The 142,560-nt window shown below is 52.7% G+C and overlaps 1 protein-coding gene across 1 annotated transcript; it reads left to right on the forward strand.

The window, feature by feature from the left end:
• Positions 1-31,790: 31,790 nt before the first annotated feature.
• On the forward strand, positions 31,791-118,837 carry TCERG1L (transcription elongation regulator 1 like). Its single transcript, XM_087824210.1, has 12 exons — positions 31,791-32,093; positions 34,157-34,303; positions 35,012-35,192; positions 50,579-50,761; positions 87,515-87,606; positions 89,984-90,072; positions 93,911-94,065; positions 101,529-101,598; positions 107,366-107,501; positions 116,257-116,346; positions 117,556-117,674; positions 118,675-118,837. The coding sequence occupies exons 1-12, from the start codon at positions 31,791-31,793 to the stop codon at positions 118,829-118,831; spliced, it is 1,722 nt and encodes a 573-aa protein (XP_087680336.1). The 3' UTR covers positions 118,832-118,837.
• Positions 118,838-142,560: the final 23,723 nt, after the last annotated feature.

Here is a 142,560-nt window from a genome sequence, read left to right on the forward strand (position 1 = left end):
TGTACCCGTAAAAGAGAGGGGCCGAGGCCGTGTGCGCCCACGCTGCCCTGCGCTGGGAGGTGCCTCCCGGAGACCTCCCGCCGCTCTGAACGGCTGGCGAGCAGGCCTGCGGGATGACTTTTTATCACCGGGATATTACATTTTCCTGGAAAGGTGACCAAAGGAAATGGCTTTCAAATTGAAGGAAGATAGTTATGCTATAGAACCTATTAGAAGGGGGGACACATGCGCATTAAAAGGGCTCTGGCCCACCTTTGCAGTCACATGTCTCTGGCGCGCTCCAGGGCTCTCTGGGGCCCTCCGGGGCTCTGCAGGCCCCTCTGGCCTCTGTGATGAGGCCCTGCCGGGCGTCAAGTCTTCTCGATAGTCTGATTTAAGGACTTCTTAAAATTGAACTTTGGTGGAAAAGACCCACATTATTCAAAGTGGCAAGTGGGCCGTGGCTACAGTGTCCTAGTTACTGCACTGTCCCTGCATTCTGCACTCCCTTTAGGCAACTAGCAGACCCTTCTATTTAGCTGGATGGAAGTCTCCCTGCCTGGCAGCAGAGACCAGGAGCTGTCCTCTCCTCTAGGCCCACAGATCCTCAGTCCCCTCTTGTGGTGAAAGGCTGGGCTGAGAGTGCGCTGTTTGGAGGGCTCTCCACGCTCCTGCTCTCACCCAGACACAAGGCCAGCCTGGCATCTCCCACGGGAAAGTGGGAGGCTGATGGGCTCTCCAAGCCCCTGTTGAACATGCTCGAGTATTCCTGGCCTCTCTGGGTTTTAGCACCTGTGCCTCAGGTGAGCTCCTCTGAGACACAGGTGTGTACGGTGACATAGCCCTGCCCCCACCCGGAGAGAACATTGCCTGGAACATGCCTGGAAGGGGACCCTCTGGTAACCTGTCTCCTCCATCCACACAAGTGAGCCGTCTGTCTCTTCCTATGTGTCTTTGGGGACCCACTGGGATGACTTCACTGTGCAACAGCTCAACAGCAGCAACCTGCTGAAGACTGACTAATGTAACTGCAAATGACTTTCATTTCATCGTAATTAACAGTGAGTGGTTTCTCCTGTCCATCAATGACGTGTTTACTAAGACTGTGCTGCTACAACGTGTCACTTTCACCTCCATCCCGGGGCCAGTGCTGCTGTTTGTGACACTAGGATACCCAGCGGCTCTTGTCTCGTCCGGACAGTGTTAATTAGATCAAGACGACACTTGGTTCAGAGTTGGGCGTGACTGTAATTTTGCAAACCTGCCCATTTCCAGCAAGAAGCCTTTGCTATGGATTTAGGGAATTAGTAACCAGCTGGGATCAATATTAAGAGGGACTCAGATACAGGGATCGTCTGTGGGCTGATGTCCCTGGACTTGTAAGAGATCAGCAAGCGGCACACAGGGTCCTGGGGGCGTTTACACAGGGCGACAGGAGAGCGGTAAAGAAATCAATCAGGAGATGGCGTCCGAGGCTGCGCTAATGTTCGGAGAAGACAGACGAATGAGTATGTGACAGGTCTGATAAGACATGACACTAACCGGCTATGAGTCAGGGCGGACGGATACCAATGGTAGACATGTAAGGGGGCACGAGGGCCTTCTGAGGAGTAAATCCTGCTGGGTCTAAAGCCATAAGGTCCCCGGCTGGCTCTGCAGAAGCATGACCCCCACTGTGCCCCACAGTCGCAGTCCTGGCCAGCGCCTCCATCCCACATGGGCCTCAAGCCCCCTTGGTGCCTTCCCTGCCCGTCTGGTTCCCATACTTGTCTACATCTGGGTAGATGTGACGAGCTTTGCCTTGAGAAGACAGCATCTTTGGTTTTTAAAGTTCTCTTTTCAGGAAAAATCAAACGTTTAGGATTGGTTCCTGACTTACACAATGTAGAGCAGTGACGTCAGTCCTCCCTGGAGCAAGACGGGCGTGCCGTGGGTGCGGACTGAATGGGAGTGCCCACTGAGGGGGTCGCTCAGCATGCTCGCCAGGGCTCCCCAGGGAAACAACACGGGATGTAACACAGAGATGTAGTACAAGGAACTGGCTCACTTTGGCCTCAGAAACCAGAGAACCGGATGAGAAATACCCGAGGGACCTGCAGGACGTGCAGAAGTGCCTGGATTAGGGCCTCCACCTCCTCGCTCTGATAGCACAGGGAAGGCAGCCAAGAGGACAGAGTGACAACCTAACACACTGCCAGGTCTTTATTTTGTGGTTCACATGCTGAAATCAGTGTCCACACTCAATGTTCAGTCATTGGCTTTCAATGTCAGAGCAGCGAAAGGTGGCTGGGAAAATGCCCACCAGCCCAGGAAGGACCCTCTCCTGTCCATCTCTCTCTCTCTCAGGCCTGTGCTACACTCACTTCTCGGCCCCGTGGCCCCCTGTCTTCAGAAGCTGCAGCTTAGAAAGGGGGTCTGGCTCACTATGCTGGGAGATAGCAAGCTGGGGCCTCAACCCATCCAAGAGGTGGGTTCTGACTCCCCCGAGACAATGAATCCTGTTGGTGAGGACGCATGATGCTCACAGTCGGGGCACCTTGAACATCGGATGGGACCACAGGGATGCTCCCTGCAGCTGCCGCTCTTGAGATAAGAGCTGCTTAGAGTGGGTTTGTTACAAAGACAGGTGGATTCTGGGGGCCTGGAGACCCTTGGGGAGTGATGCCTGGGCTTTGATGCCACCATGACAGCCCCAGACTCAGCCCTTGGTTCTATGTGTCCCCAAATGAAATAGGCCAAAAAGCAGAGTTCAACGACTCTTAGGCAGATGGCAGGGAGGAGAGATTGAGGGCATGCGCATGCGCACACGCACACGGAGGAGGCTCACGGGCCCCCACGGCACCCACTTTGCAACGTCACAATGGAGAAGGCCACGTGACAAAGTCAAATCCATGCTTTGTGCAATGAGTTCACACCTCATGGCAGCATTTGAAAGCGATTAGAGAGGAATCCAGAGAGACATCCAGTGGCTGGCCAGGTTTGGCTGGCAGAGCTGATCTCTCAGGGGCATCATCTGGCCCAGGACACCAACGTGGGTCTCCAGCACCATGGCTGCCAGAGGGCTGCTCTCAGCAAGCAGTCCGAATGGCTGAGCTGGCATTAACAGCAGCCACTGCTGCACGCCTGTTTTCATCACTCAGTGGACCTATAAATAAGACTGATTCATCCGGACTCATTGTCTCTAATTTGCTGGCGTGTTGAGGGGAGAAATTCCACCTGGGCTGGGATCTTGTCCTAAACATAACCTCAGGAACAGCAGGCCATTTGCAGTGAGAGCTTTTATTGGTGAGATCGAAACACTCATTTCTTAGCAACTATCCTGAGATTTAGAGATTCTTACGTATCTGCAGATTATCTTAAAGGGCATGATGCCTGTAAACGCCATCGTCTGAGACCTTTGCTCAGCAATATTTGTGTTTCTGCTCCTTGTGGCAAATGACCTGTGAGATCTGAGCCCTGGTTATCCTTGTAGGGGTGTCAGTGGCCTGGTTCCACCTCATGAGAGAAGCTCAGTGAAATAGACATGTTACAGGCATGGGGGGTGGGGAGAGGAGCGTAGAATTGGTGATTGTCTGATGTTTCACAAATCGATGGATCCTGTCACTTGGTTCCTGTGATTTATTAGGATGCAAGAAGACCAACAAGACTGGTAATGATTATTTATGAAGGTCTTTGTCACATACAGCTGAGTCAGCAAACACGATCGTGGTGCTGGTAGCCCTTGAGCCCCGAGTGCACAGCTAAACATCCTGTTTGAAAGAACAAACCCCAAATAATACTGCATCGCATCGACACAGCTCTGAGCACGGCATTGCCCTACCCGGGAAGCTGTCCCTAATGTCAAGAATTTAGAAATACAGGTTGGAAGGTGGTCTCCAAGTTCCTCTAATTTGGATGCTTAGCCAATGTTGGCTGATAGCTGTTTCTGTACCTCTAAGAAGCATTGAAATCCAGGCTGTGCGGTGAATGGTCCAATGCAAGTGACTGTATTTGGGACCACTCCAAGGCCACTGTCAGAACAAATGTCCTACTTTGCAGAGCTTTCCAAGTACGGGCCAGAAATTAATCACGTGGGAAGTAGCAGCATCCAGTCAGCAACTGGCCCCAAGGCAGCCCATAGAGGCGTTGGAAACAACAGCGTGCTTGGAGCTCCGAATAAGCTTCAGCTGGAAGAAGACGCGTGTTGCCCTGTAAATACCTAAACCTCAGATCCACGGGTGAAAAGGGAAAGATGCTCCCAGCTGCTGTGGGCAATGCGGTCAGGCCTCCTGAGCCACAGGTAATTCCCTCATTGGTCACTGAGGGCTGCCAGCGCCAGCAGCCACTGTCCCTCAGAAGGGTGACTGAGTGTCCAAGTATGCAGGCCACGCGGCTGTTTGCGAGCGTGAGGTGAGTGGTCCACGGTCGGTCGGCCTTGGCAAGAGACGTGAGAGCCAGGTGCCTTTTGTTGGGGATTCTTGCGAAAGTCCTGGGTGTATGATGCAATTTCAGTATAATTAAAACCTGAGTTGCTCACATTATATAATTGATCACGTTCAGCTTCAATCACAATTTCTAATTGATCCCAGGCTGCCGGCTCTGCACCTGGAGGTCTTGTTGACGCCAGGAGCGGAGAGCAGGTGGCCAGGCCCTGCTGGTGGAGGGAGAGGAACGAGGGGTGAGCTGGTGGAGGGGCCGCGGGAAGCCCCAGAAACAGGCTCTCGCAGTGCTGACACTGGCACTTTTTACCAAGAAGGCCGTGACAGCAAAGTGGAAGACAGCCCAGGGCTGAGCTGGCTGCCACCGAGGACGGGCCATCTCACACCCTCATATTTCTAGGGACATGTGTCAGAGACTCAGAAATGGGGAGGCAGGTGGCGGGGTCACAAGGAAGCCAAGAGAAGTGAGGTGAGCGGCCCCGGGAAGGTGCCCAGAGATCCGAGGGTGGGTGCAAGGGCGCGGGGCCCACCTGGCCTGCCTGCAGCGGCCCCTCTGCAGCGCTCCGGCCAGTGCTCAGCTGCTTTCAAAGCGGATTTTGACAACTTTTTCCGGGTCACAGTTCTGTCTGCTCCATGGATGTGCAGAGCAGAAAGAAAGTGATAATAAAACCAGTGAAAACTCTAATAAAGCCAGGCACGTGGCAGGTTCGAAGGACACGCTCTCCGCTGCCTTCACCCAGTAAGTAAGCCGTGTCCTGCCAGGAGGAACACACAGCTGCTGATCTTTAAATCTCCTCAGATCCCTCGGCAAGCAATCCTTTAAGGTTTCCGTGAGTCTAGAAAGATTTGATCTCTTTTAAAAAATTGTTTAATATACTCATAGCAAAGAGAGTCAGACGCTTGTTATCATTTGAATGAAAAATATAAGAATAAGATAAGAATTTGTTTTTATTTATTTGAAACGGCGTCATCTGTTTTGCTGAGACTTAAGTCCTTGAGAACACGCCGTGTGTGCATGTTTGTGCACATGGGTGTCTGTGTGTCTACGTTGCCACCGTTTTAATCGTCAGCAGGCCCAGCCGGCCATGGCTCAGCGGTTGAGCGTCGACCTAGGATCCAGGCGATCAGGGTTCGATTCCCGGCCAGGGCATATGCCCGGGTTGCGGGCTCGATCAATGATTCTCTCATCATTGATGCTTCTATCTCTCTCTCTCCCTCTCCTTTCTCTGAAATCAATAAAGACATATTAAAAAAAAAAAAAAAAAAAGTAAAAAGTTAATCGTCAGCAGGATGAAAGCAGGGTACCCCGAGCGGCTCCGTGGGGGCTGCAGCCTGAGCCGTCTGCCTGCTCCGGGGACACCTGGCCCTCGGGGAGGCCACCCCACAGAGCAGCGGGCTCAGAAATGAGTGGCTAGAGCACCGTCGTTAGGCAGAGTCTTTCAATGAAAAATATTTTGCATTCATGGCCCCCAGCAGGAATTCCAGCTTTGTGCTGATCGCCGGGCAATCGGGGCGCACCACGGCCTCGGAGAGGCTCCCCGCTGAAGGCGCATCGGTGAGGCAGCCCTGCTGCTTGTTCCGCGTGGTCCCTGAGGTAGGACCCACGTCCCCTGCTGCCCGCGTTTGCTCACAGCTGAGCGGAACAGAAAGCTCTGCGGCTGGGCGGAGGCCGAGAGCGTTTGCTCCTGAATAACGTCAGCCGGCAGTGCCAGCTGAGGAGCGCGACCCCTCCCCTGGACTCCGAGCATGTTAAAGAGATGAAATGAATTTTTCAGGACCTTCCAACCGTTATACATTATTCGAAGCTTTCAATGTATGGGCCTGTCTTCTCCCTTTGTGCCTATTATATCTGACGACTTCCCCTCAAATCCAGAACACCTTTACGCAAATTGCCTATTTTTCAGCAGGGTGCTGCCCAAGCCTTCGACGTGCAGTGCCTGTGGCCGAGGCCTTGACATTCTAGGGAGACCCGGGTGAAGTGCACCGGTGGCTCGGCTGTGGGTCTGCAGACTCCGGTTCCAGGGCCTAAGGGGGGAGCGATGGGCTAAGTCGGTGTCAGCCGTGGAGGGGAGGCAAACACCAGCTGCCAGGGTTGGGTTGGACAAGCCAAAGGCCTGGACATGGAGAACCATTTCTGGGTTGGCTCCGTTGGTGCTCTGTCCCCGGGGTCAGGAAGTTCCTGGCATGTGAGGGACTGCTTTTAGATTTCTTCTGATATTGGCCAACACCCCTGGCCACCCAGAAGCCCGTGAGTTCAACATCAGTGGTGTCGAAGTGGCCCGCTTGCCCAAACACGGTGTCTCTGATTCAGCCTCTGGATCAGGGGACATAAGGACCTTTAGGTCCCATCATGCGCGGTCACTATGGAAAGGATGGTCAGTGCTATGGAAGAGAGCCCGACAGAGGACATCATGAAAGTCTGCAAGGATCACACCACTGAAGATGCATTGTTGTTGCAGAAACAGTGTGGAAGCCGTCAGGCCTGGAACAATGAATTCCTGCTGGAGAAACTCCGTCCAGATGTTGCACATGACCTCATGGGACCAGCGACAGAGCCGATCGAGGAAATCACGACAGAGACTGTGGATGTGGCAAAAGAGGTGGGGATGGAGGGTTTCGAGCTGTGGACACTGGAGAAAGTGGAGAGCTATCAGACACCACTCCAGAAATAACAGAAGATGGCTGGGTGGAGGTGAGGGCCAGACGGTGGGGAAGAAGACACGGAGGCAGCGGAGCCAGACCGCAGAGTGACACTGGACAACCTGGCAGAGGGTTCTGATCGCTCGGGGCTGCCCTGACTTATCTTACGACAGGGACCCTTCTGCGACTCGAGCACCCACCGAGACTAGAGCAAACATGGAGGAAGGACTGCTGTTGTATGGAAACGTCTTTAGAGAAGTGAAAAAGCAGAAAGTCACACCGATATTACTACGTATTTCTATAAAATCACAGCGAGGGTGCCTGCCTCCCCTTTCACACCCCTCCCCTCTGCCCCTGAGGTGGTGGGACCAGCTCCCCCCTCCCCTCCCCCCCTCCCCTGCCCTCCCCTCCCCTCCCTTTTCATCTTCCTCCCCCTCAGACACGGAGCGGAGCGGGAAGGGACCGCAGCAGCCGGGCGGCGGCCCGCAAGCCCTTAGGTAAGACCGTCGTAAAGGCACAGAGACTCTTTCCAATGGCTGGAAGGAGAAGTCCTGCCACCAGAGAGAAACGTTTGAAATGAAAACATCACATAACTGTTCTCAGAGCCCGAAGAAACGAGGAAATGCTACGTGGGCGACCGCAGCGGCGGCAATAAACATTACAGCTCAGCTTTCCGAGGTCCAGAGGTGGCGTCGGCGGAAATGTCACCATTCCAGGCACCGTTTCATGGAACTAAGCTCGCGCTCAGCCCTTCTGAGTGCGGCGGGGCTGCTCCTGCGATCCTGGCAGAACCCGGGCACCAGACCCTCCAAAGGTGCAGCCTCCAGCCTGGCACCGCATGGACCACCGGGCACTCAGTGGGGCACAGTGTGGGGATAGGCCCTCAGGGAAGAGGCACAGCCTGGCCCCAGGGTTAGAGCCCAGTGGGGGAGGCAGACACAGTCGCAATTGTCGCACACGTGACTATGAGGTTTCAGTGCCACAAGTGCCAAGGAGGGGAGGCTGGGACAGGAGAGGCTGGTGGTGGGGCTGGGGCCAGGAAGTCTTCTCCGTGGGAGTGGTACCCGGGATGAGGTCTTTATCGTGGGCTGGGGGAAAGGACGGTTTGTTGGTGAAGCAGCAATGCAGACAGAAGAGTGTGTGCAAAGGGCCTGTGGCGAGCAGAGGGTCTGTGGGAGGCCAGTGCCTTGGAGCCTAGAGACTAAGCTGCAGCTGGTGTGAGATGACACTGGGCGGGGTCTGCCCAGACAATTATACTGGTGGTAATATCTCCCTATCAAAGTTTTAAATGAATAAGTTGCATTTAAAGTCAGGTCGTCGATGACAATTTCGAAGTCAACACAGTTTTGAAAGTAGTTTCATTTTCCCATTCATACCTGGAGATCTTGGCTGAGGGTTTAATCAGAAGGTAGAGGAATTCAATTATTTAAAAAACCCCTGCATTTTGGGCTGCTCAAGGGGACAGAAAAACTCATTTAAAATATCCCACTTTAATAACATAAAATAAGACTATCCAGTAATTGTAAAATTATATTTAGCAACTGGTTTAGTATATTTTTAAAATTTTATTGTGATGAAACATTTTCTCCATTTATTATGCTTTGGGAACACGCCTGTTGGAGACGGTGAGAAAGATATTTCTCTTTACCTCAAGCTTCTACAGGCAGCCCTGGTTTTACACCCTGGCTCACTAGAAGAAAGCAGCCTGAGTTAGAAGGTCACCTCTCCAGAGACGGGGGGCTGCTTGCGACCCGAGTCCTGGGACAGGCTTCTCGAGCGAGACACGGCCACGAGCCAAGTTGGCCCCGCAGAACGTTCCACACAAAGAAAACCCCCTGGAATCTGACCATTGGCTTTTTTTTTTTTTTATAGAACAATCTACCACGTTTGTGTGTGCTCTTGTTTATGCAGAAGTGTTTCATGACTGCCTCTAAAAACTTTTATTGTGACTCCTCCTGGTGAGCGTGGCTGCTATGTGGGGAGGCCTTTCATTAGAATATTATTTACCAGCCCTTTATTCGTTTACAATAAACTAAAAAGTCCAGCACAGGGAAGGGACCCACGTGCTCATCCCAAATCAGTGGCTCTCCGTGATGTCAACGGGGAAGGTGATGGGAAGACGGAGCCTGCGGGCAGTGGGGCTGAATCTCAACCCACGGAGGCCTTGCGGGCGGCGAGCAGGCGGCTCGTGGAAGGAGCTCACGGGGAGGAGGCACCTGCCCTGCGCCCCCGAGGCCTGCGCCTGCTGCTTCGTCAGCTCGGGGCTCCGCGTCTCACGTTGTCCTGTGCTGTAGGAAGTCACCATGTACTTGTCAGAAAAGCTTCTCAGAAGCAGGCAGCTCAGGAAGGAGGTGGCTGCTCGGGCCCCGCTGCCCGGGGGGCACACCCCGGAATCCACGTCGGCCACCCGCGCTGTTTCAAGAAAGAATGACACGAACCTCGCGGTGCAAGACAGTGGACAGCGTGGGGCTCGGTGAGGGGTTTTTAAGACTTTGGTCTTTATTTTTTCAAATGTCACAGTTATCCGGCAAAACAGCACGCCTGTCATTGGAGATTCTTTTTTGCTTTTATCATGGTTGCTAAGGGCTCGATGGTGGCTCTAGGACATTTCACCGCAGATGGGAGTGAGGGGTGTTCTCACGCTCAGCATATTCACACGCACGTGCACACACGTGCACACACATGCTCTGTGCACAGTAACGACATGCCCCGCCCTGGATGCGAGCTGCTTTAAGGTATCTGCCCAGCTAACGGCGAAGGGGGAGGGGATGCTGTTGGGTAAATGAGGCAGTTTACTTTGGAAAAATTATCGTTTCAATAACCAGGGAGCACACAGTCCAAGACCTCAAACCTGGGCAGAACTAACTCTCGGGCAGCACCCGCCTCAGGAGCCACAAGGAGGAAACGAGCTGGGGCAGAAGGGACATTTACGTAAGGGTCAGGAAAGTAGCCAAGGAGACAGAACAGCTTGAGAATGTGCTGCTGCCAACTAGCTCAACTCAGAAACTCATTTCAACTTTGTGAAGAAAACATTTACCCTCCTGCTTCTGCAGAACTTGGAGGAGAAGTCCAGGGACACCGTGGGCCGGGGACACATGGGGACTGTCACATGAGCACCTGATCTCACCTTGGAAGATGCAGGGTGTGGTGGCCCGGAGTGTGCTCTGGATGCCATGGGCTTCGCAGACCCTTCCATTCCCCGTGCATGCTGGACACCACCGGGCACCAGAACAGGTCCCTCAAAGACCCATGTTCTGCCCCAATCACATCCCAGTTTAGTGAGGGCAGGTGGCCATAGGGAAAGATGAAACATGGTGTGAGGGGGGCTTTCCTGATATCTTGAGACGCACCACAGACGGCTGGCCACCCCCCCCTTTTTAAAAAAATATGTTTTTATTGATTTTATTATTTTTTAATATACCTTTATTGATTTCAGAGAGAGGAAAGGAGAGGGAGAGAGAGAGATAGAAACATCGATGAGAGAGTCACTGTCCGCCACCTCCTGCATGCCCCCGACTGGGGATCGAGCCCGCAACCCGGGCATGTGCCCTTGACCGGGAATCGAACCCTGATCGCCTGGATCCTAGGTCGATGCTCAACCGCTGAGCCACGCCCGGCCGCGCAGGCCACCCCTTCTTGAGGTCTCCAGAAAGGAGCAAATGACCTAGATCTTGAAGAAGGACCCAAACTGGTGGATTATGGAGGAAGGTCTGGAGCTCGCCCAAGAGAGACGCTCATGGCTCCTGGGGCAGAGCGCGGCGGAGGACCCAGCTCGCAGGGGGCCCTTGGTCGCGCTCTGTTACAACCGCCTGTTTGCGTGTCTGCCTCTCGATCTTGGGCACCGGCTCCTAAGGACAGGGCTCGTGAGGGTCTTATTTATCGTTATAGCCCCAGTGCGTGTGCAGGGATGTTTGTTGAACAAATGAAGGAAGGAAAGCTTTGCAGAGGGAAGAGAAACCACATCATGCAAATAACTACTTGCTAATTTATTGTTTATGTGCATTAGGGATAGTTTATGTTGGGTTGCTTTTAAATGGGACACACATATTATACTGCTGCCAGAATTATTTTTAATTAAGCAGACACTTGTGCTGAAGTTGTTTTTGGCTTAATCTTTTAATGTTGTGCATTGTTCATGAACAGTTCTGCTTGTGACTTTCTCCCCAGCCACGGGGGGACTCGAAGCAGCCTGACTCTCATCTCTATTTGCCTCCAAATGGAGTCAGCTCAGGCCTGAGCAGAAGCCTGTGTCAGGGGAGGTTCTCATCACGCGTGTCAGGCAGGCTGGGAGGGCTGGCTGGGGGCATGCAGGTGGGACAGGTGCCTCTCACCTGACGAGTTGCATGTGACAGGCTGTGCAGCGTCTTGCTCTAGTTTTAGCTCTTCTCTTACCCATGGATTCACTCGCCAATTCACTTGTCAACTCACTCTGGGCCAGCATTCGAGATCCAAGATGAACAAGGCACAGCCCTTGTCACCACAGAGCTGAGAGTTTCCTTCTATGGTCCCCAATATGCTTAGCCCATCTACCAATAACTCTACCCCGCAGAACACACAGCCACATACATGTGCACATGCACACACACAGACCCACATGAGCACACACAGCTATACATACGTGCACATGAGTACATACACAACCCCCGCAGCCACACACGTTCACATATGCACACACAAACCCACATGAGCACACACAACTATACACACATGTACACATATAAATGCACACGTGTGTACTCACACACACATGTGTGTACACACACAGAGGCTCATGAATACACACACACACAGCTCACTCAGAGCTCGGTGGGTGGGCTGCCACGTCGGGGTGCCCGCAGCTGTGGGGGTTCCAGAAAGGCTCAGTGCCGCTCGGCCTGAAATCCTTCCCACGATAACCTCCCTGGGAGCCACGAGCAACCAGGACTATTTTTTTTTTTTAAAATATATCTTTATTGATTTTAGAGACAGGAAAGGAGAGGGAGAGAGATAGAAACATCAATGATGAGAGAGTCATTGATCGAGCCCAAACCCGGGCGTGTGCCCTGACAGGGAATCCAGCCGCGATCGCCTGGATCCCAGGTCAATGCTCAACCGCTGAGCCACGCCCGGCTGGCCAACCAGGACTATTTTTAAGGGGCTGCAGGAGCTCCCCGTGACTGTGATGTGCTGACAAGTTTCCTGAGCACCGACACTGCATCATCACTTAACAGAAGGACATTATCTGCTTTGGGGAATTTTGCCAAATGCTTTTCCTTCTCGGCTTCAAAAGGAAACGCAGTCAGCCTGCGGCGCGTGAACAGTTAATCCACTGTCATGGACAGTGAAGTGGGGGGGGAGGGTTGGGCTCCCTCCGGAGCAGGCTCCCGCTGTCCCCCGCTCTCACCAGTGTATTTGATCACGAGACAGTTAAAAACCAGATGATCAGGCGGCCTTCCTTTGGCAGTTAAGGGAGGGTGCCTTCCGTTTCATTTGTTTAACAACTTTCCACGGGAACCGGCTCAACCGGCTCTATCACGAGACATTAACTCCCAATTTCCAGAGCAGGGGCGACAGGAAACTGAAGATTCGCCTCAAGTTTGGGGCACAGGCCACACCGGCTCCGGGCGCTCGCTCTGTTCTACAGGGTGACCCTGTTCTTCTGCCAAAGCCACGAAGAATTGGCGGGGAGGGTGGGGAGGGCCTCACGAGGGGCGGGGAGCTGAGCACGGTGTCCCCCCTGCTTGCTTTGTGCTGTGCCCCCAGCGCCCTTGGCACTTGGGAGGAAGCGATGGGCTGGGGGAGGCCGGGAGTGAAACCCTGAGCTCCGCACGCGGTGGGCGGGGAGCCCTCGTCTTCTCCCTTTGGGGCAACAGGGTCCCCGGAGCGGGGCGTGTGAGCCGCGAGCCGCAGAGCTGGGCGCGGGCGTTTCCCGTGAGCCTGGAGGGCGGAAACCGTGTGCTGAGTAGGCACCTTCCCCCCCGCAGATCCGCAGTAATTGATTTTTAAAGCTCCCAGAGAAAATGCGATCTTCCCTGTTTGTGTCTCTGCCATTAAAATGCAGTTTCGCGGGAGCACGTTTCTGATCCCGTCCGCTTGGATTTCTGTGCAATATCTGATAATTTGTTCAGACTCTTTGCGAGAGGCTGGCCTCCCAGGGCAGAGCTGCGGGGAAGTCAGAGAGCATCTTTGCAAAACGACTGATTTTCAAAACCCTGACGGATAACGAACGGAGAGCTGGCTCCCTTTACCTAGCGTCTCTTTACAAAATAGCGCGAACGCATCTCCTGAACCTTTAGTAGCCGTTTGGGAACTTGGATCTGGAACAAGCCGGTGGGTCTCAAGAGGGTTAGGATTCCATGTTAAACCCTGTGATGGTAACGAGCTGCCCTGGGGACTTGGGGTGATCCTAGGGTGTCCCCTTACTGAGATATGGGCAGTGTGAGAGCACTGTCATCTTTGATAATTGTCATCTGTGTGGGGGTGGCATCCGGCTGATGTCAAGCCCTGCCTGGATCCCTGAGGCCCACATGGCACTTAGCAGGGGCCTGCACCCCTCTCATGGAGCCCCATGTTGGGTGAGGGTCAGTAACAGATCAGGTGCAAATAACCAATTTTATGAACACGGGAACAAAGCCCAAAGAGCAGCACTTTCCAGTGGGAGAACTTAGCCTCCCATTTTCATTGAACTTGCTTGTTTTTAGGAAGCACCCCCATCAGAGGAACATGAACCCCTGTGTGGCCTTAACCTATCTCGGTCTAAAGTGTTAGCGGTGCCCAGTAATTTCAACGCCAGTAGGACTTGTGGGGCTGGTTTTCAGTGTTTGGGATCCTGTTATCAGTCTTCCTGGGACCCTGTCTCCTCTCTCTTGAGCTTCATCAAATCCCCTCTCATCCAAACCTGTGTTCTGGGTAAAGGCACGCACATCCTGGGACTTCAGGCACATTACACTTTCTGTTTTGAGTAGATCATTTTGGGGTGAGCACGATACACCTAGAGTGAAGGTCTGACTGGCCCAGGTCCCAGAGCAGATGTGACGGGGTCCAGGGGCAATGGGGAACCAGTTTCTGGTGATGCATGTCGTGTGGACACTTGAGTTCCAGGTGTAGGCAAAGGTCGTGAGTTGCAGGCATCCCTGGTGTGTGGCCTTGCCCTTCATTCCCGCAGAGAGGCCTGTGACAGGGGGACAGGCATATCAGGCCACCGGCTGCTGCCTGTTTGGGACTATTTTCCCCGCTGGCTGTCATTCTCAATTCTATGCTGAGCCGCTTTCAAGGGCCCGGCTGCTATTTCTGACACCGAGCTGAAAGTCGCTGTGGACTGAGATAAACCAATTTGGAAGGGGGACTACGGTCCACCACATGGCAGAGGGGAGAAGAGGGGCTGCTGGCTCACGCTGGGGAAAAGCTGCAGCAAATGGGACGCTCGCTGCACCTGGTGTGGCTGCACAGCTCTGTCAGCGTCGACTTTAATAAGGTGACATTGAAAACAACTCCCAATTTCCTTTTAAAACTCAGAAAAATCGCTTAGATATTCCCTGACATCAAAATAGATCCAAGAGTTAGGCGGAGAGTTCTGAATGATAAACACACGCTCCCCGGGTTGCCCTGCGGCGTGAAGCCCCGCACTGGTGCAATGAAGGCGAGAGGTCTCTGCCCAGCGCGGGGGAGGCGGGCAGAGAAGCGGGTCTCAGTGCCAACGATCCCTTTGAGCTCTGCGGCATTAACTGGTGAGGCGGCAGAAGGGCGCCCTGGCCCAGGCTTCAGGGATGCCACCAGATTGTGTCGCAGTGAGAAAAGCTCATGGTGCAGTTCCCATCCCAGCCGGGGTCCTTCATCAAGAAGGGGTCATCAGGCACCCTCTCAGTGCTTGGCGCTGTCCCAGCTGCCGCAGATACAACAGGGCAGGGAAGACAGTAAAAACCTTTGCCTTCCAAGAGGGGCATGAATGAGTCCAGCCGAGATCAGTCGGGACCGGCCCAGGTCACAGAGCCGTATGCTAACCTGTGACTCATGGGGGATGATAAATGCGTAATGTTTGAAGACAGGGAACGCACCACCACCACCAAAGTCCCTGTCTTCCTAGGACTGGCATTAGACAACAGTAGGCAGGAAATAGTGGGAAGCCGCGATCCATTAGATGGTAAATGCTGTGGGGAACGCTAAGCAGATGTGAAGGGGGTGAGCCCTGGGTGCACCTGTGCACAGGAAGGGCTCAGCCCCAGGTGAGGGATGGCACGGAGGCCGTGTGGAGCTGGACTGGTGGAAGGGGGTGTGATGGAGGGAGGGCAGGTGGGGGGACAAGGGCCAGTTGAGCAGGGCTGGCTGGCCAACATAAAGACCTTGGGTTCACTCTGAGCAAGACAGGCACCATTGGTTGGTCTATGAGCCCCCCGGACCCCCTGAGAGCTGGTGGACATGCTCCCCCCGGCTCTTCTGATGCAGGGGACCTCGGGAGAAAGGCCGCCCTCCCACACTGCGCGGTCCCAGCTCGCTGTCCCGCTTCTGGGAACAGGCGCTGCCTGCAGAGACACCGAGATGCCGTCAGGAGATGCTTCCCTTCCAGCAAGGACAACCTCAGCCGGGCTCATCAAGAGTTATGGTCAATGAAGTCTCACGCACATGAAGAGACACGCACAGCAGCCACAGGGCGCGCCCCGCAGCGGGCTGCAGGCGGGAGGAACGCCTCGGAGGCCGCGCTGTGGTCCCTCTGCCTCTTCGCCTCTGGGTGCGCAGCTGCGTCCACGGTGGGAATGAAAAGGCATCGTAATTCAGCGGCTGCACTGGCCCGAGGACAATGGAGGGCTCTGGAGGGAAACGGGCTTGACACACAATAGCCCAGCCCCGGGGATAAATAGCACCTCTGGAGCGCAATCGATCCCTGTTATAAAGACTGAGCGCGAGGCTTCCTGGAAGGCGACCCGCATCACTTACCCCGAAACGAGGCTGCGGGGCGGGGCTGCCCCCGAGCTGTCCGCCTTGAGGGAGGCGCTCCGTCAGGTCCCCAGGTCGCCGGTCGGCAGGTGTGGCACCTGCGCCTCGGGTGCCTGCAAGTTACCGGCCCACCCGCGCCTCTGGGTTTGCAAACAAAGCAGTTTACGTTTTAGAGACTCGGTGTTCTAACCAGCAGCAACCAGAAATGTTTCTATCACGAGACTTCAGGCTGTGAAGTGTTTCGTAAATTGTAAATCATCATCACAGAAAGAGAGAAGAGGGGTTTTTCCAGTTGTATCAATAGTTGCCGACTGGGTTTGTCTTCACATCCCTGGGACTCTGGAGCTGGGCTGGAGCCTGGGAAAATGTTGTCAGAGGAAGGGGGAGGGGAGGGAGGCAGTTAATGGCTGTCACACCCACTCTCTTCGAGCTCCTCCAAGCCGCCTGTGGATCTCAGGGCTCTGAGATTCCAGCCCACACTGCGATGGGTGGTCCAGCTGGCGCTCAATGAGCAGCTGTTGTTGAATGAACAAGTTTGGATTGCTCAGCAAATATTTATTAATTGACATTTCTCTGCTTAACTCAGCACCCGCTGGTGGCCTGTGATGTTGGACAGAGCCCACACTGACGCGGCCACATGTTGATAGGCCTGGTGTCCCCCAGGCACCCAGGTTCCCTGTAATATGAGGAGACCCCGACTTTGCCAGTAGGCTTCTGTCTTCCCATCCGGATGCCTGGTGGGGCCCCGGCTCAGCTCCTTTCAGGAGTTCCTGACATGGGCAGGCCCAGTATGGGAGGATTGGCCACAACGAGGCTGTTCTCAGGACACCGTGCTCGTCCTGAACAGGCGGATCTCCTTGGACCCTCTCAGGACCCACGTTATTAAACAACGACAGCAAAGTTGAAGCACAGAGACCACCCCAGGTCTGGGACACACGTCCTTCCCAGGTGTCTTGAGGACGCGGTGGCGTTGGAATATGCCATCAATATTTTGTATGCTACATTTGGAATATACATGTGCATCTCCACATACCCAGAAACACACATTACATGTAAGATCTCCACTTCTCACAGTGATCCTGAAGAGCAGGACCCACATCTGCCATGTGGAGACGGGTAAAGGCCGCAGATCACATAACTGGAATAGAAAAGAGCAGTTGTTGAATCCAAGGGGAACTTCTCCCTGTGAAGACAAAGGACATGTCCCCTGGGAACAAGCTGGAGAACAGACATGAAATCCCTTCTTTCAGAGCCCAGCCGTGGGGATCGGCCTTTTCCAGGCTTCATGAGGTTGCCATCCCAGCGGGACAGCAGGGTGGGGGGCCAAGGAGAGGGTCCCTCCTGAGGCTCCTGTCTCACTGCAGAGGCTCAGTCTCAGGACTCACCACCAGGCACCTAAGGCTTGGCTTCCCACCCAGACCCCTTCCTCAGTGTGGGACGCCCATCCCATCCCATATTTCTATCTTCTTACCCTCATCCCTGCTGCCCCTAAGGCTCCCCTACTCCCACAGCCCCTCTTGTTGAAAATTGAGGTGTAGTGGCCATGTGCCAAGGCTGGGCCTTCTGGTCCATGCAATGGGCCCACAGAGGGTAAGGGGCACTGCCCCGCATCCCAGGAACCCTTTAGTGCCTCTGAGACTCTGTCACAGAGGCAGGCTTTCTCTCCCATGCCCACCCTGCGGGAGGGAATGGGCTTCGTCAGGATGGAGTCCACAGTGTCACCAGGAGAGAATGCTGCTGAGAGGTTTCCAACACTGCCTGGGTTCATCAGCAGCGCCCCCCTACCCCCCGCAGTTTCCTCCCACACTGACTCCAGACCAGCTGGGACATGCTCTCTAACAGGCAAACTGGATGCAAGCAGAGGCCTGGCGAGGTCTTACTGGGCTGGGCGTCTCAGTCTGTCCTTGGCCTTGGCTGTAGCAGCGCATCCCCACTACCTGCCGGAGGACAGGACGTATGGAAGAAAACCATCATAGCTGCCCAACCTCCGGACAAGTGAGTGAGTCCATACAAGACCAAAAGGAGCAGCTGGTCCACCCATGGATTCATGAGATTAATATTTATGATTTCAAGCCATTGAGTGTGGGGGTCGCTTGTTAGTCAGTGGATACTATGGCGGAAAGTAACTGAGACACCAGCACCACCTGAATGGGCAGACACAGGCCCAAGGGGCCTCTCCCACTGGGGCAGGAGAGCTGGGAGGAGAGAGACCTGCCTGGGGGGCACCTGATCTTCTACCCCTGCCCAGGACAAAGCTCGGAGGACACTGCTTGTTGTAGAGTGGGACAGGAAGCACCTGCCAGCTCTTTTGGTTATAGACTCACCCAGGGTGCTTAGAGAACCTCTCTTCTGTTTTGTTGTTTGAATGATCGCACCTAGTGCTCTATGGGGAAAGACTAGCCCAGCAGTGAATGTGCTTCCTTCCAAGACTCTTCCTGGGGAAGCTTGAATCATCTCCACGAACCAAGGACGGGGAGGGCCCGAGCCCCCTTCCTGGGTCGGAGCATCTAATCTCGCCGCCCCAGCCAGGCAGGGTCTGACGGCCTTCCCGGCGCGGCGATGCAGTCATCAGTACTAAAGAGATAAAATGATGCATGTGGACGGTGATGAACCCACGAACCACAGGATTGGTGGAATTAAATTAAACAAAAACCCGAAACAGAAACAGGCTCTGCCTTCCCATTATCTGAGCCAGAGAAAAATTTGTTTCTGTAAACATTTTTTAAGAAGATTTCATCCAGTTATTGCCGGATCTCGATTACTCTTGAAAATGAGACAAGCTGGCAATTTAAAACAGCTTTCTTCTAACTATTCAGTGCCAAAGGAAAACATAAAAATGACTCTTACCGAGCAAACTTTCCATATACTATTGACCTTGCAGGGGACCTGGCGTTGTATGAAACACTGCTCGCGGTGTCATCTGCCGGGCTGTCTCCCTTTTCTATGGGTGACAGTTAAAAGTACTTCTTAGAATTGAGAAAAATATCCCATTATTCTTGCTTTTTCATAATCTAGAGAAAGAGAAAGTGTCCATTTCTCACTGTCAGAGGGGCCCCAAACCACCCCCCTTGCCATTGGCCCCGCCTGTGTGGTCCCATGAAGGGGAGGCAAACCACTGAGACGAGATGGAGCCTTGGTGGCCAACTCCTCCCGCAGGACCCAGGACACGTACCCACTTCCTTTCAAGCAGGAGCTCGCCCAGCAACGAGGCTCGTGACCCTGGGTGGCCCCAGCCTGTGGCACAGACACGGCGTCTGCAGGGCCGGGAAGGCCAGCGGGTGTGCGGCTCAGGCCGCCTGTGCTTCCTGCCCGCTGTCGTCTGTCTCACCCGCTTGGGCCCTGCTGGGGACCCGAGACCGAGTCCTGCCCACAGGCGGCCCATCGGCTCGGCCTGCCCAGCAGCCGGGGCCGACGCCCAGCTGCTCCCTGCTTGGGGCATTTCGGGGCCCTAGTTCTGCCTCCGCCCATGAGCAGGGCCAGTCTCCTCACTTGGCCTCAGATTTGCCAAGAATGGTGGCTGGTTTCCCCGGCTCCTCTGTGGATAAAGAACCAAGTATCCTGGGCTTGTCCCCGCCGCGGCCTGTGAGCACTGAGGCAGACCCAGGTGGCGTTAATGGTGAATTCTATCAAAAGTTTAGAAAGATGTAATAGCACCATTACATAAGCTCCCCCAGAAAACAGAGGAGCAGGGAACACTTCCCAACTTGATGATGAAAAAAAATCTCAAGAAAAGAAAGCTAAGGACCAATGTTCCTCATGCATATAGATGTAAAAATGTAGCTAAATATTAGCAATTCAAATCAAGCGATATATAAGAATAACATTATCGAGTGGTGATCATTCTCAGAATGCAAGAGTGATTTTACATTAAAAATCAATTTAATTTACCATATCAAAATACATTTTTTTAAAAAGTGACCTCAATATATGTGGGAGATGCATCTGACAGAAGGTCACACCCACCCTGTGGAACGATGTCAACATCCATGACAGTTTTTAGCAGAGCCCCCAACCCTGACCCCCATAAATCTAAACACTGCATTTCCCAGAACCCCTTGCAGATAGTTTGGCCATGTGACTAAACAGCGCCGGGCACCCTCTGTGGGTGTGGCAGGCTGGATGCGCCGTCTGGGACCCCCCACGACACACCGGGGGGCACACTCCCAACTTCGGCTGGGAGCTGGGCCCAGCCCTGGGGGGCACATTTGTGTGTGGGAGGGGAAGCCCTAGCTCTTAGGCTTCAACAAATACACAAAATAGATTTTATTTTTGCTACTTGTTAGCTGAACCTAATTTCAATCGTTGGTAGAAAAATACATTCAATATTATTTCTTAGGATTATTTTAGCTATGAAATACTTATACCTTGTGCACTTATCAAGAAAATCATCTATCCTGTGGATGGAGGGGCGCAGAGAAGAGAAGGAAGGGAGCCCCAGGCCTCACTACAGAATGTGAGATCGGGGGGAGGGCGTGCTCTGCCTACTCAGTGCTTACGGACGTGTACCCTGTCCAGGGGGCCTCGGGACTGCAAAGACCCGGCTCACGTGCCCTGAAAGCGGGGTGTAAACAACGTTCCCCAGAGGGAATGTTCCCTATGTCATTACAGCGTTGCAAGGTGACTGTAAAAATGGCGTGGAAAATCGGTACACGGACTATTCTTCAGCGCCTTTGCATCCCACCACCCGCCCCCATAAATATTCTAAATAACTTCCAGCCATCCGCATACCAACTGTCCCCTAATGCTAAGGCTTTGCACAGTAACCCCTTCTTGGCAATTTGTGAGAAATGATGAAACAGTGTGTGGGTGGATGGTAATTAATGCCTCTGGAAAAGTCTGTCCTTGGCATGAAACACGATTCCCTCCCCAGCAGCGCAGGGAGTGTGGGTGCTGCGGCACCGGCCGTGGGGCTGGGCGGGTGGGCCTCAGCCGAGCCTTGGAACCCTCCCACCAGATGCCCCAGCAGCTGGGGGACACTTTTTTGGTTTTGAAATTGCCTATCTGGATACTCTCTGTAATTATTGCAACAGAGCTGACTCCAGATTGCTAGGAAGGAATTGGTGTGTAGACCGACAGGTTAAAAGAGGAAAGTGCCCTTCACACACTTTGTTGAAGGTGTTTACCTCTTTTAAAAGATATTTTGCATCTTGTTGTTTGTTTATAGGGATAATAATACCTGGGAAGGGCAATGGTGTGCATTAAGAAGCTGGCCATATATTACAGGAGTTACATGGACAGAATAAAATTGTTTCATTCATTCATTCATTCATTCTTTATTCATTCATTCATTCTTCATTCATTCATTCGTTCATTCATTCATTCTCTTGCCGCCCATTAATCTATTGCACATTGATGGAATGTCTGCTATCGCCCAGCACTGCCCCGGGTTGTGGGGAAATCGCAGGTCATCCTCTCTGGGGAAGAAAGACCAACATGACGACACTCCACTGTGCCAGTGGTCTGTGAACAAGCAAGAGACGGTGACCAGCCCTGCCTGGAAGTGCCAGGCCCACACAAAAGTGACTCTGAGGCAGACATCGGAGAGACAGGGAGGGTTTACACGGGTGAAATAGCATTCCAGGAAAGGACAGCACAGCCCAGAATGGAACCGAGGGCTACGGGACAAAGGAACGTCCGCGAGGGTGCCCCTGTGACTGCCCAGGCTCCACCCCGTTTCTCCTGCCACGGGCAACGCCGACATCTCGCCCGTGAGGCTGCACCACTCTCCTGTAAAGAGCCTCCGCTTGCCTTTTGTGCAGGCCCTGTCTTCACTCACGTACCTCTTGGGGAGAAAGTCTGTCCCATGGAGGAAGCATCCAGAAGAGGAGCAGAGGAGGACACCACAGCGCTGGTTCAACCCATGTCTTCCCCGAGACTGCCACGGTGGGTTTCCACGCTTATGGGACCACACGACACACCGCTCCACGGAGCCCCCTGAGAACTTCTCACTCAGGAGTTGTGTCCAGCTGCTCCCCAAGAGGTGCAGGCTGTCCCCCGAACAACCTGGCCCGACTCCATAGGGATCAGGGTGACTTGGTCCAGGAGCAGCCTTCCTTCGGCGGGGGGGCTGCCTGGTGGGCTTCAGGGCAGCGGGCGCAGCTCTGGGGTTGTCCTCGTGCGTGGCCGCGTGGGTCCAGGGGTTGGGAAGGTGCTCAGGCTACCTGTTCGAGGCTCCACCCCCTTCCCCTCCTGTTGCAGCCAAGCCCAGGGAAGACAGGCGCTTGGCATCTTTTATTCATAGTCTCTTTGTGAAGCAGGCTCCCAGGGGACAGCCACAGCAGCATGAGTGATGGTATTTAAAAGCGTCGTGCCACTTGATGGCAGAAGTGGAATTATTCTTGTAGAACAACTCATCAATCTGTAAATATGGCTTTTTAATGCGTTTTCCTGCGGAAGGTCAAGTTTGAATGAAACAGCAGGAGTGGCATCCTTGGGGGCTCGTTTCAGGTTTACTGATTGTGCTTCCTTAAGGACTCCAAACGGGACTTCTTGTTGGATGTCATCCAGGAGAGGGTCCTTCTGCTGTGACAGGCTGCTGCCCGAGGCTCCCTGAGTGGAGGAGTCATTCTGCAGAAGCCACAAAAGTGGGAGGACAAAAGGACCGAGCTGGGCCCTCCGTCAGAGCAGGGCGCAGTCGCCAGTGGAGAAAGGGTCCTCGCCAAGGCAGACAGGAGCCCCAAGCCCAGCCGCCCCAGAGAAAATGAAGTACAGAAGGTGGACCTGGACCTAACTCTCAGGCACTATTCAAACGAAGTCAAGATGAATCACGGACTTGATGTAAAATATAAAACATAACATTTTAGGGGGGAAAAAAGCATAAGAGTAAGTATTTGGTATCTAGGGCTTGACAGAGAGTCCCTAGACTTGACATCAAAAAGCACGACCCGCAAAAGGAAAAGTTATAAAATGGACTCATCAAGATTAAAGTATTTTGCTCTGTGAAAAACCTGTTAGAAGGGTGAGAAAACAGGATAACCACCGAGAGGAAATGTTCTCAAACCACCTGTTCAACAAAGAATTTTGTCTAAAATATATAAACAATGCTCGAAACTCAACATTAGAAACGCAAACAATCCCATTAGAAAGTGGGCAAAGATTTGAAGAGACATATAACTGAAGAGGTTATGTTATTAGGCACATATACGTTCAGAACTATTATATCTTCTTGTTACATTGTTACACGCTGCCCCTCTTTGATCTCTAACAATGTTCCTTGTCCTGAAGTATACTTTGCTGTCAGTGTACCTAAACCAGCGTTGTTTGGCGGGTGTTTGTACCCAGGGCTGCCCTAGTGTTTGCCCTGAGGAAATATTTCAAGTGAGGCCCTGTCTATAGAAAGAATTAGATTTAACAATGCATTAGAAAATCCATGGGTCCACTTGAGATGTCTCCATTTGTCCAGGAACATTTAGAACAATGGGCAGAGAAGAGGGACGTGTGTTTCCGTTGATTCTCCAGTCACATGGAGACTCCTGGTAGCTTTGAGATCCGATCTCTTCCTGTCCAGGCCCAGGAATCTTCGTGTTATTTATTGCCAAATGCGCCATTCCTGGTCAACTTCATGCCTCTCGGCCTGGGAGACGGCCGAGCTACGGTGACTCACAGCGTGCGGCCCTTTGGAGTCGGTGTGCCTGGGACAGTGTCTCCTCACTTCTGGCTTAATACCGAGTGTGTAATGCTCTTCCTACGTCATCGCTCCAGAGGTGCGTCATCGGTCCCGCGAACACTGGCTTCCAGGGAGCCCCTGAGAGGGCGGCCGTGGGCTTCCTTGATGATGGCCCCTCGTGCAAGTCTCCTTCAGAGCACACAGGCCTGTCACACTTCTGGAAACTGGGGACTCGCCATTTCCATAAATTTTGGAAGGTGTTTGGCTGTTATCACCCCGAATATCGCCTCTCTCTGCCGTCGTTTCCTCCATCACTGTCTGGAGCTCTTACTAGACTCACATTAGCCCCTTTCACTTAATCGCCATGTTTCTCACCCTCACCTCACGGCAGCCAGCGCTTCGCTCTGGGTGGTGTTTCCCGGGTGATTCCTTCACCTCTCTCCTTGTCCGTGAATTAGCTCTTCAGGGGGTCGAATCTGCTTTTCAGTGCACACGTTGTGTTTTAAATCTCAAACACTGTCTTTCATATCTAAAAGGTTTATTAAATCAATTAAAAAAATCCACCTGTTGTTTTTTATAATCTCCCATTCTTCAGCTGCAACTTCAGCGAATTATTTTAAAATACTTTGCAGAGTGCACTAAAATACTTAAATTTTATTTGAATGTACCAAGCACGCATATTTCTATTCCGGGCTCTGTAGCTCTAACACTTTCCACTTTATGCGGTTTGATTCCTCTGTTATCATTTTTTCCTACAGACCTCAGTCAGGATGGCTTCTCCCCTCCCAGGCTTTCGGGTGTCCCTTTGGTTCTCTTCTGTGGTGCTTGTCTGGGGACTGGATTGACAGTGATCTCCTTCAGAGGGTTTCTATTCTTACTGCCAGGTGCCTGGGGCCACCTCCCTTCAGGGACAGCTTCAAGCATTTTTTATGTCACACAGGTGATGTGAATTCTGATTCCTAAACCCCATGAGGACAGCCTGTGGTTGTGAGTGTTCAGGGGAGGCCTTTTCCTCTCGCCCCCTGGGGTGGGGTGGCCAAGGCCACAGCGGGGACTTGGTAAGGGGGTGTGTCCTTGGGCTCCCACACCCCACCATCTTCGGGTGGATTTGGGAGCCTCATGGGTGGTGTCTCCTCTCCCACAAAGTCAAGGCCAAAGCATCATCCAGAGGGCCCTAGGTCCCAGCCTGGCCTTGGTTCTGGGAGGCACGAATCTTATCTGGGTGTGTGGAAGAAACTCCCTCTTGACAAAGAGCTGTGGGAGCTGAGATGCTTTACTCTCTTCCATCTCTCAGGGTTATATTAATTATATTATATTACATTACATTATATTAATTATATTATATTATATTTATATTATATAATTATTTTATTTTATTTTATTTTATTTTATTTTATTTTATTTTATTTTATTTGTCCTTTTCTCTGAATGTGCCCATGAATGTGTCCCTTCTGAGGCAGCTGAGGCCCCAGAGGGGTGTCTGACCTGGCTGCCGGTACCAGGCCATGGGCCCCAGGCAGCGGACAGGGCTTCCAGATGCAGTGCTGGGGTGGGTGAGGCTCTGAGCAGGTGTCCCTGGTTGGTGCTCTGCAATCACACCTCACGGTAGGAGGGCCCCTCTGACAACCCCAGCTCCTCGGGCTCCCTGCACCTTTGGAGCTATTTGGGAATGGCACTCAGAGGGTCTTGCATACCCACACCATTCTGATCTGCATGTCTGTGTTTCTCCCTGCAAATCCGTGTGTTGAACCCCAGCCCTCAGTGTGATGGTGTTTGGCGCTGAGGTCTTTGGGAGGTCATTAGGGTTAGATGCGGTCTTGAGGGTGGAGCCCCACGTCTGGATTCCTGTCCTTCTAAGAGTCCCGGGGAGCTTGCTTTCTCTCTGCTCTGTGCCATGTGAGGACACAGCGAGCAGCCGCCGACTACGAACCAGAGAGCAGGTCCTCGCCAGGCTCTGCCTCTGCCTGCGCCGTGATCTTGGACTTGGCAGCCCGCAGACTGTGGGAAGTAAAGGTTTGCTGTCTGCCCCGTCTGCGGTGTCCTGCTGTAGCAGCTGGAGTGGACTAGGACCCGTGATACTCTTATGCTGAGCTACTGTGTCCCAGGTGCTGCTCTAGATGGTGGGGACACAGCTGTGACAAAGGAGCTGAGGGGCCGAGTTCAGCTGCTGAACAGAGAAAGAGGTGAACATGGGACATGGGTACTTCACCAACTTCAAGGGCATCCTACCCCTGTGCACAGCACAGTCCCTGTGTGTCCCTCACTGCACTTCCCCAGGAGCCTGCGGAGTTAATGGGACTCACTTCCAGCTTCCTTTTGGGGAAACTGGGCCTGTGGAGGTGGCAGGACTTCTCTGGGTCACGTGACCAAGCAGGACAGAGCAGGGCCCAGACTGAGTTGGGGGGATGCTGCACCCCTTGTGACAACCATTGGTTTGAGCAGATCTCTCTCACCTATGGGCACCCGAGGTCCAGTGATGTCAGGGACTTGGCCAGAAGGACGCCTGGATGGACAGAGTCCTTATGAGCCCCTGGTAGGGTTGGAGGTTGGGCGATGGGGCGCCTGAGCCCGCCCACCTGTGGACCCCATGCAATGACTTGCATGGAGGGAGCCTGCTGTTTTGCTGAGTCACGTCCACCTGTCTGGTCCTGGCGCAGGCTCAGACCCCACAGGGCAGGCTTTTCAGCGGTGGGACGGCCAGGCGGTCGCTCCACTAGTGTCCCCATGAACAACCTCACTACTGGGGCCCCCAGGTTCATGTATGCTCCTCTATTTTACCACTCAGCTCCTTAGGCAATCTAAACTTTTGCCCTGTCTAATTCTGAACATGGGAAAAGGGCAGAAGTCGGGTGCCCCAGAGATTGGTCCCAGAGCCAGTATATTTCAATATGTTTATTAATGAGTTGGAGAGTCAGGGGGCAGGTTAAGTGGCAGAATCGCTGAGCGCACAGAATTATTCAAGTTAACTGTTCAGGGAAGAAAACACAGATTGTCTTCTAACAAATTCCATTTTTTTCTTACCCTGAGAATATTTTATCAAGGTGGAAAATATTAAGGCAATCAAAGTGTACAGTTAGTCATTGCCTTATTTATTTATTTTTTGCTGTCATAAAATAATTTATAATCACGAGTAGAGAATTTGGATGAAAAGGATCATGATTGCCGAATTCAGAGTTGTCACCTCTCAGGAGTTTGACCTGGTGGGTAAAGTCAGAATCGTGGCCCAGACTCTCCAAAGAGGAGGAAAGAGTGGGATCCTGCTTGGAGGCCAAGGCTGGTTGCACCCACCTGGCCTGAGCACCCCCGGCAGCTGGGTCTGTAAAGGGACCCACTTCGGCCCTGTCCTTGGTGCTCTGAGCTCCATGTGCTCTCACACTCGGGTGGGACCCAGACGTTGGTCTCCTTGCCCAGCAAGCTGCATGGGGACATCCATCGGGCAGCTCAGATGCTCTACCTGGGGAGGCCATTGGTGACCTTTCAGTTGTGGTCAGCTCCGCACGTGCAGGCAGATGCAAACCGCCAGGACCCCTGCAGCCTGCCGGCCTCTCCCCCAGATCTGCTCTTCCGGTGCCACTCAACAAAGGCGCCCGGGGCGACATCCTGAGATCAGGCCTTGCCCGTTGCAGTTGGTGCTAATGTGAACCTGGTTGGGATCTGAGGTGTGGCCGGTGCACAGAGGAGGCTGATAAGCTGCTGAGAGAAGCGGGCCCTTCGGTGCTAATTGCCAGGGTCTCAGCTGCTCTGCGGCCCTCTCCGCGGGGCTTCCCCTTGATCTCCTGCCACCTTATCACGGCGAGATGGCCTTAAAACCACAGCCGTCATCTACACTCTTCCCCAGAGCAGGCCAAGCTGCCGCTCCTAAATTATTTCCAATTAGCAGATTTGCTGTAACACATGTCCAGCACGGCCTCTCTTACATGTCAGTATGTGGCACGGCCACGTGTAATCAGGCTGAGTGACAGCCAAACATGCCTCCCCACAGGGACAGGAACGATGGCAACCCACCAGCGGGCCTCTGCCTCGTCCTTACCGGGAGCCCAGCCACTGCCTGTGGCGTCTGATTTGCCAGCCACCTTTCTCTGCTCCACACAGCCTCTCCGCACTCCAGTGCAGGACACTTGTATATGTCTTAGAGAAATAGAAAGCTAGGCAGATGGTAGAGAGATACTACAAAACGTGTGACAGGCTGTTGAGTGGGATGTCCCCGTGGTCTGTCCTACGACTGGCTACTGAATTTGCAGTCGGGGCACATTTGCCTCTACTTCTGAACGTCCTCAGTGAGGTATTATTCAGCTATTGACCAGGGGGATCCTCTAAGAATCTTTAATAATGTGGAGAAACACTCGTGTTATGATATTGAGGGAAAAGTAAGATTTAAAGTTACGTATAGTACAAGCTGAATTAAAACTATTTATTGTAAAATGCAATATTGTGAGATAACTATATATAATCTATGCAATATATTATCATATTACATGTAGAGAGAGATGAATGGAAAAAAGTACTGTGGCGGGGTGGCCGCCGACGGTTCACACTCGTTCCCCTGGGTGGGCCATTCATTATGCCTCTCAGTGTTTTCCGGACGTGCTGCAGTAACACGCAGAGAAAAACGGCAATAGTGCCCTTTACCCAAAGAGCGCACTCTTGTCCATCCATAGTGGTTTCATGGCCACCGTGGGCCTCAGTTTACCTTTCTGTGTTCCCATCTCCTGACCCCATGAATGGCCTCTCCTCTCCCAGTCTGTGCTAGCCAGGTGATCCCCATCCAGTGACTAGGGACAGCTGTCACTCTCAGTTCCTGTGCTAATTCCAGTTCTGTATCTCCATCCGAGGCTGTGCCCTGAGCCCCAGACTGAAGCTTCCACTGGGACTCAGGCAGATCGTCCCAGGTGTCCCGGGGCCTTCAGAGTCAGCACAACCAGAGCCTTCCTCTCTCCTCTGCTCTCCCCGACGGCTCCTCATGTGGGGAAGGGGCGCTCGGCCGCACACACTCCCCAGCTGAACAGGACCGTGGGATTCAATCCTACCGTCTCCTCCCTCCGCCGAGTCAGGTACCAAACTGCCAGCTCTCCCCCTGCTCGCCGTCTCCCGCCGGGTGGTTGCTGGCTTGGCTTTCATCCAGGGCCCCTCGTCCCACAGTTGGCGAGTTTTCAGGAGGGAAGAACCCGCTCGGATCAGCATTTGTTTGGAAAGTTGTTCTGGTGGTGTGGGTGGGGTGGGGCGCTGCTGAGGTGACATCTCAGTCCCCCACCGCCCTTCCTCACATTGCCCTGGATTTATTTTAACTCTGCAGGCCTGGAAAGAAAGCATCCCTCCCCGCCAGGTTCTTATATTTTACTTAAAACAACAGAGTAAAATAACTTGGAAAAAAACCTTTATAAGCTGCAAAATCTTATTTCGTTGATCTCACCCTACCACCCGACATTATTTTTCCCCGAAGATAAAATACTTAGCATGTGTAGATATTTGTGTGTTTCTCGTGGATCTACTCTTGCTTAGGTGCTCTTCTCTCGCCTTGGTTGGGAATTTCTGCTAGTTTAGCCTGAATAATACAGACAGACTTTAGGTTGTTTTTATTGGTTTGGAGAACTTGAGACTAGATTGTGTATAAAGCCTTTTATAAAGAAAATTTCCCGTTTTTTACAGGTGGATAAAGGGCCTGAGTTTATAGGGCCCCGGCCTGTGCCCTGCCCAGGTCTGACCTGGGGGGCGCTGACGCGTCAGTGGACCTGAGGGCCGCCAGCACAGGCCCACCTGGCAGGGAGCCCGCTCACAGATGGGCCGTGCCCTGACTTCTGGTCCTCTGAGAGACAGCTCCTCCTGGCCCGGGTCCTGGGTGCCCCACCGTCTCAGTTCATTCATCAGTGGAAATCGCCCTGCACCTGTGTGGCCCTGGCTGTGTCCCTAGACTGTAGCATGCAGCAGGGTGTGGCAAGAGGGGTCAAGGCACTATGTTGAATGAATACAGTTAAGCCCCGTAGGAAACGGCAGAGGAGCCTGCCTGCCTTGAGCTTCTTGAGTGAAAAGTCTCCTGTGATTTCCAGCCCCAGTTCAGAGTCAGGCGGCTGCCCAAGGTGTCTCATGCTCAGGGCACAGGGAAGCCAGGGAGGGAACAAGTATCACCAGTCGGCAAACACTGACTCCAAGGACAGTGCTGTGTGGGCATGGGCTGAGATACCCCTGGGCCCGAGGAAGCACCCACAGATGGTGGCTGAAGCCTGCCTTCCCGGGAGCTCGGGGTCAGTGCCTGCAGCACTGTGTGGAGACCAGCACGCAGGCCGGGCCCTGCCGTGACTGGTCCCCAGGCCCAGCATCCAAATGATGGGAGAAGAGGTAGCTCTTACTCAGACAGGACCCTTCAAGGGGTTCACGTCACCCGCCTGACGATGCCTCCCCCATACCTTAGTCTGGCTGGGACCATCAAGGTGAAGACACATCACAGTTGTAGGCACTTACAAATAATATGCAAATGGATGAAAAGCTTAAGCAGAAGAGTAACAGGCTTCAAATCTGCTGAGCTTTCTGATTTTAGGTGAGAAAAAACAAAATCTTGCCAGTACTTTTGCATCAAAGAGAGGGATAAATTTGCTAATTGAAAAATGGTTTGCATGGAGAAAAATATGGAGATGCCAGTTATGCAAATTAACATATGCCCAGACCTAGAAGAAATCATGCCAGAGCAGGAGGAAGTTAAGCAATTAAGATTATGAGGCAACGACCCTAGAAGCAAGCTTAAAGGACTCAGGGGCCTTAGTTAACTCAGGAGGGTGGTGTGGACCAGCTCAGAGGTGATAAGAGCCCATGTTTGGAGAGTCCCCGGGATGTCTGTAGGTGCAGGTGGGTGGGGGCATGTTGTCCCGCCCAGCTCAGGGTGAGTTTTTCCTACAAGCTCTTGAATGCAAGCCTCATAATACTCCTGCTTGAAGCAGCAGGAAGCCCCTTCACCAAAGGCTCCTACGAAGCACTGGGCTGCGCTGCAGGTAACTGGATGGGCTTCTCCACTTAGCGACCCGAGGACTTGATTAGCCCTGGGAAGTCTCCATCCCGCCCCCAGCACCAATTGCCCGTGGCTTGGCTGGGTCCCAGGGCTGCTGTTGCAGGCAGGGGATCACAAGGAGGAGACTGGGCTTCCTGGGGACCTGGGTCTGTGGCAGGAGGGAGGTGGCGCGAGCGGCTGGGACGCACGCCGCCTGGCGGTGGCTCCTCTGAGCAGCCTTGAGCCAGGCTCTGGGCCGAGCCAGGGTCCTCAAGGGTTCGTCCTTGGACCCAGGCAGCTCGTGGTGCAAACTGCAGAGGCCACGCGCGGTGGGTAAAGGAGGAGCGCAATTCTGTGCCTTTGGGAACCCAGGCCCAGTTTACAGCCGGCTTCCTCGTGAGACCCGGACGTCCTGTGCAAAGGCCCGGAGGCGACCTGCCTGGTGCGTTGCACAGGAGCTAATGGGGCGCGGGGTAGGGGCCACGGGGAAGGAGGACTCGCTGGGGGCTTAGGAAAGGGTCTGGCAGATTTTCCTGAGGGAAATCTACCCATCCCCAGCGCCAGTCAGTGCCGCCTAGCGTCGGGGTTGCAATCAGCACCCCCGCGGGGCCCTGCGCCCTTGACCCAAGTAGAGCCGGGCAGAGAGCGGACCTTGCCGGTCCGGGTTGGCGCCCCCAGCCCCGCCCGGCGGCGGGACGTGCCCGGCTCGTGCGCGGCCACCTGGGCCTCCGCTCGCCCCCGCGCGCGGGTTTTGGCTCGCGGACCGGCGGCGTGTGCCTCCAGCGCCTTGCGCACCGCCCGCGAGGGGCCGGCGGCTTCCAGCGGCCTCCGGGGAGCCCAGGGGCGCGATCCGCGGGATCCCGGCCGGGCGCGCCCTCAGCTCCCGCGCCCCCGCGCGCCCCGCCTGCCCCGTGGTCCAGAGGCGCGGGCGAGCAGAGCCCGGGAGGGGTGCGCGCGGGCAGGGGGGCCGGGCGTCTGGGGGCGCGGGCGGGCGGGGCCTGGGCTGAGGTCCGGGGTGCGGGCGGACCGGGGCCGAGCCGGCGGGGGTGGGGGGCGGTGGCTGCGCGGCCGCCGCGCGGAGGGGAGGGCGGCGGCGGGCGGGCGGGCGGGAGGAGGGGCTCCCGGCGCGGGGCAGGGGCGGAGCGAGCGGCGGCGCCGCGGAACCAAGTGAGTTCGCTCCGGAGCCCGCGCCGCCGCCGGCCCGCTGCTCCGGCGCCCGCCGCCCCCGCCGCCCCCGCCGCCGCCCGCGCGGGGATGTAGGATGCTGGCGGGCGCCAGGCTCCAGCGGCGGCGGCGGCAGCCTCCGCTCTGGCCGATGAACGCAGACCCGCCGCCGCCACCCTGGGTTTGGATGGTGCCCGGCTCGGCCGGGCTGCTCCGGCTGGGCGCCGGGGTCGCGCCCCCGCCCGTGCTGCTGGCCGCGGCCCAGCCCCCCGCCGCTCCGCTGCTCCCGGGGCTGCCCGGCTGGCAGGTCCCCGGCGAGCCCCTGCTGCCGCTGGTGCCGCTGCCCTCCGCGCCAGACCCCGCCGCCGCCGCGCACCGGCACCCCCTGCTCCACGGGCAGGTAACGTGTCCCCGCCCCCGTCCTGGGCCCCGGGTCTCCGCGCGCCCTCCCGCCCGTGGGCGCGGCCCTGGCCGCTCCCGGAGGCCCCGGGGCTCGAGCTCTCCAGCACCCCCGTGGCCCTGGCTCCCCAAAGCGCCAGGGCGCAGCCTGGCAGCCATGCATCGGCAACAAAGTTCACGCTCTGACGTCCCGTTCTGCCTCCAGGCATTTTTTCCCCCCCAGTATTTTCCGTGGTCTCGCAGCCAAGCGTTTCAGAGACCCGCACCCCACGGCCGGAGTCGGGGGGCGCGGTGACGGCAACTTTCGCCCGGGCCGGGGTCGCTGTCCAGAGCGCGGTGCTGAAATCGCCGCCGCGGGAGCCGGGCGCGCGGCCTCGCCGCGTGGCCGACTTATTGCAGAGAAGTTAATACTTTTACAGTCTCCGCCAGACTTGAAAAGCAAGCTGGGAATCAATAGCTATTTCTGATTCTGATCTGGTTGGGTTTTTTTTTTTTTTTTTTTTCCTTGTGAAAATAGACTCAGGACAATGCTTGAGAGAATTCAAACCAATGGAAGCCGGCAGGGAAACCCTGCCTCTAATCCTGAGAAATGCTCCCGGCCATCACCTCCCGCGCCCACCCCGGCCTAGGTCCGCCGAGCCCCCTCGTTAGCCAGCTAATGCCACGCTGCACTTGAGAATCCTTCGGCATTTAAAACCTGTAATTAAGAAGAAAAAGTGACTGTACCTTTGATGAATGGTGCAGCCGGGAAAGGCAGGCATGTTTTGGCAAGATCCATTGTTTGCTATCTAACCGTGCAGATGCATTTACATCAGGGAAGGACGCCTTTTATTCCAAGGATAGTCTTCATTAGCATATTCAAATGGGTGGTATATTAGAATACACCCTTTAATTAATTTTATTCCGATATCACTTTGTGAGCTTTCCTAAAAGGCGTTGTTAAACTCCTCCTGCACCGGTCTCTAGACCTAACGATACATCACAGGGCAGCCCTGGGTATCTGTTTTGATGTGCGATGCGGCTCACAGGGGGTTTTATTGAATGAACGTTGGTAGCTTTTCCCCTATTTTCCAGGGGTTGCAATGTCAGAGTGCTGCCGCTAGAGGTATAGACTGCCCAGGAACCACATTTTTCCCCCTCTATAGAACACTGCATTTTTGGGGGGTGTAAATTTTAAAAATATTTAAAAAAACATTACTCCTTAAAATATTTTTGTGTTATGTGTTTTCTGTTAAACGGCAATATTTAGAGCCAGAAGGAGACATTTTCACACAACAGAAAAGTAAGAAATGCTCTTGTGATTTTAAAAGAACTGGATGTTGAAGCCTTCCCTAGCACCGAGCAGGGAGTGGGCTAGCCCCCCCCGGGAAGAGTCAATGATTTTTAAGCAGGGAGACCGGCTCCCCGGCAGCCCGCCCCGCCGGCACCGGCGCCTCCTCCCGGTGCTTTGGGATCGGCAGTTATTGATGAGCTCCCCGGACGTCTTCTTTGCCCTGGAATCTGTTTGCATTTGTGAGCCTCGGGCAACTTTCAGTCTTAACCCCTTCACGAGTTGTATTTTGAAAATATTATTCGTGTTTGTCTTTAAAAAGATGAGTTTAATTCATATAAAATGTTACACTGAAAGGACTGTTACAACACATAGCTCTCTGCTCGCTTATGGAAAGAATTTGAGAATTATCAAGGGGATGCCAGCATCTCACCTTTCCACTGGGGTTCCTCAAGGTCTCAGGGCGGAGACCCACTTCTTACCATGCTCTCATGGTCTCGTGCTTAGAAGTTCTTTCTCAATATTGAGGAGTGTGATGCGGGTAATGCTTTGTGATGATTCTGACATGAAAACTTATAAAATTTAAAATTCGTGAAAATTTGTGTGTGTGTGTGTTTTGTTTGTTTTTTGACTGGAGAAAGAGGGACTTTTTCTCATAATTAGATACATATATTTTTAAGTTACTTCTTTATTTATATTTTTTAGAAAAGGCAGCCATCCCAGTGTTGTTGGTACAAAATAGTGTTGATTGATATGGGTTAACAGGTATTCCCTTCTCTCTTCTTGGGTTTCAGTGGCTGTTGGGTGGCCCGTCTCCTTCAGTTGCTCTGTCCCCCTATCCCACTGTGGAGCTGGTGCCCATCTTTCCACACGTCTGCCCATCTGCTCTCCCTCCTCCTGCTGGGAAAAGCTGGATGGACAAACGGATACCTAACTGTAAGGTAAAAATGCGAGTAGTTTCATCGGGTAAGCGGGCTCCGTGATTAAGCCGCCGGGCATGTCCGCAGCAACAGGAAAGAGCGTGCTTTCTGCTTGCTCACTGCCGAGAGTGAGCATCTAGGTCTAAAGAGGAATCTTTTCAGATAAGGTCAGTCTGTTAGTAACACCAGCAGATGGGGGGGGGGGTATTTTGTTTTAGCTTCAAACATTTAGATTCCATAGAACAATATGTAACAATGGCTCCACAGATAGCCTTAAGCATTATATAATTCGGGTATAAATTTTTAAAGTGAGCTTTTATGGAGATTATTGCTTCAAGTGTTCACCTTTCTGGCATTTATTTTGACTTTTGAATTCAAATGTCCCGACTACACATTGTTTAATTGAAAACTAAAATAAAAATGGAACGTGATGACTTGTCTACACCACACGACTGGCCTCACTGTAGCGATTCTTTGGTCTGTAAACGGGTCGCTGTGCTGAATTAATCAGGTCAATAGTCGAGGACCAGCGCAGACAGCTGTAACTAGGCGATGATTGCTGTTGGAGCCCGTGGACCTTTAGGTTAGACAGGGATCCTTTTATAGAGCCCCCACTTATGGGCTTTCCGATATTTGATCAACGTAAGACAAGATAAATATTTTACAGTAGCCTTTGGTCTTTATCACGTGCGTGGTCTGAAATGTTATACTTGCTTTCTTTTTGGACAGATCTTTTTAAATAATTCCTTTGCTCTGGACTCAATGTGGATACACCCCGAGGAATCAAGACTGTTCCACGGATATGAAAAGCCTCATTTATTGGCAAATCAAGTAGCGGTGTCTCTGTCCACGCCAGCCCCTGCCTCCAGGCCTCTTCCCGCAGTGGTGTTAGCGCCTCAGCCTGTACCAGGTTGGTGCCCAAATAGCCATGCCGGTGTGCTTTCCTCCCCCCTTTTTGTTTTAGCCACAATTTAGTTAGGTTTAGGCATGAAAACGATACCTGTCATTTTAATGAAACAATTCTTCTAAATTCTTGCAGTGAAATATAATTTCTTTTCATGAGCATGATTCCTTTTGATAAAGAAATTGAGTTTTGGGTTACTTCCCTGTGTTTGGGGGTGTGGGATTTGTTTCACGATGAAGAGATGGCTGAAGGGATTTGCCCAGGACTGTCTTTTTGGTGCTTTATTTTTAGAATTGGACCAAATCTTCTGCTGGGAGCTCTTAACAGGGGCACTAACTGATCAGGAAACTGGCTAGAAGACGTTTCTGTGTGGGGTGAGGGTGCTGCGTCAGAGCTCCCCGGTCTGCAGGACGCGTGAGGTTTCTGTGACTTGTGCCCTCACTTTGGGGGCGATGTTGGGCATGGTCTATACAAATACACTTTTTGGGAGATGGGTTTGGTTGTGCCTTTGGAGTCTGGTGACCTAAAAGAACATTTGTCCTGGAATAAACTCCCACGAAATAATCCCCGGATGAAAGATTGTGTAATAAACCCTTATAGAAACAGGAGAGTAAAATCACCTCATGAATTTTTAAATTGATTTTTAAAATCACCTTAACATACGATCGTACTATAAAAGCAAATGTTGCCCGTGCCAAAATTATCTCGCAACACCTTCCGTTATGGAATATTTTATGACTTCAGAATCGCATTAGCCTCCTGTAATTTCCTGCCTCCCAAGCTCGTCTCGAGAGCCTGGTAATGAGGCCAGGCCCGTGGGGAAGGTGGCGGCCGGGGCTCTGCTTCTCGCCTGGCACTAAGTCAGGAAGGACAGACAGCTCCGTTGTCTGTGTTTCTCGCGGGCCTCAATGGTTCTTGACCGAAGCGTGCCTTCTGTCCTTGCCATTAGTGCGGCCGAGTTATTAGAATCTGCGTGAGCGCCGCCCCACGTGCACTTTGTGAGCATGTTTCACGGGGTGATTGTGTTTCCCGAGGAGAGAAAGGTGATTAGACTGTGTGTGTGACACAAGGATTCCGCGGCCGCAGGCGGCTCTTTCGGTAGATGTAAGAATAATATTTTAGTCTCCTAATGCACCGGCGATAACTGCCACCTGAATAATTAGAAATTAAGTTTAATAGCTAAATTAGTTAAACTGTTTAGATAAAATCTTCGCGTGAACTTGCCACCTCTCAGCTCACCCTGGAGTTTCATATGAACACTTTGCCGTGTACCTTAATCCTCTCAGAAACGCATGCGCCGAGCATGCGAAATAGCCGTTTAGTTGGAGACGCTGTCGACGTATGAGATGTCCAAACCTGTAGAGAATTTTTAATAAGAGTTTATTTGAAGCAAACTGATGACAGTTGCCGGGATGCAAGGTCTCAGATGCTCCTGAGATAACAGCTTCGCGGTTTCTTTTATGCCTTTGAAATTGAGGAGGGAACCCAAAGAAGATTACAGAAAGCAAGGCGGGGATCGGATTACGGAACAGTTAATAAGATTATGTACTCTTCTGAGGGTGGTGATTACTTTTGTTATTTCAAAGGTGTGAACGTAGATGCGCCACGGACAGGCCTGGCCCGAAACCTTCCACGGACGCGGAGGGCAAAGGGGGGCTGAGTGGCGGCGGGAGGAGGATTGCCTGCGGGTGGTGAGCGCACAGCGCGGTGCGCAGATGGTGTTACTGCCTCGTACGCGTGAGACCTGCAGGGTTTTATTAACCAGCGTTACCCCCATACATTTAATAAAAAGGGGAAAAAGAAGCTAGGAGCCTGGGGCGTGACCACCACGACCTGCCCAGTTAGGAGTTTATGATCAGGTCACTGTGCGAGGTTACTTTCTGTAGAACCCCTTTTCCGGTCACAGTTCCCCCCTTCGATGATCGATCAGCCTGAAGGATGCATTGACGACCACCTTTCTGTTGGATGATGTGGTCTCACAGGGCGAGGAAGGCTCATTTCTAGGGTGTCTCTGTATCGGCGGCGTCTTGCTGAAATGGTGGAGCGCTGGGGTAGGGCAATACTGTGGCCATGAGACGTGAGGCTGAACCTTTCCCAGAAAGGGAAGGGCAGGTCAACGGGAGGCCGTCGGGTCCTACGGCCTTCCTTGTGCAAAACACTCTGGATCATTTCTATCCTGCGAACTGTCAAGACCCGACTTTTGCCTTCTGTCTCATTTTTTCTGTATTTGGCATCTAGTATGACATTTATGTAAGTCATGAAAGCGAGTATTAAGTTATTTTATACTTGTTCAGTCATCCGGAACAGTTGGACTATATAGGAAAACCCAAAGAACAAGTATAACTATTGTTAGGACTAATGTCACTATCAGACAGGTAAAGACGGCCGTTTTCTGTGTTAAACATCAATCCGTAGGAATACGGGCCTCGTCGATGTCTGGGGACAGCTGTCTGGCTCTGCTACTGGCAGCTTCTTGTCCTCGGGAGCCTTGGATGCCCGTTGTAGGCGGGGGTGCGTGCCGGAGACAAGGGTAGGTGCCCATTCGCGGGTAGGCGCCTGATAAGTTCCCTTCCAATGAAGTTGGAGAGTGTCTTTTATTTGATGTCCTTTCCAATAAACAAAATCTCCAGGTAGCAGTCAGTAAATTCTAAGGCTGTGTCTCCCGGGAGCTCACTGTGGAAAGAAGTGGCTCCATTTGGCATTTTCTTGAAGTAAGTTTATCAAACCTTGACAATAGGTAAGATGGCTCCTTTCGATCATGTCAGCTCATCAGCTGCTTCAACCAGCTCCACCTCCTAAACGCTGTAGGAACTAATCATCACATTCAGCAAACTTGCAGGATACAAAACCAGCATTCATAAATCAGTTGACTTTCTATACAGTAACAATGAAATACCTGAAAAAAAAAGAAAAGAAAACAGCCCCATTCACAATAGCACCAAAAACAATAAAATACTCAGGAATCCATTTAACCAACGAAGGAAAGATCCAAACAACAAAAACTGCAAGACTTTGGCAAAAGAAATTGAAGACACGAACATGAAAAGATATCCTATGGGTCAGAAAATTAATATTAAAATATTCATACTATGCAAAGCCATCTATAGATTCAAAGAGGCATCACCCTTACTTATTCAAACTATAACACAAAGCTATAGCCATCAAACCAGTGAGGTACTGGCATAAAAATAGACACATAGATCAATGGAACAGAGTAGAGGGCCCAGAAATAAACTCCTGCATAAACAGTCAGTTAATATTTGACAAGGGAGCCAAGAGCACTTCCTGAGGAAGGGATAGTTTCTTTAATAAATGGTGTTGGGAGAACTGGATGACCACATGCAGAAAAATGAAATTAGACCCCTGTCTTACACCACTTACAAAAATTAACTCGAAATGGATGAAAGACTTAAGCATAAGATCTGAAGCGATCTGACTGCTAGAGAAAATGTAAAGAAAGTCTCCTTGACACTGGCCTTGGCTAACACAGGCAGCAACAGCAAAAATCAACACGTGGGACTACGTCAAGTTAAAAAGTTTCTGCACAGCAAAGGAGACAATCAAGAAAACGAAAGGCAACTGAGGAAATGGGAGAAAATAATTGCAAATTATGTATTTGATAAAGGGTTATTATTCAAAACCAGAAAGCACTCATATAAGTCGATAACAAACCCCCCCAAGACGAGCAAAACAGACCATCTGACTAGAAAATGGGCCGATAAACTAAACAGCCATTTCTCCAAAGATGACATACAGATGGCCAGCAGGTACATGGAACGATTCTCAGTGTCACTAATCATGGAGGAAATGCAAACCAGAACCACGAGATAGCGCCTCACGCCCGCTCCGACGACCATCACCGAAAGGACGCGCGCTGACCGGCGGCCGCCGAGGACTTGGCGAAGGGGAGCCCCTGTGCGCCGTTGCTGGGGATGTAAATGGGCTCGATCGTTGCGGGAAACAGCACAGGGGTTCCTCGAGACATTCAAAATAGAACCACCATGTGATTCACTGATACCGCTTCTGGGCATCTATAGAAAGGAAACAACAGGATATCGAGAAGGCACCCGCTTTGCCATGTTCACTGCAGCAGGACTCGCAGTGGCCGAGGTGTGGAGACCACCCGAGTGTCCCTCTGTCAGTGGGTGGACGAAGGAGATACAGAACACGGGACTCAACTGAGCACCGTTCATCCGCGAGGTGGAGAGAAATCCGACCGTTTGTGACAACGTGGATGGACCTCGAGGGCATGACACTAAATGAGGTGAGCCAGGCACGGAGAGACAAGTACCGCTCCACCTCCCTTCCATGTGGAATCTGGAAAAGCCAAATCCGCAGCAGCAGCGAGGAGACTGCTGGTCGCCAGGGGCTGGGACAGGGGTGGGTGGGTGTTGGGCAGAGGTGCAAACCTGCTGCTGGGAGGTGAACACGTGCTGGGCGCTAATGCACAGCACACGATGATAGTCAGCAATGCGGAATTTTCTATCTGCAGCAAAGCTGCCCGGAGACTAGATCTCCGATTTCTCACCAAAAAAAGAAACAGAAACCAAGAGAGTTCTCGAATCAACGATCTAAGCTTCCGCCTTAAGAAGCTGAAAGAGGGAGAGCGAACCTGTAAGAAGCCGAAGGGAGGGATTCAAAGAACCTAAAACTAGAGAAATATACAGAAAATCAATGAAACTTTTTTTTAAAAGAATGACCAATACAGTTGAAAGCCCCCTGGCTACGGAGCATGGGGACCACACGGATTCCTGGTCACAAATGACAACAGGGAACGATCTGAAGGAATGGGTGAGAGGCACACAGGCTGGGAAGGAAGAAATAAAACTGCCTCTGTGTGCAGACAAATGACCACGCGGACCATCCCTGAGCGCCCGCGAGAGCTGCTAGCACCAGGCTGCTGAGCAAGGTTGTGGGACACGAGGCCAATGGGAAAATTCAGTTGCCTTCCTGTATTGCTGGTGATAGACAACTGGAAAATAAAATAAAATAGTAGCGTCATTTAAGCACCCCAAACATGAAATGTTTACAGATAAAATGAACGAAGTATATACCCAAGAAACTAGAAAACATTGACTGGAGAAATCAGACGTTAATAGATGGCAAGATATTTTGTGCTGATTGGCTGAGCTCAATAATGTTAAGATGTCAGTTCTCTCCAAACGGACCTATAGATTCCATGTAATCCTGAATAAAAACCCCAGTTTCATAGAAATGGACGAGCTAATCCTATAATTGCTATGGGAAGCCAAAGGAAGGATTGTAGCCGCAAGAGTTCTGGAAAAGAAAACCAGACTCGGGGGGCTCCTAAAAAGTGATTTGAATGCTTGTGCTCAAGCTATAGCAACTCGGGCCTTGTGGAGTTGGCAGAAGTGTAATAGCAAAGATCAATAGACATAGTAATAGCCCTTCCAGAAACATGTGGGCCACTGAGTTTTGACAACGGCGTAAGGGCGATTTGCTAGAGAAAAGCTTGCCTTTCCATCAGTGGTTTGGGAACAGCTGAGTACTCTCGTCTTTAAAACAAACAAACAAACAAACAAACAAACAAACAAACCTTGGCCAAGACCTTGTATCATATACAAAAATTAACTCAAAATAGGTGATTGATGTGATTATAAACCAAAAACCCTAGAACTCCTGAAAGAAAACATAAAAGGGAAATTTTTCTTGAATTAGGCCAAGATTTCTTAGAGACGACACCCAAGCATGAGCCGTGAAAGATAATGCACCGCCAGGCTGGACTTCATCCACGGGAAAGGCTGCCCTTCTTTCAAACTTCTTCTGACCAAATGAAAGGAAAACCCTAATACTAAGAGAAAATATTTGCAAAACATATCTGATAAAGAATTGCTATCCAGAATATACAAGGAACTCTCCCAAGTCAAAAATAAGAAAACAACCCAACAAAAGGGGCAAAATGTGTTACCAGAATTGTCCCCAACAAAGATGTGAGGGTGGCAAGTGAGCGCATGAAGCGATGCTCAATATCATCGGGCACCAGGGGAGCGCGGGTGAGCCCGCAGGGAGAGCCCCGCGCGCGGTCGGAGCGGCTGTGACGCCAGCGATGCGGGCGGGGCTGACACTTTCAGAACCTGCTGGTGGGGACACAGCGCCACATGGTCCCTTTGGGGTCGGAGTGGCAGTCCCTTGCAGGCACACCCACATCCTATGCCCAGTAATCCCATGCCTGTGTGTTTACCCAAGAAAAATAGATCCCCGCACCCAAACCCCTCTACACAAATGTTTACAGCGGCTTGATTTGTAAGCAGCAAAACCAGGGAGTAATCCGAGTGTCCGTTACCCCGTGAGTGACCGACGCCCTTGGGCACATCCAAACATTGGATGGCGATGGAGATGACAAGGAACGACTCTGGAACCAGCAGCGGCGACTGGATCCTGAAAGCGCGATGCCGAGTGGAACAATCCAGAAGCAACATTCGTGCCCCGTGTGAAGCCCTTTTCATGATTTAAGACCAGAAACAGAACAGCGGTTCCCAGGGGCTGGGGAGGGTACCGACCACGGGGGAATAGGTTCCGGGGCCGCGGACAGTTCATCTGACCCTGGTGCTGGTTACGCGACTGCATCTGTTAAAATTCAGAGAACTCTGTGCTTAACAAGAGTAGTTTCGGTGAATGGAATTTTTACCTGAACGCACCCAATGTATTTTTTTTTAAAAAAGAAAAAGACTTAAGAGACATACCCAGTAAAATGTGTGAATTTTATCTGACCCTGGTTTGAAAGAAAAAATTTGAAAGACAGCTGGAGAAATTCGGACACTGTCTATATAGTGAATGATATTAAGGAATTACTGTTAGTTTTATCAGTTTGTAGGTGTGACAGGAGTTCTGTGCTTATGCTTTTTAAAAGAACCCTTATAATTTGGAGTCAGCTCCCGGGACCTATGAGGGTCAGATAAAGCCACGTCGTGAGTGTAACTGAGTCCAGGGTGGGGCTGGGGCCTGTGAGCCTAACTGTGAGACGCCCAGCCACCAGCGGGTAGTTGTGGGTGGTGGGTAATGGGTGTGTGGAGCTCCTTATACTATTTTCTATTACATTATTGTCGGAATTTTCCATAATTACAAAGAAAAAGAGTAAAAAATGACACCATGAGGCACAATTCAAAAAATGAGGGTGATTTCAGGGATCTCACCTGCCTGCCACAAAGCAATGAAACCGAAAATCAAAGAGGAACCGTAAAGAGAGGCCCAGCTGCCTTCAAGTTAAAGACTACCAAAAACAAGGCAATGACACAAATCAAAATGACAAAACCAGACCGTTTATATGAGAACCAAACATGAAGGGTGTGTATTAGGAGTGATAAGTTGTGGGCAATGGCACTAAAGAGCAAATCCAAAGCTCGAAATGATGATGTTAACTGTGGAATCGTGGGGACAGCTCACATTAGCTTTCAAATCAAGGCATCGCAAAGCGAGAGAAATCTAAGGAAAACCCGAGAAAGCAAATGATAAAAACAAAGGCAGACGTTTATAGTTTTAAACACAAAAATAAATTAGATTGATTAAAAATGCTTTCCTCACCCACAGTCAGAAAAAAATAATACATTACATGGAGACATCTCTGCTCAATATCCGTAATTTTTTCATAATTAGATGAGCCGTTTCCTGGGAGGTGGTGAGCTGTTCACCTTGGACCAAGATGGGCACCGGCGTAAATGCCCACAGGCCGCCTGCCTCTTGCGACTGGGCTCGTGCTCAGAGGCCTCGCTCTCCCTGCCCCTTGGCCCGAGTCCCCTTCACACCCTCACCCTCCTCAGGCTTCGCTGGCAAATCTCCCAAACTCTAAAGTGAACACTTTAATAATAATCGTTTGTTTCAGAACATAGGAGATGGTGAAAGGCTAATACAGATTATGAAGTTGTTTACCCGTTTTACCAATGTTTTTAAAAAATAGGAAAAAATAAAAACAAGTAAATTATATGGTCAAATTTCCGCCGTAAAGGGAGCTGTGACAACCCTAAAGGTATTACTGAGAAGGTCACAGTGTGGTAACAATAACACCAGCCAGGATTCAGTGGAGTGCATTTCATGGCTGCAGAAATTGTGTAAAAATAAGAAAAGCATTGGCAATGACATCACCTACATGGGTTTAATAAGAAAAAATTGTTTTCATTCGGCTGTAGAAAGATGTATTGCTTAATAAAATGTAACAGCCTGTTAGAAAAATCAGAAAACCGTGATTCCTCAACGTGATTCATAAAAATGTACCCGGAATCTGCCACACTGCATGGCAAACGTTGCTGGCATTTCCACAATAATCGCTCACTATTTATCTTTTACTTTGAACCGCTTTCTGGAAGTTTCAGCCCATGCAATAAGAAACGAAAGACAAATAGGAAATACCACTTGAAATTGATAACGTTTCTATTTTGAGAACTCACAACATTCATCTTAGTAACTCTCAGAATTTAAAGGACCGTTTGGCAAAATGGGTGATAAAATGCAACCATACAAAAGACAATGTGTTTCCTGCGTATTGATAGTTACTTAGATGTTGCAATGGGGAAGATTCTGTCTTTACATGGCGCGGACAGTGATCAGTACCTGGGTGCCACCAGCAACACCGGTAGATGGATCTTCGCCATCACTTATGTAGGAGCCTTAAACAAAGAAAACTGACGATTTGCTGAATTATTTTTCGAATGGAGAGACTCGCTGCGGGCTTGGATTGGAAAATGGAACATTGCGAGATATCAATTCTTTTCAAGTTAACCTATGGATGTAGTACAATTACATCCATTAAATTACTTTTTGAAATAATTTTAAAGTGGTGATCATGGAATACACACCTGAGGTGAACAAATATAGGGTGTCCCCAAAAATGTATATACACACTGAGTAATTATAAAGACAATGTGTATTAGAATACACTTACTTTTCAAAATTGAGCTATCAGCTGTTAAAGTGTGTATACATTTTCGGGGGTCACCTTGGATGTGCTTTAAAAAAACTCCGTAAGGGGGATTTAATTTATTCTAAAGTTATATCAGTTTTTAAAATGTGGTACTGATGTACTAATCTACATATAGATTAGTGTAATAATTTTTACAAGAATTGTTATGGAGGACAGTATTCTAATACCGTAATAAAAAGTAGACACAAACAGGTGCCTCACAGAATAATTATAAATTGTTATTTGTAATTATGATTATTATGCAAGATGCGCTTTGCTCACAAGCGATTCAGGAAATGCACATTTAAACCAGCAAATGTAATGTTCTTCTACTTAACGGGCCCAGGCTCTCGGAAGCCCTGGCTCTCGCCCGTGTTTGCAGTCGTGCGTAGAGCGTGTTCACTCTTGCGCAAGCCCTGCAAGTGGTGTGCGGTGAGTCACGCGCGTCGACTCTCAGATCCTTTAACGTGTTCATATCATTTCACTCAGTGGTTCGACGTCTGTGGTCGGTTACAGACAGGGAACAGCTGTGTGCACCGTGAGTCAGCACACGACCACTTCCAATCCCAAGAGGAAAGGAAAAGTCTCGAATGCCCTTGACTAGATAATCAGTGAAGCAAATTGTGATACATCACTATTAAAAACGAATAGCCATCCGCTTTTGATAAAATCACATTTGGAAGATTATTTAGACAAAAGCAAATGCTCTTATTTTGTTTCAGTGAATTTTTAAAAGCAGGGAGCAAACCGCCTGAACCAGGCGATCTGAATTCTTTGAGCACCAGACACACACACGCTCACATACACACACTAACAACAGACGGGAGACACAACCAAGATGCTACTAGCGGTTATTTCTGGATGCTGGGATGAGGGGTACTTTTATTTCCACTGTATAATATCTTTTATTTTCCATTTTTAATGAGCACATATTATTTTATAGTCAGAAAAAAGCCATAAGATACATGAATATGCTTCTCCCTTCCTCGTGCCTTTGGGAATGAGTGTTACCTGCCGCTGGGGTACAGTGTCCGCAGGGCACTGGCGGGGATAGCGGGGCGGCCCATCTGCTCTCCAAGGTCGCCGCAGCCGCTCATCATGTCTCGGCAGGGCCAGCGTCGCGAGCGTCAGGCATCCGGGGGAGCCCTGGGAAGGGGTCTTTCATCCCGGCCTTGCAGACACAGCCTGCGCATCCTTGGGTCCAGCAGAGGAGGCGGCACCCACCTTCCCTGGCAGTGAGGGCCCCCTCCGAGCCTCCACCCTGAGTGTGTTGGTCTGTCCCCGCCTTAGATCGTGCGTCCGAGTGCTGGTCACGTGGGGGGAGTGAGAAGCCGAGTGTAACCTGGACCAGTCAGCCCTGGTCCAGAAGCAGCCGGCTCCCCTGGAAGCCACACTCGACCTCGGTCTCAGCCTGGGCGCCTGGTGCCCCGCGATCTGGAGTCATGGGGTGCACCGAGGAGTCTCCGGGAGTCCCCACTATTACTTAGCGAGTTGGGGGAGACACGCTGCTTCTCTATTACGGGAAAGCAGATATCGTAGCGGGAGATGCAAATGTGTTTGAGTCTCAGAGCTGCCTGGGGGCCCTTGGGGGCCTTTCAGGTTTGGGGGGGGGCAGTCTGGGCTCTGCCCTTCGTTCGGTTGGCACATTCAGGCTTATCTCCGGTTCCAGAGGAAACAACGGGGGGAATCCCAGAGGTGCTGGAAGTTAGGCCATCTGGAAGAAAGCAGAGAGTACCTGCACGTGGGAAACATTTACCCAAAGCCGTCCCCCAATAAGTGTTTAAAATCCTGCTTTTAGAGAAGGGACATCAAGCACAGACTTTGACGCCAGGCTGCCCGGGTTCACAAGGGCCCCTGCCACCTGCCAGCTGTGCGCCAGCTGTGGCACTTCAGTGCTTCAGTCCACTGGCCGATGCCTGGGAGCACCTTGCGCGCGGGCGGCCCCCGCCTGCTCTCACGGACCGTCCGCGGGTGGCGCTGCCGGGACGGGGGAGGCCGCCCTGGAAATAACCGGGCTCCCCCGTCGCCTGCTTTGTACTTTCTCTGTATCACACGTTCCTCAAGGCGCCATTTGTATGAAAATTGGTTGTGTCCCCAGACCCGGTGGTAAATTATTCAGACATCAACTAAAATTGAGAGACTGCCTAGATAATGAAGAAATTAAATGAGGTTTGTGTTTACCAACACAACTCCCATCGTCTTAGAGACAAGGAATTTACGTCTGGCCATCTTTCCCCCCCGTGGATTTATGGGTGACATTCCTCAAAGTAATGAATCAATTCAGTGAAAGACGACGGCTCTGTCACAGATGCGACACCGTTTCCCATGCTCGTGCCAAGATGCGGCTGAGAAGGTGACGAAGGGGACGTCAGGATCCAGGGTAACTGGACGTGGGAAATTAGGGCCCCCGCCCCCTTCCTGTCGTCTCACGGGAGCTTCCAGGCGCCGGGGCCGGATTCGGAGCCGCATTCTCTGGGGAAATACAATGTGAGCCACACGTGGAATTCAAAATGTCCTGGTACGCATATTTTAAAAGGTATAGCAAAGTAGGTGGAATTAATTCTAGTCATTTATTTTATTTAGCCCAGTATCTGGACTATTGTCACGTCAACATGTCATCGATATAAAATTATTAATGAGACGTTTACCTTCTTCGGTATTGTTCTCGAGACCCAGTGTGTAGTTTACCCTCACAGCTCAGCTCAGTGCCGATGAGCCACGTTTCAAGGCTCAGTGGCCACATGTGGTTCTCTCTCCCGTACGGGACAGGCAGGGCGAGAAGCTAGGGTTTATTTGTACGGCTCTCGGAGACCTATTAGTGTTTTAGAAAAACTTCTCAATGAGGAGTTAGATAAGCATTTCAAAGAAATGTACTTAATGACCATTCTGAGGACACATTGAATTAAAATGTGACCTCTCTCTATGGTCTTACAAGAATAAAGGCTCTATTTCATTCTCTATATCACACATTTAAGAGCTACAAGCGTGCATGGTGCTTGTTTCTGGGTGACTCTCGCTCACGGTGGGTGGCTCCCTCTGAAGGACACAGGCACGGACCCTCCGGGTTGAGAGCGCCTGCGAACTTGCACTGTGCCCCATTAGGATGCTCAGCCTGATGCCGGATGGCTCTAGAGCCCCTGACTGTCCCACTGTCCCAGTCCCATGGCCAGCAGCCTATTTCTTCTCTGTCGAATCCAATCCTGGGAAAATCAAAACCGGGCTGCTGACTGGGTTCCAGTTTTGGAGGCAGATACTAAGAGGGTGTCAATTGCCAGTCGCCAGGGTGCCTCTGAGCACAGCGGGGGACACGGACCCCGCCTGCCTCCCCTCCCCCTGTTGCTGAGGCCAGTGGAGGTTTAACTAAGTCAGTGTGCCAGCCATTGGCAGAGGCTCCTGTGCACAGGGCCCCAGGTGGGTGCCAAGGAGAGTCCTCCAGACGCTCGGGTGGCCCAGGTGTCTCCTGTGGGAGGGGCCAGCCTGTAGGGGGGATGGGGTCAGACACAGAGCTCCGGCGCCGGCATTGTCCACGGGCCTTCCTGAAGTTTCTCGAGCCTCCCTGAATCCGCTGTCTTTGGCAGCAAACAGGGACATGTGGCTATCAGGAGATGCCCCAGGACAAAAAGTGCGGGCACAGCTCCTTGCAGGTTTGGCCGTCGGAGGAGGTAGACAACGGTGATGATTTATAAATGAAGGGCAGCCCGAGGCCCAGAGCCGAGCAGGGGCTCCCGCACCTGCCCGCCAGCTCGCCTCCTAAGGCCGCCTCCAAGGGAAGCACATGGCAAATTACTGTTTTGCTTAAAACATTGATTTTTATAAGTAATCCTTACGGGATAGCATCTCTGGCTTATCTCTTAGCTGGCTTTGCAGTTTTTTTATTTTTTATTTTTGGCTGGACCTGTCTTATCTCACTGTTATTTACTCAGCTCAGGATTCTCTGCAGTCCTTTGGGGAAAGGGAGTTGTGCTAATTATTTATCCATCGACAGAGCGTATTGAGTGCCTGCTTGTCTTCCAAGAGTCTGCTCGAGAGGCGCCCTCGGGGAGCAGCTGGCGTCCCAGGGCGCCCTTGGCTGCGCGCACCTCCTGGCTGGTTCCGTGGGCAGCTCGTACCTGTGGCGTTTATCTGTTCGCATCGGCGCTTCCCGTGGCGTCGTCTTTCAGTCCCCAAGTGTGTGCAGACCGGCGTGCAGAGGCCTCGGTAGATACCCGACCACAGGGGCAGGGGCCAGGGGCCAGGGGCCAGGGGCCAGGGGCCAGGGAAGGGAGTGGTCAGGAAGACCCTGGGCCCCTTGTTTCATTCTTGTGCACCCCCAGCGAAAGTTCAACACCCGCCTCCTAGGGTGCATCCTGCTCCCCAACAACGTGCACGTGTGTTTGAGCTCACGTGTGCTCTCCGAGTGCTGGCGGCTCATCCTCAAAACTATGAAAATAATTTTGTTGATATTGGTTATTGACTTTCTGTCCCCACTGGTCACATTCAGTTCGATTTGGAAACTCACCGGAGAGTGTTGCATTTATGTTCCTAACCGAATGAATTCAGAACAAGTTCAAAACTATCTTTCCACGTGTTGCTGTTTTTTAACAGGCAGATAGGTTTACTTCCTAATTTTCCTTTTCAGTTGACGCGTCATTTTTGACAACAAAATCATCACCTGGGGATAAAAATTCTCCCACACTTCCATTTACGAAACAGCTTTGCCTTAGCACCTGCTTCTTTCCAAGCACTGTTTCTCCTTCTTTGGCGAACCTTCGTTTTGAATGGTTGGTGAAGTTCATTAAACGAATCCCCTGGGCAGCGGCCCCGAGGTGGCGGGGTTTGGTGTGACCACCGGGCCACAGCAGTGGACCTGTCCCTGAGCAGGGCAGGCAGGTCGGCGAGTCCCCGTGAAAACACCTGCGGAGAAATAGCACAGGCGCGGAGATCCCAGGGAGAGGGGCCGGACTGACGCAGGCGCATTTCTATGGGGCTTTTCCGTGTTTTGATTTTCACAAAATCTCTGCATTGATTGACCCACGCACACCCCAGGTGCTCATGCAGTTCCACCCTGGACATCCGTCCTAGGGCATTAATGTAGAAATTAACGTTTTTGCACACAGTTGTGTATGGCACGGTTATTTATAATACACGACACCTAGTCTGACGGGACTGGTTAGGCAAATGCAGCGAGTCTGTGTGGCCGGCCCCTGGCCTGGGGTGCCAGGCTCGATTCATAGTTGGACCTGGGAGGCCATGTGATGAGAAGGGAAGTGTGTATTCTGTGACATCTCACGATACGGGCTTCCTGACGGCCCCACGGGAAGGTGAAACCCACCTACTGAGTCTCAGTCGTCTTTCCCCACTTTAACTTTCTCCACGGTGCACCAGCCTTGACAGGAGGCGGGCCAACGCGGTGGCTGGAGGCCGCGTGTGCTCTCCCCGCAGGCGCCCCCGCAGGCGGGCCTCCGGCGCCCAGTGCTCTGCCTCCGGGAGCCAAGCGTGCCTGGCGCTGAGCGCCGAAGGAAGCGCCGCTGGGGGAGCGACCGCACCGCGCAGGCCGGCGGCCTGGTGATCGCCCTGCTCACTGAGCACATCGGGGCCGTCCCTGTGCGCCGAGTGCCCTTCCCCGATGCCACTGTGCTGGCTGCCGGCCTCGCGCCGAGTGGACGCACCGTCCTTCACCCAACCGTGTGCCTTTCGCTAATATTTCTAGTTTCTTGCCCTAGACTCTACCTTAAGGCATCGGACACGTGGATGAGTTACAGGGAGGGAAATGCTGTATTAAAAGTTGTGAATTGTATTAAGATTTTTAAAAAAGCAGTTCCAAATTGCTTTCCAGAGCTGAGCAAATGAGATTTCCACCATCAATATTACCTGGTACCTGCAAAATGTTTCTTAGAAACCACGGTTCTTTCAGGGACTGAGGATTCCATTAAAAAAAAATGCTTTACAGGAAAAGCAGAGACTAAAGCAGTTTTCGAAATCTTCTAGAGTGACAAAAAATCCAAGCTGGAACCTGTGTTCGGGGCCCAGCCACTCCCAAGGATCTACCAAGCTGCGCGGGGTTGGGTCTCCTCCCTGCGCTGGCCGGGGAGGTGGCGGCCACGTCCTCAGGGCCTCTCTACGGGGCACAGCTCCCCCTGCGAGCCCCTCGCGCACTGTGTCTGCGCCTGCCCCCGCCCGGCAGTCACACACGTCTCACCGTCACCTCGGATTCTGTAGGGAACGCATGTGCCTGCAGCCCAGTCCCTTCTCTCTGAGGAGCTGGTGGCGGTCAGCGCTGTGACTCCCCGACCATCTCGAAGGCGTGTGGCCTGTGCGCCCCGGGCATTGTGAGAACTCGTCACATTTACCCCTGGGATAGTGGCACACGGGATGCGCTTCCAAGAAAGGGGGTCAGCGCCACTCGGTTTCTGTGCCCCTGTGTTGCCTAATGAAATGGCACCTGCCTCCTGTGACCCCTGGGGGTCCCCAGGCTGACCCTCCCGCCCCTCTTCCACAGGTGGTTGCCACAACAGCCTTAAGCCGGTCGGCAGCGGCCCCGCCATCGCCATCGCCGCAGCCGCAGCCATGGTCTCCGTGGACCCTGAGGGGCTTGGGGGCCCGTCCCCCTCCGGAGAGCAGCCCTGCCGCTTCCTGACGCTGGCGCCCATCAAAATACCCCTGCGGACTGTCCCCTTCTCCGGTAAGCAGGAGCGCGGCTCCGCAAGCTTTGAGCTGGCTCCAGAATGCGCGGGGCGGAGAAAGCTGGGGCCCAGCCTGCCCGCAGTGCCTGGCTTCCGGCACCCCGTGCTGTGGGCACCGGGCCGGCTGGGGGCGGGGCGGGAGGTTATACGGGTTTGCCCATCAGTCTGCGCAAACGCACTCCAGCCCATTCAGCAAGGTTTTGTTAAGCCGATCCAGGCATTTTCTGCCCTAACGCAAAGCTCCCAGTTCCTGTTTGAGACATGACACCTCCCCTACCAGCTGGTTAGGGGTGGGGGACACGTAGGGGACAGGGCACGACACTAAGTTCGAGATTTTCTTACTTACAAGGAGCATGGAGGGAAACAAGGGCAACCTGCCAGGCGGTAGTAAGCGTCTCTGTCAACACGGCGCGAAAAGTGCACTGAGGGCCTCGTACGGCGGGAACTCTCTCGGCTGCCCAGCCGCCGGGTGAGACCTGGGCCTGCCAGCCGGGCCAGGTCGGAACCCAGGGGTGGGCCCTGCCCACCGCAGCAGGACTTCTCTGGAAGCCCACCAAAGCCCGCGGTCATGTGTGGGGGCAGGGATGGCCACAAAGGCGTTAGGGTCCTGGCGCCGGGGGTGTGCTCTTCTGGAAAGTCCTCAGGGTGCCCAAGGCTGGCACATCCTGGTGTTCTGAGCAGTGCCGGTGCCCGCTAGGTCTCAGGAGGGAGGAAGGTGGCCGGGGTCCTGGATTGGTGGCGACTCCATTGTCCACACTGTACATGGACATTCGTGAGCTCATATATATATATATATATATATATATATATATATATATATGAGTTTACGGTGGAAAGAGAAATGACCGGGTTGTTTTAGTGCGGGACGTGTTTCTGGTTTGCTCACCTCGATCCTGGTAACTCTACTGTGGTCTTCTCAACACGGGACCTCGGCTTCCACATTTCTCCACGGGGCTGGAAAATCAGCTGGTCAGGAGAAGAAAATCTTGTTTCTGTGCCAGCAGGTTAGCGAGCGCGCATCTGGGGTGTGAGGGGAAGGCGAGTAACCCACAGAGATAATCTCTGGAGTGGACCATAGTTTACGGCTGTGCCAAGATTTCGGTTTGCATCCGTCAGTCCGTTGGTGTTTATTAAGGACGACTTCCTGTTTTTCAAGAAAGTTAATCTTAGAAAGAACCAGACACCGTGTGGCCCGGGGGTGGCTTCACTCCCCGTGTCTCTCAGAGGGTTGATAAAGCGACGTGCTAATTAAGCGCCTCTCCATGTTTGCGTTCTGTACGGCTCTGTAATCAAATTCGCCGTAATGGGCATCGGCATTATCTGTCTCGTAGGTAACTGCCGGGTGGCTGTCAGGAGGGTGGAAGGGGAGGGCGCGGGAGGCAGCTCCCAAAATTGCCTCCATGGCCTTGGCCTTGGTCTGCTTCCTCGAGAGCCTCGCTTTACGGTGGGGGCGCCGGGCTGAAGTTGACATACAGTGGCCCCAGCCCAGTGGGTGGACCCTGAGCTCCGCGGCCCATGCTCAGCACCAGGGGTGATGGGTGGGCTTCTAGCCGGGTGCCCTGGTGAGGGGGTCTCCGGGTGGTGCTACCTCTGAGCAGTGTTTCCCTGGCTCTCTGCTCTTGACCTCGGCGGAGGGCGTTTGAGCGAGACGGGCCGGGTTCCTGGTGAAACTTTTACAGAACTTCCCGTGAGAACTTTCTGGGAACCAGGGCTTGGGGGACACTGAGGGATGCCGGTTCGTCTGTCAGGGCTGTGCTGAACCACAGTCAGGAGCCCCACGACCGAGGTTCGATGGGACTGAAGAGCATCCTCAGCGGGGTCGGACAGCCTGCGGGGGACCCCTGCTCCCCGGGACACAGGCGTGCTGCGCTGGGGCAGGAGGAGGGTGCCCTGGTTGAGGGCCAGGTTGGGGTGGGAAGGAGATGGGGCGGCATTGTTAGCTCAGCAGAGGTCACGGACCAAGAAAACGCAGCTCTCTGTGGAATTTGCCCCACATTTAAATTGATTTTATAAAAGCCTGTGAACTTTCACGCATCTCCAGGTGAATAATCATGTGCGTGCTCAGAAGGTAGTTCCCGTTTTATTAAATGAGCTGGATAGCCTCGGAGTCCCGCAGGGTTCAGCCTTATGGTCCTCAGCTGGGGGCAGTGTTGCCCCCAGGGCATATTTGGGGAGACCTTTCTCAGGGGTTGCTGCTGGGATCTAGTTCTAGTGCGTAGAGACCAGGGAGTCTGCCCCACACCCGACAGTGCCCGGGTCGGCTCCTGTGGTAAAGAGTTACGTGGCCCAAGGTGTTAGCAGTCCTCTGTCGGAAACCCCGGTGCACATCCTAGAATTCCACGTAAACTGTGGGAACCCGGATTGGTGTGTGAACGGTCCACCCTCACCGGGGAGATCCAGCGACCCCGGGACTGAAGGGCTTTGAAGGGAGCAGGCTCGGCTGGAAAGGCCCGCCATGCCTGCGTGTTATTACATGCCTTTAGCGTGAGTTTCAAAGCGGATGCATGTGAAAAGAACCTGTGACCTGTTCCAGAGTCGACCATAAGCTGGGTCCTCTCCCTCCAAGTTGCCGGCACCCACAGCCAAGCTGGTCCTCGCGGCTGCTCTCCTAGAGGACCGTGCGTTCCCGGGTACCTGCTGGCCTCAGGCTCACCTTAGTCTGCTCACACCTGCCCCTCCCCTGGGCTGCGAGTCATCTGCTGGCAGTGGTGCCGCCTCCCCGGCCCAGCCTGCACTGGGCACCGGGCACCGGGGGCGCTTGCATGGGGGCTCCGCGTGCTGACTCCCTCAGGTTGTGTAACCTGTTCAACTGATTCCCAGAATTTCTGCTGCTTCTTCTCCCAGATCTGCTCCTGAGTCTGAGGGGAGGTAGGGGAGGTGGGTACAGCGGGGGTTACCCGCAGGCGTGGGCTGGGACAGGAGAGCTGGCCGATGGGGGGGGACAGCAGGAGCCCCCTCTGCCTTCCCCCCAGCAGGCCTCAGCTGCACAGCCCCCCCATTTCCGACCGCCCCTTTACTGCTTAGATAGAGCCTCAGGCCCAAGCATGAACACTTTCAGAGTAAAAACGTGTCTGGCTCCCTGTGAATCCGTGGAAGGGTTTGTCGCAGAGCCGGACGGCTCTCCCGATCTTTGGGAGAGTCCTCCGGCCCGCGTCTGGACTGTCCCCAGACGTCACGGCCCAGGTTCCGGGTGGGCACCGCCTGCTGGAGGTGATGTCGCAGGTGCACTCCAGCGCCTGCCCCATCTGATGACATAAATGAGGCGACTCCTGTTTTAAGAATGATGGCAGTTTACTTTTAAACCTTTGCCCACCATTTCGTAAGCGTTCAGGAGAAGACGGTAGAATGTGGGAGACAGTCGCGGCCACTAGTAGAGCAATCACCCCCCAGTACAGCGATTAGGAGGTGCCATCTGCCTGGGAAGCCGTTCGCCACCTGTCCTTTGCTGCCAGAACTATTGAATGGTTTAAATTTAACATTTTGTCCTGCCGCAGAACAGCTGGGAAGTGACTATTTTTTTCCCTCTCAGTAACTTACCCGTCAAGCGACACAGCAAGTCGGGAAAGTCCCCGCACCAGAGTCCTCGCACGCAGCCTACCGGTGGCTGTCACCGCCTCATTAGAGAAATGCGTGGATGGAAAACAGGCTCCTAACAACCACAGCCCAGCCGCTGGGGGATGCAGGCTTTTCCTTTTTTTTTTTTTTTTTTAAATCCAGGAATCAGTTCTTCCTCCACCATAATGAAAACTGTCATAATACATATTAACATTTCAGAGACTTTTCAGACAAAAATGCCATAACGACATAATTACTCACACTCCAAAATGTCTGCGACTCAGCCGGCTTCTGTGAGGAAGACATATGCGTTTCTAATCCAGGGATCGAGCAGCTTTCGGGAGGAAAAATATTGGATTTAAACAACCTGCGGGGGAAAAAAAAGTGATTTTGTATAGTTTATTATCCGCAAGTGAACTGGTATTGAGAATGCAAGCTACACATTGCCAAGCGGGCATCTCACACTTAGGCCTGTAAGGTGCAGAATTTTCTAAGGGGAGAGCCCATTGCTGGGATCCCGAGGGCTTGGCAGGAGCGGCTCCCACCGTCAGCAGGCGAGCCTGTCGTGATCTCCCACCTAGAAAGGTCCTCCTCTGCCCGGGTCTGCCTGCCGGGCTCCATCCCTCGCTGACTTCCCTGCGGAGGGGATGGTGGGCACGGCATTGGCCCTCTCCACTGCTAGCTTCAACCCACTCTTGTGAGAGGAAATTGGAAATATATTATGCACACAGAAGCACGCGTGTGTTCATGCCGAGTATACAAAAAAGCTGACACAACAGGCCCCCGATGCCTCCCTCTGAGCCTACGAAAAGCGGCCACCTCCCTGCCCCTGATGCTTGGAGCTCTGACTCCTGCCGACCAGCGACCGTCACCCCCGGAATGTGTGCCAGTCATTCCTTTGCTGCCTCAGAAAGGTGCTTCCAGGTATGTGTTAGCTCCAAACAGTCCACTGCAGAGCTCAGGCTCTGCTGAATTTTGCATCGTGACCATAGTCCGTACATCCTTCTGTGAGTGTCTCTTCTGCTCAAAATGACGTTTTTTTCAAAAGCCACCCCACCCGTGCTTTTAGCTGTAACGCGGCCGTGTTCCCTTTGGCGTCGCATTTGTTTGTATGTGGTCTCCGCGCAGCACCTGGCCCTCCTGAGGACGGTTCATTCCCTGTTAGAGGTGAAGCCAGGAGTGCTAAGGGGCCTATACAGAGAGGGCCCGTTGCCCTGGCTAGACACGTGTGCCCGAGTGAGCACACGCGTGCGCGTCCTCGCGTGCATCGAAGTATTTCTGTGGCTTTGAAATGGATTTTATTGCTTCCCAATCGCACAGAGAATCAGTTATGAGAGTGATTTCATTCCTGTTTATGGGAGTGGTTTGTAAACCCCTCTCCTGTAGTGATAACAAGGGAGGTGACTTCTGTCTAAAGGAGTGAATGGGTGACAGTGGCCTGAGTCTACCCCAGGTCTGTGTGTGTCCCTTTATTTTAATCCAAAGAGCTGTCCCTTCCTGTGTCACCCTAACACCTTCCCCTCCCCAGAGGACTAGGCATTCCCCGGGGACCAGCCACCTGCCGTGGTTGGGACGCTCCCTGGCACTTGTCGTTCCCTAGAAGGCAGACTCCTCTGGGTCAGCATTTGGACAGAGCCCCGTGTGGCTCCCCAGGAGCTGGGCCCTGGGGGCAGAGCAGGGTCTTCGGGGAATGTCCCTCCCTGTGTGCCCCGGCCCACACACAGCTACCGAGGAGCGGGAGCCCCAGGTGCTTCTGGGGAGGTGGCTCCTGTGCCTCCCTCGATGCTGGCGGGAGCCGTGGCCTTCGGCCGCCGCACTCGGAGGGCCGGCAAGTGTGAGACGTGTCACTGAGGACTCCGTGCTTGGCACCGTGCCTGGGGCACCTCACACTCATTAAACATGTTTCCCCATTTTCTGAGGCAGAATGGGGGACGGTCTGAATCCTTTCTACGCGTTGGAAAGACTCGGGGGTCAGAGGAACTGGCGTTTCCACCCAGAATTCAGAAAGTTTCGTGCGGTTTGCACAGCAGCTCACACAGACTTACCTGCATGTGCGACGTGTGGGCCTGAGTGTGAGTGTGTGGGCTGGGTGTGTGGTCACGTGACTTGGGCCCTGTGGGGTGCTGGGTGGCAGGTGCTGATGCTGTGGACGGTGGGGACAGCTCAGAGAATCTGCTCTGAAACCCACTGTGGCGCCTGCTCGTGCTCCAGGCCTTGTCTCCACTCATATGCATCGTTGTCGTTGGATCTTGTGTCATTTCCAGCTGCGAATGCCTGTGTCACAGAAACCTGCCCAAGGGGCTCACCCCAGGTGGGTGTCCAGTTGGTGTTTAAAGTCATTGAGGGGCGAGAAGCGATGAACACAGGCCAGGCCGAGTAGGCGACACTGACTCATGCACACAAATCGGGTGACGGGGGCAGGACGTGCAGATGTGACCTGCCGCAGCTGACGCCCAGGCTGGCACGCCCCGCCCCGCCCTTCCTTTACAGTGGGGAACAGCAGGGCGCTCGCGCACCGGAGCCACCCCCGCCTGCCTGGCGCAAGCTCAGCTTCAGAAACCTGCAATTAGGTGCCACTTGAAGTGAAACTGTGCCAGCTGGACGCAGACCAACCAAAGCACAGCGTGATGCTGACAGGCGGTGCCCTCGGCCCACACACTGCCCACTACAGGCACCTCCGCTGGATCCAGGGCGGCCTTCCCGATGCCCATCACAGCCCCCTTCTCACACTGGAACGGCCTGAGCCCATTTTCCCAACCTGACAAAACACGCGCTCGCCCACACAGACACACCCACTGCGTCCCTTCCGAGGCAGACCTCGGACCAGCTCGTCATTAGGACGCCAGGTTTAACTGTCAGCCAGAATGACTCACCCCAGCCACCCTGAGAAGCCCCACCTCTGGTCTGGGCCGTTGCCCTTGAGGCACGTGGTCCTCTGGGCAGGTCGAGGGCGGCTGACTCCGAGAGCTGCGCCCCCAACCCCCACGATGAGGAGGGGGCTCCCCCTCCACAGTGAGCGCACTGTGGGCACTTAGCCGAAGCTGATGTAAACCTCTCAGTGTTACCCCAATTTATTATTTTAAGCCTATTAACAGCTATGATGTTGGCTGTTATTTCCAAAAACAATTAATCAGGGAAGAAGCCAGAGAATTCCGAAGAGGTTAAGCTTGGCAGGACCGCCTCGCGGATTAAACGCTGCAATTAGCATGGCTCCCGCAGCCCTGTTCTCTCGACCCTTTAATTACGTTTCGCCGACACTCTCTCCAGGATGTGTTGGGGTCACGGTCTCTGCTCTGCACGCTGGTGGCAGTGATACCAACGGCACCCCTCAGAGAGCGTGAGAGGTCCTGCCAGTCCTTGCTCAGCACAGATGTGTTCTGAGAAATTCTGATTCTTCCATGGGGAAGATGGGACTGAGGTCAGGCTCAGTTCCAGGCCTGGGACCCGGGAGTGATTGACAGTGGTGCCACCACAGTGTGGTCTCTAGGGCTGGAGCCTGTTTGTTCCAGGAGCCCAACAACGAGCCCTGGACGGGGTTTCTCTCCGCCCCATGACCACCAGCCCCCCCATCCTGGTCCCTGCAGAACCTGCGTCCTCCGTGGTCACCCCAGCTCTGCCACGCGACTGCCCCGATGCCATAGTGTCCTGGGCAGGAAGAAGCCTGACCCCACCTGTGCTCACGAGGAGAGAGATGTGCCAGGCCTTTCGCGATCCCTCCTTGACCGCGGGAATAGCACTGAGACGCCAGCTCAGCAGCTGAGTGGACGGGGCTGGGCCACCTGAGCCTGTTAGTCCATCAGTGTATGAAGTCACACAGATGTCCCGAAGGAAAGCATGTTCAGATTGTGACATGATTTCAATGGCCACAAGCTGGAGGCAGAACCCCCCTCCTCCACCCTCAGCTGGTCATCTTGACCTATCAAGAATGTCCCGCCACACCCAGAACATCCATCCCTGAGGCTGAAGCCCTGTGGCTGGTAGGAAGTACCTTGTATTTGAGCTACCGGCCATCTACTCTCTAGTAAATTTCAGTTTTATCCCCTCTACCCCAGTGAGTATTGATGACACTACACTTCTAGTACTTTCCACCCACTACAGCTTTAATAATTTTTTCCGTCTGCCCAGAGCACTGTCCTCGTGTACCCCAAACCACCTGCCCACTTTGCATAGTTCATTCCCTGGGCCTCCCGCTCTGACCTGGAATATCCTTTCTCTTGGACGTGTGCCCTGAATCCCCTCTGGAGCCTGGGCCTGCTACTTTTATGGTGTTTTTAAAAAAACTTATTACACTTATTTTACTTGACTTTAAATTTTTTATTAAAGTGTAGTTGACATACAATATTTTATTAGTTTCAGGTGTACAGCATAGTAATTCCCCATTTATATACCTTACAAACGTGATCACCAGATACATGCTGATGTGTGACCATCTGTTGAAGGGTGGCCATCTATTAAACTCATGAGTGTGTGGATCAGCAGTTTAGGCTGGGTTCAGGCAGTGGTGCTTTTGCTGGTACAAAGCCCTTAAAAACGTTGTGGGTTTTCTATGTATTAAATTCCACGTGCACAGGTGCTGTTGAGACAGGCCTCTCTTTTAGAGTTACAGTGATTCCAGGATTCGGCTTCGGTGGAATTGCACCTGCATGGTTTCTTAGGAGCCTTCGGTTTAGCCGATAGACACGACCCTAAATCATTCAGAGGCCTCACCACAGTGCTGTTACTATTAATTAGATGCTGTTCCACGAGAGTCCCAACCTCAGGACCACACTTTAGCATCAGAGCCAAGCGGACACGTTTACTCCTCTGTAATTGCTTAAAACCCCAGCCGCCGAGGCCACGGCTCCTGCATGCCTGTTTGGTTGTCCCCGAGTCTGTGCTCGGGTGTGTCGCCAGTATGTTTTTCAGATTCCTCCCTGCACCGTTCTGTTCTATTCCTCTCCTCCCCCGGCCCCCGAGGGCCTCCCCTCCTCACAGCATCTATCTTTCTGAATCACCCCTCCCGCAGCTCCCTGCAGCTGGGAGGCTGGCTCGAAGCCACCGTCTTGGAATCCGGCGTCTCGCTGCCAGTTCACAGCCACACTTGCCTGGAGCACATGCTCCAGTAATGTCCCAATAAAAGGAAGTTCCAATCTCTTTGATGTTTAAAATTCTCATCTGCCTTCAGACTTGACTGATAGGTTGTCAAGTTGCACAGTGTTTGCCCCAGTTGTTTTTCTCTCAGGAAATTGCTCTATCGTTTTCTAAAATCTGAGCCACGAAGGGAAAGACGCTTCCATTTCACGGGAGCTCACAGGTGACGGGAGCTTTCTTTCTGGAAAAATACAAGGGCAATGGCACCCCTTCTATCTTTGATCTAAAGGGATCTCCTAATGGTCTCTACACTCTCAAAAATATTAATTCTATGGGAAATTCTCTGGGCCTTTTCAATACAAAAATTCATATTCTTCTTTACCGCTGGAAAATTCTCTTCTATCTACACACACGCACACACACACTCAGGCACACACACACGTGCTTTTAATATAGATTATAGATTGTATTTTATATTATGTACACATTCTATTACATATCACATCGTACACTGTATGTGGTATAATGTGAAATATACGTGGTATGATAGAAATTACATATTAGTATCATACATTCATATAGGATATTTACACCTATTACAGGTGTTTCATACATTATAATCTCCTCCCATGTGTGTGCTTTATTTCTGGGGTGCCAGCAGGAGGCTGCCAGCCGTCAGGGGTTGTCCCCCCTTGCCTCTTATTGTTTTCTCCCATATTTTGGGCCTCTCTGACTTTTTCCCACACTCTGGGAGGCCTCTTTATCTGTGTTTTCAAAATATATTGAACTTGAAAGGAGCCCCTCGCCCTCTGAGCCCGCCTGCTTGTCCTCAGTGCCGGCTGCTCTTCCGGTGGCTCACGGGCGTCTCACCTCCGGGAGCAGCGCTTTCCCGTCTCCTTTTCGCTTCTCTTCGGGCCTCTGACTCACCCGCCCACCTCCCGGGGACTCCTCTTTGATCACCGTAGCCTGTCCTCTGTCCTCGGTGTTCTGGGGAGGCTCGGGAAGGCCCTCTCTTCTGAGGGGCGGTGAAGAGGCCTGGAAGGGCCTTGGCTCTGAGCCGAGGCTGGCGTGGCACCTGCAGGTCAGGAGGGGACGCAGCTGGCCACGCAGGAGCCGGGCAGGGAGTCAAGTGGCAGGATTTCTGAGCGCCGTTTGTCACCGGGTGCGGCACATGGTGTCAAGGTCGCCCAGGTCGTCCAGTAAAGCCCAGCAGGTGCTGCTCGGCCGCCCTCCGCCACTTTTGTCTCCGCTTGGGTTGGCAGGGCTGGCACCGTTGGCCGTCCCTGCAGACAGGAGTCGCTGAGTGAGGTGTCTGCAGACGGTGTGATTTTCCCCGAACTTGTTTGCACTGTTTGACCACTTGTCCAAATCTGCAAACGGCTTTCTTTCGAGATAGTAAATAAATAAGCAGATAACAGGGGGACATATCCACTGCTCGATATGCCTTTATTCTCAGGAGATGAGATGTATGTTGACATTTAATTCCCATCTTTATTCTGGGCGTTGCACCAGCACCGCCGGGCAGGCCTGTGCTATCTGCATATCTCCGGCTCCCACATCAGCAAACAGTTTATGGGCTGTTATTTATTTCTCCGTGTCCAATAAAGGCCGCATTCAAGTGAAGGCGTGAAATTACATTTCCGAAGGCGGCTGTGGATACGACTCCCGCTCGGGGTGAGAGTGACGGGCTGTGTCCTGCACTCGACTCTGGGCCCCATTCGGTCCCAGCTTCCTGGGACCGCAGCCTGCAGTGGACAGGCGTGGTGGCCGAGGGGGTCGTCGGGCGGAGGATGGGGGCGGAGACATTCACAAGGATGTCTCTAGGGCAAGTGGCCTGGGACTTTTGCAGGGTTTGGAGCAAAAACGTGCCAAGAGATGTCTTCTGGTTAGAAAGGCCACTGGCTGCAAACAATAGGCTTTGGGGGCACAGGGTGAAGTAGGTGTCCTGCGAGGAAATTTTAAGAACATGGGTGGATTCACGCCAGGAGAACGGATTAGGAAAACGCTACTTGCGGCAGCCTGTGGGGACACAGGGCTCGCACCTCTCTGCCTTAGGCGTTCCCGCTGGGAGTGCAGGCTCCAGTGGACAGGCCCCAATATGGACACGGTTGCCTCTCTCAGTGTCTGCACCCCTGGGTGGTTGGGCAGCTCTGACCCCAGATCCCCTGGGATCGTCCTGGCTTCAAGCCGGGGACCACTGTTTTCTCGAAACTTCCCCAGAAACCACAGGTTTAATTGTGCTCCACAGGTTTCATGTTGCATTCCATAATTCTAACAACTTGGTGTGCTTAACAGCTAGTGATAAATTGCAGAAATATAGCCGCCACTGACAAAGTTGCACTAGGAAAGTTAGTTATTTTACTACGAAGTGTATTTCCAAGAGCATGCGTGGAAGGTACACAGGTGTCTTAGGTGCAGCGTGGCGGGGTTGACGGGAGCCAGAAATAATTACAATAAAAACACTGGTGATCTGCTTCCAATGACTTTTAAGGAATGGAGTAATTTCTTAAAAGTTTAATGGAAGCTAAAACGACAGATTCTCTTTTTAGTGCACTATATATTTGATAGTTTCAAAATTGATGTTTTACTGTAGCATTGAAATGGATTATAAAATTACATATAAATACAGCGCTAAGTAGGGAATCTATCTGGACAAAAAAGGACCGGTAAACTCTAGAAAGGAGAGAAAAAAGTCACAGAAAAGCTTGAGACATTTGAATGAATAATCTAAATCTTATGTGTATGTATATATGCATATATGGGTACATAAATCATGGACACATATATATGAACACTAGCTTTTATTTTTAAAAATACAATGTTATGACTAGAGGGATCCAGAAAGTAGAAACACATGGGTTGATAAAGATATAGAATGAGTGTGTTTATTACTAACAAAGAAGGCAAATTGTAACAATGAGACCTCAGTATGTTACTGTGTGATCTTCTCCCTCTCTCCCTCCCTCCCTCCCTCCCTCCCTCCCTCCCTCCCTCCCTCCCTCCCTCCCTCCCTCCCTCCCTCCCTCCCTCCCGTCTACATTGTTACATTGTATCGTCCTGCGTTACAGAGACTCAGACTCAGACACTGTGGTTAGCAGGATAAAGCATCTTTCTGAAGATCCTGGTATTATGTGTGAAGGCATTTAACTTCCTCCCCAATCCATCTATTTGGAAAGAAATGAAACATCTGAGTGGAATTCCAAAGGAAGAATTAGCTCCATGGGCTCTCTCCCGCGTGTGTGTCCTTCTGGGGATGTGTGGCCCCAGGTCCAGCCTGTGGCCCAGACGTTACACTGGGAGAAGGGACTCGCGGGTCCCTGAGCAGCACCGCTTCTGGACGCCGGGCATATGGGAACAGTCCGGATCAATAGGGCTGGGATGTTGTGACTGTGCTCGGGGACTGGGCAGGAGAGGTGGTGGCCTAAGCAGGGAAGAGAGTCAAAGTCAGGGGCTGGGAGACCAACAGACAGCAACGGGGTGGTGATGGCAGAGGCGGGAACTGACAGGACCCGAGCCTGAAATACTAACGAGCGAGAAGAGAGGTCTCCAGCCCCAACTGCTGCTGAGAACTGACTTTGACGACCATGGTGCTTGATGAAAATTTAAATGTTAGACACCGTGAGAAGAGGGACTCTGTTAAAAAATGAGACATAAGGAACGTTCTTTGTAAGCGATCGACATCTGAATGAGTGGCTGTAATCTCTTGATACTAATCACAGTGCACAGCTTAGACTCTGTGCTCCCATCTGTAAACCCGTCCATCCAGTCGGCGGGCCCTGGCCGGGTCAGCGAGACTGCCAGCGGACTGCAGTCAGACCTGAAGCCGGCCCGAAGGACTGACGGCACCCAGAGGTCAGCTCAGCGAGAGCCACGGGTGTGTGTGAACGCGGAGGTCTCGGGTCTCCCCTCTGAGCCGAGTCGGAGGATCGTGGGAGGTGCTTGCCATCTGGGGCTGTATGTGTGGGGTGGGGGGCACCCTCCCACCCACGGCCAGACAAGAGGGAAGCCGAGACCGGCCTGGGACAAGGCAAAGCCCAAGGCCACTGTGTGGGGCTGACTCCATCCACCTCTGTCTACACCCCATGGCCCCCTAAGTGCATTTTGAAATTCCATTTTGCAGCCGCGAGCCCAGCCCGGGGGCAGGAGGAATGGTGGGGTCTTTCCCAAGACCACCATGAACAGGCATAGAGATGGGAGTCCCACTGGGCCAGGTGCTGGGCTGGGCTTCCACCAGCCATTGCATGTCCGAACCTGGTGGCGACTACGGGAAAGTTTCCTTCCCGTGGCCAGTGGCCACACCCACAGAGGGTTCTGGAAAGTAGACCTCTAATTGGGGTGTTGCTCTCTCCTGGAGCCTTGAGGGCAGAGGGCCAGGCCAGTTTCCAGCATTGCTGTTATGAGGAGGCCAGTGGCAAGGGACACGCCTGAGAGAGCAGGCCGGCACCTGGGAGAGAGGGGAAGGGGCACATCCTTGCTGCCCAGAGCCCGCCTGGCCGGGTGCAGCAGGGCTGGGCCCCTGCCGGGAGCCCACAGGTTTGAGAACCGCCCACATTCAGGTCTTTGTTTTGCTTCTGTGCTTTCACTTGTGAGCAGGAAACCTCAGTTCCTCCAAGTTTTACACAAACATTAAAACACAGCATTTTATCTGTCCGTGTTTCCCTGGCAAGAACATTTTTCTAAATGAAACTGGTTTTTGTTGCCTGGGCTTTTACGCTTAGAAACCATAATTATTTTTGATGACATGGATTTACCATACGGCTCATTTACCTTGAATGCCGTGAGAGTGAGTCTGTAGCTGCGTTTCTGTGTCACCAGCGGAACCAGAGATGAGGTGTCACCTCCTTTGCACGTCCGCTCAGTGAGACCACGTTTCAGTGCCCTGGCTCGAAGCCTTCACACACGGTGGAGAAATTAGGGCCATTCATTGGGAGGGCGCCAGGCAGGGAGAACAGGGAGCTATCACTTAAAACCCGAGCTCCCGACGGCTTTCAGTCAGGGTTTCTGCAGGTGAGGCTTCAGGGCGAGGGGCGGGGGCCGTGGGTGAGGCTCGCCGCTAGTTCTTGTGCATCCTCAGCGGTTTCCCTTAGTCTGAGTGATTCAGTTCCTGACGTCAGCCTGTCTGGAGCCTTCGTCACTGTGATCAGTGACTTAACCGGAACCGAGATTCTGCAAAACAGCTCATGATTGTGTGTCAGCGATGTTATCTTTATAGGAAAGGCAGGAACGAAACATCTCGTGACCTTTGTTGTTGTTGAAGCGGTCATCACTTTAGGCCTAACTAGCTCCGTTTTTCTATCATCTCGGGCAAAGTGTCCTTTCAAGCATTTTTCCTGGAATTTGCTTTACAACCAGGCCTCGGAGACGTGACTCACGTACTTTATTATCTTCGGCTCTAGGCTACGTGACCACCAAAGTGATTGGAACATTTAGTTAAAGCCCGTACCTGGGTCTCTGGACTCTGTGATCTGACACCCGCACGTGGGCGCTGTGACACCTACATGTGGGCGTGTGACACCTGCTCGTGTGCACCCTGACACCTGCACGTGGGCACCCTAACTGCCGGGTTCATGATTTAGGTGCAGGACTTATAGCAAGTTCCCTCACTGCCAATAGAGATACGGGCTTTCTTCAGAATGCCGAATTTTGCTTAAAGAAGCCGGCACATTTTTCAGACCCAGGGCCCATTAGAATCGTTCTAATTCATACACGAATAGAGCATCGTTCAAAACTGAGCCATCACTGTCCAAACAGAAATGCCATTTGCGGGCAATTTTGAAGAATGTGTCGGGTGCGGGACGCGCGGGGCCCCCGACGAGGCATCAGTAAGTCATTGCGTTGATGGACTGTCGTCTTTGCCACGCTCGCACTGGCGCGCTGCAGAGAAACGGCCACCGTAATGGCCTGGAACCTGTACGGCTGTGTCATATTTATTGCGTAATATGTTACACAGTTGCGCTCTAGACTGAGCGAGGCAATTCTCTCACGGGCTTGGGTTATTGATGGAGGCGACTTCTTCCAGGAATTGGAACGATTTTGAGCGTTTCCATGCCCTCTGGGGGAACGGGACGTTAGAGCGCGGCCGGCTACCGGAAACAGGCAGACACGGGGACGCCCCGTGGCCACACTGCCGCTTCCGTTAGCTGCAGGCCGAGGTGATGGGATCGGGGCCCCACACGGGCGCCTGTGTGCGCTGGACACGGTGGCTGTCGCAGAGCGAGTCACCTGCGGAAAGACGGCCTCTTCCTGCCGTGGGGTCTCGACGCAGCAGGACGGTGCGCCCGGGCCGCCCTCCTGTGTGGGCGCGACGCGTTCCGCGTTCCGCGTCTGCGTCTAGTGAGCCCCACGGCGCCGCGGGGGACCCGGCTGGCTCTGAAAAATGGTCCCAAACAAGTTAATTTTGTAAAGAACTCTAATGCGTTTTTAATGAGTGATAATAGCAGATGTAATTTTAACTGATGTGTGGCGTATTTTAAAAATCGATTGCTTTGGAATGCCGCGTCCCTGTTATGGCCTTTTCGGAAATCTCCCGCTTGGAGACCCCGGCCACGGTGAGGAGACCCCGTCTTCGTGGGAGGAGGTGGGTTTCGAGGAGGTGGGTTCCTGGGGATCGTGTGCTGACCCCTGGGGAGGGGTCCACGGCAGCCTTACCCAGGGCACCTCTTGGCGGCTTCTGTTGAACGCGACTTGGAGAAGAAAGATCCTTGCTCTGTGTGATGGTGCCTCCTCTGCAGAGTCCCTTCAGCAGAGTCAACTCCCTAACAAACAGCGGTGTGTTCCATAGAATAAAAACAGCTTCGTGTATAAACCAGACTCGTCTCCCTCAGAGGGGCCAGGGGCCGCTCTCCCCTCTCTTGCCTGGATGTGGGCACAGCTCAGCAGAAGGAGCCCCCAAAGCAGCCTTTCATGCTCGTACGTGGATTAGCCTTAGACAGTCGCCAGTCGGGCCCCTCAGTTCTCATCTCCCTGGAGGGGAGGGGAGAGCTTTGCTGAAGGCCGGGTGGTGCTGCAGTCCAGCCTCGCCCACCCCTCCGGGCCTGCCGGGCCCACCACCACCTCACACAGGCCCCTGCCCTCTCTGTGAGGGCGGCAGTTACGGGCAGATATCCTGGGGGAACTATAAAGTGAGGACTGGGTTTAGAAGCTACCCTGCTGAGTGTCCCCTGGGGCCCACTGGCCACTTCCATTGTCTTTGGCCCCGACTCCTTCCCAGCATGAGGCTGGGATCCTTGCCTGTTCGTGTGCACAGCTGGAGTCACCCCCACCGTGGGACTGTCAGGATGCTTGCGTGTCATAAGAGTGCCTCTCGTCGCTGTGCCTAGTGCCTGATGCAGGCAGGCCTCCTTCCCGTGGGGTCCTTCATGGCATCTGCGGCTCGTGCACAGGCGTACATGTCAGAAAGGGTTCGTTTGGCCGGGGCCCCTGGGCAGGGGGAAGACCCCTCCCTCTCTCTCTGGAACCTGATCCTGGCCCCTCAGACGCCTGGGGGATCAGAAGGCCGGTGCATCCCTTGTTTTCTTCACATGCAACCCAGATAACACGTGAGCAGAACTCCAGCCAGGCGGACGGCGTCTGCGACCCTCCTCAATTATTCGCGAGTCCGTGTGCAAGGGCGAGGAGGACAGCCAGCCCGAGTTGGCTGAATGGTCAGCCCTGCAGCCCGCGGGCGGCCTGTCCAGAGACTAGGGCTGTGCGCTCCGCAGTTCCCAAGCTGAGGGCCCCAGGGGGACAACGCTGGCCTGTCAGGATCCTAGTGACCCCACTTGGCTGGACCCCTCCCGTCTCGGCTGCCCAGATTCTGCGGGCAGCAGGCGCCCTGGCAGCCAGGTCCCCTCCCTCAGCACAGCCAGGGGCCATGGACAGGATGCATAAGCACGTACCTGCTCAAGAGGCCCCAAGAGGCCCTGGGCTCTGTCCTGCATCAGGGCCGGGAGCCTGTTGCATCCCCATTGGAGCCATGGGGGGGGGTCTCAGGATGGCTCAATCTTCATTCCACTCTCCTCCCAGGAAGCAGTCGGAAGGGGCTCTGCTGTCCTGAGCCTGTGCCGGGCTCAGGGAGCAAAGCGGAGGCCCAGCCGAGGCCATCGGGGCTCCGCAGGCTGGGGTTCCACTCACATCCCCCCAGGGAGGGGCCGAGGCGGGCAGCGGGGCAGCGTTTCAGCTACAGCGCTTATCTAACAATGGGCTCTAATGTTGCCTCCCATCCATCACATACGCTGTTTTCTGTTTATAACCCTGGTTTAAACTGCTTATCGAGGAAAAAATGGACAATTCTGGTTGATGGGTCTTAGCTCCCGTGGCACAAAGTACATCCTTTTATAAATGCCGTCAGCACCGACTTGTCGGCCGTGGTCAGTGGAGGTGAAATCCGGCCGCCTGGGTGCCCGGCAGGCTGCTTCCCGAGTGCCTGTCGCGTCCATGGTGCCCCAGCCCCGGTCGGAGCCCCAGGGAAGAGAAAGGGACAGGAAATGTCAGAGAAGGCGGTTCTCGCCCAGCCTGTGGCTGGGGGAGACTCAGTTTCTTCCTCTGTAATACCTGAGAAGGACATAAAACCTGCTTTAGAGTTCCCATAGCAGGTATGTGTCCATTTTAGCCAAGATTCTCAAAACAACCCTTGGAAGAAGAAAAGCATTGTCCAAAGTGAGGGCCTTACTGTAGTGAGAGAGCCGGCAGCTGCAGGACTGTGATGGCAGCTGCAGTGAACCCGAGGCTCTGCAAGCTCCACTTCGCCTCAGGCCCCACCTCGCCCTGATGTCTCCCACCCAACCCACTTCCGATGTATACATCTCCTTGGGCTTTGTACGGTTGGGATTTTTTCTTTTCTTTCTGTTTCTTCATCTTAATCAAGGGAGAGTGAATAGAAACTGACTCACCGATGACTCCTGACTGGATTTTTCCAAAGTCGAACTGTTTTTACTTAAAATAAATTATCTCTTCCTGTCTGCCTCCACCTGCAAAGGCTACTGCAGGGACAGAGCCATCTGCTCGGGTGTCCTTCCCTTTCCTATGGCCTGTGTGGGTCTGTGTCTGTGCAAGGCCAGGCAGGGCAGGCCTGGCTGTGACCAGGGGCAGGTCACGTTCACGGGCAGAGAGCATCTGCTCCAGAGGAGATCTGGCATTGCTCTTTGTGCTATAGGTTGGTCACTCTTTTTCTTGGTCATGTAGTTTTGCTGTGGAAAAGGCTTCTATGTTCCCCTGCTACACTAGTGTCTCCTTTTCTGTGCGGTTTCTGGTTTCGGATCCACAAGAGGTCAGAGGAAATACTTGGCTGTGACCACGCTCTTCCCAGCCTCAGCGATGTTCTCCACAGCCTGGACCTCACACCCTCCCCTCTCTGACCGCAGCCAGCACCCCGCCATGGGCTGCACCAGGCACCCTCAGAGCCTGCGACTCCCACAGGTGTCCTTACAGCAGCTGTCCCCTCAGGCCGGGATCTGCACACCCTGGGCTCCAGCATCCTGACTGGTGATCCCTTTATCTCCTCAACAAACAGAGAGCCTCCAGGGGCTGATGGCTATGATTTAGCCAATTATGTTTATTTCTTTCTATATTGGAGTTAAAATTTCCATTTATATTCAAATATACATTTTAAGGTAATTTTCTCTCAGCAGTTGATATGCTTGTGTAGTGGCGTGTTCCCCATTTGAAACGCTAGGATGCCCTTAAAAATCATCATATCTGATTAGCTGTTCATCTCTGGCTCCCTTGGGCAATGAGGGCTCAACATGGAAATCAGGGTACTGGCGGCAAAGACTGGGGGGGACTATGGCCAAGGTTTCCAAATGATCAGAAAGCGTTAGTGGGTCAGAACTGGCATTGTTTTTAAATAAAGTAGCACTGATATTGGCATACGGATATGTCACACTTGGAAACGACGCGTGAGTGTTGGTCCCAGGAGAGGACACTGGATGGAACAGGCCTGGCTGGGTCCTGCTGCTCCGATCACCATCTCAAGTGTTCGAAATCCTTCTTTAAGCTGAACTGAAGCCTTCCCCCCTCCCCCATTAGTATTTGGCACGTCCTGAGAGCCAAAAACAGAGATAAACTTTGCAGAAAACATTTAAACTAAGGACACAATGGCTTTCGCTCCTGACACTCACTGCTGGAGAGTAGAGAAGGTGGCCACCAGGACAGTACCCCTTTATTAAACAGCGTATGTAAAGACCCTAGATGCCTAACAGAGGGGCCCTAACTCAGAAGGAGGGGGCGATTCCAAACCAAGAGGCAGATAACGAGGGCTGAAGGTGCCGGAGACAGACGTGAGATGAGCTGAGATGTCTCCGGGTGAAACCGGATTCCTTGGGAAGGAAAGAGGTGAATGGTGGCAGCCCCCTGTGCCCCCTGTGTGGCGTGTGTCCCGCTGAGGCCGGCCGGCTGGGTCTGACCTGCATCCTAGGCATGCGGAGGGTCCCTTAGATGGAAGGGACCCTGGGGCCGGATTCGTGGGCTTCACGTGGGATGCACAGGACCTGCTAAGCTGGCCCTGGAATTGAGCCCTGGCAGAGCTCCAGCCCTGGGCAGGGGGTCCCAGGAAGCCAGGTTTCTGCAAGGAGCTGTGAATCCACAAAGGCATGCCTGGTTCTGCAGCCAACAGGCTGATGTGCTTCATTTTGTTTGTTTTACATTAAAAGTGTGTCATCTTGATACAAAGGACCGTCTACTCGGTTAGATTGATTCATTTCCACGGTCACCAGCCCGCCTCACCGGTGCCTGCAAGTGCTTCTTGGGACCTGGGAAACCTCAAGTCTCCCACCATCCAGTGTCTTGTGGGCGGGTGTCTTGTTTGCTTCCTGCTTTGTCCCCAGCGCAGGAGCAGAGCCCAGCACATCAGTAGCCCTAAGCTCTGCTGAACTGAGCGCTCACATTTATGTGTAAATTGCTCTCTCAATTAGGCTTTGCTTTGGCAAACAGTGCAGAGAGCAAGATACACAAAATCCCATTTGTTCAGGGCTTACCTGGAGCCAGGTGCTGTTCTAAGTGCTTTGCATAAACGAGCTCACGGAACCTTCACAGCCATGCAGGAGGCAGCTCCGTGTGTGGATAGGGGCAGGAGGGACAGCCAGGCCAGACAGGCAGGGGGTGGCCCAGCTGAGCTGGAGTCTGAACTGAGGCTGTAGGGCTCCCCGATCTGAGGTCCTAGCTGCTCTCTGATATTTTCCTAATAATCTGAAGGACAGAATCGTGTTTAAACACCTTGTGGGAGTTTATAAACCTCTGGTTCTAGAGAGGAGTAATTTTATAACATGAACTATCGTTTTGATTGTACCTGTTTTCTCTCTTTGAATTTCTGTATGAATGTCGAACAAGTGGGCCACCTGGATTTCAAGCCCTCCAAGGTCATCGGAAGGGCAGTTGCAGGTGCTGATTCTGCCGAGAGCCTGGGTGTTGCATCTTCCTGCCTCAAAATGTTCCATCTTCCCAGGTGCTGGGCTGCACTGGCCGTGAGAGGGGCTCATGTAGCCTCCAGGAGGCTGAGGACCGGCCACATGAAGTTTCCCGTTATGTATTTGGCTGGGTGAACACACCCTCTCATTGCTGATGCTGCCTCTGATTGAGACTGATTAGGAAATAGTTTTCTGGGCTGTCTGCCTTGCAAGAGTAGAGAAGGACATTTTTAGGCTGATTAGTGATTAAAGTCTTCAGATCCAGCATGCAGCTGAAGGTCAAACTCTCCAGTGAGAGGGCAGTGCATTTGGCACCTTTCTGTAAATAGAGTTCCAGAATCGCGGCCCAGGCGGGGCACCTCCATCGCCTGTTAGAGCACGTGTCATCCCAGGCCTGGACCAACCGTCCCATCTTAAACCACCCTAACTGCCCACGCCTTAGCTATTTTGAACTTTTATTGTAAAATGAGATTTTATTTGCATCTGTGGTTGCTCACAAACATTCATAAGTTAATTAGTTGTGTCACTGGCCACCGGTAAATAGGCCTAATTGGGTAGCTTCAGGCGTAATTAAGAATCTCGGAATAGCAGACTTGTGTATGTATAAGCTAGAGGGTGCCTGAGAAACTTCAAAGCATTATCTACATGCATTTGTCAAATCACCTGGAACCTCCCTGCTTTTATTTACTGTTCCACTTTGGCATTTAAATGTAATTATGGGCTCATTAGGTGAAGTCTAATCATTTTGATCTTACAGATGCCAAATCTAAATTAATGAAAGTTTCCATCATACATGTAGCTGGATGAATGTGGTGAGAGGAAGGAAGTTTCCCATCATGCCTTTGGCTGAATGAATGAATGAAGTTTCCCATCATGCTTTTGGCTGGATGAAAGAAGTTTCCCATCATGCCTTTGGCTGAATGAATGAAGTTTCCCATCATGCCTTTGGCTGAATGAATGAAGTTTCCCATCATGCCTTTGGCTGATGAATGAATGAAGTTTCCCATCATGCCTTTGGCTGGATGAAGGAAGTTTCCCATCATGCCTTTGGCTGATGAATGAATGAAGTTTCCCATCATCCTTTTGGCTAGCTGAATGAAGTTTCCCATCATGTCTTTGGTTGGATGAAGGAAGTTTCCCATCATGCCTTTGGCTGAATGAATGAAGTTTCCCATCATGCCTTTGGCTGGCTGATTGGGGTTTTCCATCAGGCCTTTGGGATACTCTCAGCTTCAGGCCATGGATATGGACACTGAGGACTTCGAGGCCTTTTCACTCAGATCTTGCAGAATAAACTGGCCCGGGAGTGGCTTCCTGGGCCAGCCCGTGCATCAGCACTAAGGTGGTGTGAGCAGGCAGGGGCAGGGGACACGCTTCTGGGAGCCTCACCACACTTCTGTGCACCGTCGGGAGGATGAGGCAGATGGTCTCCCATCCACCGGAGAGATTAGGATGTGGAGGCCACACTGCGCCTGGCGTCACCCAGTCTGTGCGCTGTGCCTTTGAGCTTTGCCAGCCTGAGGAAGAAGGCAGGAATAAGCTGCGCTGGGAGATTTTAGCAGTGGGTGCAGCTGCGTGCTTCCGGGCTGGATGCAGCTCTCTCGGCACCTCAGGGTGCTGACCGCTTCCTTACAACGATCTAGGTTTCGTTTGCCAAAGTGTTTAATGACACCATCCAAGAATAATAACCGCAGTAAGAGCAATCCCTGGTGCCTACCTTGAGGCAAGCAGGGTTCCAAATACTCACCCGCCTTGCTCTTCCTGCACCCCACGGGGAAGGCACGGTTAGGTGCTATTAGGATTCCCTCTCCAGATGAGGGAGCTGAGGAACAGAGAGGTTGTGCCTCTCTCCTGCAGCCACACAGCCAGAGGGCCGAGCAGTTTCTCTGTGCCGTCACTCCCTGCCCTTGCCAGGCAGCAGCAAGCCTGTCCCTGAGTGTGTGGTGCACTTATCTGCACAGAACCTAGGCACATGGAATCTCCTGTCTGTCATTGCTTCATAACCTGGGACAGAAGGAAGAGCTACGAATGCTCCTGTATCTTCTCAGCAACAGCAAAAAGGTGGTCTCGTGTAGGACTAAATGCAGAGGGGATTCCAGTTCATTTGGCTACTTTAATGTCTCACAGTTCCTGCATAATCCTTTCCAATCTGGTGGGAAAAGGGTTCTGCCAGCCACCGTGCTTTCAAGAGGCGCCTGTGGGCCAGTGGCTGGGCGGCCAGGTGACCGGCCTCCCTGGCTGGGGCCCATTGCCAGTCCTGAGGCCACACGCCAAGGCCCCCTCTGCCTTCTGTGCAGCTCCTGTGCTTGGCTGTGCAGTTGGAAACTCTAAATGCTAATGACGTGATCTGAGTGCAAGGAAGGAGCCGTCTCTCTCATCTTTCTGGCAAGTTTCCTCCATTGGCTGAAACTCGGGCACAGCCTGGCTCTGCCTTCCCGGGTCTGGGAGGCGAAGGAAAACGGTCTGTGTGCAGGGAGTCCTTGTCATGGTTTCCACAGGAGGTCCTAGGAAAGCTGGCTCCTGAGTTCTGGGCCCTCGAGCTTTGCATCCCCGTTAGATCACCACACCCTGGCTCCTTGTTTTAAAGGGTTTTACCTGCTAAAGAAATTATATCAGAGCCCAGGTCCTTCTTCAAGTTTTCCTGGTCCAATTTGAACCACAGCATTGCTGTCCCTGCACCAGGGTTCCGGGCGGGCGAGAGCTGGGCTCCTGAACACAGCCCCGGGGGCCCTTGCTGTCCCTGTGGCCTTGGGAGCTCTGGTTCCTCAGTGAGGACCCCTGCTCTTTTGTTCCTAACTGCAGAGCACAGAGGAGTTCCCTGGGCACTGAGCAGCAGGGGAGAGGAGCCATGGTGGCAGTGGCGGGCGATCTGTGGTGGGTGATTTGTGATTAAGAGCAGGGCCCACAGCACAGCATGGGACCAGAACAGTAGAGAGCCCACCTCGCCCCCCCCCCCCCCGGGACACAGTGCTATTGCCTGCATATTCAGGTACCCAGTCTTACCCCAGGGTCACCAGACACTGTCCTGATTTGGGGGATCTAGTCTAATTCCAGTCCTACCTGCTGGGGACCTGAGGACCCAGGATGGCCCCTGGCCCCTCCAGGCTGGCCTGGCTCTTGCATTTGCAGGTGGAGGGCTGTGGGGCGTCCAGCAGGGAGGGTCTGGTCATGCTGTGCCCGACTGTGGACAGTGCCCCCAGCCCACACAGCATCCCCGTCTGTCTTCCCTGCCCCTCCAAGACCCTTTGCTGCCGTCCCCAGAGCACAGATGCATATGTTCTGGGCACTGTCCAAAAACAAGTGCTCAGCAGGTTCCCAAAGTGAGTCTGAGTCAGAAAGAGAGATTGAGTGAAATGTCTCTGGACATTCTATTTTGATTAAAGCATTAAAGTGCACAGCAGCACCTCGTGGAAATTATAAACCTTTACTGGAGGAAAATGAAGAACCGGGACCGACGTGAAGTCACGAGCCGGGGTCTCAGTGGCTTGCGATGCCTCTGTGACTTTCCATGGGAAACTGCGCACTGTCACTGCCAAATTACTGTTTGGAAAATGAGTTATTGACTGCAGCTGTAATTTATTACTAATAAGCAGAATATGTTTGTAACCTGGGCCTGATGGGGTGGGTCGTTAGCAAAGCAGCAAGGAGGAATCATAAGGGGGCGGGAGGGGTGGGAGGGAGCCAGCAGGTGGGGAGGAAGCCCAGGGCACCCTCGGGACAGACCTGAGAGGCTCCTGGTGACCGTAACCTAATCCTGTGACGCCCTGAGAGCTGAAGCGTGCTCTTCAGTGTTCTTAGTTTACCGTGGAGAGAGAGATGCGAGTGACTTGGCAGAGCGTCTCATTAAGCAGCACAGCCTGGTCGCCACCCTTGTCCCATGCTCCCCAGGTGCTCCTCTCTCCTGTTTGCCCACCGGGTCGCAGCCATTTGGCTGATCTGCGGAGGGAGGAGCCTGGGGTCGGAGGTGGCTCTGGTCACAGCAGGGACTAAAGCAAGGAGGAGAGCGGGCTCTGGGCTCTGCCTGGGGTGTTTTGGAGGCGCTGGGGTTGGTCTCTGAGCTGACACTCCCTGTGAAGCGGGGGACCTCGGGAGAGCCCCCAACCACAGTCTCCTCTTCTGCAGGACGGGCTCAGCGACAGCTCCGATGTTCTGGAAGTTATAGAACAATAGAGAGAGAGAGAGAATATCAAGGTCTTTGAAGATCTCGTGTTACCCGGAATTCCAGGGCAGGCCTCCTGTTTTCTGCAGGTGACCTTTCTCTCACTGGTATTCCTTGCTTAGCCCAACATACATTTGAAAACTCAGAAAAGAAACGAATCCTCTAGATGTTAAATCCTCACTTTTATTGGTTTGACCAGCCCAGTGAGATCTTGGTGGCTCCAGGCACTGACCCACAAATGCTGTATCTGTAGGTGTGAAATATACTTGTAATCTCGTTATTTTGTTTATCTCAGCATTAAGATTCTGGTGTGTTAGACAATCGTATTTAGAAAGTGTTTACCTTTGATAATTAATATTAAAACAAAGTCTTGTTTCAGCTTCAACTGATTTAAATACTTACATGCGTTCAGATAGGTATGGTGGTTATGTTGTAATTTATTGTAATGAGCGTTTCCACAGTGAGAGCACAGTAGCCATGGTGGCGCCGTCCCGGGGTCACTGTGGAGGGAGGGCAGCGGGGTGTCGAGCGGCGGGGCCCGCAGGACTAGGGTGGCATTCAGAGAAGGTTGGCGGGCTTCACGCGTGGCACGGGTTACAGGTTTTACATTTATAACTACAGTTGTCTGAACAGTTACATTTGTGATGGAAGAATTATTTCACCGGTCATGCCACGTGCGTGTAACGGTGTCCGTCTCTCAGAGTCCACGGGAACGCCGGCGATCTTTAGGGAAACTGCTGTCCGCCAGGGAATGAACGACGCGGGCGCCTTCCCCCTCCCGCGACACCGGGGATTGGAGGCCCGCGCAGGCTTTCCGAAGCCCGCGTGCCTGTGAAGCTGAGGGAGTGTTTGGCTCCAGGCAGACCCCGCTGCCCCCCAGGAGGGCTGGGCAGGGGGGTGCACAGCATCTTCCCTGGCTCTGCGCATTTTCCCAGCGGCCGCGGGCAGCCGTCTGCCAGGGCGCAGAGTAAGCGGAGGATGCAGCGGGAGCCCCGCCTCTGCCACACGGAGCTCTCGGTGGCCTGGAGCCCGCAGGACCATGTCCTCGGGAGGTGGCCCCGGGGGAGCAGCTCCTGTCCAGGAAGAGGCCCTCGGGGAAGGAGGTGGCCCTTACTGGGCTTACGTCTGGGCGTGGTCTGCAGGCGAGGCCACGGGGAGTGGGGCTCCCTGCAGCTGGAGCTAGTTTGCAGGAAGTTGTCACCCCCCCAAAATAGCAGTTTAGCCTGTGAGAGTGTCAGAGTGAAAGACAGGCTGGCATGAGGCGGCTCCACGCAGAAATCCCCGGGGACTAATTCACGCCTAATGTGCTTTCCTGGGGGAGGCCGCTCCCCAAGTCTAACTCCTTCTGCCCTTTTCTCTCACTTTTTGATTTTACTGCCGTTTTTTGACATTGGAAGAAATTGAAAACCAGTTTGGATTTCATAGCTTCACATTTCAGGAGCCGGCGCTGCAGCCGGTAGCCGGGACGCGTCTAATTTATGCCGCGCGACTTCCCTTCTTAATTCCGCGGCCTTCCGAGGAAGGGGCCTGCAGGGACGGAGGCAGAAGTGCTAAGATGTTCATTTCGCTCCCTTTTTATGGGAACCACTTATCAGGCACAAAAGGCAATAAAACCAGGTGTGATGAGATTGGATGGAGGGGATGGGCCTGGTTATGGGATGAGCCATTTGACGTGGCTCAGCTGGGCTCTCAGAGGGGCCCCAGAAAGAGCGAAGGGGCAGAGGCCGAATTCCTGGACCAGATCCCGACAGAGATGGGCTGAGCCCCTCAGCCCATGGACGTGACCCCGGGCTTGGAGGCCACAATGTCTGCACCCTGGGTTGAGAAGCTCTTCTTCCATCCACCGATACAGCGAGCGGGGAGGTGGGTGAGATGGTTCCCCAATTTCTTCTTGTAACAAAGGACCAAGTAACGTTCACACCTGCGAATATTTCAGTGTTTCCGTCTGTGACAGTTCTTGAGTGCGGGTCAGCTGGCATTTGACAGAGCTTAGCAGGTGCTTCATAGCACCTGGGGCGGGTCTAACCCTGTCCACCCCCACTCTCAACTGTGCATATGGAGGGTAAGTGGACCAGTGACTTGTGTTTTCTGAGTCTCTCAGTGGGGGATCTGGTTCAAGATCAGAGTTCGCTCCTGGGACCACCCAGGTTGATCCCTTCACTTTCTTCCATCAGTTTGCACAGGTCACAGAAAAGGAAGGGCTATGCCTCTGTGGCTCACTGTCCCCTCCAGCAGGGCAGTGCCAGTGGGTCCCCAGGGCTGTGTGGCTGCTTCCTCTGCTCTCTCACCTGTGCTGTGAAGTGAAAGTGCAAGACCTGGTTACCTGGGGACCCGGGCTGACATGTGCCCAGCCAGAGGGCCTGCTCACCTGTCAGACAGAGACATCCACCACCCAGGAGGAACCGGACCAGAGGCAGGAATGAAAAGTCCCTGGAAGAGGAGATCTTTTGTTGTTGTTAATCTTCACTCGAGGATATTTTCTCCACTGGTTTTTAAAGAGAGTGGAAGGGGGGGAGGGGGAAAGAGAGAGAGAAACAGCGATGTGAATGAGACACTTTGATTGGTTGCCTCCCGCACCCACCCACCTGGGGCTGGGGACCCAACCTGCAACCCAGGTACATGCCCTTGACGGGGAATCGAACCAATGACCCTTTGGATGGAAGCCAGTGCTCTAACCACTGAGAACACTGGCCAGGGCAGGACAGAGATCTTTTCAACACATGGGAGAAACTCAGACGCAATCCTACTGATTTTGTGTCTCCATCAGAACATAAGTTCCACGGAGCCCGGATGATGCCATCTGTTTTGTTTCCTAACACACCCCTGCCCCCACCACCCCAAGCCAAGGACATGCCTGGCACATAGTAGGTTCTCAATTAATATTTGCCAAAAGGAAGCTCCAGAAGTCCAGTGCATCTCTAAGATATGCATTGTATGGGGTGGCACGGGGTCAAAGTTTGAGCCCATTGTGTGGCCCGGGTTCAGGAAGCCTGACACTCCCCCAGAGTGGGAGGTGCTCTCATTAATTAACCTTTAAAATGGGACGGTCGATTGGGCAACATTATCAAATCACAAAGCTGTGCAGCCTCCAACCCAGCCAGTCCCCTGCAGGGATTCACCCTCGCATGGACTCCCCAGGGTGCCAGGCGAGGGGAGCGCGGGGCTGCTCGTGGCAACAAGAGCCGTCACAGCAAAAGACTAGAACAACCTTTGTGTCCGTCCATGGGGGGAGGTGCAAATGCCAGCCACCCCTGCAGTGGGCACCTGAGCCGTTGAAAAGTACGATGCCTGCTTTACTAACCTGGATCTCAAAGATGCATTACTAGATTTTAGAAAAAGGTGCAAAGCAGGTATTTATTAAGGTACATTTGTGTACAGAAAACTAGAAAGCATATATACTCACATTTGTCTGTAAATGCATAAATATATAATGAAGCTCACACAGAGCATGGTGGCATTCTTTAATTCTAAGGAAAGATGCGTGTCTGGATTCAGCAGGCAGTTCACGGGTTTTGCATTTCTTGAAATTTGAATGTTTAACAATGGGTGCGTCATCTACTGAAATGTACATTGATTCGAAAAGACACGCACAGAGCCCCGGCCCACGTGTACGCGCCTCACACATGCAAAGAATCCAGAGCCGAACCATTGGAACGTGTGTGCGAAACGTCTTTTGAATTTTCCATAATAATTGTCCTGAATCAATGTAAATTATGAGCGAGTTATTGAGGCAGAAGCCGCTGAAACGCGGAGATTCAGCTTTGTTTTCACAGTGCTAATTAGATGCTGGGCTGCTTACAAGTGAAATTGTTTCTCGCATGTATTTGCTTTTAATTTTGGAAGCTCATTTGTCTCTGACGTGGCCTGTGTATTTCCAGTGCGGATGAAGTATCTGTAGGCAAGAGGGAGTTTTCATTCCCTTGTAAAAACTTCAAGACCGGCTTTCTGGTTGCTCGACGTGAGGCTGGCCGAGCACCCGCGCTTCCATGGTGTTCCGTCGTATCGGGAGGGACTTCGATTCCCACTATTTCCACTCATAAACCTTCCCAGCAGTGAAACTCATTGCATCAGAAACAGGTAACTTCCCAAGCACTCAAAACACATAACTAAGACCACCGATGAACCGCCCAGCCGGCCAGGCCCTCCGTCTTCTGGTCAGAGTCCTGCGCTCCTGGCGCTAACCGCCCCGGAGGCTGGCGATGGTGGCGTCTGCCCCCTCCCGCCGCGGAGTGTGCTGGGGACGGAGCGGAAGAGAGGCTGCCTTTCAGGACAGAAAGAGCCTCTAGGATGCAGGGCGCGCGTCTAACTCGCTTCCAAACTGGCCCCTTGCCGTCAGGCGGGAGGCGAGCAAGGGAAGGCGCGGTGATTGTGCGGGCACCGAGGAAGGCGCGTGGAGCTCGCGCCCCGCAGTACGGGGTGGCATTCTGCTTCCCCTGCCCGCTCAGCCTCAGTCCCCCAGAGCAGCGGACACAGCGATGTCCCAGCGTGCCTCCCAGATGGGACTGTGTGGCCTTGCGTGTCTCGGACACAGCGATACTCCAGCGTGTCTCCCAGATGGGACTCTGGGCCTTGCGTGTCTCGGACACAGCGATATTCCAGGGTGTCTCCCAGGTGGGACTCTGGGCCTTGCGTGTCTCGGACACAGCGATATTCCAGGGTGTCTCCCAGATGGGACTCTGGGCCTTGCGTGTCTCAGACACAGCGATATTCCAGGGTGTCTCCCAGGTGGGACTGTGTGGCCTTGCGTGTCTCGGACACAGCGATATTCCAGGGTGCCTCCCAGATGGGACTCTGGGCCTTGCGTGTCTCGGACACAGCGATATTCCAGGGTGTCTCCCAGATGGGACTGTGTGGCCTTGCGTGTCTCGGACACAGCGATATTCCAGCGTGCCTCCCAGATGGGACTCTGGGTCTTGCGTGTCTCGGACACAGCGATACTCCAGCGTGTCTCCCAGATGGGACTCTGGGCCTTGCGTGTCTGGAGTTTCCAGGAAATCGTGCTCAATGCCCTCTGCTCTCTTTCACGCCTCCTGCGGGCTGGGTGTCAACTCCTTGGATTAGCTCCTGCGTTTCTTACCTTTTTCTTATGGGGGTGAAATCCATGTGATACGAAATCAATGATCTGAAAGTGGACAATCTGGTGGAATTTAGTGAATTCACAGCGCTGTGCACCTGCCCCCTCTGCCTGGTTCTAAAACATTTCACCCCCTAAAGAAAATCTCTTCTCCATTAGCAGCGACTCCCCACTCCTCCCTCCCTCAGCCCCGTATGGCCACCAAGCTACGTCTGTCCCTGTGAATGGACCCTTTCTAGTTATTCCACGTAACCGACATCACCACTGGGTGCCCTTCTGGGTCTGGCTTCGACACCGAGCGTCGTTTCCAAGGCTTGGCCATGTCGCAGCGGGTGCCAGCGCTTCGTCCCGACTTATGGCGGAATGGTTCCCATGGCGTGTTCATGCCGCGTCGTTACCCACCCAGCCGCCGATGGGCACTGGGCTGTTCCCACCTTTGGTGACTGTAAGTAGGGCTGCTATGAACATTTGTTGACAAGGGTCTAGGACCTGTTTTCTATTCTTTGGGGAACGCACCCAGGAGTGCGTAACTCTTTGGGGAACCATTTTACATTCCCGCCAGCAACGTACAAAGATTCCCGTTTCTCTGCATCCTTGCCAACCGGCTATTTCCTTTTTTAATTGTTGACATCCTGGTAGGTGCGAAATGGTCCCTCCTTATGGCTTTCGTTTGCATTTCCAACGAATGCTGTTGAGCATATGTCCATGTTGGCCACTTGTGTGTCTTCTCTGGAGAAATGTCTGTTCTCAAGTCCTTTGTTCATTTTTAATTGGGTTGTTGGTCGCTTTCTATTTGAATGGTAAGAGTTCTTCATATGTTCTGGATCCCAGACCCTGATGAGATACATGATTTTCAAGTATTTCCTCCCAGTTTGCCGGTTGTCTCTTATCTCTCTTGATGGTGTTTGGTGCACAAACGTTTTACATTTTGATGAAGAGCAACTTACTTTCCTTTGTTTCTCTTGCTTTTCACGCAGTATCTAAGAATTTGTTGCCTAATTCAAGATCGTGTCTTTGTTTTAAAAATCTTCACATCCTCTCTACTTTGAAACATTTGATATTGTTGTTCAAACTTATAATAATTTTAAAATTTAGAATATGCATATGTATGTGTGAGAGAATCAGAAAGAATTCTGGGAACTATAAATATAATTATATGTAAATATCATAGGACCTATCCATCTATCTCTCAATTCCTAGAGCTTACTCAGGTCTTCAAAATGTTATTTTTGGTAGCATATTTTTCTTGTTTTGTGGATAAAGCATCTTCTTGCATCCCCTAGAGGACCCCGTGTGGGGCATGAATGGACCCTGGCTGGGGTTTTTTTATTTTCTTCTCTGTTACACGAGATCCACTGTCACTCCTGACCTGTGTCCTACAGCTGACCTTGCTCTTTCAGGCTGTGACCTTGCTCAGGTGTCTGCAGTCCTGGGCTGGCTTTCACACCGTAGAATCAGCCAGCAGGAAGGCGAGCCCTGCCTGCGGTCTGCGTGTCCCTGCAGCGCCTCTGGAGACACATTGAACTGAGGCTGGGGAAGCTGGGAGCCTGAAGTCCGGCGGGGGGATCCCTGCTACAGGGAGCCTTGCTCTGGAACAGAAACCCCACCTGAGGCCTCAGCTCTTGCCAAACGTGTGTCCAGTCTCTTGTTTATTTACCCATTTGTTTCTCTGTGGTTTGATTGCTCTGCACGTGGGAGGGACAGATTGACAGGCTACTGATGTCTTCCAGTGGGTGGCTGTTCATTCATTTATGTGCACATTTAGCCAGCCAGCCACCACTTATTAAGCATCTATTTTGTGTCAATCACACCGTTGGTTTAGAGCAGATTTAAAGATGAGGAGCATGGCGTCTGCTTTTAGGGAGCCCGCAGGTACATAATAAGTCATTAAGAGTGTTGTGCTCGGGTAGAAATATGCATAATGCATTTTAGAGTGCAGAGGGGCAGCAGGGTCCGCACTCAGCGGGCTTCAGGGCGGCTTTGCGGGGGGTCTCTGGCTGGCAGACAGGGACGCAGGTCCCAGGAACTAGAGATGCCCGGCGCAGAGCTGGGGAGATGGAAAAGCCCGCAGCTCGGCCCAGCCAGACACGGCTCCTGCCTTTTGGGAGTTTCTCTTCCGAGGAGGGAAGATGCATCGCCAGGGGCCTTAGGGCAGCCTGTTCAGTGGTGAGAGGCAGACGGACGAGAGCAGAGCAAGGAGCCGCCACTCAGCATGGGGGGTCATGGATGGCGTCCCGGAGAGGAGCCCGAGCGCAGTTTCGGGGAGCGGCGGACTCCAGGCAGAGCAGGTACCTAAAGCCGCACCACGTGCTTGATCTGGGGAGGGGGTCCCGGCGGTGGAGAAACCCCAGAGAACAAGGCACCAGTGGGGAAGGAAGGGGTTAGCCTGTCCCGCGGCAGGTGAGCGCCGCCGAAGGGCGCCGAGGGCCCAAGGCCCGTGCGCAATGGAAGTGCCGGCTTAGCCCAGAAATCCCGACTCTGGTTGACCAAGAGCTGACCCGTGAGGTACCAGCCCGACAGAACTGGGGGGGGGGACCTCAGACCAGAGCCTTCATTTGAGTGTTTCCAAAACAAAGGGCCTCTTTTTACCAGATGCTTTGGGATAAGTGTTGGCTTGACTGTTTTTTAATTTTTAATACCTTGTGAAAGAAATAGTCATGAAAAATGCAAGTTCCTCAGAAAATCTCTACCATATTCTAAGCCTGAGCACGCCCCCGTCTCGGGGAGCAGCGAGAACTCAGGCGTGCGGGCCTCCCCTCCCCCATCGATCAGCAGAAGGCACCTGCCCTTGTCATAAAACCGCATCTGTGTGCGCCGTGGGCCGGCGTCTCGATGGCCTCAGCAGAGGGATTACTCTGTCAGGTGACTGGTGGGGTCCCCGCTGCCAAATGGAGTGGAGTCGCCAGCTGAGGCTGCAAATCAGCGCCCTGAGCACAGCTCTGCTTTTCCTCTGAGCACAGACCAGCCATCCCAAGCCTGTGTTTGTTAAAGGTTATGTTTGCCTTAAGCTAATTAAAGCCATTTGTATCAAATGACTGGAATAACTTCCCTTATGAAAATAAAGAAAATAACTGAAAGAAGCTGCTTTAAAAAAAAAAAAAAAGTCTGAGTTCATTTCATCAACTGAGATGAGCCCTGCACCATTAATTCCATTGCATCAAAATGTGAAAATAAATCAGCCAGGTGAGGACTGCATTTTCATACAGATTAGCCTGCGAGAAGTCAGGGCTGACTCACTCCGGGCTCCTCGGAGAGCAGGCGGCGGTGTGTGCTGGGCCGCGGGTCGTGGTTCAGAGGCGGCCGTGGTCCGGCGCACAGCAGGGTGGGCACAGTTCCGTGAAATTGCCTGGTGCAGTCGCGTCCAGGTAGAAGGACCCAGGGCACTGCTGTGCGTTGGGCAGACACCCTGGTAAGTATCCGCCCCCGTCAATCATGCGAATGTGTTAGGTCAGGATGAATTCATCACAGATCATGATTCGCATCTAGGAGGATTTTTTAAGTAGATGTTTATTCCTCTTAAATTCGATACCTAATGAGACCCTCCAGATGCCAGGCCCAAAGACACCGAGTGGGGCTCCCAGCAGCATAGACTTGATTCCCATAGACCCTTAATGAGCGCTTTCCTCTCTTCCGTACAGTGCCAGTGCAGATGCGTTTTGCAAGAGGCATGGGAGACTTGGAAGGATCTAGAATATTCAGTAGGGTGGCGTGATGTGAAACATGGAAACAGACACACACTTGGACACAGATGCACTTAGGTTCACTGCTGTGTCAGGATGGTTGGATGAGTGATGATGACATGGGAGGAATGGATGGTCTTCCCCAAAATATTTGAAAGGAACTGTCAAATGTTTCCTGCAAAATTTTTATGATAGAATAAATGCTACTACAACTCTTCAGAAGACCGAGCTAGGTGAGCAAGCTCTGTTGTATAGAGAGAGAATTGGACCTGGGGGTTGAGCTTGCACACAAGGGGAGGAGGGTCTCCCCCTGGGCTGGGGTCCTCCCTGCTTGCCCAACCACAGGCAGACCCTGCATAGTGGGTGAGGAGGGTTGAGGATGCTTTTGCCCCAGTAGCTGCTAGAATCCCATGAGCACCACATGGCAGACACTGTGCAGCACTGTATATGTCGTGTCTCTGTCTGCAGCTGGGATCTCCCACGTGGCGGTGGACTGAATGTTCATGCTTTCCCCCAGATTCACATGGTACAGCCCTAATCCCCAATGGGATGGTACTTGGAGGTGAGGCTTTTGGGAGGTGATTAGGGTTAGACGAGGTCATGAGGGTGGGGCCCTCATGATGGGATTAGTGCCCTTAAAAAAAGAGACCAGATTGCTCTCTCTCTGCCATGTGAAGACACAGCGAGAAGCTGGTGTCTGCACCCCAGGAAGGGAGCTCTCACCAGAATCTCACAGTGCCGACACCTTGATCTTGGGCTTCCAGCCTCCAGAACTGTGAGAAATAGGTACCTGTTGTTTAAGCCACCCGTTCCATGGTATTTTGTTATGGCAGCCCAAGGTGACAAAGGTATTATTTTTCTCATTCTGTTGGGAACATTGAAACTCAGAGAGGGTAAGCGATTTTCCCCACATTTCCAGGTAGTAAGTGGCAGAGCTGGGCTTTGATTCCCAGGCCTGTCTGATTCCCAGCCTCGTCTCTCTGCTGAGCTCAATGCTAATCTGGCCCCTGAGGGAGAGGTGGCTACTGTCTCAGCCTCCCTGATTCCTGATCCTCCTAGGCCAGGTCTCTAACCGAACCCCACAGCAGCTCCCTCCTCCCAGGCCGTGGCTCCATGGTGGGGGAGGTCCTGACCTGGCCAGAGAGCTGGAGAGCACGTCTCAACCCCGTGGACAGGGACAGTGGAGAGCCTCTGGACCCGGAGCTGCTGGCCAGTTCCACAGCGGGCAGTGTGTGTGTGGAAGGGGGTGTCTGTGCCCTTCCTGGCCTGAGTCCCAAAGTTCCCTGTCCTGGGAATGCTCAGACCCAGAGGCCCAGCAACGTGGCTACCCTTCAAGACATCGCTGCTAACAGGCCACACTCATGTTCACGATTCCTATTCCAGGCCACGGCCTCCACAAACCTCCCTTTTACATGACAATTGCTTTAATACAGAATCCCATTTTTTTCCAAAATGTTCCTCTTTGATAACATTTAATAATGTAATTTAGAACAGAATGTATTTAATCGTGCGTTTCTCTTCCTGTGTGTAAATGAAGGTTATATAAAAAGGTGCTTTGAGAAAGTTTTAAAATCTGAAGCTGTGACTACTCATGCTAAGATAACAAGGAATTAAATGCAACGTCTGAGGCTGCGGCACTTAATTTTAGCACCATCAGTGGCGCCTGAGAATAGCACAGCCCCTTGAGGTTCCTTTTCTTCTATAAAATAAAGTGGCCTTGAAAAAAAATCTTGTGTGAAAATTTAATCATTTTTACCATATGTAAAAATACTCCATATATTATGGATGACACTATTTATAGTGACAGTTTTATATGTTGTCCTCACATTTTTTCAGCTTTCCCTGCTCCCTGAAATATCCAAATGGGGTATAGAGGGGTGATAGGTCTTATGCGGAGCCCAGTCTGGCCTTGGCTCCCCCTCTGGTCCCATCTTCCCTCACCAGCCCCCTGGCACCTGGGGTCGGAGTTGAGTCACCGATGTCTCAGCTCTGGGACTTTGCACCAGCTATTCCTTGTCTCCATGCGACGCCTGATCCCCTTGTCCCAACCCCTTCCCATCTTTAGGGTCTCAGTTTAATGTCACTGTCCAGAGTCTCTGTCCACACCGTCATGGGTATGAGTCACCTGCCCAGCTCCAGAGGGTCACCCTGTCCATCCCCTGACCAAAAGATGAAGCAACAGTTGTAACCCTTTGTCTTCAGGGAGGAGTGATGTCGCCAGGCACAGAGACAGGTGCGGGGCTTCCGAACCTGCAGGCGGACACCTCTCTGTGGTGGGACCAGAGTGGCTGCCGGGGAACCCAGGGCGCCTGGGCCCCGACCACATAGAGTGCCCCACAGACGTGACCAGGTGACAGGGGCTGTGGAGACTGCAGGTTCTGGGAGGGTGAAGGTCTCGAGACCAGTTCCCGTGTGAAGGCCAGCGCTCCCATGAGCAGGTGTCCTGTCCCGATGTCCCCGAGAGCAGGTGCCTTGTCCTGATGCCCCTGAGAGCAGGTGTTCTGTCCCGAGAGGTTGAGGAGCCACTGGCTTCCTGAGGAAGGCCGGGGAGCACACGCAGCCATGAAGTGGCTCTTTGGAGCCTGTGGGGACCAGCCAAGATGCTCCTGTCACACTATCCGAGCCCAGCTGATGGGAACGAGAGGTGTTTGAACTACAAGCCTGCACCGTCCTCCCCGAGCGCACTTCAAGGCCGCTCCCCAGTTGGCTGTCTCATTCGTCAGAGCTCCTGGGATGTCATTCGTGCCACCGACTCCTTTTAAATTCATAATCCTGCTAAAGTAAAACAGGTGGGCGGCGTCCCCCGAGGCACCTGGGCTCCGAGGCAGAATTCTCAGGGGCCAGAGGCAGATCCGTGTGCCCGCCGAGGCCTGTGCCCGCCGGGGCAGGGGCGCAGCGCAGGCCCTCGGGGGCCTAGAGCTTTGCCACTGTCACTCTGCCAGCCCCCGGCCCCTGCGGAGGCCGCTGTTTGTTGAAGCTCCGAGGGGAACAGGAGGAAGATGAAAGGGAGAGAAGAGACTTAGTAACTGTCTGAACCGAGGAGGCCGGTTAGAGGAAAAGGCAACACACCAGGGTCTATTGCTAGAGGGGAAATAGTGGGAACAGGCCTTAGGCCGCGGAGGGGCGAGGGGCAGCTGCCGCCTGGAGGGTGAGCGTCACTCGAGACCCAAGAGGCGGGAGTGTGGGCCTAGTGCCGTCAGGCCTTGATGGGGACGGGAGACCCTGGTGTGGGACTGGCCCCAAATGTCCTGTGGCCTTGGCTTCTCTCGGGTTGGCTGTGTCTCTGTGATTCCAACATGGAACCCGCTGTCCCGAGGGCTCTGGGTCACTGAGTCAGTTGACTGTTCACCCTACTTTTTCCAGCAGTGCTTGAGTGCCTGTGACATTTTGCATGAGTCACATTCTCCTAAATCATCGCCCGTCTAGTAGCTCCTCTAGCTGGAGATGCAGTGACTTGCTGACTCCATTCCACAGACACAGAAAGAGGGGTGGGGATAGCGTTGCCCTGGGTGGTACCCGGGAAGGTCCCACATCGGCCCCTTACCCTTGTCAGGGAGCCTGTGTCCCCTCAACCCAAACCCATGTGGCCTGATCCCAGAGGTGTGGCTGTCAGCATTGTGGATGGGCTGTGGGCAGGCACACAGAGTTGCCGGCTGGGCGTCATTGGAGGGACTTGTGACGAGACTACGGTTCAGGCCATGTGATTGCACCGTCCTCAGGTGGACAGTGTTCACTAACCAATTGAATTTTCAAGGCCACATTTTGCCCTTGTTTCGTTTTTCCAAACTGACACCACCAATGGAATGCTAATGACAATTGTTTTGGTCCAGCAGATAAAAGCAGGGACCGGATCCGCACACCCCGCCCTCCTGCCCTGATGCTGCGCTCGGAGGGGAAGAGCCCGGCCAGGGGCGAAGGAGACAAGGTCGGTCTCGGGAGGCGAAGCTCTGGGAGGGGGGCCTGGGCCGCACACCCTTCCCACCAGTCCTCCCACGTGGCTCTGTGAAGTGACGCTTGGCCAGTCCCTGCGCAGAAAGGTCACACCCAGAAATTGCAGAGTATGCCCGGGGAAAGGACCAGGGGTCGGAGAGCTTGCTGGGCGGTGCTCTGCTGGAAGGAGCTTGGGTGTGACCCTGGCTCCCATGTCCTGGTCCCCACATTTCAGGGGGAGTTTGTACGCACTGCGGGCAGACACCACTCGGGCAAGGCTGCGGTTGGTTTTTGGTGCTGACTTTTGAAGCTAATCCAAAACACGGTTTTTTGTTTGATTGTTTGTTTAACATGTTTTAGTGTTGGGCCTTCTTTTTGCCCGATTGCCAGATGGCATTTTAAGGACCAGCCGTGAATGCATGGGGCACGTTGCTGTCACGTGCAAAACCCGAGATATTTGAAAATCACAAATGGAGCTTTTTTTGCCCCGATCTGTCAGACGGCCTGGAGGCCTCTGGTCCGACCAGCGTGTTGTTAACACTCCCTCTCACTGGACTTTTTCGGCTGTGTCTCCGTCTCAGACATTATGTCCCTGCTCCCCTGGTTTTCCTGCCAGCGCGGCATTCCGGGCAGCACCGCGGGTGTCCACGGCTTCTCCTGCATCTCCGTGGGAATGAAGCGGTGTAAACGGATTGGGAATCTTCGTGCGGATTAGTTTTGTTCCTCGATGTAGGATTTCGCTCTGAGGGATCAGATCTCTGCCAGGATGACATAGTTATTAATCAGGCTGTCTTTTTAGGGCCTTAACTACTTTCTTTATCACTTTGCTCTGCGTGTCTAATTCACTTTTATTACCTTAGTGTGGGCGGGGAGCTTCACGCCTTGATTGGCCGTTTCACCCCCACCGGGCCGCCGCCGCCTGCGCGGGGCTCGCCAAGACGGCTCCGCTCTTAGCGGCTCCGCATCCCAGCGCCGCCCATCTAAGTGTCCGTCCCGTCACCAGTCACAGCCCACCGTATTTCCTCGAGTAATTAGCGGGGTAATCTACTTCTCAGAGGCCCCTCATTGGGTCGCTACTGTTCAATTAGCCCCATAATGAAAACTTCCCGCCGTTTTTCTAATTGGATCAGTACCATCAACTCCGTCTTGATGTAGTTTCCAACACAGCCCTTTCCGAATACTCATTACTCTCCCGGACCTTGTTCTGTCACAGGAAACAAAGGCATTTTCTACCACCCCAAAATTCTAAAAAGCATGGCTCTTAAACTTACAAACTTAAGGGTAATTATATACATTAGAAGTCACTTATTTAGCGTAGTTACTTGTCACAATGAGCAAAGGACAACCCCAATGCACATGGGTGGATGGATGACCCCTCATGTGCCGGGCACGACTCGTTTCATGGTTAATAGCACCTTGCCGGTGTGCCCGCCCCCGAGACCACGCAGGAACTTTCCCAAGTGAATGTTTTCGTCCCAGGGCTTCTCATTCTTCCTCTCGGCCATTCAGTCCTGATGACCTGAGCCCTCTCGGTCCTCAGCTCTTGGGTGGACAGTGTCAGCAGGCCGCAGCCTCCTCCTGTTGTCCATGGTTCGAGCTGAGCACCCGTTTATGTGTTCGGGATTTATCTCACCTGTGGCTCTTACAGACGCGTGGGGTTCTTTTTAATTTGGGGGAATAAATCTTCATTTTCTTTTAGGTGCTTAAACATTCTTTCTTTTCTAAATGGAGATACAGACACATGGAGATTCAAACCCAGCTGTGCACAGAATGACCCGCACATTGTAATGCCCCTTGAACTCTGCCCCCAGCTAGGTGCTCCAGGAAGGGGACAGTCACTAGTGCAACCAGTTTCTGCAAAGACATGGGCTTGTCCCTTCCTCTGCCTTCAAGGGACTGGGATGGGCCAGCCCCAGCTGCACTCAGCACCCCTCACAGCTTCAAGTTTCTGCCGCTGAATGCTGCAGTGTTTTGGTGGCATGGTGACACCAGCCGCTAGGTCAAACTGTTTCCAGAGATGACTCCAATGGGCTTGTCTGCCCCCCAAAACTTACGGCACCCGGGAGCCACCTCTGGGCTGCCTCTGCCTGTCTCGTGTCTGTGAAAGCAGACAGTTGAGCTCATCCGGGATAATTAAGGGATGCCTTTGTCTGAGTTACTCCCCACGGTCTGTTGTGCCACGAATCCCATATTCTCTGCATAATTGCCTGGACCCTTTTGCATTGCTGTTCTGCGCAGGTCATTATCTCATGGTGACTGCAGGCAGGTCTGTCTGCAAGAGACTTGTTATTCCTTCCTCGGTTGCCTGTAATTGAAGACGAGTGTTTAAATAAAAATATAAAAAGGCACTCTCCTTCTCTTTCTGTTGAAAGGAGCCTCCATCAATCCTCATGACAGGAGAGGACAGCGCAGCAAAAGGCAACAGACCAGTGGCCTCCACCCCGGTGCCCGGCTCCCCCTGGTAAGAGACCCTGAAACCCAAGAGCCATGAGCAATAGCCTTGTTTTGTTACCAAAGAGATATGCATGCTTCTTAGGTAAGATTGTGGCTTGGAAATGAATTTGCAGCTCACGGCAGGTGCAGTTCCGCACGTGGTCACATTCTGCGGGAAGGGAAACAGCTTTTAGGTGATGAGGTTCCGCTGCAGTGCGTTTGTGAATCTATATTAAAATAACAATGCTAGTGCGTTCACATCAGTGAGACCCCGGGTCTGCAGAAAAGGTGGATGCCTCAAGCTCCAGAGGATTCTCCTCTGCCCCAGGAAGAGTAACTGGGTGGCTGTGAATGACGACACGCCTGACTCTCCCTGGCCGTCCCTGGAGGAGTCCTCACGTTCGAGAACGCCACACTCCAAATACCCTTTGCAAGCGAGTGCCGCCTTTGGTTCCTTAAAATGTCTTTTTATCATGGAGTGATTTGGAAGCAGAATGAAAAGGTTATTACAGGAAAAATTAGTTTTAGAACCTGAAGCTTAGAGAGAAGGATGGGGCTGGGAGGAGCAGCTCATTTAAGAGCTGACATCACAGCCCGGGGCAGGTGTATTAGGTTCCATCTGCTGTCAGCCCGGCAGTGTCCTGGGTAATTGTGGGCTGTGCTCTTCCAGTTCTGCTCTTGGCTTATTTTTATTAGTCCCCAGGCAGCCTTGCTTGAATCCCGAGACAGCAACGGGCCTCACCTGTGTCGGCAGGTGGGTGATGCTATCCATCTCAGCCTGGGCAGGGAAGTTCAGGGGCAGGATCTCCCTGCAATTGGCAGCTCCTGGGGTTTGAATGAACTGGGACTCTGATGGATGCAACAGCAAAGGAGGCGCTACTTTGACTCTCTATGAAGGCGTATTCTTCTGGAAGCCCTCGGCCACAGTCAAGATGGAGTGCCCCAGAAAGCTGGTGTACTGTGGAGACAGCCTGAGGTCCTGCGTACTGTTCTGGTGTTGAGCACGTGCCTCCTGAGAGTTTCTCGTCTCCTCTTCACAAAGCGGGAGCCCCCAGCAGCTGCTGATCACTGCCTGGCCTTTTTATGCTGCTCATTATTTAAATATGGGGGCATATGTTTATGTGCAATAACAAAAGATCGATAGATAAAAGCTTTCAAAGAGGCAAAAAAAGTGAAAGCGATGGTGGTCAGGGGCACAGCCTTTCCTGTGTCTCCCTCTGCATCCCAGCACGCCTCAGGACATTGCTCTCAGCTGTGCGCCCTCAGCCATCCTGGACCCACAGGTGGCACCAGTCTGACCAGGCTTTGGAAGAGATGGGAGACGCCCGCCCTGGAGCTGAGAGCTGTGAGCCACACCACATGGAGGCTGCGCTTCCCAGGCACAGAGCTGCCCTAACAGGCATCTCACTTCCGTGCCAGCCTCTTCCTGCCCTCGACCAGCCAGCAGAACCTCTGGTCCTTGGCGAGCTCTCCACTCAGTCAACACTGGTGGGGTGAGTGCTATAGCCAGAGATGGTTGGACTGGAGGACAGGCTTAGGAGTGGGGAGGAAAGACACACCTCTGCATGTCCCCCGCGCTCTCAAGACTCCCCTAAAAACACGACTTCACTTCTGACATGAGATGAGCGGGTTTCCATGCATGGAACAATCCTCCACACCAGCTGGGTGTACTGCCACTTAACTCAGTCTGACACTGTCCACCTGGAGAGGGTGGCAGACCCACGGTTAAGGGCTCAGTAGGCGAGGTCTAGGGAAGGGCCACAGAGCTCCCGGGCTCTCTGAGAGCCACTCCCGCAAGCCTGTATGTGCTCGCCAGCCCCGAAGCTCTCCGAACCCTGTCCTTTTGGGTTTCTATGGAGGCTTCACTACGTGGGCACGACTGATGAAATCATCGGCCGTGGGTGACTGAACCCAGTGTGCATCCTGTCTCCGGTCCCCAGAGGTCTGCAGGTTCTCAGGTCCCCATCCAGCTCCAGCCCCAGGCACTTCCCCAAAGCCGCTTCATTAGCATAGACCAGGTGTGGCCCAGAGGGGCTTGCGAGGGGAGTAAGGACACAACACAGGAGGGAAGGGGGAGACAGAGGCTTCTGCCCTCTCCTCCCTGAATCCCCGTGTCTGCAGACCCCATGCCCCCCCCCACTATGGACCAGCCAGGGCTACTCTACCTGCCAGGTCAGCCCCCCCTCCCCCCCGAGATAGCCCTCCACAGGCGGCCAGAATGGGGAGAGGAGAAAAGACAGCCCAGGACACCCAGATGCTGCCCTTCAGCTCCGAGACCCCAGCCCTGGGGTGTGGCCCAGCGAATGCCAGGCTCTGTCGTCCACAGGACGCTTCTCCTGGGACAGGGCACACAGGGGAAAACAGCGATGGCGAGCAGGACCCAACGTGTGTCTTGGTGAGGGGGCGACAGGGGCGGGGCGAATTCCCCTGTCCCTGCGGCCGAGGTGGAAGCTTGGGGAGAGCGGAGCTGCCCTCCACCCCGTAGAGCCTGCAGGCCCTGGGCCTCGCTGTTGGAAGGCGGCCGTGCAATCCTGTGGCAGAACAAAGCAGCAATGCCAGTGCTCATTTGACAAAATCCAAATTTGATATATTAGGGCTGCTAAGTGAGGGTGCTCTGTACCAGACTAACTCCCGTGCGCAAATCAGATCCTCGGGGGCGTGGGGCAGATGAAGAGGGAGGATGGCCGCCATCCAGAAATTACGCTGTGATTCAAGAAGGGAAACATACGCATATTACTTAAAACGTGCATAAAACGATGCATAAAATTAATTTTGCATGTTATAGCTGGCTCGGTCTAGTTGAAACCAACTGTAACGAGTCGATGGGCGATTTCTCTAGGGTAATCCCGCTTGTGTCTTTACCCCACCACCAACAACCTGGTTCAATTGCACCCGTGTCCCTACGGCACAGAAACGGGGTTCTTTGTGCCTGGATATAAATGTGCCGTGTTAATTGTTGTCTCTCCACTCCCTCCCCGGGAATAATCCCCTATTAAGTCCCTGATTAGCTGCACTCCTGCCTTGCTCTAGAAGCTCGGTGTGGTGGGAGTTAGGGAGCTGTGACTGTTTCCCGCCTGGGGGCGTTCCAGGGCGATGGCTCTTCCCCGGGCCAGGATGTTGAGGGGGGCGTCTCTTGACCCAGCACCAGGGGCCCAGAAGTGGTGTATCCCCGATGCAGCAAATATATACAAGAGACGATGGAGGATTGGGAGAGAACTGGGCCAAATAAATCCCCAAATGTAAAGCCTTTCTTCCTTTTTTAATTAATTTTTTTTTTAGAGAGAGAGGGAGGGGGAGGGAGAGAGAGATAGAAACATCCATGAGAGAGAAACATCATCGATCATCTGCCTCCTGCAGGTCCCCTACCAGGGACCGTGCCCGCAACTCGGGACTGTGCCCTGGCTGCACGTCGAACCGTGACCCCTGGTTCCTGGGTCAGCGTCAGCTGCTGAGCCACACCAGCTGGGCAAGCCTCTTTCTTAAGTTAAATGAACTTTTCCTAAGTTAACGAACCAACATGGGAAATACCCCAGGAACGCAGTGGGAAAATAAGCGTGTCCACCTGGTAAAGAACTTCCGGCCTCGCTGTGGGGACTTTCTGGAAATGCGTGTTTTCTGGTGTCAGCACCTCCAGTTCTTCAGGGAAAGGGCAGGCGGCAGGCGGGGCCCCGGCCATCAGGTCTGCGGTCTCAGAGGAGACTCGAGGGACAGGCAAGTTCCCTGGATGCTCGTTGGTCGGTGGTGACGTGGTCCCTTTTCTTTGGAAACCAGGTCACTGGGAGGGCTTCAGGTGGGACCTACAGGCCACCAATGTCCCAGCTGAATGTCTATGAGCGTAACTCAGGTGAGTTTTCCGATTCGAACAGGTGTGTGGTCTGGACGGGCGATGACCGGGTTTTCTTCTTCAACCCGACCATGCAGCTGTCCGTGTGGGAGAAGCCCGTGGACCTGAAGCACCGGGGGGACCTCAACAGGATCATCGAAGACCCACCCCACAAGCGCAAGCTGGAGGCCTCAGCAGGTAACTGAGCTGGGCTCCTGCGGGCCCTGGCCCCGTGTCTAGACTGTGTGTCCCCAGGGGGCAGGACAGGAAAGCATGTTCTTCCTGGTTATGAGGGAAATTGATTTTTGAGGAATTGTGTTCACTGTTTCAGAATTTAATAATTAAGTTTTTATGGCACTTTCCGCAGAAATATCGATCCTCCCAAGGGTCAGCTCCGGCTTTCTTTCTGTGTTAGTTTGTAACTCCGAGAAAACCTTCATCCCTCAGCCTCTCTGCATGTCCTTCCTGCTGCGTCATTAGCCAGCGTTTAATCTTTTCAATGTTTTATGAGCCCACTTGAGAGACCAGATGTACATAAATAACATACTTCCTCCCACGTTTGCACGAAACCATCCGTTGTTTCTTTGAAGGGATCCTGGGACTCAGTGGAACCCTGTGCTTGGAGAGGGGTCGGGTGCGGGGCACAGAGGCAGCTGTGTCTGATAAGGCCCTCGTGACTCTTGTCCCCAGAGCCAGAGAAGAACAGTGAGCATCTTCAGAAAGGATCCTTTCTGATCAGACCTGCCGCAGTTTTTATTGGCTCTGTATTGGACGAGCCCCTCCCTGAGCTCCTGGGCCACACTGGAGGGACCTGAGGCCAGCTGTGTGCTGACCTGACAAGCAGGTGCTTGACCCCTTGGAAGACGGGGTTTTGTTTTATGTTGTGGGGTGTTTTATTGGGTTTGCAATGATATTTTTAAAAATATGTTTTTATTGATTTTTAGAGAGAGAGGGAGGGAGAGGGAGAGAGAGATAGAAACATCAATGATGAGAGAGTCACTGATCGGCCGCCTCCTGCACGCCCCCTGCTGGGGATCGAGCCCACAACCCGGGCATGTGCCCTGACCGGGAATCGAACCTCGACCTCCTGGGTCGACGCTCAACCGCTGAGCCGCGCCGGGCCAGGCTGCGACGATATTTTCGATTCTGCCTCATCTTGGGGTAACACTGATGACAGCGGCTCCCTTTTATAGTCAAATCCAGAGGCATCGGGCTGGAATTCAGAAGAAGGGTTCTGAAAGCTGGTGTGACACTTCAACAGCCCGGGGGACAGAAACCATTGTTCGTGTGCAGGCAGTGCAGTCTTCTGAGATGGAGAGATGACAGGCTTAATATGTTTATTTCATTTAAGGTACTAAAGACGAGCCCCAGAGAGCGTGAGTCAAACGATGTTGCGAAAAGTGTTTTGGGAGCATAGTTAACTGAATCTGTGAAAACTTAGCTGTGTGGGGGAAGGGGGAAAAAGCCTCTCCTCCCTCCTTTTGGAGTTCTGGCGGGGCTACTGACCAAAGTCGCATGGGACAGGCTAATGGGAGAAAATGTCCCAACTTTCTTATGGATGTAGGTACGGGGCCCCATAAGAATGTGGGGCCCAATCCCAGGCCAGGCGGTGGCGGTTTATACGCCATCTGGAGCTAAGGGGGGACGGGGTTGTGGTTTGGGACTTCAAAGGGCAGGAGGGCTGGTCACATGTGGATGGAAAAGCCAGTGTTCGGTAAGTGGGTGTTTGCTGGGTCATCTGTCACCATGGGCCTTGCTGGGCCCCTCTCTGTCCATGACAACTGCAGTTAACATGATGAAGCTGCCTTCCTGGAGCAGGCCCTCTGCCTAAGTATTTTTTCACAACTAGGGGGAAGGTCAAAGGTTCTTTCTGAGTCTTTTATTTCCTAATTAATGCCCTGGTCGGTTAGAGTGTTGGACCAAGGACCAAAGAGTTCCAGTTTTGATTCCTGGTCAGGTTGCAGGTTCAATACCTGGCCCCATGCGGGAGGCAACCAATCGATGTGACTCTCTCACATTGATGTTTCTCTCTCTCTCTCTCCCCCCCCCCTTCCACTCTCAAAATCTATGGGAAAAAATCCTCAGATAAGAATTAACCCCCTCCCCCCCAAAAACAGATTAAAATATTCCATATCCTAAAGATGCACATTTTGAGGTTGCAAACTCTGCTCCCACTCAGCTGAGTTCAGGTACAATAGAAACTGAGTGTAGGGTTGTTTCCTCCTTTGACGGCCTGACATCCATTTTTAAGAGGGATATTTTGCATGCTGAGCGAGCGCTTGAGCAAAAGACCCTTATAGAAAACCATCTCTCAGTGACAGGGGACTCTGCACAGTGGGGAATGTCAGGAGACTACGCAGCCCGTGAGAAATGTTAGGTGCGTCGTAGCGATGGTTTTATTTGCTTGGTAGGAGATGGATCATACAGGCAGGCTCCTGGCTCCTTGTTTGGCTTGCATTCTTGCAGATAATTGGGTGCTGTTTTTATTTATTTTATTTATTTTTCTCAAGCCTTGGTCGGCATGAGAAGGAAGTTGGCACATTAGTAGTCCATGCGTACTCGCTCTATTTCTCTCATTTGGAACAAGCCAGGCCAGGTCCAAGAGAAACAAAATCACGTCCCCACACTCCCCACTGAGCCACCTGGCAGTTCAAAGCTCAGGAGGACCGAAGGAGGGGGACAGTGGTAAAAGATAAACTGAGGCATATTACAAGTTTCAAGAGTTTATTTGAGCAAAAACAATTCTAATTGGGGAGTACCAAACCAGAAGTGGTTAGGAGTGCCCCTCCCTCCCAGGGAAGGACTCATGTAGTCAAGGTTTGGACACAAAGAAAGGAAACCACTGGCTGGCTGTAGTTTAAGGCCTAGCTGCCTGCTTGTGATTGGTTGTTCTTAGTGTTTTGATTGGTTTTGTAACCTTGAGGCAGGTACTTTTTTATGTAGGTGCCCCTGCATTAAGCCTCCTGGGTCTAATGGCCTCCTTGTTTAATGAATTTAATGTCAGGGACCTGAATTACCTGGGTCATAGATCAGTTCTCCATTTCACTCTACTACCACCAATCTCATTTTATACTAAAAAGGGGGAAGATAGAGCCTTAGATCTCACAAACACAACCAGAAATATCCAATGAATTTAGATGCAATATATCAAGGTGGTTTTGTCTTCCATCCACTTATTGTGGTGGCCCTAACTACTCTGCCTAGATAGATGTGTGATAATAAAATTACATGTAGTTACAAAAGTTTTAACCTTGCTTTCTTTTTTAAAAGAGATTTTCTTAAACCAGCAGTTTTAAAAACCTGAATCTTAGAGCTGTGCCAGTGACCTCAACTTTCTGTTGCAGGGTAGAATTGACATTTAAATGCACAACTTCTAATTTCCAAAGATCCACCCAAATGGTTTTATTTGCAGCAGAACAATCAGGACAGGAGGTATTCTGGAGGATAATTAGGGATTACCTGGCGGAGTTGATGACCTCTAGCCATCAGCCGTGGCATTTTCTCCCGGCTGGTCATCCATCAGGGCTTGTGATGATTTGACTCTAATGATGACAAGAACCAGCTCTAGGAGAGGTTGTGATTGGTGGGGATTTCAGCATTTTGTTAACTATTATGGATTTGAATGTAGGAATACCTGTTTCTAGTCTGAGATGGAACAACCAAGCATTCCAGTTGATACCCACTATTTTTCAAGAGGAAGCAAAATAAATGAATTCTATAAAATAACTGCCACATTTAGCTGCTATTAGGTTTAGGGGTTTGTGTGAGTGTGTGCACGTATCCGTGGGTGTACGTGTGCATATGTGTGCGTGCATATGTACTCTGTGCACACATGTGTACATGTACACGTGTGTGTATGCACGTGCATGCATGTGTGTGCATGTGTGCGTGTATATGTGCATGTGTGCGCCTGTGTGTTTCCTGGGAATGTCAGGCACTGAAGTGGGAGCTGAGAGTGTGTCGCGCTCTGGGGCCAGCGTGCAGAGCTGCCAACGGTGCTGAGCCACCCATCATTCAACAGATAAGGGAAAAGGCCCTTTTTTCACTGTTAGCAGTGCTGAGAGATTAAGACGAAGGCCTGAATTATTTTCTAATTATCTTGCGGAGCATCCAGGTTCTTTATGGCGCCAGAAGCCATGCTGTTAGCTGAGAATAAATGCCTGTGAGCCAGGTGCGACGGGGAGCGTGGCCCTTGCCGCGCATCCGTCTCTCGTGCGGTGTCCCAGGCTGCCCCGAGCTCTTCAGCTCAGAGGGTGCAGGTGCTCCTCGGCCTGTGACGGGGTCACGCCCCCGTAAACCCATCATAAGCCGAAACTATCATAAGCCACAACTACATTTAATACACCCAGCCTGCCAAACGCCACAGCTCAGCCTCGTGCACCTCAGACGTGCTGGGGACAGTCCCACTGGCCCACAGCCCGGCGGTCCTCTCGAGCCATTGCCTTTATCCCATGGGGACACGGGAGGGTGTTTTGTAGACACAGCGGGGTGCGATAACACAAAACACGATATCCAGAAAACACTGGCCACGCAGCACACTGCCCAGCCTCGGAGGCTTCCCCCCGTGATCGCGTGGCTGACGGGGGCCCGGCTCCCCCTTCTGCTCAGCATCATGGGAGAGTGGCCTACCCCCCGCTTACCACCAGCCCAAATAAGATCGAAATTCAGATTTCCAAGTGCAGTTTCTACTGGACGCGTGTTGCTCTCGCACCACCTGGATGACCCAGGGCCACCTCCCGTCTCAAGGTCCTTTGTTTGGCAGCCTTCATGTGCTTTCACCATGTAACCTGATAGGTTCTCAGGCTCCAAGGCTTAGGGCCAGCACATCTTTGGGGGCCATTACTTTGCAACCAGCCATTGTTATACCTATTTTGCAGAAAAGGGAATTAAAGAAAGGAGGTTAATGACCTTGACCAGGGTCACTCTGCTGTGAAGTGGGGGACTGGGGTTTGCACCCTGTGGGTCTGATTCCATATTCAAGGTGGGCAGCCTGGCCCGGTGCCTTGCACATGTGATCAGCACACACTCTGGGAAGCATTTTGGTCCCTGTGCCCGTGGCAGGAGCAGCCAGGTGCAGGCAGCCTGTCCTTTCACACCGATTGGTCCCCAACCTGCTACGGAGACAGCACCGGCCTCACTGGCTGCACTTGCTCTGTAAACATTTTAGTCTTTTATGTTCAAGGCAAACGTACATTGATGATGACACACCTTTCACCACGCAGGACACACACTGTCCGCATGGGTAAACACAGCTGTGACCGTGAAAGGGTGGCTTTCCCAAGCTGTGTTTGCCCAGGGACAGTGTACACGGATCTCCAGCCACAGGGGCACCAGGGGCCACGCTTAGCAAGATCCCAGACCATGGAAAAGGAAATGCTGAGTGTTCTCCAAACTGGCTCATCAGAGGACTCAGGTTGAAGAGAGGCTCCCCTTCCTGTGCAGAGGTCCTCCACCCCGCTCTTAGGGAGGAACCCTGACCTTCACATGGGCTGTGTCCCACCTGGGACCCCACAGGGCGGCCTGGCCTAAGCCTCCCGTTTGCACAATGAATGAGCCAGACGACCTGTTTCCTTAGCTCCGTTTCAGTGTCCACGCTGGCCAGTCTCTGTAACGTGACCCAGAGAAGGTGGGTGAGTGGAGACGGTCATCCCTCCAGAAAGTCCTTACTGACTTCCCCAGTTTCCAGGTTCATCCCTGAATTAGTGCTGATAGAGGGGCTGAGTCACGTCTCCCTGCCTTCAGGGCCCACAACTGTTAAACAGAACTTAACACTTCAGCTGCCGCCATCCTCCTGGCTCTCAGCCGAGGGGTGGGGTGGGGTGGTGCCCCCAGGGGACACTTGGCAATTTCTGAAGATGTCTGTGCTTATCACATTGCAACTGGCATTGGGTGGGTGGAGCCCAGGGATGCTGCTGACATCCCACTTGCACAGGACGCCTCCATCCAGCCTCCAGTGCCACTGGTACCAGGGCTGAGGAACACCGCTGAGAGCCCTGAAAACACCCACGGGCTCAGGCTCCTTTGCCTTCTGTGGGCTGAGATCCTGAACCCCCGCCCCTCCCCCAGCACCACCCTGCAAGGACCCCGATTCCCACTCCATGTTTGACGTGTCTCTTTTCTGGCAGAGCCTCTGCACAGGGTGTGGGCTGGGCCCTGCTGGCCCTGCTGGAAGATGCCTGGCTGCTGGCCTACGGCCAGGTCTGGCTCGGGAAGCACTCCAGTCCCGTGATGGAGCGAGTGGTGTGCTGTGCAGGATGCGGCGTGGCCCGGCCCTCGGTGGGACCAAAGGCAGGGTGGGCTAGGGGGCGCTGGGGCTGCCAGAACCAACCTCAGCTTACTAACTGCCACACTGTACGGTGAAGGAGAGGCTGTGTACAGACAGAATTGGAGCTGTGATGGGGAACTATCGGGGTTCCAAATGGCGCCCATGGAGGGCTGTCAGGTTTTATAAAGAGGAAGGTGTGGACGGCCTCACAGCTGTTGGACTCGATGTCGTTTCCATAAACTCCACGTTTGTCATGAGCTGCGTTCTCAGTGCAAAGTCCCCGAGGAAGGATGAGTGCGTGGGCGGGGCCAGCAGGCGGGGACGTGCCAAGTCCCCTGCACCTGTGCCCACGTGGGGACATGATCATGAGAACACGATTTCCTGGGAAACACCCATAGAATGAGAAGGGGGGAGCGAGGCAGTTGAGATGCCGGGAGCGCTGGGACGTGTGTCAGGGGGTCAGGACCCAGGTAACAATGCTCATCTTTCCTCCCTCCCTCCTGGAGACGCATATGAAACACCCAGGCACCTTTTTACTTTTCCATTCCGAAAGCTCATCAAACATTTACAGAGCCGACCTTCGGGGATGGAAGGAGGGGCGCTGTCTTCGAAATCAGTTTGGGTTTTTGAAGTAGACACGGAGCCGGCAGTGAAGGGCAGGCGGGCTGTGGGCGACATCTGATTATTCATCGCTGTGGACACAGGAGGCACTGGGCTTGGGGTCCACGCGCAGGGGCGCCAGGCTGACGCGGGATGGAAGGGCGTAGGTGCGAGGGGGGTGGTCCCACCTTCAGCTCCCGTCCTCTGGCCCTCGGAAGGCCTGGCTGCCCCTCAGTGGGCGGCGGCTGGGGATGACTTCTCTGCACTAAAGAAAATCATGTTTCTCTTTGGCTGAAATTAAATGAAGTGTCCCAAGCCCTGGCCAGTGTTGCTAAGTGGTTAGAGCATTGGGCACCGAAAGATTTCGGGTTCGATTCCTGGTCAAGGGCATGTACCTGAGTTGCAGGTTCTGTCACCCACCCTGGTTGGGGCTGGTGCGGGGGACAGCCAGTCTATGTGTCTCTCTCACATCGATGCTTCCTCTCCCCCCCTCTCCCTCCCTCTCTCCCTCCCACTCTCTTAAAAAAAAAAAACAAAGTCAATGGAAAAAATACCCATCCCCTGGTGAGAATTTAACAGCAACAACAGCAAGAAGAAGGAAGCGCTCCAAGAGGAAGCTCTTGGAGGGCAGGACTGGGGATCAAGGCCTACGGGAGACGCGTTTTCGGGGTTCCCAGCGAGCCTGCGGGAGAGCCGCTGGGGGTGCGGACCCACAGCGCTGCCGACCCACCCGCACTAACCGCCTGTCTTTCAGCTGAGCACAGCGACCCACCCGCACTAACCGCCTGTCTTTCAGCTGAGCACAGCGACGGGTGGAGCTCTGAAGACGGCGGGGAGGACCCGACCGTGAAGACCAAGAGGAACCGGTGGGTGTCGCATGCTTTCCTTCTGCGTCCTTCCTCGGGGGCTAGTGAGGTGGCGTGGGGAGAAGTGGGCTGCTTGGGCTCCATCGAGCAAGGCAGGGGTTCCACACTGAACAGGGGGGAGGTCTCAGGGTCCATCTCAGCGATGACTCCGGGTGCCCTGGGTCTCAGTGGGCAGGTGTCTCGGTGGCTCTTGCCTCAGGGGAGTCCAGGTGCCAGATGGTGCCCTGTGCTGGGTGAGGGGTGGGCTTGGGGTCAGGCGGCTCTGGGTGGGCATTCCAGCTCTGTCTCTCTTGATTTGTGATTTTGGGCAAAGTAACGCCACCCTGATCTCTGGATTTTCATCTGCCAAGCGAGATGGCGGCAGCTCCTGATGGCTGCTCGAGGTGACGCCTAAATGAGATGATCCCATGTGACTTCCTGTCACACTCGGGGATGGCGGCTCATCATCAAAGTTTGCTTGTTACCTTTTGTTTGTGGTGGTTGCAGCACTCGTGAGTGGGAAAGCCACCCTTCCGTTCAATCCAAGGGGCTCATTGTCACCCCTTAACCCTCCGGCAGGCCCAGCGGGTCTGTGGTATCTTTCCTACTGACTTCCACCTAAAGGGTAAAACTCGGGGTCTGTGTGTCTGAGTTCCCCCGACCGGGAGAGATAGAGGCGTGACGTGGCCGCTGGGCACCCATCTCTGGCAGAGAGAGGTGGGAATGACTCTAAAAGGCAGCCCATGGGGGAGTTTCACAGGCCGCTTCCTGAGCTCATGTGGTGCCCAGTGTCCCGTCAGAACCGGCCCTTGTCATGGCCCCCAGGGTGCCTTTAGTCACGTACCAGGAGTCGGCTTATCAGCCCTGCCCGCGGGACACCTCGGCCGGCGACGGGAGTCCGAATGCTGTTGTCGATATTGGCACTGTTTGCATTTTCTCTTTTGAGAAATGTCCCTTAGAAGAGCAGTGCTTTTTGCAGCAGTGAAGGTTTGCAGCGGTGAAGGAAAATGGAATCTTGCCGTTGAGCCTGTGCCCATTCTTACCTCTTCGGTTCTCACCCTGAGGCTCCAGGACAAAAGACCGGGTGGGGGGAGAGAGCAAGGCAGGGAGAGGGCACAGGACAGTAGGTGCCTGGCAGTGGGAGCCGCGAGTAGACTCGCCCCTGCGATGGACGTGCCCATGGACCAACCTGTGGAATTGGACCTGAGCGGGTTCATTACATCTTTCACTTTCAACACCTCCAGGCCATTTCCCACTGTGCACATCCTAAAAATTGTTTTGCTGATCAGGGCCTGGGAATATTGTCATTTTAATTGATAACAAGCAAACATCGCAGAACTTTCCAGAAACAATGCAGGAAGGGTGAGCACTGTCCTCCCCAAGACGGGGCGGGTCCCGGTGGGAGGCAGAAGTCTCCTCTGAGGGTGAAGGGGACCCAGGGCTCCCTGTGGCGCTGGGGTGAGGAAACCCCCTCCCCAATCTCACAGGTCTCCATTTTCATGCTCCCCCAAATCTTCTCCCGAGAAAGTCACTTTGGGTGTCAAAGGGCCACAGACAATGGACACAGAGTGACTTCGATGGGGGCCAAGGGCTCCACGAAGGGAGTAGCATTGTGTCTCCTTATTTTTAAGTTCTCACCATGGATATCAGCTAAGCCTGAGCGTTGGTCTTTGGAGTCATATAAATAATTTAAAAAACAAGACGAGCTTTCTGAGGCACAAGAGAAATGGAAATGTCACCATTACTGGGCGACTTTGAACCTGTATAGGAGGAAACCGAACAGGATCCAGGTGGCTGGGACTCTGCCTACATCACCCAATCCTCGAAGTCTTAGCAGTCGGCACTTTAATAACATCAAAACGTTAATTTTGCTTTTAATCCCCTGAAGGACTTCCACGATTCAGCACAAGCATGGGAAGGAAGAGGGGGTGTTGGCAGAAAGCCGTCCGTTTTGGTTCTTGAATGTTTCCAAGTCCATGTCCACCCTGCAGGTCTGTGTGCCGGGAAAATGCTTGGACACACCAGCTTCCGTCGCGTTCCAGGCGTCATTGTCACCAGCCACTGAGATCGATGGTCATGAGGCCGGATGAGGGTCTAGAATGTTCCTTCCTTCATTTATGCGCTTGTTCACACGCACGGCGCCTCTCCTGTCTGGAAGCTGCCCCAAAGCTCCCCCCACAGCCCGAGTCTGCATGTCCCTTGCGCAGAGCTGACACCCCAGGCTGGCTGGACCGGGCATTTTTTTTTTTTTTTTAATCTTCACCTGAGGATGTTTTTCCATTGATTTTGAGAAAGAGAGAGAGGAAAGAGAAATATTGACCTGAGAGAAACACATCAGTTGGTTGCCTTCCGCACTCGGGGAACCTGCAACTGAGGTACATGCCCTTGATCAGGAATCAAGCCTGCGACCCTTTGGGCCACGGGCCAACGCTCTGAGCCAAACCGGCCAGGGCTGAACAGGGCATTTTTGTGTGTCTTTGGCAAAGGTTTTGTCAGGAAATCCAAGTGCTGCTCAAGCTCATATCTGCTGTGCATGTTTTTATTGGGTAAACTGGCCCGAACAATGGGAGAGCAGACCTCCGGAGAACCTGCTGAAGTCAGTCCATTCTGACCTCCCCTTTTTGTATAAATGATATAATTTTCCTCATCAAAAAGCACTTACCTTCCTCCTGCAACGTGTGACCAGCGGCCGTGTTGGCCGCCTGGGAAATGGGGGTCTGACCGGCAGTGATCGTTGGGGATGCCACCTCCTCCCTGCACCCCTCGGGCTCCCGCACAACTCCCATCTATTGTGGACACTCTCACACACACGGAGTGGAGTCAGGTCCAAATGCGACTTTTCCTAAATGTCACAACGACAAGCTTTCAGATGGCTAAAGTATTTTCAACTACCTGGTGAGTGCCGTTCCAAATGGCTTGTTATTTACTGTTCACCGAAACACGCCCGTGACAAGCTTGCACCCCTCCCCAGGACTGGAAGACGGATCGGCTCTCCCCCTCCTGCGCGGTGCCCGGAGGTTCGGCCTGTTTCCAATGTGTGGTTCTGTTTAAAGTTCAGACCTGCTTTTCAAATGTGCTGTTTTAAGAACTTGGGACTTATTTCAAATAATGGAATTATTTTAAGCATTCAGCAAAAGTGTGCTATGTGGTGTAAAAACCAGAATGAAATTAGGCATAAAACACATTGGAGAAGAAATTGCCAGTGACACACTGGATGGAACAGAACACAAGCTGAAGTGGACCTGTATTCAGACAGCAGCCTGACCGGTACCACCAGCCTGGGCCCTGCAGGGGACAGCTGTGCCCACCCTCCCTGGCGATGAGCCAGGAGGCCATACAGGCCTGGGGGAGATGTCCCGCAGCCTGGCCTGCCTCCCACAGCATCTGTGTCAATGCTCGGCCACAGCCAGCATCTGGGTCCCTGTAGTCGGCTGGCCTGCTGGCCCTTAGTCTGCACAGCCTACACTTCAACTCAGTTCTCACACTAACTACCTGGAGATGGCACCCCCCCCCAAGGTTAAGGGCTTAGTCTCACAAGACTCCCCCACTTCAGATGCCAGCCCAGGTGGGGATTCCTGGGCCACCCAGACTTCTGTTCAACTTGGCCATACATTCAGGGGTACCCGCACCCCCCCTTCAGTTTTGATGATTCACTAGATGCCTCACAGAGCCCAGCGAGTGCTGTACTGACAATTACAGATCTATTCTAAAGGCTGCAACTTGGGGACAGCCAAGCGGAAGGCCCATAGGCTGAGGTCAGAAGGGTCCTGAGTGCAGGAACCACTCTCTCCATGGAGTTGGGGTGTATCCCCTCCTGGTACCCTGATATGCTCCCCAGCCTCTTTGTCCAGAGTTTTTATCAGGGTGTCAATATGGCCACTATACAGGGGTGATTGATTCAACACTGGCCGTGTGGTTGAACGCCATCTCCAGGCCCCCCCCTTCCTGGAGGGGCTGACAGTGCCAATCCTCTAGTCTAATGGTTTTCAACCAGGGCACCGCAAAACATTTTACATCCTGCAGTGCCTGACTGTTTAATCAGGGGCACTCACCTCTTTTCCCTTAGATTGTCAAATAAAAAAATGACAACAGCCACCACAACGATAGCCATCCAGTGTGAATGAGCCAAAATTATACCCTAAGCCTAGCCCTGGCCCTAGCCCTGGCCCACATGGCCGTATGGAGTGGGTGCCCACCCAGGGTGACCTTGGCTGGAGCCAGCTTTATGGAAAGTATTCAAATTTACTTTTAGTTGAAGGTATACCGACCATGAGAATATTAAAAATATATTTAGCAAGTTTGCATTTGCTTTGACCAGTTCTAACTGAACCAATGGCTTCGCGGTCTGGACGGCGTCCAGCGGCCCTGAACGAAATATTCCATTGAAGTAGCTTGAAAAGGGACTGTCGCTGAGCTCGCAACCTTCTTATTAATCTCAGTTCAAGTTACAACAATACGAGTCTTGTTTCCACACTTCTATTTTTAGCTAAAGAAAATTTATTACAAAGAAACCCTAATTATACTCTTTGGAATATACAATTGCAAATCCACTGGTAATTTTATTTTTTTCAAAATTCCACACAGTCACCTATGAGGCAAAGGATGTAAGTTCTCCTGAAATAGTTGGTGTATAAATAAGATTTCCTAATGGGCTGAGCAATCATTTCTTTTCTTTGCACATTTGCTATTAGGCAGGATTAATCTATATTACGTGAAAACCTTTGTTTGATACAGAACATTGTTAGACATGGAATATTCTCAGCAGCTCCTCATGTTGGTCTAGTAGGTTTTCACAATACCCTGGACAGAAAGTGACAGAAAGGCCACGTACTTAGCGAGTGTTGGGAGGTGGGGACTCGCCTGGTCCTGGCTACTAAGTGACCATATGACCTTGAACGGTCCCATCCCCTCCTCCCCAGATGCAGAGTAGTGCAGACTCCACTGGAGTCCTGAGAGTCCCCAGGTGGGCCCACCTGCCCAGATCATCCCATGGGAGGGGCTGTCCTGTGTATCTCAGGGTGTAGCAGCATCCCTGGCCTCTGCTCCTGGATGCTGGTAGGATATATTGTAAATGGTGCCACTCAGGGACAGCCAAGTAGACCGTTGTGACCACCACAAATGTCTTCAGATATTGCCTAGTGTCCCCAGGAGCAAGTCACCCCTGGTGAGAGCACTGTGCTTAGACGTATGTCAGAAAGCCCAGACATGATGTGTGAGGGACATTAACCAGCCACCCTGTTGTCACTGAAGTCTCCGTTTTGGGTTAGAACCCAGGACAACACTCACCATACCCTGAAACCCTGAGTTATGATAGAATAGTTTCCCCGTAACCATCTTCCATGCATATGTACAAAGCAAGGGCCTCTTTCTAAAAAACATGGAACCAGGTGTGAACTCTGAGGATTTGTTCAAATGAAAGGCTCGCTCCTGTACCTTGGGTGACAGCTGCATCTAAGCAGAGAAACGGTGACCCCGGCTTCCTCCCCAGTGGGCCCCAGTGGCAGCTGGGATGCACTCTATCATCAGGTGCCCCCTCCACCACCTCCTCTCCTGCTGGTGCCCACGGGTTAGGGCTTCAGTCTCTGCTTTCCACCCCAAATGCAGCAAAGCCATTTGCACCTCGAGAACAGAAGCTCCCCCTCCATGGGTTGATTGCACCAGGACTTAAAACGAGTTTTCCAAGAGTCTTAGCTATGTAAAGAGTTCCTCGGAAGGTCTTAGAGGCTGAGATGAAAAGCAGGTGGGTCCCCAGGGGCGTGTTTAACTCTCTGTGTCTTGTGCCCCAAAGGACCGAAGGTGACGTGAGTCCTGGCCCAGAGGAGGCGGAGAGAGAGGACAAGGGGGCCCGGACGCCGCCACCCCAGATCCTTCTGCCCCTGGAGGAGCGCGTGACCCACTTCCGAGACATGCTCCTGGAGAGAGGGGTAAGGACCTGGACGCCGGTAATGGCTCTCAGAAGCGAGCGACTGAGTCACTGTCCCCGTAGCCCCAGACACACTTTGCTTCCTGAGTGAGTTCACGGGCCCGGGCCCTGTGAGATTCCAGCGTCAAAGCCGCAGGAAGAGGAGCCCCCGCTGCTTGTCTGGGAGCAGGAAGGAGAGTCTGGAAGGTGGGGACAGAGCAGAAGCCCTGGGGAGACCCAGGGCAGGTCTCCTGGAAGGGACAGTCACTGGGATCACAAACAAGCAGCACCTGGCTAAGATTCCTGCCGGTGCCCGGCCAGGTTCCAGGGTCCACCCCTCCCAGAGGGACACCCCTCTGGTTTCCTTACTCAAGTAGGGTCTTCACATCTACGGGTTAGTCTGACTATTTTTAGTTTCTAAGATGTTTTAATGGCAGCTGACTACTACATCTCATTCTGGGCTTAATGGGGAAAACATTTTATAATCGAATCCCCTTCCAGTGACTTTTATCCCCTGCTTTAGCTTTTGGGTAGAAAATGAGCTGCAACAATAGGTTCGCCCAGCTAGACGCCTTCACAAATGAGACTGAATGCAGAGCAGTAATGGGCCGCTGTGGGTGAAGCTAATGCTAATGACACCGCCAGCGACCTTGGGATCTCCAAGGCAAGCTCCCCGCAGGCGCCCCGGGGAGGGGCAGTGGAACCGGGGTGTGGGGCCATCAGGAAGAGAGCTCCCCAAGAACAGCGGCCTGAGCAGGCCCTGCAGAGTCGGCTGGAGCCTGGGCACAGGGAGACCGAGAGGGTCCCAGATCTTGAGAATCAGCGGGGCTACCCCAGCCACTCTCTCCGGGGACCGCGTCACCTTTGCACCGTGACTTTTAATGCACCCCCTCTTCCTCTGCTGGTCATTCACCCAAAAGTAAAACGCAGCCCTGGCCACAGGGGACTGGAAGGGAAATCAGACGTGGGAATTCAAAACCACAGTGCAGCGCGTCTCCCTAAAGTAGCATGTCGCCAAGTTACACGGAAGTGCAAGGTGGGGATGCCAGGAGCACACGCAGGAAGAGCTCCCCGGAGACGGAGGTCACTTTTTGTTTTTCAAAGACTTGATTTTAAAACTAGAGGCATCAAGCTAAAATTTTATTTTAGGAAAGGTTGTACTGTAGTCCCTCCAACCAGCATGGAAAGAACCGGGACAGGGCGGGGCACTTGGGGTGCTCCTGTCCTTGGGCCTCGCTTTCTGCTTTGCCGCCTGGGCTTCCTTTCCCCGGATGTCAGCAGCGCGAGATCACTTAGCTGCCCTGCCTGCCACCCAGTGGAGTTGCTTGTTCCGTGGCCATCAGCCTGGCCTCATGGCCCTGGAGGCTAATACACAATGTCATGGCCGGTCGCCACCTTCGGGGCCACCCTGCTCTGCCCCTTTCCACGCTTGGCACAGGGTCCCTTTCCTGGGAGGCCCTCCTGCCCCGCCCGCAGCCCCTGCCATGATGCCACACGCTCCGTGGCCCTTCATGTTGCCCAGTTACCAAGCGAGCTGCAGCTCCTGGAGGGTCAGGGCCTCCGACATTTCTTTAAGTTTCTTATTTATATCTCCGGTTTCATCTCTTTGTTTGGAAATCGGCAAGGCCCAATTCGCCATCTCGGCATCAACAAACCTGTGTGAAACCGGGGCCGCCCGAGGGACCCGCCTGTGCCTGTCCTGCCCCGGCACCCTCGTGGGCTAAGTTCATGTGGTCTCTTGAGTTTATCCCAGTGGCCTTGGTTGAGCAGTTTTACTGATGAGATTTTCTGCGCGTTCTTGCCTCACTGAGGTGGGCGGTTCCTTTCGGTCTTAGATTCTCATCACCGAGCCTGGGGCAGGCACCGTGGGGACGTGTCGAGATCCCCCAGGGAGAGAGAGGCCGGTGGAGCCCGAACCCTGACCTCACAGGGAGTTCAGAGGGAGCCCACAGGTAGTGCCCGGATAGCAAAGACCACCCTGAATTATGCTGATGGCATAGAGCAAGGCCACATTTATGACTTTTGACTATAAAATATGCCAGCAGACTTTATGAGTTACTCCTACCCGTGGGGATGTGATAGCTACGCCTGTAAGATTTCTAGTTGCTTGAAAACGCACAGAAAGGTCACTTTTTCATGAACTGAGTGATTAATATGATTTTTTTATTGCATTTGTTCAGAAAATCATGCACTTATGGAATGATGAAGCGGGCCCTGTGGGTTTCTAGTAGTTCACAAAGGGCGTGGTTTGAGGTGTCCCTTGGGGTGGGGGGGCAGGGGGCCTTCAGTTGTGTGGTTTTGTAGCACAACTAATTGATGTCTCCATGGAAGGCTGTCTTTTTTTTGTTTTACTACACAGACCACAGAACAGCTTTCCTTTAAATTTCAGTCTGTAAAGGCGCAAGTTTAAATGAATAGGTTATTAATCTAACCCTGCCTATTTAGATAAATGTACTCAAGGCGATTTCTTGAGAACATCTCTCTCCCGCAAAGCTTCCCTTGGAAGTAAGTACGGCTTTCCCAGGAGCCAGGAAAGAAAAGGCCTTTCGAGAGCCCTAGCTCTTCATTCCGGGACTCAGGGGCTGCACGTGTGCGCGGTCCTCTCCCGGCCCCTCTGTGGGTGACCCCGGGCCCGCTTCCCAGCAGCGGGCCTCTGGGAGACTCGCTGACCCTGAGGCCACCTACTCAGGTGAGCCCCTGGGGCTTGGCTCTGAGTCTGTTAGCATGAGGACATCACGGATGGCACACTCACTCTAGCTGAGCCACCTGGCCCCCACCTCCACCAGCACAGCCACCGATCTGAATGTGTAGGGGTAAAAGTGGTACAAGTGAAACAGAGGCTCCTTACAGGGGTCCTGTGGCTAACGGGGCAGCAGGTGCCTTTTCCCAAGCAGCAGGAGGGGCCCCTGCCTGGTGAGTGATGTATAAGCCGCGTCACCTCTCTGGGGCTCTCATGGTCCTTGGGCCAGGACACGTGCTAGAAGGTCTCAGTCGTCTTCATGTACAGGTAACAGGTGGCAGTAGAGGTAGCCCTGGACCTGAGGGAGATGAGAGATGTGTGACTCCAGTCCTGGGCACCCTCAGTGTCTGCTCCACACAGTGACTCTTTGCTCCTTGGGAAGCTTATCTGCCTCTTGTTTCTATGGCAACACTTCAAAATCTCACAAGACACATAATAATATCGCTAATAAAACGACGCTATAAAAGGAATGCATGCTTATTATAGAAAATTTGCAAAATATTAAGAGTATAAATAAGAAAAAAATCCCTTGAAATGCTACCCTAAGAGACAGTCAGTACATCAATTGGGTACATTTTCTTCCAGTCTTCTTTTTAATAACAGAGTTTTTTAAAATATTAAGAATGAACGTTTTATCTTATAGCATACCAAATATTGAACTATAGTTAAACATGGATAAACATTAATTTTTTTAAACATGCAGTAGTTCATTTCATGAGGTTTAACCTGATTTATAAACTTGTATACTATTTCCTCCTTTTAAGCATTTAAAAAATATTAATATAAGTTTTTGGAAAGCGTTTTTGGTGAGGGTACAAATCAGTTCGAATATCCCGCATTGCATTCATTTGGTGTGCTTCCCCACTCTGCCGTCCTGGATGCCGCTCGGGGCCCCGCTGATGCGCGAGCGCTGCCTGCGGCCTGGACACTTGCCCAGCGCCCCGCAGCGCCCCAGCCCGCTTTCCTCAGAGGCACGTTCGCACCGGCCCCGGCGCGATGCTGGCGGGTGCTTTGCCTGCTCGCCCGCCACTGAGCCGCGCTCGGATGTTTCACGGTCACTGTTGACTGTTTTGGGATCTCACTGTTCTGTCCCTTGGATGGGTGAGTTCTCACGGCTTCTTGGCTGCGGTTCCTCCTTCCGGATTGGCCGCCCTGGCCTTGGGGATTCTGCTCTTCGGACCCTGTCGCCTCTCCATCAGCATTAGACAGATCGCACATGAAGATGACCCACCGATTCCGAGGATGGGCTACAGCTACCCTGAATGGGAAAATAGCCCTCAGAGGCGATTAGATCAGCTACGCATATTGCGGAGTAACTAAAATTTTATATATCTGTCAAAATAGAAAAAGAAACCTGAAACTGCTAAAATACTCTGAGCACTGGGAGATGAGGGGTGGAAGTTGGGGTGTCCTAGGCCCCTTGTTTATCTCTGTGTTCAGGACACATGGCTCACCTGGCCCACCTGGCCCACCTGGCCCACCTGGCTCACCTGGCCTACCTGGCCCACCTGGCCCACCTGGCTCACCTGGCCTACCTGGCCCACCTGGCCCACCTGGCTCACCTGGCCCACCTGGCCCACCTGGCCCACCTGTGCTCATGGAACTCTCCACAGACCGACCACTCCCATCTCCAGATTCAGGATTAACCATCTCTCCTGGCTATGCTGAATCCAGGAGGGGTTAGGGTCAGGATGTAAACCCTCTACATCCCTGTCCCTGGGAGACAAATCTCAGGCAGGTTTCGGCCTGTCCTCAGTGACCCCGCCACAGTTCCCGTACCATCCGTGGCTTTGCTCCCTCCACGGGACAGTCTCCATGCCTGGAGCCACCTCCCAGGTGCACTGGCCGCACCCAAGCCTCTATCTCCCGGCTGCTTCCAACAGACCTAAAGGATGACGCTGCCTCACAGTCAAGGACACATCAAGGGCACAGCCTCACCCACCAGCCTGTTTACTTCATTCTGGGCTGTGTCCCTCCCTCTCCCACTGCCTGTAATTGTCAGGAGCTCCAGAGCCAGAGATAGAAGACACAGCCGAGCGTTCCGGGAAATTGGGTAAAGGGGGTAATGGTGTGAGCGCTAATTACAAAGAACTGTTATCAGCCTGAGCCTGCAGAGGGGAGGGGAGGGCTGATCGGGAGGGGCGGAGGGTGGCTAGGCTTGTCGAAGGTGGAATTGGCAGCACCCGGGCCTGTGGGAGGTGGGGTAGGGTGATGGGGTGGGGGGGAGCGAGTCCTGGAGGAGAGTGCGGGTGGGGGAGGCACCTGGGCTCAGGAGGGGTGGGCTGAGCCGTGGAAGAGGTGAGTGGTGTTGGGACAAGTATGGCCTCGGTGCCCCCTCAGGACCCCTGCTCCTGCCGCCCCACCTCCCTCCACCAGGTGAGAAAGGCCTCTGCCCCTCCCGCCTGAGGCTGGGGCCAGTTTCCCTGGGAGTAGGGGAGACCAGAATTGGCAGGAAGGGAGCGACAGCCCCTGGTCCATGGGTCACCCCATCAATACGGCCTGTTTGATCATCAAATTTGGTAAAAACATTAGCTTCCAAAGTAACCGGATTGGTGTTTGAGATGGGAATTAGCCCCTAACAGAGCCCTGGGAACCCCAGCTCCGTGCTCCCGAGCTGAGGCAGCAGCTGCTCCGGCTGGGCCCCTGGTGCAGTCGGCAGGAAGTGGCCAGGATGCGGAGGATGCGGGGGGCTGCCGTGCATACAGACCGTCACGGCCACACAGGTGCACGTGGAGCCAGGACCGGGCCCCCAGCTGCCCCAGAGCAGCAGAGGGGAGTCCCCGCCTACAGCTGAAACAGCGCATGGGGCGGCTCTGCCCGCCTGGGGAGGCCGACAGCGCGTCTCGGGTTCGGGGTTGGCAGGAGCCATCCTTGGCCACCTTCCTCCCTTTCCTCTGGTCTTTAAGTCCCTGGCCTCTTCTGTGATCCAAGGATTGACAGATACTCAAAATCGCCTTTGGTTCTGAAGATAAAAGCGGCGTCTGCCTCCTTCGGGCGCCCCTGCCTGCGGAGGTCTGGTTGTGATGACTGAGAGGACTGTCGCCGGGATCGGACACCAACAGGACTTATATTATCTCACCTTTTAGCCAGAACTGGACTCTCAGCCCACTTTGCTTAACCGGCACCCACTTTCCTCCAGAATTGACCTTCCCAGGAGCATCGTAAGGCCCTTTGCTCAGCTTTCAGACAGGCTCTGGTGAAACTGGGACTGAGGCTGGAGGCAGTTTCTTCAGTGACTTTTCTCTTTTGTGCTCAGACCCTGGTCACCCCCCCCCCCCCGCCTCGCGCCCCCAGGTGATTGCAACCAATGATCAAGGGTCCCTGTTCCGGAACAGCTGAGTGTCACCGACAGGCTGTGCCCACCTGCAGGCAGTGCGGGCCTGCCTCCCGCCTCTGTCCTGGGCCCCGCGCCCTGGCCACCCTTCTCTCAACGGCACCAGCCCTGCAGGAGCATCGGTTGGCATGGCTGCCGGGTGGTATGACGGCATCTGTTTTATGGCCATAAATTACAGTTGCTGTCGGGGTGGCTCATCTCGCCTCCTCATAGATTGTAAATTCCGTCGGAGGCAAGGGTGATATACTACACATTTTAAAAAATGTATTTTATTAAACATCTAGAACTCCAAAGAGTCTCAGTGAACTGGTGGAGTTAGTTATGTGACACCGAGTCCCTGCAGAGCTGGGGCCCTCTGGGGTGTTCACGGGTCCCTGTGGACGGACACGTGCCCCCTGGATGGAGCTGAACTGCGGTCGGCTACAGCTTCCCTCTGTGCCTGCTCTGCCACTCACGGGGTCGGTGTCCCCGGTCACAGTGGAGTCATTCTGCCCCATGTGCCCCTAGAGTCCCCACCCCGACCCCTGAGATTATCTACAGTTAACTCGGTTCTCAGCCCACTGAGGTAAATCCCTGGGTGGAGCTGGGCCATCCTGCTGATAAAACAACTCGTGACTATTTTAAAAGGCTTTGATTTTATTATTAAAGATAGAGATTGTCAAATTTAAAAAGTTCTGTTATGATGTACGCAGCAAAGCACATGTCGGTTGAAGTAGTGTCTCTACCAGGAGGAGTTTAACCCGTTCACAGTGCGGATGTGAAGGGGGTTTGGTGAAACTGCCAAGTAGCTTCCCGTCCCCCGGCACCCAGGAGCTCACTCCCTGCCCAGGCCCCCAAGGGCCCTCCTGACACGCAGGTCACCTCTGACTCCTCTCCGTGGCTCTGGAGATAAGATCTGGGTTCCTAAGTCTGCCCTGAGTGTCCTGCCCTTCTGCTCGGTCTCTCCTGCCTCCTCCTGGCCCCTTACAGGCCCCTGCGCCCCTTGTCACGCTCAGCTGCTCACAGTCCGAATTCCCCTCTGCTCCTGAGTCACCATGTGAGGAGGCTCCTCCTCAGGCTGATGGAGAGGCTCCTCGGTGTGCCCTTAGCTCCCACTGGGTCTCAGGAAGGGCACCGGTGCCTCTCAGGAGGGCGTCCCCTCACTTACCTGTCCTGCCCCGGACCGCGGGCTTCCTGATGTCGGGTCTTGGCTTATTTTCTCTGAATCCTCCGGCACCTGGCATGGGGCCTAAAGCATGATCAATATTTAGTCAATGTTTTTAAATGAATACATTATTTTTAAATGACTTGACCATTTCACAGCTCTAGCAGCTGAGAAATTCTAGAAGCAGCAACGTCCAGGTAGCCATGGGCACCCCCAGCACCCGGGCCCTGCTTCCTGACACACTCTCCAATGGAAGGAACCCCGGCTTTGGAGAGCTGGCTGCTCCACAGGCTCAGACAGGGGGTGTACACGATGCAACAGAAAATGAGGAGGTGCCCCCCCGAAAAAAACACACAAAATGGGGAGGGTCTGGCATAGGGACTCAGGAACCAACCAGAAGAGGTCTCAGTGGCCAAAACTGGAGCTATTTGAGCAGCAAGTTGGATTGGATGATACCCTGAAGTGGGAAATAAATTCTGAGTCTGTGCTGACAGAGACAAATGGCTGGGTAAGGAAGCAGATGCGGGCGACTGGGCACATACCCCACCCAGGGAACTGCCAATACCTCCTGCAGGTACGGCTCTCTCAAGAGGTGGAGCCCTGAGTGTGGGGGCGTGATGTCCCCCCAAAGAGGGCAGCATGGAAAGGGGGGAAAGAGTACGGGAACAGAGGGGAGACAGCCCAGTGACCAAGGTCGCCATCGCCAGGGGCGAGTTGATAGTGCGCACCCTTGATAAGATGTGATGGGAGGGCGGGTTTAGCCTGTGGTTTTCCTCCCCAAACCCGTAACCCACATCCAACCAGGAGAAGAGCTGAGGTCAATCCCAACAGATGGCGCCTTACAAAAATCCCTGAGTGCCAACTTCACCACCGTTCAGGTCACAACAAACTGTCACAGCCCGAGGAGCCTCAGGAGGCGTGAGACTGAATGTCATGTGGTGTCCTGGCTGGGACCCTGGGGCAGAACAAAAGGATTAGGTAAATGCTATAGAAAGCTGAATAAAGCATGGGCTTCGTTAGTAATAGTGCGGGAAAATCTAAAGATGTAAAGACGTTGACAGTGTGGGAAACTAGGTACGGGACTCGCGCTTCCGTTGTAAGATGCTGGTAACTCCTCTGTAAATCTCAAACTATTGCGGAGTAAAATAGTTGTTGTTGTTTTGTTTTTTTAAAAAAACTGACCTCAAAAAGGTTTAAGTGCGGATTAAAAATGAACTAAAATTATGCTCAACTCAGACTATGTGCAGGGCGTGGCCTCGACCCCGGGCTGGGTGCTCTGGGGTTTTTCAGGTGTCGTTTCGCCCTTCAAACTGAAGCAGACGTAATGGGGCTTCGGGGTCAGAGTTGCGTGGCCCCGAAAGATGTCCCAGGAGGGAAGAGTGTCACGAGTGTAGATGTGAAACTTCCCAGTGCTCTTGGCGTGGGCTTCTGGGAAGTCTGACGTGTCCGACGTCCCTGACCCGGGGCCTTCCTGCTGTCCTTCACCAGCGACCATGCATGTCGGTGGGCTCCAGGCTCGGCACCGGTGCTGAAAGCGGCTCTGTTGACTCTCCCTTCAGGTGTCAGCTTTTTCCACCTGGGAGAAAGAATTACATAAGGTCGTGTTTGATCCCCGCTATCTCCTGCTAAACTCCGAGGAGCGGAAACAGGTAAGGGGAGGTGAGGCCTGGTGACAGCCTGGGGAGGCCGCGTTAGGATGACCTGTCCTGGGAGCTTGGCTGGTGGACAGACGCCTGCTGTCCGGGGGGCGGTGTAGGCTGGCTCCAGCCAGGAGCTGGTGGATAGCCCGTTGCCGGTGTGGAGGCAGGTTCCACCGGTCACCGGCTTGGCGAGCACGTCCCAGGTGACCGTGTTAGAAAGACCTAAGGTCTGCTGTAAAGACGGTGAGACAGGAGGGGACCCAGGGGACAATGGTCACCTAAGTAAAGGATGGACGTCCCCAGAAAAGCCAGGGCTGGCTCGCAGGGAGCTTGCCTGGCGGGTCTGCCCTGGCTTGTTCACACTGTGCGTCACGGAGCCAGGGCTGTTCCCAGATAAGCAGGCAGGCGAGGGACAGACAGGCTGCGCAGACTGGACAGATGGCACAAGGACTGAGTCACGCAGCCCGGCCGGGATCTGCTGGATCTGCATTCCAGAAGCGTCTTGAGATAAATTCTAGGAGGATCCGGGTTTCTGTGTCCTCTCTTCCTGTCCCTCCCTCCGCCCTTGGAGTTCAGAAGGAAAGTGGGTCATGGGGAAAAACCACTGGAAACAGAGAAGCCAGGAGAGTCGCCTCGAGGGGGCTCTACGGCCACGGCCTCACGGTGACCATCTGAGCCTCAGAGAGCAGACTCGGGAGAGCCTGGGCCAGGAAGACGGGAACCACGATTTTGCTTTTAATTTTATCACCGGTTCATGACGTTCCTTTAGGCAAACACCAACATGGAGTCAGTGAAGCCAGCCAGGCAGGGCCTCGGTGTGAGCTGAACAAATTACATTCTCTGCGTGTTGCTGGTGCCACCAGCTGCGATGTGAGAGTCAGCAAGACGTGACCAGGGACCTGTCCTCAGAGTCCCAAGACGAGAAACACGGTGGCCCCTGGCGCTGGGCTTCCACACTGCGCCCTTCACAGAGCCGGTCACTCCCAGGGGATTCAGTGTCAGGCGGGATGTGCCTGCAGGGGGCGCAGTGGCCTCCTAGGGACCCAGGTGGAGTCCTGGGCAGTGCCACCAGGAAGGCCCTGGCTCGTCGCTCCAGCCCTGAGGGAAAGGCTGAGCTCCCCTCCGGTTCTCGCTGTGTGTCATGTAGGGTTTGAAACACAAGGTCCCATTTCTGATGGGCAGCCTCCTGGTACTTTTCTCCTGTGTGTGTGTTTTCAGATATTTGAACAGTTTGTCAAGACCAGGATAAAAGAGGAGTACCGGGAAAAGAAAAGTAAGCTGCTGCTGGCCAAAGAAGAATTCAGAAAACTTCTAGAGGAATCTAAAGTGTCGCCCAGGTATGGAGAGAAATATGCCCAGGACGGGTGGGGGGGGGTCTAGAGGCGCCCCCCGGACAAAGCCTGGACGTTGCCCTGTGCTCCGGGCACCCTAGCAGCTCAGGCCCAGGCGTCCGCCAGGGCTCCAGGGAGGCAGGCCTGAGACGCCTGCGCGCACAGCTCCTGGGCCTCGGCCGCTTCATAGCTGTCACTGCTCCTGGGCTTCAGGCTCAGACCTGGGAGGCCGAGAGGAAGCCCTAAGGACCCAGTGCTGGCGAGGGTTCCATGTGTCCCTGCAAAGGCACAACCACTCTCCAGTTTCCTTACCGGGACCCCCTGGCCTGGCAGTTATGGGTTCAGGCCATCAGTGTTTGGGTGCTTGCTACACGCCGGCCACAGGGCTAGACGTCCAGGACGTTGAATGGAGAACAGATACTGGTGTTTCCGTCCCGGAGGGAGAGTCCAGTAAAATTGCACTATTGAGGCTTATGGAGGTCGTAACCTTGACAAAGGTCAGGCAAGAGCCATGCACAGTTCTCGGGCCCTCCAGATAGGGAGAGTTTTCTTGAAGACACCGCCGCCCTGATGTGTAATGATGAGTGGGTTTTAAATGATGAGTGACGAAATAAGGGAAGGGTGTGCCAGGCAGAGGGAACAGCACAGGCAAAGACCCACGGCAGGTAGGCGATTGGTAAGAGCAGGGGGCGGAAGACCTGTGCGGCCGAAGCAGTGATGGGGGCAGGTGGGCAGGGGCAGGCTCACAGCGAGGCGGCCCAAGAGGCAGGAGGGGCCAGGCTCGTTCCTGGAGGCCTGTCAGATGGGCTGATGGGGCGTCTGGACCCTGCAGGGCCCAGTGGGAGTGGCCCAGCGTGGGAGCAGGTGGGGCAGGTGTTGGAGGCCCAGCGCGGCCCCCCAGCCCGGGAGGGAGGGCCCCCCCCTCGGGCACAGCCAGGGTGCATGGTTCCAGAACACCAGGACTCGCTCCCAGGGGAGGGCTTGTGAGAAACCTCTTGTTTTTCAGGACCACATTTAAGGAGTTTGCCGAGAAGTATGGCCGGGACCAGAGATTTCGACTTGTCCAAAAACGGAAGGACCAGGAGCACTTTTTCAACCAATTCATACTTATTCTTAAGAAACGGGACAAAGAAAACAGACTCAGGCTACGGAAAATGAGATGAGTGTGAAAGATGCAATAAGACTGAGAGTTTTGGGGGGCGGGGGGGCCGGCGCGGCTGAGTTCTCAGAGGATTACTGTTTCATATTGAAGCTCTTTTGTACAACGTGCAGAGTTTGATGCATTCCTAATTGCCATGACACGTCGACCCCTTAGTTGTTTAATTATGCAAATGACTTGTAACATATACAGACGATAAACCCACTGCAGGCCTGTCACTCGGCAGAGGCGGGCACCATCTAGAACCATCCCAAGGCGCTTTCCCGGGTTGAGCCGACTCTCTGAAACTTTCCTGAGAACCTGTGTGAGTCCCTTCAGTTCCTCGGGAGCCCCTGGTGTCGGGGATCCCTCACTCAAGTGTCCTCACGTCTCGGTCTAGTTTTCTGAGTAGTAGCAATAGGGTCCTTTATCATTCATCATAGTGACATCTGTGAACATCAGGACACAGGGACGGCGGATCGCCCCCAGGTGTCTTAGGGAAATCACCTCATACCCCGGGGACGTCGGGCCTGGAGCAGGGGCCGCACTGTCAGCCGGAGGTCCTACTGAAAAAGAATTATTTTGTACAAAACCATCAAATACTTGAGTTATTTTTATTGTATGCCCAGAGTGTGCATGGGACTTTTCTCATCCTCTTTGTATAAAGAAATTTAAACATTTTTTTAATTAATAAATATTTTAAACCAGTGTTTCTGTGGCTAAGCCTGGATGGTGGTAGGCCAGCACTGATGCCTGTGTGTTGTGTACACTTGTGTGTGGTGTGTGCACATGTGCATGCAAACAGCCCATGGTGGCGCCTGGCGCACAAGGGTGGCTCCAAAGAGTCCCCTCTCCACACCTCCTGTCCCCATCCCCCTGCTCAGACAGTCCCTCCCCTCGGGAACACGGACTGTCTGCCTTTCCACATGCCCCTCCCTGGTGTGTCGTCCTCCTGGGACCCATCTTGGCCCAACGTGGACTGTCCTTTGGGAGACAACCTGCAGCCCTAGGGGACAGATTCAGGGACATGAAGATGAACAGGGCAGTCGCTCCCAGGAGAAAACAGGGCACTTTCTACACTTGCAGATGGGCATGGTGCTGGCTTCAGCGGGTGATGGATGGTACTTGACTCATCTCCACCTCCATCCGCGGTGGGCGTCTCCACCATAGTCCCCTAATTCTGCCTGCGAGGTCTCGAGATGTGGGCATCCTATGTGCTCCCTACAGTAAATCACCTTCTGGCAAAGGTGCCAAGGAATGAACCATTTTTACTCTCCTTCCAATGTCCGCACCTCTGCAACACACATTTAACACAAAGTCAGGAGTCCACACCTCCAGCCTTCGTGGTTCACACTGACTGAGATGAGATGCTCTCTGGGGCCCCTCCAGGATGGTGGTGATGGAGCGTGCTCACAGCTGTCTGGGGCCAGGGAGTGCGTCACCGTAGCTCATGTTCACTGCCACTAAATTTTGGCTAAACCACTGGACCAGAGCCGTAATGGGGAGACATAAAAGGGGCCCACAAAGCATTCAGGATTTTTAGGTTTTATTTAGGATATAAAAGCAATATTTATTATGGTCCTACACACAATAAATATTTCTTGCCACAGGCATCATCACTTTGCAACTTACACCATATTTTAGAAATGGAATGGTCCATAAAAGCCCAACAATTTGACCGCATCCAACCGCCAGTGCCCGGGAAGCGGAACAGTTTGCTCCCCCTGTTGGTGGCCTTGACACAGTGGCTGGCAGTGAACTGTCCCTGAGCTGACTCATTAGACCCTCTGTTGCACGGTCAGCCTGACCCTGGTGGCCCAGAGGTCAGGACAGCAAGGCCTGGGTTAGCGACCTAGGGGTGTCCTTTGTCCAGAGGGGTCACTGCTGCTGAGTCCCTGCCAATGCCCCTCGTCTCTAGCTGTGGGGGGTAGAACAGCAGAGTCACACGTCGCAATTGGACACAGCAAATGCTGAGTCCCACCAAGGCCATAGCCCGGTTTGTTCTGGGGGCAGAAGTGGAGACTCAGTCCTGCCCTCCGGAGCAACTAGCTCAGAGAAGACAGACTGGCGAAGTAGACTGTGCTGACCCCGGCTGGAATGGCCCTAAGGCAACAATGGCAGCTCAGATGTCCTCACCGCAGACCTCTGCCAGACGACGCCCTGCTGCTTCAGGCTGCTAACTCCTGTGATCCTCACAGGGACCCACAGGGCAGCCAAGACTGCCCCATTTCATGGAAGGACAGACTGAGTCAGAGAGGCAGTGAGCGATCGGTTGGCACTGGAGAGCAGGCAGGTGGCCTCGAGGACCCTGCTGCCCAGCAAGACCCTACAGCAGTCACGCTGGGAGGCTAAGCGAGGACAGGCTCTGAGCTCAGGGCTCCCTGCATGTCTCTCTATCTCCTCCAGAGCACACAGGCCCTCAGGAGCTCCGTTCTTATGCGTTCCGGGGCTCAGGCCGCAGAAGTCACTTGTCTAGGTCCTCAGAGCGAGCACACACCTGACCCCCGTCCCTCTCCAACAATGCTCAGCATTGTTTAAAATAGAGCCTGGGGCGCAGAGAGTCTGGCGACCAACAGCGAGCCTGCTGGCCTTTAACCCGAAGATGGGATCCCTCTGTTACAACGCAGCCCTTCCCATCCTGAGGGCTGAGGGTGATCAGGGCCAGGGGAGCAGTGGCCGCCACAAGACAGGCCTGATCGACACCACGTGCATGACATCCTGTCCCCGATGGTCTGCGCTGCCTCAGGTGGGACCGGTACCTGGGCCCGTGGGGCAGGAGGGTGGGGGGAGGTCAGGGGATGGCCGGTACTGGGAGGGAGAGCCCCCCAGCAGCTGGAGCTGGGAGGAGCCGCCTCGCCCCCGGTTGCTGCATTTACTCACCGGCAGAGGAATTACTCTAATCCCATCTTCTTATTACTCAGGCTGAGATAGAAAGAATATACAACCTGATTATGCACCTATAATGTATTAAGCCAGGAAGGTCTTAAAATTAAAACATTTAAGAAGAGCTGTCTGGGGAGGTAGTTAAAGTCCGTTTAAATCCTTATCAAATAATGAAAATATCTTCAGGAAAAAAAATCAGCCTCTTAGCTACGTGTTCACTTTCACGAGTTTAGCTTAAGTCTAAAGAGAAATTTCCTTGAAAATATTTAGGATTTAAAAGGCCCTTTTGACCATGGGTTGAGAAAACAGGACAGGTATGGGCTGGCTCTAGAAAGGGTCTCTAACCACAGTGGGGAGAGTCCTTGTCACAGACCTGCTGGCTCACCCTGTGGGTCCCAGCAGCTGCTCGGGCTCCTTCCCTCAGCTTCTCCGCCCCTGGGCCAGGCACCTGTTTTTCTCCGTCAGGAGAACACAGCTCACCTGTGTTGTCCAGGTTAGAGGCTTGGACCAGGTGGAGAGACCACCATCCCCCGGGTCCTGCTGGTTCGGTCCCCCTGTAGCCCCAGCCCCTGTACCCTGTCACCCTCAGTGGAGCTGCGGCTGCACTGAGCTCGGACTCACACAATCTGTCCCAGGTGTTAGCCTTCACCTGTGTCAGAGGGGACAGCAGTGGGACAGAAGTTGCTTTCTCTACTCAGAAAGCTCAGAGGCCTGCTCACCCATGACTGGCCATTTACGGGGTCAGCCTGTGTCCCTCCCCAACCATGCAGGCAGCCGGTCTGTCCCTTATTCCACTCCCCCAGAATGGGGTGGGGCAGAGGCTAGGCCCCACCTGTCTGCCACCACGCCCACCCTCACTGGGCCCCTAAAGCTCGGAAGGAGCCCTGGGTCCGTCTCAGCCTCTGTGCCCCACACGCAGGCCGCTGGCTCCTCCCTCTCCTTCCCCTAGGACAGCCGCCCTCTCCTGATTCTACTTTAGCCTTCCTCCTGGCTCTGTGGAGGAGCCCGGAGGCAGGTGACAGTCAGGACAGAGTTGGGGTGCAGCAGGGTCCCCACTCCTGCGGCTCCTCCCCACCTGGAGCTCCTTGTGTGGAGGGCTTTGAAAAGTGCCCATGGGCCTCGCTCCCTCGGGCGGCCTGGCCACTGGGGACACGTAGTGGGTGCTGTGCCGTGGCGGCTGCTTCCTGGGGAGGGAATGAGGTCCCCGCACAGGCCCTGCTGGATGCCGGGAGTGTGATGAAAGCTCCCTGCCTTCATGCATATTTTATACGTTAATCTCCTTCTCAGCAGTCCTGGCACCAGACACACAGAGGCTGTTTGAAAGCAGAGACAGAGAGGTGAGGGGACTCCCCGGCCCAGCCCAGGTGACCCGGAGAAGTGGGATTTCCAACAGGCTCCGATTAGCTCTTCATGGGGAGCGGATGAGCTTAGAGAAGGAGCCAGCCTGTGACCAGCCCCTGAGTAATGACCCTCCCTGGCAGCAGCAGAGGCCGGGCCAGGCTGGGCGGAGGAGTGGATTCGAGGTGGAGGCAGCCGGAGCCCAGTGTGGGCCACCAGGAGCCACGGGCCTGGGGCAGGGTGTTTCCAACTCTCTGAATCTGGGAGCTGGACTGCTGGGCGGTCTGAGCCATGTGGGTTAAACGTGCACCATGTGGAGAGAAACACTCAGGAGTAAGGACTTGTGTGCACGTGTGTGCACATGTGCACGTGTGTGTGCCTGTGTGTGCCTGTGCGTGTGTGCATGGAAAGGGAGAAGAGTGGCTCATGTTGGGTGGTCTGTCTGCAACGGGGTTTCAGGAGCTGGCTGCAGGCACTGGCCCTCGGGACCCCGGGTGTGTTCATTCCACAGGAGAGCCCGTGCGTCCTGCTTCTACAGATGCTGGAAAATGCAAGGGCTAGACAATTTGGGGCACAGAAATTATTAAGTGCATAATCTCCTTTTGAAAGATTCATTTTATTTTGCTATAAACATTTCTGTAATGAGCACATAAACATCGAGTGTCATGGAGCTGGCGCGCAGAGGGAGTCTGAGTGAGTGGATTCGTGCATAAAGATATTACAAGCATATTTTTAGGGAATGTGGCTTAGGGAAGGGGGATATTTTCGAGGAACTATGACTGGGCATTGAAGACCGAGCACACTGCCAGGGGCCAGGAGGGCTTGCTGAGCCAGGGCCCTAGGGGGTGGGGGGCGTCTCAGGTTCGAGTGGTCCTCTCCCTCTCCACGTGGAGTGAGCCATTTCTCCAAGGAACGCCGATCCCTTTTAATGGACAGATAGAGGAGACGAGACACAGGGTATCCCCCAAAAGTGTATACACGCTTCAACAGCTGGCAGCTCAATTTTGAAAATGAAATGTATTTTAACAAACACTGCCTGTGTAATTATTCAAAGTGTGTGTATACATTTTTTGGGGGGACACCCTATATGCAAACATACATACATACATTACATTAGAGAAAGATGGAATTTTTTATTTCAATTAAATATTTTATGTTTGAAATCATGGGTCAGTAGTGCTCGCACTAATTCAAAGCCAGCATCACAGGTCTCTCCACACCATCTGCGTATTTCCTCCCCCCTCCCTCAGTGAGTGCTGCATCCCAGTGTCACTGTGACGCTCTTCACTGCTCTCTCCAAAGACACACACGCAATGTCACTGTCACTGTGTCATTAGCACTTTCAACAAACCCAGTAAAAACCCCACAAATTTTCATTATTGTTCTCAGAATATATTCCACTAAGGGCAGACACTTAAAGGATGCTATTTACAAGATATTTGAAGTGTTTGTGTGATTTTTGTTATAGATTTGCTCTATATTGGGGTCTTTGTAGTTCTGTTTGGATTCAATGCTATGGCTTGTCATTTTTTCCCCCCTTAATTTTGTGTTTTGAATATATAAAATATTTATATGGTTGAACAGGAAAACCATGAAACAGGTCGATGGGAATGGCCTTACTCCCACACCTGTCTCTCTCCACGCTGTGCCCATCTCACCACACCCATCACCCCCCCTCTGCTTCTTCCTGTGACATGAGTGATCATATACTATATACGCTCTTCTGCACTTTGTTTATCTTTTCACTTAAAATCAAACAAGCCATCCCTTGGGTCAGCACAGAGGCCCCCATGATGTCTCCAGCCTCCTGACCCCCACTATCAGGAGGGTCCTGTCCCCCCTGCAGAGCTTCCTGTATTCCTAATGTAAGCAATGACACAATCATCAAATTTTCCCAGTGTCGGTTCATATTTCAGGGCCTTTGTCTTTGAGGGAAACTCTTAGAAGTGGGCCACTAGGGCAAGGATGTGTGCTTTTGCCATTTCCTGAGATGTTTAGTTCTGCTCTGTGGGGCAGTGACCAGCACTGTCAGGGTGTCTGTCCCCCCACCTTGTCAAGCTTATGAATGGTGTTAATCTGAAAGGTGAGAGATGGAATCAACATGTAATTTTAACGTGTCCTTCCCCATTATGAATAAAGCTGTAACTATTTTCTCCCAGTGTGCTGTTTGTCTTGAATTCATTTAGAGTGATTTGTGCCATATAATTTAAAAAGTATGCCATTTTGCTTATCAATTTTTCATGTTATTGCTTCCAAATTTGAGTTCCAAATAGAAAAGCATTTCTCATTTCCAAGTTCAGTCACTCCTGCTTTCTCTAATATTTGCACATTTCTATTTTTGCCTCTGGATCCAGTTGAAATGTGTTAGAATAAATGCTGGGGGGTGGAGGGTGGAGGGGTCCTGTCCAATTTTCCAAGTGGTTGCCAAGTTCCTGACACTGCTAAAAAAAAAGCTGATGTTTTCCCAGGGACTTGAGAGATGCTCTCTTTCATATGTGCTCAGTTTCCACATGTGACTGGGTTTATTTATGGATTTCTATTTTCTTTTATTGATCTGTTGATTCTTCTATTGGCCTGTTTATCATATTTTTAATATCTAATAAGTTTCCCTTAATTGCTCTTCTCTTAAAATTTTTTAGATATTTTGCAGTAGTTTCCATATGAAATGTAGAATCTACTTATTTGGTTTCAGAAAAAAGTAAATTTACTAGCCTTTTCATTGGTGTCACAGGAAATTTATATATTAACCTGAGAAAACTGGCCTCTTTATAATTTTGAGTACTTCTACCCAAGAACACGAGATGACTCTCCACTCAGGCAAGTCTCATTTTATTTTTAAAAGGGGTATTTTACCATTTTTCTCATATAAGTTCATAGGTTTTTAAAGTTTATTTTATGTATTTTTTTATTGCTAGTTAAATGGTGTTTTCTTATCCACTGTCTCTCCTGTTTTGTCATTGTTTGTGTAAAGGCCATTTATTATTATGTTTATTTTATACCCTGACTCTTTACTGAATTCTTTAATTTGTTTCACTTTGTACATGTAGGTTTTAATTTTAGCTTAATACTTTATTTTAATGCTGATTTTCTTGGGATTTTAGGGATACTCACATATCACAGCAAACAGAAAGAGTTTTCTTCCTGTCCCAGTATTATTTTTTCCTGTCTCATTGCATTGGCCGATTCCTCCACTACAATGTCCCACAGGTATAGAAATGGTGTGCACACTCTCTTACCATGTTTTCCGATTAGGTACAAGCTTGGCTTTGGGACTAAGGAATATTTTATCATGTCAAGGATATGTCCCTCAACTCCTACTTAATTGAGCATGTTTGTTGTTGCTGTTTTAATCAGGGTCTTGGGATTTTAAGTGTTTTGTTTTCTTTACTTGCAAAGAGGCTGAAGGAATAGTAGGTTATTTACAAGGAGATTATTGATAAATAAGTATAAAAATTATCCAAATTTGCTGGTGATTATGGAAAAACAACTCACCACAATAGTGAGATAGTCATTAATTACTAAATGAGAAACATTTAAAAATAATGACTGCAGTCATTGCCCATTAAGGAAGAGAACAGTGAGCTTGCTTCTGCTACTTAAGGATTAACGGCTGCAGACTTTCTCGATTAACATAATTTGATTCAGTGATTCCTTTTCTTAGTAACTATTCCCAGCAAACAATCTTAGTGACCATCAAAGACTTCTCTGCAAAAGTGCTCATCACAATATTAGCCATAATAGTGGAAAAATGCAAAAATCTCACATCCAACGATAGGGGAATAATTAAATGCTGGTGGATTATACAACAGATCATTACAGAACCATTCAAAAACCTCTTGAAAATTGTCAACAACTGGTAAAAAATATACTATACAATATTAAGTAAAAAAAATCAGGATATAAAGTTGCATATGCTGTATAAGCTCAATTATGTAAATCTGTGTGCACAACAGTAGAACAGATGCACACGCCTCTCACGGCACTCACCCCGGGTTACGGCATTCAGGTCTCTACAATATGCTTCTTCTTTGTCGTTTCTTATGAGCACGTATCACCTTCCAAAAATAATAATAACGACAGAGGAAACCAATAGCATCCTTTCCATGAAGAGGGGCATCGGGGCCCTGCAGGCGGAGCTGGCCTGCTGATTTCCGAGCCCCAGGTCACCCGTGCGTCCCCTCGCCTCCTCCGGGGTGGCAGCCTTCCTGAGCCTCAGAAGAATCCAAGTTCTGTTCTGCTCCCTGGTGAGCGGAGCGCCTCACCACCCACCACCACGCGTTTCCACGCCTTCACTTTACAGCCTATCTCTTTTCCCGGTTTATTGTTGTGCAGTTTCATGTGGATGATCAAAACGCAATTTCGGCTTCTTTATTTTCCTCCTTAGAAACCCGAGTGTTAGATGCCAGGGGGCAGATGTGGTTCCTGGAGTCTTGCTGAGGACAGTTCCAGAGGGAAAGGGGGACTCACTCCTGTCCCACCAGGGGGCTTCCGCCTGGCCCTCCGCTGGGAATCCGCTGTCCTCTCCTGAGAGCCCAGGGACCTGGGGCGCCTTAGGAGCAAGGAGCCCGCAGCTCCCTGAGGACGTCGATGGCGGCACCTGCATGGACAGAGCCTGAGCAGAAGCTGCCAGCAGCGGCCGGAGGGGGAGCTGGGCCCAGGGGAGGGCTCGCCATCTGCGCGGCTGGGGCCAGTGGCCAAGGACCTGGGTTTCTGCCTGTGCAAGGCGCATGGAATTGCCTCCGGGATTAAGCTCTGCAATACATGGGGAAAGTGTTTCGTAACCTGCAAAATGCTGCTGCCCGGCTACCAGATGCTGGTCTTGTGATTCCAGCGCAGAACGGAGTGAGGCCAGTCTGTGGCCCGCCCCTCCCTCCCCCCCTCCCTCCCTCCCTCCCTCCCTCCTTCCTTCCTTCCTTCCTTCCTTCCTTCCTTCCTTCCTTCCTTCCTTCCTTCCTTCCTTCCTTCCCTCCCTCCCTCCCTCCTTCCCTCCTTCCTTCCTCCTTCCTTCCTTCCCTCCCTCCCTCCTTCCCTCCCTCCCCCCCTTCCTTCCTTCCTTCCTTCCTTCCTTCCTTCCTTCCTTCCTTCCTTCCTTCCTTCCTTCCTTCCTTCCTTCCTTCCTTCCTCCTTTTTTCCTAGAATGCCCCAAGACCTCCCTGTGTAGCGGCCCCACCTACAGAGCCCTCACCTGAGGCCCGCACCTCCAGGCCCTTACCCAGAGATCTCACCTGCGGGCCCTGGGAATCCACAGCGAGAGCCAGGCATTTGTCTCCAAGGACGCTCTCTGCGGTAGCAAGGATGTGAGCCGAGCCCCTGGAAGAGGTGAGGAGGGCACGGGAAGGGGCTGGGAAATCGGGAAAGCCTTGTAAATAAGGCTATATTTGAGCTGAGTCTTGAAGTTCAGGTAGGAGTTTTCCAGGTGGACAGAAGCAGGCCAGAGAGTCAGGCAGAGGAAGAGCATGGCTGTTTCAGGGTGGGCCGAGCGTGGGAGCCCAGAGCTCAGAAAGAGGCCACCGAGTCAGAGAAGGGAGGGCACTGTGTGCTGGGGGAGGGGGAGGGAGGTCGGGGGGGCACGCCAAGCACCCTGCCCCTTTCCTCCATCAGAAAAAGCTGCACTTCTTCCCGCCATCTCCCTTCACCCCGGCTCCTGCCCTTCCTGCTTCAGAAGATGTCCCAAAGCCCCTGAGCTCTGTAGGTGGGGCCGGAGGTGGGACGGGCACAGCTGCGGGGGGCATGGGATGTCTGTGTGCGGCTGGGGCTTCCAGTGGAGGAGCCCTTGTGATGAGCAGTGGGCATCTATCCTGGTTCCTGCAAGAAAGTGACCCATGACCTCTAGTGGATGGGGCACTCGGCATTGCTGACACATGGGAGTTGGATTGTCACGTTTCCATGCCACGCCCGTCTTGTGTTTTAAAGCCCAGACGCTCAGGAAACGGTGCTGAGGCATCTTCCGAGCTGAGCTCAGCCCACAGCTAACCCTCCTAATCCAAGGACTCGGAGCCAGGTTGTGATATTGCCTAATGAGAAAGAGGCGGCTTCTCGGATACTCAGAAACCAGTCATCTCTGGCCATTAGCGCCGGGAGACCTCAGCAGTAATTAATTCATCCCTGCCCCTCATTCCACAGTTGAGGAAACCAAGCCCTTACTCACACACTCGGGGAGGGACATCATTACCCGGGATAAAAGCCTTTCAGTTTTGGTATTTTATAGCCAGGTTATTTTTAAACCGTGGCCGGCATCAATGTCCCGGAGACCTGAGCACTCGGGCGAGGGAACACGACGGGTGCAGGGCGGCAGGGATGAGTGTCTCGGCCCATCGAGGCAGCCCAGGCTCCCGTGCGTAAGTTTGCTCCGACCCCAAGCAAGGCGCCTGTTTTCTGAGGCCAGCCGTGCTTGGTCAATGTGTGGTATTCAGACAGTCTAAAATGGGCGCTGGGCGCTGCAAATGATTCCTGTTGGGAAACTTGATCACATAAGTGATACAAGTCCAGAGGTCATTGTTTTTTTGTTTTTCTTTTTTACCATGGACTCTAAAATTATAATGAAAACTATAATCTCCTGACTCAGTTTCATAGTAATTTGCATATAATTATGCTCTATTGTATTGGAAATGAATATTTTTAATAAAAAAATGAGTATATTTTGTAGAAAATATCTTTAAACTTTAATTTTCTCGTGCAAAAATTGATTTCTAGTTTATGTAAAGTAATTCCAACAAATTTTAGTTGGGCCACTAAAACAAAAAAGGGAACTTTAATTCTGCACAACAGGAAAAGTCGATGAGAAGCCTGCTTCAGCCGGGCTTTCTGAGTGCAGAGTGAGGTGGCCCTTGGACACGACCACTTGTCTTCTTCGACATCTCATTGATGTTGACTTTCATCTTCATGGCAGAAAACAGTGAAAATGCTGATTTTCAAAAAAATCCATTTGCAATAGGCTTGGAGCTTCCTGAATTTAATTTGTCAGGTGAGAGTGTGTTTTTTGTCAAGGAGCCAGAATTCTGTGAGTTCAGTGTGGGTCAAATTGTTCTGTGTACTCTAGGGTCAGTGAGGTCATCATTGATAAGCTCTGCACCCCTAACATACTGCCGAGGATCAAAGGCTGAGACACACACAGTACTAGGCTATGGAGCAAGCTGGCTATCACAGGAGCTCCCGCAGAATTTCCAGGCATCTACAGATTCCTTTATTTTTAAAAAAAATTGCACTTCATTTTGAGATAGTTGTAGACTCAAAACACAGAGAGCTTGTTTCTCCCGATGGTTAACACCTGGGACAACTATAATTGTTATCATAGCCAGGATGTCAGTATTGATATAAAAAATGACAAAAAATAAGCCACACCGGTCTCCAACCCCACCCCCTAGCCCCTAGCCTCTACAAATCTGTAATTTAAAGTATATCATATCAGTGGAATTACACAGCATATACCCTCAGGGGAGTTTCTCACTCAGCATAGTTTTCTGGAGATTCATACAGGTTGTTGTGTGTGTTGATAGTTCATTCCTGCCTGTTGGTGAGTCACGCTCTGTGATAGGGATGCACAGTTTAGCCTTTCACCCCCTGAAGGACATCTGGGTCTTTCCCAGTTTGGGGACATTATGAATAAAGCTCTCGTGAACATTGAGTGTCGGTTTTTATGTGAACATATGTCTGCCTTTCTTTGTGATAAATGTCCAAGAGTGTGATGGCTCAGTCATGTAGTAGACACATATTTAGTTCTTTCCTTTTCTTTATAAAGAAATTGCCAGTCTATCATCTTACCCTATTCTCTATTGGTGTTCCTCTTTTATTGTTTACTCTCTGTTCAGAGAACTCCCCTTAGCCATTCTTTAAAGTTGACCTACTGGTGACAAGTTCTCTGAGTTTTCCATCACCTGCCGGGTACTCTTGCTGGGTATAGAATCCTGGGTTGACGGTTCTTTCCTGGGGGTTTAAGTTCAGGCACATCTCCACTGACAACGTGCCTGGGGAGGAGCAGTCCTCTGTTAGAGCCTAGTGAGATGAAAGTCTGGCTCCCTACTTGGTCTTGTATGACACTACCTGGTGGGATTTCCAGGAGCCTCATTGTAGCCAGGTGAGGGTAGAAGTCTAGGTTCCCTCCTGGCTTGGCCAGTAGGCAGGATGCTGGCTTCTTCGATTCCAAGTCTATGATGTATGAGGCAAAAAAGAACACCCAGAACACCCCCCGCGGTGGTTCCCCAGGTCCCGAGGTACCCATTGACCTTCTCTTCACTTGTACAGTCTTCTTGAGCCTGTAATACAACTAACGTACTGTGTTTAGCTGTACTTCACAGAGTGCATAGGGTACAGTTCATCTACCTCATCTTGCTGGAAGGAGCCCCAGATTCCTCTTTAAAGAGAAACAAAGAGAGCTTTTCACTCTATCCATTGGACTTTTGCCTACAAGACTAATGTGAGGGACAGACCCAAGGTTTCAGAAGCAGGTCATGCGCCTCTCCCCGGGAAAGCTTTGCCATGGCCCTCACCATGGTGACAGCAGGGCCCCGAATCACCTGCTCACCTCACCCACATGTCAGCAAAACCTGCCCAATGAGCCGAGCCCTACCTCCCCTCCCCCGTCAGCTTGTTCCCTTTCTTCCCCCAAAGCGACGCGTAAGCATGAAGTTCAAGCTAGCCCTTAAGAACTGATTTTTTGAAAATCAAAAGAATTTCTGTGGAGAAAAATCATATACCCTACTTCCATTTCTTAACAAAAATCTCTTGAAAGGCAGTTATTTCAGACCGTGCCTTATGAATTTGATAAATTCCATGGTAGTAGCTGAGACATTTTCCAGATTATTGATGGTGTTTGAGTGTAATCTGATCTCGAGTACAAGAAAACACGACGGCTTCTTTTTACTCAAAAGCACTGGAGCCAGATGGGCTGCCAGACACGGGGAGCACCGCCTCTGCACACTGAATACTAAGACTTGCCTTGGAGCCAAAGTGACGCTTAGAGAAGCGACTTTCCATAGCTTCAAAGGGACATACCTCCTTTGAAGTTTAGAAAAGAAACGGAGAAGGAAGACAAGGACAGGAGGCGCTTGGATTCGGTGACAGCACAGTGGACAGGATGGAAGCGGGTGGCAGCCACGTGAGCAGACACCGGTAGAGTCCCCTGGGTGCACGTCACTGGAAACCTGCGTGGGTCAGTCACAGGGAATGACAGCACCTCTGGAAAGAGCCTCAACTCTGAGCAGAGGAAGTCTCCCCTCCTTCCCACCCCCCAACCCCACTCCAAGCCACACACCCACAGCTCCTTCCCAGGGCCCAGGATTTTGCCAGCATTTCTCACGGTTATGTGGCTTCCTCTGCTTGGCCTTAGATGAACAGCTTCTGCCTTGGGGCCAATTTGAGTTTTGTTTACATTACAGTCTTTGCAAAAAGAGGAATTCTCCAATGTACTTATGCAGATGCAGGGAAGTAAATTTCTGCTCACATGTCAACTGTCAACAACGTCAGCCTAAGCCCCGAGCCCTTTCCTCCCATTCCACGCAGGGATGGGACAAAAGTGACCTCAGCCAACACCCGCATTCTGTGGAGCTTTCCTCTCTTTGCTTACCTTGATGATGTTAAAAAAAAAAGTCAAATGAAAACATCAGTAATGGCAAAGGCATTGTCTCTAATTCCTACCGCTGCCCACAGTGATGATTAGAGGCTGTAGGAGGGTGACAATGACAGGTATTTCACCCGATTCACCGCAGCCCCTGCTTGGAGTGAAACCATACGCTAATGAGATGCTTTGACACTGCAGTTTGTAAAAATGCCAGCAGACCTCGGGGGAAGAGCTCCCTCTTCCCCTTTTGAAAGGTGCTCATACGCCAAGAAAAACTTCCTTTAAAATGGAACTTATGTCAACTGGAGCCTTGGGAAAGTGACTTATTTATTTTCTCTCAAAAGAAAAGTCATTCCTAAAGAGAGGCTGGGTCACAGAGGCTGAAAAACTGTTTTGTGCTGGAGAAGGTTTGGCCAAAGCCTCAGGATGGGAATTTTAAAGGAAGTTCTGGAGGCACTTGGACATTTCATGTTAATTATCATCGGGGTCATGAAGTTTGAAATGTGTGATCTTGCCAGAAGCCTTCAGGTAAGGGAGGGTTTTAAAAAAAATTCAACTTTCCATCCTAACAGAAAACGAAGACTCTAACCCGCAGTGAGTCTGGGGAAACGCAGACCTGCGGCACAAACCCTCCTCCTCACATTCCTCTGCTGTGGCCGCAGGGAAGTGGTAGCAGCAGGGGCCACGGGCCTCGCCCCCCGCCCGTCAGCTCCTGGGGGCGCAAACTCACTCGCTGGGCCTGTGACGCCCCCTCGCAGTCACCAAGTGCTGACTTAGACATCTGGGCAAATGATTATCTTTAGGCTCAAAACTACACGTCCACTAGCAGAACGTTCCACGTCCGATGAGTCGTATTTCTGTGTTTCAAACGTCTGTGTATGTGAATCCCAGCACTTTCCTTACTTTCACCTGCGTAAAGGTGCAGAGTTCTCTTTTTTTATTACTTACGGGAACTGTGCTCTCCCAGTGACCTCATATAAAACGGTGTGCCTGTGTGTAACTTTTATTTCGTAGTTTTAGAGAGAACTGAGAACTTCATAATTTTGATTTAGTGGAAATAACAGGGAACAAGAATTCAGTTTCCAATGCATTTTGAATGTCTAGCTGTGCCGTAATGAACAAGGGGTCTAGTCTGCCTTCCCGGGTCCTGGGGCAGCTTCTCTACCCTTTGCATTTCCTGAGTGATAGGAGTGAGCATCTTTGTTATTTATGGTGAGCCCTGAACCACGTCGGAGCTCATGGTAACCAGGTGACTCATGGTGGGACCCTAGGTAGTCTTGGGGCTGGGGCTGGGCATGCTGGGACCGCCAAACACGGCACCAGAGGGCTCGCTACGGACCTGGCTTGTGGAGGGGGAGATGAGCTGGAGACCAAGTTCAATCATGTGGCCAACGGTTCAATCAATCATGCCGACGTAATGAAACCCCAATAAAAACTCCAGACACTGGTCAGCAAACTCATCAGCGGCTGGGAAGTTGACTTGTCCTGATTCCATGGGGTGGGGACACAGGAGCTCCGTGTCTGGGACCTTCTCAGACCTCGCCCTCCGTGTCTCTTCATGTGGCTGGTACTGATTTGTATCCTTTATACTGAACTGATTTGTATTCTTCATGCAGAACCTTACTGAGTTCTCCGAGTCATCTAGTGAATTACCAAAACTGAGAGGGTCAAGAAACCCCCAGTTGGTGGGAAGTGTGGGTGGCCTTCAGATCCCTGAACTTGCAGTTGGCATCTGAAGTGAGGACAGTCCTGTCGGGGACTGTGCCTGAACCCGTGGGGTCTGCTCTAACTGTCAATAGTCGTCACCAGGACCACACTGGGGTTATCGCACTAACTGCAGTGTTTGTCTCCAGTGACACGGCCTCTTGGAGTCACATGCTCAATGCTGGCTAGATGCTGGGGCCCGAAGATTCCTCCTAAGCGGTAAATATTCATGGGCACCGTTACGCAGGCCTGTGAGCATCATTCACTCGGCGCCTGGCTGATGGATAACACGGACTCGCCCGAGGCCTTGGGACACGGGAAGGGAGCGATCCTTCACAGGCCTTCCGCTCGTGTTGGAAATAGATGCCCATGTTTAAAACATAGAAAGCAGAGACAAATGCGAGACGAGGGGATTTTATCAACAAGTTTTAGAGCAATTCCGAAAAGAGAGGGACCTTTTTGATATGGTGTCACATGAATTCCTTAATGAGAGGATGGTAAGGGACATTGTAGGAATTCAGCACAGTGAGGGTAAGCTTGGGGAGTGGGTGTTGGGGTAGAGTAGTCGTGAGGGGGTGATGTTAGGGGACAGGGGACAGATGAGACTCTGTCCCGGAATCCTACCCTAGGGGTGTCCACACACCGTGGCTGCAGCGGAAGTGGCCCTGCCCTGCCCAGTGGCTTGGGGACACTCACTCAGCTCTCTGTGAGGCACAGCACCACACCACATCAGGCCCGTGAGTAAACACTGGTATTGTATTTTATTATTTTTATAGATGAGGAGAGCAAGCCTTGGAAATGTGAAACGACCTTCCCAAGGTCACCGGTTTAGGAGGAGGCGGGGCAGACTGGACCCAGGTGTCTGCCTGCACAGCCCTCCCTCTGCAATCCCGAGGAAGCAACAATGATGAGGTTCCGAGCGGGATCGTGATGAGTGACGCCCTGACCCGCGAGGCTACCGAGCCGAGAAGCGGGGCAGGCGGGGCCTGAGACCTGCGAGAGGACAGAACTGCCCGGGGCCCAAACGCCTAGTGTGAACATGAAGGTATTTCATTAACAGCCTCTGCTTGATTACATGTTGCAATGATAATTTCTTAAATATATCGGGTAAACTATTATGAAAATTAAATCACCTATTTCTCTTTGTTTTTGAAAAGCACGGCTGTTAGAAACTATTTGAAATGATCTACGTGGCCTGCCTCACTCCCTGGCAAATACAGCTGTGTGGTGTTTCTATTTCCAGCAAGTGCTGCTTTGAAGACCCAGAGGAAGGGCCTGGGGAGGGGTGGGGGAGTCCCAGCACCCAGTCAAGAAGGGCAGCACCCGTAGGGGTCCCTGTAGACTGAGTTACCCAAGCCCGGGGGGAGTGATGGGACAATACTGTCCTTGGCCCAGACCCCCATCTCCCGCGCCCTGCTGGGCCCACTGGGGTGCGCCCCTGCCCCGAGCTCTGCAGGTTAGCGGGCTGGGCAGCCGCAGGCTCAGGATTGTTTCTGATGCTGCAGAGATTTCCACAGGGACTGCGCCGGGCCTGGCCGGGGCGGGATTGCTCTCTGGCCTCTCCGCCGGCTTTCCCAGCCGCTTCTTCCTCCCTGCTCATGTGTCTCTTGTTCCAAAAAATCTTTCGCTCATACCTACGCCCGGCTCTGGGTTTGCCCCGTCCCGGCTCTTTGCCTTCAGAGGGAGCATGGAGAACACAAACCCCTCTTCAGCTCCCACTCTCCCCCCCAAGTCTAACGCTTATCAGCCCCCCTGCCCCGGGCTCTACCCTGGTAGACCAGGCTCAGCCCCCGCCCAGCCCCCTCGGAAACGCGGACCACCCACCACAGGCCAAGGCAGCCCCCGTTTCCCCCCAGTTCTTCCAGGTGGTTTTGTTTTCAGTATATTCGAGGTCATATTTGCACACAGTTTTTAATCTTTTTTCACTTAATATAATAAGCATGTTTCATTTGACTAAAAAATGCAAAGCCTAATTTCAGTGGCTGGAAAATCTCTCCGTTAATGTGGAATAATTTACTTAACCATTTGTATCCCTGACAGTTGGGTGAACTTTCACTTTCACCCTTCAAATGACCCCGATTTAATATCGTCTCAGAACTGGGATTACTGGGTCAAAATCTATGAACGTTTTTTAACAACCAGCACAGAATATATTGCTTATTTACATAATCCAATTATCCGAGGTGTTTAAGATATATTTCTTCGTGCCTCTTGTTTTTAGGCTTGTTCATTTGTTTTTATGGCCTTTCTCTCTGTGTGGCCCCTTTTGTAATTCACTTAAAAATAATTTTGGGGTGTAGAGATGGGGTAAATTTTAATATGTACTATCTGTCCTGTGACAGCATTCCCTCTAAAATGCAAACCTTCTCTCCTGCGCTCTTGCTGAGTCTGTCTTTTCTTTCCTTCCGTTTTTCCTTTCTGCATCTTGGACGAAACCTCCTTATATGGGCTAATTTTTTTAAAATTACGAACAGAAAGGCAGAGCAAAGGCAGTGGGCAGGTAAAGTGGGCTTATACGAGTTTGAATGAAGATAAAAAATAAACAGATGCTCTTAAATATATTGGGATTTTTGTTTGTTGGGGGTTTATTTATTTTTATTAAATAGACTTTTAAAAAAAATATATCTTTATTGATTTCAGAGAGAAGAAAGAAGAGGGAGAGGGAGAGAGAGAAACATCAGTGATGAGAGAGTCATTGATCGGCCGCCTCCTGCACCCCTCTCACTGGGGATCGAGCCCACAACCCGGGCATGTGCCCTGACCGGGAATCAAACCCGATTGCCTGGATCCTAGGGTGACACTGAACCGCTGAGCCAGGCGGGGGGCTTAGTAGACTTTTTAAGGGTAGTTTTATGTTTATGAACATCGGGCAGCGCTCCCTCGCGCCCCCCGCCTCCTAGACCAGCACCTGCCGTCAGCGCGGCCCGCGCGCACCTGGCCCCAGCCCCGCACCCCCACCGCGCCCGCCGCTTCACTCCCGTGGCCACCAGCTTATTTCCTAGCCCTTCTGTCCGTTGTCAGGACCACCAATCAAAGCCAGCAGCCCAGACTGTGGCCCCTGCCTCTGCTCCTCAATCTCTCCCGCCCGCCTCACTAAAGCATCGCCCGCAGCTCCCGGTGGATTAGATTCGCCAAGGCAGATACATTCCCCTGCGCCTGCCCCCCACGGCAGAGGGGCTTCCTGGAGGCTGGGGGTGGACTTAGAGACCCCTCGGGGCTCCCTCTGTAGGGCAATGGGCTGTGGTCCACGGGCGTGCTTTCCCGGGCAGGAGGAGCTGGCCCCGGTGCAGGGTCCTCTGTGGCCTGCAGTCTGATCAGCCCCCCTTGCTGGCCCCCGGTCAGGCCCCTGCAGGGCTGCTGTTGCTCTTATGCTCCAGTGCCCCCTCCCCCTGCTCCCTGCGCCGTCTCTGCCCACTGAACTCATGATCCTGCAAGCCCCCTCGAGGGCACCAGGTGGAGGCATTTTTACAGGCTGTGAATCACCTCGCACATCTGCAGAAAACCAGCACTGGACCGAGGGTGGGTGGGTGGGTGGAGGGATGACGGGTGGGGCTGGGTGCATGGAGCCTGGGGCTTTCTGAGGCTGCCTGGGAAGCGTCTGAGATGCTCACGCGTCAGTGCGCACACAGCGCTCCCCTGCTGCCGACAGGTGAGCAGCTGGGCCATTGGTCCCCTCCATGGCCATGGCCACGGACACCCGACCTGTGCTCTCACACAGATGCACCCAGGGCTCTAAAATTACGACTGGAGAGCCCGATTATGAGCCTCTGACACCATTAGCATTAACATTCAAAATTTATTTCCATCCATTGTGCAGAGGAATCTAAATTGCCCTGTGAAAGCAGGGCCCGGGTCTTTGGAAGCTGGCCATGCTGAGCGAACGTCCCCAGAGCACAAACCCCGGGCAGCCTTGCTACTTGCATAGTATTGGCCTATGTCCATCTCCTTCCTTTAGCCACAATTAACCACGCCCTGGACGCCCATCAGCATCTCCAGGACTGCAGCCTGGCTTCCGAAGACAGCACTCACGTTGGAGCCTTTTAAAATCCATTATAAATATACTCATGAAGGATGTAGGTGGGGATTCCAGCAGGAGCCTTTCCTGGAAAGTCCACGTTGTTTCATGGGGTTTGCGACCCAGGCTTGTCCACAATCCTGGTCCTAAGAATGGCTGGTGAGGAATCCAGGCCGAAATTCTCTATTAGAGAGCCCGCTAGGCACAGATGGATTCAGCTGCGCCCAGAAGGAGCCCCACCTGGTGCCTGTCCTGTCTTTCCAGCTTGTCATTTAGAGGGGACTCCGCGTGTCCCTCATTGGAGGCGCAGCTCAGCACCTTGCTCCATTCCTTAGAGCATCTGTCATTTCTATTTAGAAATGTTGGGTGGAGCCAGGCCCCTGATTGATTGTGACCTCTCTGCAGTCCCCTTCTTCTTTCATTCGCCATCCACCAGGCAAACAGGCCACCAGAGCTTTTCCACAGTCCAGGCTGGGGCAGACTCCTTCAGCTGGGAGTCTGGAGGTTGGGCATGAACCAGGTTTCCTCCATTCTTTGTAGGGTTTATGAATATGGACTTTTGGACTGAAAGGTAATGACTAATCTGTGTACACCAAGCACCTCACAGAGTAGAACTGGGCAGCTCTTAGGATGCACTAAACTACAAGTAAAAGAAAACAGAAATAATGTCTTAAATTATTAGAACATCTCCTTAACAAGACGCCTGGAGGTATCAGGTCCCAAGTCGGCTTTGGTGACTTTTCTGTTCTTTTACTCCGCTATGCTTGTCACGCTATTTCTCATTATGAAGCATTTCACTTCACGATCCCCAAACAGCTGCCACAGCTCCTGCCATCACATCTTCATGATAATATCCAAAACTAATAAAGTGGAATTAGTAATAGTTCTCAAGTATATAAGGGAAGTAAATCTTTCTGGAAAGCAGCCAGTGCCTAATACCTTATACAAAACTTACCTCAAAATGGATCATGGATCTAAATGGAAAAATGGAAAATTATAAAACTTTTAGAAGGAAATATAAAAGTTCTTTTTGACCTGTTCTTAGGTAAAGACTTGTTAGGCATGATACCAAAGGCACAACCAATAAAAATATATGAATAAATTGGACTTTATTAAAATTAAAAATGTTTGGTCTATGAAATATCTTGTTAAGAGAATGAAAAACTAAGCCACCAAACAAAACAAAATATTGTCAAATCATATATTTCACAAGATGCTTATCTAGAATATATAGAGTTCTGTGAATCCAATAATAACACATCACATCATCCAACAGAAAATTGGCCAAAGGCTGGAACAGACACTTTTACCAGCAATTCACAGGTGCCCCTTCCTTAGAGAATTAGATGTCAAATAAGGGCTCGAAAAGATGTTTAATGCCATTCATGGTAATATGCAAAGTAGATGCGGATGAAATAAATTGACATGCCTATTAGGGTGGATAAAATAAAAACTACTGACAGCAGCCAGTGCCGACGAGCATGCGGGACAGCTGGACTTCTCAGGACTGTGCGTGGGAATCAGAATAGTCCCTCGGTTCCGGGGATTGCTCGGCAGGTTCCTATGATGTTAGACAGATGTGACTATGACTCAGCAATAATTCATGGGTGTTTATCCTGGAGAAATGAAAGCTACTTTCGTACAAAAACTCATTCACAAATATTCATAGCAGGTGTATTGTCCTTTAATCCTTACCTGAGGACGTTCTTAGAGAGAGGAAGGGAGAGAGGGAACGAGAGAGACATCAATGTGAGAGAGAAACAGCAATCGCTTGCCTTCCATATGTTCCCCAACCAGGGATTGAACCTGCAACCCAGGTATGTGCCCCGACCTGGAATGGAATGGGCAACCTTTTGGTGCACAGGATGGCGCTCAGCCAACTGAGCCACTCCAGCTGGGCAGCAGTTGTATTTTTATTGCTTCAAATTGGAAACAACCCAAACGTCCTTCAGGAAGTGCATGGATAAGCTGAGGTAGATCTGCACGATGGAATACTACTCGGCTGCGAAAAGGAATGAACTACTGATGCACACAACAACTGGAACAGGCCACAGGGCATCATGCTGGGTGATGACGCCACCGTGGGAAGAGCTGGGGGCAGGTGTTCTGGATCTCACTATACGACTGCATTTTGAGGGGGAGCAGCTTAGAGAAAGGTGGCATGCTAGGTAAAGTTCTTGCCTGGGAGAACACAGCACCTGCAAACCAGCACTGTCTGTCACACACATCGAGCGTGGGCCACTCTTGGGGACAAGCACAGAGCTAGAGGGAAGGTCAGAGCCTGTGTGACACGGCTGGGCTCCATGCACAGATGCCGTGTAGCCGATGCACGAGTGCGCGTCTGTAATAAGCGATGCAAGCCTTTGAGTGTGGGATTGAGCATGACTGCGAACAAGAAAGGGTGCTTGGAGACAGGCTGAGGACCGGCCTCTGCCTGGGACCCTCCAGCCCGCCTTTGTGTCTTGGGAGCTTTGTTTTAAAGAGGGGCTGCTGAGAACTGATGGAGGAATGGGCGCCATGAATCTACATCCTGGCAGAGGCCCAGCTCCCCGGCAAGAGCAAGGTCAAGGCCGTTGCCTTCAGCGAGCCAGACAGATAAACACTCAATACCCACAAAACATGCAGGAGGAAGGAGCCACTTGGGCAGATGCCAAAATGCTTCTGTTGATCTCAGGGATGAGACAGAAGTCAGGGGAACTTCACTGCAGATTTAAGCGATCAGGTCAAGGGCAGCTCTCCCCGCCCCCTCACCCCCACATCCCGCACTGGCTACAAAGCAGCTGTGGTCTCCCGAGGACGGCGCTGCCTTCCGAGCAGGAAGGGCTGCCAGCTCCGATCGCATCGGCTTCCCGCGCAGATCAGCGGTGCAGGCCGGGCAGAAACGGGAAGCCAGGGAAACACGCTCGGCTCAAAATCATTTTAATGGATTTCTGTGTGTCAGAAATAGAACAGAAACCGAAATGTCAAAGGCAGGCTTTAGAAGAACTTTTAGGAGAGCATCTTTGACTCTGGGGTAGGAAAAGATTTCCTAAATACGACATACAGAACAAAAGTCATGGAAGAAAAGGCTGGCTGATGTGGTAACATCAGAATTTTACATTTTCGACATAGACAAACCCATGAACAGAGTGGAAACACAAGGCACAGGCAGAGAAGGTATTTGCAATGCACCTAATCAACGTCTTAGATAAATAAGGGTCACAAATCAATTTTTCAAAAAAAGGAAAACCTGAGAGACAAACAGATAACTTGCAGATGAGGAGCCATGAGCCACCAAAAATACACTCTGAGTTTGGGGGCCTCATGGGTAATGGGAAAATGCATATTGAGACAGGAAGCCTTTATTTATTTTTTAAATATGTTTTTATTGATTTTTAGAGAGGGAGGAAGGGAGAGGGGGAGAGAGATAGAAACATTGACGAGAGAGAAACATCATCGATCGGCTGCCTCCTGCGCGCCCCCTACTGGGGATCGAGCCCACAACCCTGCATGTGCCCTGACCGGGAATCGAACCGGCGACCTCTTGGTTCCTGGGTCAATGCTCAACAACTGAGCCACACCCGCCGGGCTGCACTCAGGAACTTAGAGGGCCACTGAACATAGGGCAGGTGGCAGAGAGAGGGCAAGGCACCTGAGATGGTGACAGGGAGGAGATCCACACAGCCGCCTCACCCAGGCCTCTCCTCTCGTCCAGTGTCCCATAAATCAGCCTGCATGGAAATCCCACGAGCTGTGGACGCCAGGCGGGCTCTGAGGATGGTCCCGGGGACTTGCCTTTACGTTGCGGCCCATAAAACCCATATGTCCCACAGGGCGCGGGAGAGGCTGTGGGCGAGGCTTCGACAGCCTGGGAATCCTGCCAGGACGCGCTGCTCTGAAACGCTACCATCAAAATCACTTTCTTTACAGTTTATTGCCCTTAAAATTTGAAAGGAGAAATCTATTGATAGCTCCAATTTACTCTTGTATCTACGCAGGCTCCCAATTCTGAGCACTGACTCTCACATCAGGTTGTGCGATGTGTCTCCAGGAGGAAAGTATTCAAATGCTGACGGATTCGCCTGTGCAAACTGTCAAGGCCGCCAGCCCAGCTCAGCCCAGCCCAGCCCAGCCCAGCGCAGCCCAGGGCAGCCCAGCCCAGCGCAGCCCAGCGCAGCCCAGCGCAGCCCAGCCCAGCCCAACGCAGACCCCACTCGGGGCTTCCACAGAGCAGCGCCCGCAGCCCGCCGGCCTTCCCGGGCCCCCCTCCTGCAGAGCG

This window comes from Miniopterus natalensis, chromosome 14 (assembly GCF_054644295.1).
Source record: "Miniopterus natalensis isolate mMinNat1 chromosome 14, mMinNat1.hap1, whole genome shotgun sequence".
In the NCBI taxonomy this organism is placed as follows: Eukaryota; Metazoa; Chordata; class Mammalia; order Chiroptera; family Miniopteridae; genus Miniopterus; species Miniopterus natalensis.

Bases quoted from the DNA above. Each gene is read 5' to 3' on its own strand.
- TCERG1L (XM_087824210.1), top strand. From the start codon at position 31,791: ATGCTGGCGGGCGCCAGGCTCCAGCGGCGGCGGCGGCAGCCTCCGCTC. The intron at 87,607-89,983 runs GTCGGTCTCGGG...TTCTGTTGAAAG, and splicing joins CCAGGGGCGAAGGAGACAAG to GAGCCTCCATCAATCCTCAT. The intron at 101,599-107,365 runs GTGGGTGTCGCA...TGTGCCCCAAAG, and splicing joins GTGAAGACCAAGAGGAACCG to GACCGAAGGTGACGTGAGTC.